General features: G+C 54.0%; 12 non-coding genes across 12 annotated transcripts; 5 read left to right on the top strand and 7 right to left on the bottom strand.

Moving 5' to 3' along the window:
- Positions 1-4889: 4889 nt before the first annotated feature.
- Positions 4890-4962, top strand: TRNAF-GAA. Its single transcript has one exon. It is a non-coding gene; the product is annotated as a tRNA-Phe (tRNA).
- Positions 4963-10356: 5394 nt separating this feature from the next.
- On the bottom strand, positions 10357-10440 carry TRNAS-AGA. The gene has a single exon. It is a non-coding gene; the product is annotated as a tRNA-Ser (tRNA).
- Positions 10441-15993: 5553 nt separating this feature from the next.
- TRNAK-CUU lies at positions 15994-16066 on the top strand. Its single transcript has one exon. It is a non-coding gene; the product is annotated as a tRNA-Lys (tRNA).
- A 29594-nt stretch (positions 16067-45660) lies between these two features.
- Positions 45661-45734, top strand: TRNAT-UGU. The gene has a single exon. It is a non-coding gene; the product is annotated as a tRNA-Thr (tRNA).
- Positions 45735-55580: 9846 nt separating this feature from the next.
- TRNAI-AAU lies at positions 55581-55654 on the bottom strand. Its single transcript has one exon. It is a non-coding gene; the product is annotated as a tRNA-Ile (tRNA).
- A 2734-nt stretch (positions 55655-58388) lies between these two features.
- Positions 58389-58462, bottom strand: TRNAI-AAU. Its single transcript has one exon. It is a non-coding gene; the product is annotated as a tRNA-Ile (tRNA).
- Positions 58463-76630: 18168 nt separating this feature from the next.
- On the bottom strand, positions 76631-76820 carry LOC120376323. Its single transcript, XR_005587210.1, has one exon. It is a non-coding gene; the product is annotated as a U2 spliceosomal RNA (small nuclear RNA).
- Positions 76821-85633: 8813 nt separating this feature from the next.
- Positions 85634-85706, top strand: TRNAR-UCG. Its single transcript has one exon. It is a non-coding gene; the product is annotated as a tRNA-Arg (tRNA).
- Positions 85707-104159: 18453 nt separating this feature from the next.
- LOC120376041 lies at positions 104160-104275 on the bottom strand. The gene has a single exon (XR_005586965.1). It is a non-coding gene; the product is annotated as a U5 spliceosomal RNA (small nuclear RNA).
- A 2654-nt stretch (positions 104276-106929) lies between these two features.
- LOC120376247 lies at positions 106930-107094 on the top strand. The gene has a single exon (XR_005587151.1). It is a non-coding gene; the product is annotated as a U1 spliceosomal RNA (small nuclear RNA).
- Positions 107095-115119: 8025 nt separating this feature from the next.
- Positions 115120-115192, bottom strand: TRNAF-GAA. Its single transcript has one exon. It is a non-coding gene; the product is annotated as a tRNA-Phe (tRNA).
- Positions 115193-137639: 22447 nt separating this feature from the next.
- On the bottom strand, positions 137640-137803 carry LOC120376216. Its single transcript, XR_005587120.1, has one exon. It is a non-coding gene; the product is annotated as a U1 spliceosomal RNA (small nuclear RNA).
- Between the last annotated feature and the right edge of the window lie 3236 nt (positions 137804-141039).

The following is a 141039-nucleotide window of genomic DNA, read 5'->3' as shown; positions in this document are numbered from 1 at the left end:
CTGAGTACCCTCCACCGCCCCATCCAACTCCTCCTCTCATTCCTGACAGACCCCCAAGACCCCTGCCCCATCCAACCCCCCCTTCTCTCTGTCCCCTGACTGCCCCTGGAACCCTTGCCCCTGACTGCCTCCCACTGCCCCATCCAACCCCTGATCCTTTCTGACTGCCCCCAAGGACCCTGGCCCCCATTCAATCCCCTGTTCCCTGCCCTCTGACCCCCACCCCCAAACTCCCTACCCTCTCTCAACACCCCTCCCTGCCCCCTTACCGCTGCCTGGACGTGGCTGGGCCGGGACAGGAGTCACGCGGCCGAGCCGGAGGATGCGGCGGGAGCCCGGTGGCCGGAGCCAGGTGGCTGGCCAGGTGGAGCCAGGAGGGCTGCGCCAGAGCTGGAGCCGGGCAGCCGGGGCCACCGCCACGCCCAGACCCGTGCTGCCGGAGCCCGGCCCCCTGGCAAAACAGCAGGGGCGGCTGGAGCCATGGGGCCAGGCCGGGCCAGAGGTGGGGGGCCGTGTCCAGAGCCGGGCAACCCGGTAGGTGGGGGCACGGCGGGGCCTGGGGGGACTCGGGACGCGGGCCGGGAGGTTGTGGCCGGGACGGGGACGCGGGACATGCCGCGGCCGGTGAGGGTCGGGCGGGACCCGGGATGGGGTGGGGCGGCCGGGGACGGGAAGGTTGGCCGGGACCCGGGACGGGGCTGGGTGGCCGGGCAGGGTCGCGGCCGGGAACGCATGGGGACGGGGGGACGCGGCCGGGAGGGTCGGGCGGGACCCGGGGACTGGGGTGGGGCCGCGGCCGGGGACAGGGAGGGTCGGGCGGGGACCCGGGACGGGGCGGCCGGGTGGCTGGGCAGGGTCGCGGCCGGGAACACGGGGCCAGGAACGCGGGAGGGATGCGGGAGGGTCGTTGCAGGGCCGGGAGGGTCGGGGCCGGGCGGGGACCGGGGACAGGGGTGGGGTGGGGCCGGGTGGCCAGGCAGGGTCGCGGCCGGGAACGTGTGGGGGACGCGCCGTGGCGGGTCAGGCGGGGACGCGGGGCGGCCGGGTGGCCGGGGCCGGGGTGGTCGGGGACGCGGAGCCGGAGCCGAGTGGCCGGGGAGGGTCGCGGCCGGGTAGGCGGGGACGGGCTGCGGCTGGGGCACACGGCCCCCCCTAGTTTCCTACCTCAGCGTCGTCTTCCTGGGCCGGGGAAGCCTGCTTGCTTCTCAGCCCTCCCAGGCTTCCCGCGCGAACAGCTGATTCGCGGGAAGCCCTGGGGGAGGAGAAGCAAGCAGGAGCTTCATGGCAGGAGGTGGAGGCAGAGCTGAGGTGAGCTGGGGCCGGGCAGCAGGGACGGAGCGCTTGTTAAATTTAAATGCCCTTTTAGAACCAGTTTGTCCCACAGGGAACAACCGGTTCTAAAGGGGGCTTCTAAATTTAACAACCGGTTCACGCGATCCGGTGCGAACCGGCTGCAGCTCACCACTGCTTAGTTGTAATATGAATTTGTCTCTTTTCACCTTCCAGCCATTGGGTCTTGTTATGCCTTTCTCTGCTGGATTAAAGAGCCCTTTAATAACCAATCTTTTCTCTCCATTAAGACCCTTCAACACTTCAATGAAGTCACCTTTCAATCTTCTTTTGATAAGCTAAATAGGTTAAGCTCTTTCAATAGCTCACAAGAAGGCATTTTTCTCCAGCCAACACAACATTTGGTGGCTCTTTGCTGCCCCAGCTCCAATTTCACAACATCTTTTTCAAATGAGGACACCAAAACTGGAGGCAGTATTCCAGTATCAGTCTCACTGATGCCTTGTCACCTCCTGTGACGTTATTGACATAATCTGTAACTGTATAGTCTGTAAGGTGCCACAAGACTCTTTGCTGCTTTTACAGATCCAGACTAACACGGCTACCCCTCTGATACTTGTAACTGTATCGATCACCGTTGCGACCACTGTTCTGTATTTGCAGCCAATATTGTCGAAAGGTTGTCGTGTAAGGGGTATATGGAGAGGTTCTGACTGGCTGATTATAATGATGCTATCTCTAGATGTGTATCATTTTTGTAGTTGACGTTATGAATATTGGCCCTATGCTGTCCGTATTTCAAACTTGTGCTCTGCTTCCGGGGAACACCCCAGACAAGTTGGTGTCAATTCTGCCTAGCCTGCTTGATGGCTCATTAAGGACCATCAGCTGTACAATCGACCCATTGAGAGAAGGCAGATATGCCTTGTGCCTCAGCAAGGTATGCAGGGACCTGCCTATGGACAGAACTCTAAAGTTTTGCCAAGTGCTGGATAGAGTGTCCTTGGGACAAAGACCACATGGCAAGAGACTATAAAAGGCTGATGCCTCGTCTCCATCTTGTCTTCAATCCTGCTTCATACCTCTGGAGGGACTTTGCTACAAACTGAAGCTCTGTACAAAGGATTGAATGACCCATCCCAGCTGTGGATGGACTCCAGAGACTTCATTTCAACCTGCAGTTTATTCCATCACTGCTCCAAGCCTGAACCAAGAACTTTGCCATTACTGTATGTGAAGCAGGGGCGGCTCTAGACATTTCACCACCCCAAGCAAGGAGGCACGCAGCGGGAGGCGCTCTGCCGGTCGCTGGTCCCACGGCTCCGGTGGACCTCCCGCAGGCATGTCTGAGGAGGATCCGCTGCTCCTGCGGCTCCACCGAAGCTGCGCGGGACCAGACCCTCTGCAGGCACGCCTGTGGGAGGTCCACCGGAGCCACCTGCCACCCTCCCGGCGACCGTCAGAGCGCCCCCCACGGCATGCGGCCCCAAGCACACGCTTGGTGTGCTGGGGTCTGGAGCCGCCCCTGATGTGAAGGGTTAAAATCCATGTGCATTTTATATAACAACCTGGTCTATGGATTGTGCCAGCTCTTTTCCAGACCCAAAGTCCAGAGTATGGTCAAGGGACCAGAGGCCTAGCAAATCGTGATCAGCTAAGAGAAAGCTGGGTAACCAGAAAGCCTTGCCTGCTAAGATAGGCCTGGTCAGCAAATTGCCAGGTGTTGGAGCTAAGAACTAATTAATTGTGTCTTATTCAGAGTTGCAGATTGAACAAAGAATCCCTGTTCCTATTGTGTTAGTCTCTTCTGTAGGGAGATGTTCTTCCCACAGATACAACCTTGAGTTTATGAAAAGTTGGCACATGTCAGTATAAGATATGGCATCCTTCCCCTCCCTTCCCAGGAACCCAATGCCTGCCTTAAGACACACAGAAAACAATCTTCATTGCCATATACTTTCACTGTTTCTTTGCTTTAACCCCTAGGAATGTACCTGTTGGACAATCAAAGGAGTTGCTCCATTCCTATGGACCCCAAATCAGAATTCAACATAGATATTTTATACTATTAACATTTTATCAAAGAATTCATTAAATGTTAACTTGCTAACTTGAGACCATGGGTGGAGACATTATATAACCTGTTAACCATTGGCTACTGTGCTATCTTGTCTTGCTGCAAAACCTATCCCGGGGTGTGGAACTGCCTATCCCGTCACTTTCCCCCACCCATGGAAAACCCACATATTCTATTGTAATCAATTGATTGACAGTGCCTCTGAGCCTAATAAGCCAGGTGACACTCCGCCAGCGCTGTGTGTAATAAACTCCTCTTCTTGACCTCCACACGGTGTGGATTTATGTCCTTCAGAGAACAAAGAGAGAGGTGGAGGCCAGGTGACCAATTTGCCTGGGAAACAGAACAAAGGACAGAAGAGAGACAAATGGGCCCACCTCAAAACAGGGCAAACTGGAAAAGGCAAAAATGGGCCACTCATCTGGTCAGACTGAGGGATAACGGTGCTGCAAACAGTTCAAACAGCTTCAAAAGTTACTGTGTGGGGATCAGGAAAAAATATTAAAGAAAAAAAGTCTGGCGAGCCCTAGAGGTGTTTATGGTGTTGGTCTCCCTGGCAGATTCTCTGATGGCTCATATGGGCTGAGTGCCAAGAGAAGCTTTTCCCACAGGGCATTCGTAGGGCCACTCCCTGTGTGGATTCTCTGAGGTTTAGAAAGCGCTGAGGTGTTAGTGAAGCATTTTCCACACTCACTCATCCCTTTCTGAACATCACAGAATCCGCACAAGGGAGAGGCCCTTTGAATGCGGCATGTGGGGTCATGTCCCCACCTGGGTTAGCTATCGCCTGCTACATCATGTGGTGCTGCCAGCACAGCAAGGAGGTGCCTGGGGCAGCCAACGGAGAGGGTAGTCACGTCCGGCTCTTCAGCGGCAATTTGGCCCACTCAGTCCCTCTCGGAGGGAAAGACTTGCTGCCGAAAAAAGTAGAGCTGCCATCGATTGTGGATTCTGTTTTTTTTTTTTTTTTTGCTGTTTGGGGCAGGAAAAATGCTGGATCTGGCCCTGTTCCATGGAAAACAAGTTGTTAAATCCCAGATGAGTGGAGTTATATCAGTTCTCAGCCTGAGTCCTTAGGTCTTAATCCTGAGGCTACGTTGGGTTCCTCCGGTGGGGGTGTGGACCAGCCGTTCGTTTTCCTGTTCGCACACCTCTGTGGTGTGAAAATCGGGGAGGGGAGGAAGAAGCCCCACTTCCCTCTTGAAATGACACCCAGTGGGGGAAGCCAGGACAACAGGGTGGGGCAGCAAGTGGTGGCCAGACTCTCACCGCCAGGGTTTAGTCTAGCTCAGGGTCCAGCTCAACTTCCTCCCCGCACCACTGGCCCCCAGTCCCATTCCACCACCAGATGAACCTGGGCACTAGGGCAGGAACAGGGTGAGGCAGCAAGTCAAGCTGAGCAAGGCAGGCAAAAGCGAGTCTTGTCTTCATGGGCCGCTCCCAATGACGTCCTTTTTGTGTGCACCTGCTGCCAAAACATCCTGGACAGAGAAGCAACAGGCCAAAATACTACAACACAGCTGCCAAAGTAGCTCAGTTGGGAGAGCGTTAGACTGAAGATCTAAAGGTCCCTGGTTCAATCCCAGGCTTTGGCAGGTTCTTTCATCTCTCTTTGTACAGGGGTGGCTTGTTTCCTGGGAGCACAGTGGTGCCTATGCACAATGTGACTCCTTGATCTTGGGCTCTGCAGTAGGAATAGATACTGTGGGCTTCTGCCCATAGTTGGCTGGTCTGACCTTTAACAATGAGGGACAGAAGCTGTCTCAGGGGGGATTTCAATTGTTGCAGCTGGCCTGAGGACTGCTGGTCCTGTTTTCCTGACCGTCGGAGGAAACTCTTCTATGATGAGCACTACCTGGCGCAGGTCTGTAGTGAGGTTGGCTTAGAGGATGTGTTTCTCCGTAATGGAACGAGTGGAGGGCGGGTGGTAGCCTCCTATTCCTCTGACCCGAGCTCACACCAGCAGCAGAGGGGATACACCTTTCTTCGGGGACAGGCCAGGAGTCGCACTGACCGGATTTCCGTGAAGGAGAGCACGTCGACAGCCCAGTGCAGGGTGGTGCCAATGGACAGTTCGGATCACGCAGCTCTCACCGTGTGCTCAAAGTGGGCAATTCCCTGACCCACGGCAGAGGTTATTGGAAGCTGAACATCCAGAGCTTGCAAGATAAAGGAACAGGGGATCGAGGCCTGGCGGTGTTGGCAGAACGGGAAAGCATCAGAGGGTCCTATGGCAACCAGGGGGATTGATGGGAGTCAGTCAGGGAGGAGTTGGCGGCTTTGTTCCGGTGGCTGGGGAAACACCACAACATTAAAGAACCCAACAGTGCCAAGACCTGCAGTGTCACCTATGGGATTTCTACAAGAGCATCCAGGCAGGGGAGCCAGTCAGCGTGTGACTGTACGACCGGATCAAGCGACAGCTGCCCGAGTTCCAGGAGATGAGGCTGCAGCTGGCTGATATAAGCAGGAGCACCGAGTGAAGGGAGGGGCGGCCTCCCCTGACATTTTTGCAGCCTGCAGGGAATGGAGACAAAACAGGGGGATGCAGGGACTCAGGGCAGGACCTGTGGATCCGGTAGTGCAGGACTATAGTTGCTGGAGGAGGAGAGAGAGTCCCACGAGAGGAAGCCGCTGGTGGGAAGCAATAAGTGCAGAGTGCAAACCAGCCAGCTGAGAGTCACAGGGGTCTAGAAAATGAAAAAGCAGCAGGTCCCATGGTCTAATGGGCAGCACTTGGTACTCTGAATCCTTAAATCTGAGTTCAAATCTCAGTGGGACCGCCTGGAGATATGTGACTTTGCTGCAAATCTCTGGAGCTCAATGTGTTTGGCTACCTTCTCTCAGGGTGAACTAGAGTGAGTTTATTTCTCTCCTGCTGGGTGACTGATGCCCACTGGAGATAGGTCTTTGGCCTGGCTGGTTCAATGGGCTGGTGGCTATAGGTTGGGGTCCTAGAACTTAACAGTCTGGCTAGAGATTCCTGTGGATTGACCATATGGTTGTTTCTTGCTGCTTCATCTGATGCCCACAACTTTGGTCCCTGCAGCTGTCACACTCTTCCTCTTGCCCACATGGTATTTAAAGGAAGGAGGGCCAGGGCCAGGCTTCATAGTCAGGGCTAGGCAGGAGGGAGGCAGAGTCCCAGGCTGGAGCCCAGCACCTCTCCTCCTCTGGGCACCTGGAGCAGAGGCGGCTGGTGCTGACAGCTCCAAGGGAAGGTTTAAAAGCCACAGAGCAACCACGAGGAGGGCAAGAGGAGGGGAGAACCATGCCTATGAGTGGCCAGCCACAGAGACACCCGGCCAGCCTGCTCCCTGCCATGCTGAACCCCCACTGAAGGCCAACCACAGACCAGCATTCGTTCTGCGGCCAGCATCACAAGGTGGTTGGAAAGCAGGTGGGGCCTTTGACTGTTCCCTGTCAAGGGGCTCCTTTTGGTGGTGGGGCAGGAGATATTTCCCCCAAGAGGCGTTTTCCCAGCTGCTGAGAAGCACAGAAGTACCCGGTGTTTGCTCTTGCGGTGAAAGGGGTTAATACGTTTAGGAGGCCTGGCTAGCTCAGCTGGCAGCACCTCTGGCTCTTACTCTGAGGGTTGAAGTTACAATTCCCTGTTTGGGTGCTTGGGGCTCCTCTTCAACAATACAATACACAATCTGCTTAAGCCCCCGCCCAGTAACCTGGGGAAACTAACCCTGGCCACTGGGTGCCTCTAAGAGATGATACTTTCCCCACTCACACGCAGTGAGAGTAGAAAAGAAACTTTAATAAAAAGGAGGAAAATCACCTTGTATTAACTTGTGAAAACACCACAATCATAACACAACACTATGAGCAAAACACCCACCCACAGCGCGCTGGACAGTGGCCTTTTGCCTCGGGCTCCTAAATCCAGACACCAGAAGCTCTTTGGATGTGCCCCTCCCTTCACTGCACCTCACCCACAGCTGCTGCCCTGGGTCAATGAAAACCCAGAGTTCACCTCTCACCTCCTGGGGGGAAAGCCCCTTTCTCCCTCCGCTGTCTGGCCACATTGCCGGTCACTTGCCGTTCCACCCTGTCACCGCTCTGCTGGCCACCGTCTCTGCTCTGGGATGTCTTGTGGTCCCACCAGGAGCGGGGCAGGCTCCCTAAAAGCAGGGCCGCCCAGAGGATTCGGGGCCTGGGGCAAAGCGGGGGAGGGGACATAAAAAAGGCGCCACCCGCTGCGGCACTTGTACTCACTGGGCGGCGTCCGAGTCTTCAGTGGCAGCGGGTCCTTCCCTCGCTCTGCGTCTTCGGCAGCACTGAAAGACCCACCACAGAAGTGCCGCTGAAGACCCAGACTGCTGCCAGGTGAGTAAAAATTAAAAAGATGCCTCTAGCCAGGGAAGGGATTCTTGGGCAGGGCTTGCGGGGCCCCTGCGGGGTCGGGGTCTGGGGCAAATTGCCCCACTTGCCCCCCCAGGCAGCCCTGCCTAAAAGTAGCGGCCACCAGAGCCCGAACAGTAGCCCCACCCCTTCCACTCGAGGCCACGCCCCTGCCCCACCCCTTCTCCCCAAGGCCCCGCTCCTGTGCTGCCTCTTCCCCCAAGACCCTTCCTCCCGCTCACTGCTCTCCATCCCCCGCAACCCTCACTCGCCCTTACGGTCATTACAAAGTGGCAAGGCAGAGCCCTCCCATTTTTAAAAGCCCTGGGGTGTTGTTCCCCCCTGTTCAGGCCCCCCTGGGGCCCTGCACTTCACTCAGCTCTCCCTGATTTCAGCTGTTAGTGAGGGAGCCTCCCTGCTAGCGCAGACTGGGCAGTTTCTTGCATGAGAGACACTGTCCCAAAGCAGGACTAATGCTTAGAGCTGGTTATCAGTGATTTCAGATCTGCTGGTCTGCAGCAATTCTCTCCATTGAGTCTTAGCCAGCTCTGTTATTACACAGGGAAGAACAAAAGGGTCAAATGGGGCCTGGGACCCTTAAGAAGAATCCACCCCCCCCAAGTACCAACACTATATGCTATCTGCTCTCAGCTCAGTTTTGGGGTCACTCCTTGCCTTTATCAGCCTAGCAGGTCTCAGAGAATCATAATCAGGGAGACTAGGTATTAACAGATGCTCCAGGTTAGCGCACAGTACTTATAGGGCAGTACTGAGAGGCGCTATGCTGAGGTTGTGAGTTCAAACCTCACCTGGAGTACTGGTTTTCATTAACCAAGTGGCATCACCCCCTCACTTGGCCCTGTGGAATGTAGAATTCAAGCCCTGGGACACTGAGGAGGGGAGGAGTCGGAAATGCCCCCTTCAATTATTACCTCCTCTCCAGAGTGCAGATGAGAATCTACAATCCTTTCTCCCACACCAGCCCCTGTGCCAGGATCCCTCAAGCAGAGCCTGGAATCCTGCCCATGGCATCTGTACTATTGACAAAGACTAAGTGACAGGGACAAAACACTCAAATCCCGCCTGGTGCGGGGAGCCAGGTTTGCTCTTCAAATTCTGTCATTGGTACATTTCCAGGCCTGGGAATGTCCCACAACAGCATTGAATGGGAAGCTGCCTGCAGAACAGTTACACTGCACAGAGCTCCTGTGGAGGAGGGGTGGGAATTAGTAACATTTTGAGGATCATTTGGGAAATGAGCCTTTGCTGACAAGGTTTGTCTCTGTTCATATTTCACCTTCAGGTGTTATGTTGAGGGATCTTTAGTGTATTTTTGTGAGGTTAATAACTATCTCCTCAACTTTATTTACTCAACTTAAAAATTGGTGTCACTTGATTTTTGCATCTCCCTGTGAAAATACAACTGACACGTGTGGCTTTCTACAGGGGTCATGATGTTAAAGTTGGGGAAATCAGTCTCTACTTCTGGCGGGGGGGTGTTGCTTTTTTACAGCTGCCTCACGGCCAGGCACACTGGGCTGTTAGCTGCACCCACTGTCCTTGCCAGGGGCCCCTGCTGAACCCTGGGCGGCTGCACTGCCGTGCTGGGGTGACTCTGCAGGTAGAGAAGCTGCTGTGGAGCAATGTAGAGCAGGTGCAGGAAGGAGACGGGGTCACTATTCACATTCTGAACTGCACAGTTTTCCAAATTTGGGACTAGATTCATAGACTTAAGGTCAGAAGGGACCATTATGATCATCTTGTCTGACCTCCTGCACAATACAGGCCACAGAATCTCACTCACCCACTCCTGTAACAAACCCCTAACCTATGTCTGAGTTATTGAAGTCCTCAAATTGTGGCTTAAAGACCTCAAGGTGCAGGGAATCCTCCAGCAAGTGACCAGCCCCATGCAGAGGAAGTCGAATGTCCGAGAACAATTCTAGGGGAAGGTGAACGCAGAGCAATGACACTGGAGATGCCCAGACCTCCAATAAGGGCAATGTGGAAATTAATAATGGGAAGATCATTTGTGAAATTAGTCGTCACTGACAAGATTTGTCTCTGTTCCTATTTCACGCTATGGTGTTAGTTAGAGGAATCAGTACAGATTTTTACTATATTAATTAAACACTTAATTTTATTTAATCAAGCCAAAAACTTAGTATCACTTATTTTTTCTCTGTCCTAGCAAGAATGAATTGAATTTTGTGACTTTCTGGAAAGTGCAGCGAGATTAAATGTGGGAAATTCAGTCTCTGTGTTTGTGAGCTGATGTTTTCCTCTCACAGGTCAGTGCCTGCATTGAAATACCCAGAGGGATCTAAGGGCTGGTGTACGCTGGGCACTGAACTGGCAAAGCGATGTCTCCCAGGGTGTGACCCCCCCCCCACAAACCCATATAGTTAAGGTGACCTAAGCCCTGGTTAGATAGTGCTAAAAAAAAGGAAGAATTGTTCTGTCCATGCAGCTATTACAGGGATGGGAAAATCCCTCCAGTCACTGTCTACTCCAAAGTGCTATAGCAGTACCACAGCCGCGTTTTAAGTGTAGACAGAGTGAAACTAGATTTATCTCCAGTTTGCACTATGGATGCTCAGGCACTAAGACTACAATAATAACAACAACAACTCAGCGCTTGCCTAGTTAGCAGGATTTGAACCTGCACAGGGAGACCCCAATGGATTTCTAGTCCATCGCCTTAACCACTCGGCCACAACTACTTAACATGTGTCCATTTCACTGCATGATGATTTTGTTCTCACTGAATTGTCACTTCAAATTGTTTGCTCAGACCAGCTTCCCCAGCACACTCACGGCTGCGCATCAGTGTAAGTGTGTCCTTGGATGAACAGCGAGAATTCCTGCCCATTTCCTTTCCGGCTGCAGCAGCATGAGACTGTGTTTGTGTGAACGACATTGCTGTAGATTGTTGTTCATTCCCCACTCTGACAATTCAGACAGTCCCTTTCCTAGTCAAATCTCCAGCACATCGTTCCAATAGCAGGGGGCAGGATTTCTCTGGGGCACTGAAATTTTTCAGAGGGCTGGCGTGTGAACTCAGCCTTGCATTCCATCCCTGATGTTTCATGGACTAACAATAGCAGCAGAAAGAAAGAGTGGAGCCAATATCTCCCTGGCAGGGATGCAGGTGCCATGTCCCCTCTGTCTGACCATCGCCATTGCAGGAGAGAAGGGTTCACTGGAATCGAATGCCCTGGCTCAGACCAGAGACACAGGGAGGTTTTGCTGTTCATGGATCTGTGCAAAGGAAATTTTGTCTCTGTGTGAAACTGAGGTCGGAAATGAAACATCCACATGGTGGCCCAATGCTCTAGGGAATGTGGGTGAAGGACTCGGGCTGGGAAATGATTTAACAGGGGTTTGTATCAATTTATTGCCCTGATTAAAATCTATGGCTAAAAGGCAGCCACTGTTGTTAGTACTTGTACCTGTGTAGGGACACCCCAGTGGGTATCAAGTCCATTGCCTTCACCAGGGGCAGTCGATTATTTTATCAAGGTACAAATTTCTTGGTCAAGGCCTAGGCTCCAGAGAAAACAATACACTGCTGATAAGAAGAAGTACATCAAAAGATTTTGCAGCCACCATGAGCATAACTATGATGTGTCGTGTTTCACTCTTTATACCTGGCGCCACCTCCTTTCCCTTTAGCCTTGTAGTTGACCAAGGGCAAAGCTGAACATCTCCTCAGATACCAGGGAGTGTTTATGTCCATTCCTGCGAGCTACACAGGGGTTGATGTTGCTGCTTTCAGGCCTCTGGCTCTGCCGGGATAAGGAACAATTCAGGCTGTCCCTGAACTGAAGGAGGAAGATCAGTTTTTGACAGGGAGAGGGACGCCTCCTCTCAAAGGTGTTTGTCTGGCTGGCAGTCCTGGTCCCCAGGTCTTGCCCATGGGGCTCCAGCAGTTTTGGGACCAGGTCACTCCCTTGGCCACACTGGCTGCCCCCAGGTGCTCCCCCCCCCCACGGGCCCCAGCAGTGCAGTGGAGCTGAGCAGCATCTGCCTGCTCGCTCCAGTGGCTGCCGGCCCCTCCCCATGGCAGGGCAGGGTGGGTCTGTGCCTTCATGCGCTGCCCCTGCCTGATCACCCCTGTGGCCGATGGGACGCTGTGGGGGTGATGCCTGGGGGCAGCAGCATGCGGAGGCCCCCCAGCCCGCCCTGCCTTGGAGACCCAGGTAAGCACCACACTCCTGACCCCCTTCCTGAGCCTGCACCCCACACCCTCCTCACATACCCTCTCCTGCCCCCAAACTCCCTCCCAGAGTCTGCACCCCCTCTCTCTGCACCCCCACGTCCCCAATCTCCCACCCAGACCCTGCACCCCTCCCCTTCCCACACACCCCTCCCGCCTACCCCCAATCTTCCTCCCACAGCCTGCAACCCCACCCCTACTCCTGTTCCCCCTTCCTCCTGCCCCAGCTCAGAGACTGCACCCAGCACCCAAACTCCATCCCAGAGCCTGCAGCCCAGACCCCCTCACCCACCCAAACTCCCTCCCAGAGCCCAACCTCTCACCCCTTCTGCACCCAAACTCCCCCCAGAGCCTGCACACATCCTGCACCCCAATCCCCAGCCCCAGCCCAGGGCCTGCACCCTAGACCTCCTCCCCCCACCCAAACTCCCTCCCAGAGCCTTAGGCAGGTGAGGGGCAGAGTTTTGGGGGGCGGGGTCTGGGCGGTATGAGTGACATTATTGGCCCACTGAGAGGACTGGAGGACTGACACTGGCCCTAAGGTAAATGGAGGTTGAGACCCTGCTTTAAGGGATTGGAGCAATGCTGGAGAGACTGACGGGCAGGGAGCTGGGGAGCTGTGTGTGCCCCAAGGAGAGTTGTTGTTGTGCTCTGGTGACACAGAGCGGGGGTGGGGAGTGTGTAAGCTGTGGTGTTTGTATAGAGATAAAGTTTACTAACCCCCACGGTAAAGACTGTTCCTGCTCTGGGCTATACATGACACTCTTTGTTGAGAGTATAGATCAGTGGGTGAATGTTTCCCTGCAGGGTAATGGGTTTCTAGTTCCAACCCAAGTGATTCCTTTTAAAAACTTTTTTGAATGAAAATCGATTTCCAGACCCATCTCCAGTATGTTCAGGAGTTCGCTGAATGGGGGCAGGGGGCTTGAAATGAATTTAAACACTCAGCATTTTCCTGTGCAAATGTATAAAGACCTAGCAGAGCTGTCCAGCAGCTGAAATCAGTTCCAGTCCTCGGCGTCTCTAAGAGGGACACTCGGTAGCTGAGGCATGTGGGACACCTCTGTGGTGAGGACAGGTGAAAAAATGCTGGATTCAATGAAAGCTGAGCCCATAGGAGGGGAAGGTGAACGGCAGCACCACACAGGGTCATAACACTCAGACATGGGGCTTCACTGTCACTGCCCCTGTGTTTTCCATTATTTATATCCTAAGGAACACACCCTCCCCCCCCCCATTGTCACACACAACCTTCTCCCCTTGAGCCCCATCCCACCCCTCCCCCTCTCCCCCACACACATCATGGGACACAGCCTCTCAGTGACTCACCCAGATGGGGGCTTGTCTCTGCATCTCCCCAACAGGGGAGCAGAGAGCCGAAAGGGCCACAGGAGACCAATGGAGCTAGGCAGGGATAGAAAAGACTTCCCCTCCCTTCCCAAGAGTCCCGTTAATCTCACCCATGGGACATTCCAGCAACAGCGGGGCTCAAAGCACCAACCTTCCCCTGAGCAATGGAAGGGGGAACCAGCTCTATCACATGGAAGGAGGCTCCCCACCTCTGCTGCTGCCATCCTGCAGCCTTTAATATGGATTTGTTTTAGCTAATGCAACCCCCTCAACCCCTAATCCATCCATGAATCAAGGAGAAAATACACTCACTCAGGCGCCAGAGGTGCAATGGGTTAGTGCCCAGTACTTACAGAGCAGTACTGAGTGGAGTCATGCTGAGGTTGTGAGTTCAAACCTCACCTACAGCACTAGTTTCCTTTAAGCAAATGGCTTCTGCCAATCATTTTGTCCTGCAGAAAATACAATTGCAGCTCAGAAGACACCGGGGTCCCCTTGCTTTACAGAGAGCAGGGCAGAGACCACAGATCTACCAGGCTCTGCTCTCCACCAGCCGCCTGTGTCAGGAGGGGTCGAGCAGAGCCCAGAGCACTGCCCCCGACTCCCCCTCAGTCTTTGCTCCCCAAACCACCTGTGTGCTCACCCTCTTCGCTGTGAGACTCAAACCCTGCCTGGCTTTCTCTATGTTGGGGGGGTTTCATCTGTCGTGTTGATGTGCATGTGGGTCCTGTGCGATTTTGGTGGATGCCTGGCATAGTTTTGTGTGCGTGGGTGTGTGTATGATTTTTGCATGCAGATTGTTTTTTGCTTAGTATTCTTTTGGTATGTGGGTTTTGTGTTTCCTGTTGTGGGCTTTTGCTGTATTTTTGGTGTGGATTTGTTCTTTCTATGTTTTATGTGGCTTTCCCTTATGGGTATATGCCTCTGTGTGCTGTGTGGGTTTGGTTTTTGTTTATGTCTGTGTGGGCCTGTGCAGTTTGTGATTTTCTCATTCTCTCTGTGTGTGTTTGTCTCTGTTTGTATCTTCATGTGTAAATTCACTGGAACTTTTCAAAATCTGCACAACTTTGCCAATTTTCACCAGGGATTTTTCTCCATTAACAAATTCTCACTTGTTCCCTACCAGTTGGTGACCATTGCCCCAGGGGCCTGTCAGTCTCTGGGTCCTGATTTCCCATTGACCCTTCCCCCTTCTATTGGGACTGGGAACTAGCCAACCAAAAAAAAAACCCACTCAGTTTTAGTAAAGGGCCAACAGTCCCTTACACAAGCCAGTCTTGTGAGCATCACCAATGTCCAGAGATGGCAGCACAAGCTGCTCCCATGGTGTAATACACAGGACTCTGAATCCTGTAATCTGAGTTCAAATGTCAGTAGGACCTTGTGTTAGTGGGTGGTAAAGATCTGGTGCTCAAAGTGCTTTCCTAGCTCCACCTATATAAGAGTGAATCATTTCCCTCCTGCTGGGTGACTCCTTCCTCACTGGAGCCAGGTCTTTGGTTGGGGTCCAGAAGTGGCTGTGGCTGTCTGGTGGGTGGGATTCTCACTGCTTCACCTGATGCCTCCAAGTTTGGTGCTTGTGGCCACACCTTTCCTCTTGCCCACATGGCACTTGAAGAAAGCAGTGCCAGGGCCAGGCTTGATAGGGAGGCAGAGTCCCAGGCTGGAGCCCAGCACCTCTCCTCCTCTGGGCACCTAGAGCAGAGGCGGCTGGTGCTGACAGCTCCAAGGGAAGGCTTAAAAGCCACAGAGCAACTGAGGGCGGGGCTAGATGAGGGCAGGCCCATGCCTATGTGTGGCCAGCAGACAGGCAACAAGACTCCCGGCCAGCCTGCTCCCTGCTCCCTGCCATGCCAAACCCCCACTGAAGGCCACCCGCAGACCACCATGTGGGGCGGCTGCTGATGCTCTGTGGCCAACAACAGAAGACAGTAGGAAAGCAGGGCCAGCCCCCATGGAGCAGGGAGCAGGCTGGCTGGAGTCTTGTTGCCTGTCTGCTGGCCACACATAGGCACAGGGACAGGCGCATACTTGGAAGAGGGAAACTGCTCCACACGCTAGCCCGGGCAGCCGCCCATTTTCTTTTGCAAGTCAGGAACGGCAAAGGCGAGACTGGAAGCACCTGGGGCTCATGCCCCAGCCTTTGTGACACCCAACCCCCAACTCCTTCCCGGGGCTCTAACTGAAGCCAGAGCATTGGCCTGAGCGGCCAAGAAGAGGTTCCAGCCCTGAAGGGAGCAGGACGTTCAGCACAATGGTAAAACTGCAGCAATACAACCGTAAAGTGACTTGAACTTTCAAACACTTGAGCCAAAGTCAGATATCTTAGTCATTAGACCACATAGACACGGGAGCAAAGCTACTTCACACACTTCTTTGGAAAAGGTGGACACTGTGTTTCTTGGGTCATCTACTGAGGGGGGGGGACTCTCTGGGCACAAGAAGTCGAGTTCCCAGCAAGACGTGAGATGTAATTCTATGGAGCCAGGTGAAGGACTTTGGTAGGGAGGCTCAGGCATGGGGAATTGGGGTGCAGCAGATGGACTCGCTGTCTAGGTGCTTAGATTTAGTCTCCCTGAGGAGGAGGAGGAATCCTGCTGACAGGCAGTGGCTGAACAGAAAGAGGAGGGGTTCCTGGGACTTTTTGTGCCTCTCTTTTGCCTGCCTGCTCGCTCTTGTGCTGAACGGTGAAAATGTTTCTCCAGAAGCCCAGGTAGCTCAGTTGGTAGAGCATCAGGCTCTTAATCTGAGGGTCCAGGGTTCAAGCCCCTGTCTGGGCACTCAGCTTTTAAGTAGCCTTGTGTGCCAGGACCCAAATTCTGTTCACAGCCACAGCTGGATTCCCAGAAGCTGTGGCCATTTCCTGGAAAGGTTCCTTTTCTTAGCAATCAGGAGAGAGGCCACATCCACAGGAGCAGGCCTAGAACACGCAGTCTCTGGCTGGCAGGAAGCGCTGTGGGGCCAGGTGCTGAGAAAGCCCAGAGGTGGAGCAGCAGAGATGGGGGAAGGGAAAGAGAGAAGCAATGAGGACAGACCGTAAGTGTAAGGAGAGTCTGTTCTGGCTATTGTTGGGAACTTCCCTGGATTTTACAAGACCCCAGTGGAATTGGCTGGCGGAAGGATCTGAGTCCCCACCCCTTACCCAGAGGCTGCCTGACCCCCAGGATGCTCTTTCTACTCTGGTGTGTGGCAGAGTCCTCGTAACCTCAACAAGGCTGGGCCCAGGAATCCTGGGGGGCTTGACCCCCCCAATCTTGTCATGATCACTTGAACAGGGCTACAGTGTCTCCACTCTGGGCACTTCCCTGACCCACTCCTCATTGCATGTGCTTCAAGCAAACACCATTTATTACCCAGCAATCAATGTAAAACATAAGGAAAGATGGGAAAGGAAAACACGTCACCCTGTTCTGTGGTGCAGGGAGATCACAACCAGCGTCTCTGGAGGGTCAGGGCAGGTCACAGTCTCTCCCTCACATGTCCCAGGCCTCCTCCCCAGGCCCTGGCTGTGCTGCAGGGACACCACGGGCTGGACACTTGCTCTGGCAGTGGCCACATGCTCTAGGGACAGGCCCCTTGCTTCCAATGTCTACCACACTGTAACAGGCGGGTCCGGGGCTCAACCCTCTGAGGGGAGGAGGGGAGCCACACCAGCCCGCTGGTCTCACAGGGGGTGCTCTGTCCTGTCCCTTTAAGGCGAGGTAAATGAAGACCGAGTCAGTTGGGGCTCAGTCCTTTGGCTGTCAGGCTGAGCTATAAGCAGTACTAACGGTCTGGCAAAGGCCCAGGCCCTCTGGATCAGGGGCTGGGCGACAACCAATATAAGGGCAGGCCTCTTGTGGCAGGCTGCGCCAGTAGCAAACAGTACAGGGCTCAGGCCTCTTGTGGCAGGCTGCCAGTAGCAAACAGTACAGGGGCTCAGGCCTCTTGTGGCAGGCTGAGCCAGTAGCAAACAGTAGAAGGGCTCAGGCCTCTTGTGGCAGGCTGAGCCAGTAGCAAACAGTAGAAGGGCTCAGGCCTCTTGTGGCAGGCTGAGCCAGTAGCAAACAGTAGAAGGGCTCAGGCCTCTTGTGGCAGGCTGAGCCAGTAGGTAGAGGGGGACGGCTGCCACCCGTGAGTGGGGTGGCAGGGGACACAGGCCACCCACTCCACTGTGTCCCGGCCCGGGGCCCTAGGCAGCGGTCGTCACCGCTGACGGTCAGTGGGGATCCTGACCGCAACACACTGACATAGGTTCAGTCTGGTCAGCAGCCTGACTGAGGTCGGCTGCCCCCGGGCCACTTCCACTATCCCCCTCCTGCCCTACCTGGTCCACGGCGTCTGGCCCTGGGAAGTCCCACTGCATGGGCTCGTCCCCGCCCGGGCTGGGAGGTAGGTCTGGTAGGCTCGTAGGAAAGTCCGGCCAAACCGGGGGCTCCTCGGGGTAACAGCACGACAGCTGGGGCGCTCCCCCGGGCTCCTCGTCGTAGGTGGTGCGGGGGAGCTCCGGCTGGTCTTCCCAGGAGCGAGGTAGGGTGCTCTCTGTCCAGTTCAGGCAGTCGCTCGGGGCTCCGTGGTTCCTTTGGTAGGAGCTCCTCAGGCAGGTCTGCTCTCTCTGGTGGAAGCCCGGCTTTTATTCTTCCGGGTCGCCGCCTGACCCTCTGAGGGGCGGGCTCACCATGCTGTAGCCCCGCCCCTTCCTGTGTCCGGGGCTCAACCCTCTCCGGGGGGGAGGGGAGCCACACCAGCCCGCTACACACACACATAGAGCTGGTCCCATGGTGTAATGGGCAGCACTCAGGACTTTGAATCCTGCAATCTGAGTTCAAATGTCAGTGGGACCTCCTGGAGATATGTGATTTTGCTGCAAACCCCTGGAGCTCAACATGCTTGGCTACCCTCTCTCAGGATGAACTAGAGTGAGGTTTTTCCCTCCTGCTGGGTGACTGATGCCCACTGGAGATAGGTCTTTGGTCTGGCTGGTTCAATGAGCTTAACAGTCTGGCTAGAGAGTCCTGTGGGTTGATCATATGGTTGTTTCTCACTGCTTCACCTGATGCCCACAACTTTGGTCCCTGCAGCTGCCACACTCTTCCTCTTGCCCACATGGCATTTAAGGGAAGGAGGGCCAGGGCCAGGCTTCATAGTCAGGGCTAGGCAGGAGGGAGGCAGAGTCCCAGGCTGGAGCCCAACACACCTCTCCTCCTCTGGGCACCTGGAGCAGAGGCAGCTGGTGCTGACAGATCCAAGGGAAGGTTTAAAAGCCACAGAGCAACCAAGGGCAGGGCAAGAGGAGGGGAGAACCATGCCTATGCGTGGCCAGCAGACAGCCACAGAGACACCCAGCCAGGCTGCTCCCTGCTCCCTGGCATGCCGAACCCCCACTGAAAACCACCCACAGCCAGCTGCTGATGCTCTGTGGCCAACATCAGAAGACAGTAGGAAAGCAGGGCCAGCCCCCCTGGTGGGGTCTCTTACCGTTCCCACTCAAGGTGCTCACTTTGGCAGTGGGGCAGGAGATTTTACCCCAAGAGGCTTTTCCCCAGCTGGCGAGAAGCAGAGAAACACCCAGGCTCCCAAGGTGCTATGTAGCAAGTACCCTCCAGCACAGGGACAGGCGCACACTTGGAAGAGGGAAACTGCTCCACACGCTAGCCCGGCAGCTGCCCAGTTTCTTTGGCAAGTCAGGAAGGGCAAAGGCGAGACTGGAAGCACCTGGGGCTCATGCCCCAGCCTTTGTGACACGCAACCCCCAACTCCTTCCCGGGGCTCTAGCTGAAGCCAGAGCATTGGCCTGAGCGGCCAAGAAGAGGTTCCAGCCCTGAAGGGAGCAGGACGTTCAGCACAAAGGTAAAATTGCACAACCACGAAGGGACTCGAACCCTCAATTGCCTGATTTAAAGTCAGACGCCTTATCCATTAGGCCACACGGTCATAGAAACAAAACCTTTCCAAGCACTTATTTGGAAAAGGCAGACACTGTGTTTCTCAGGTCCTCTACTGAATGGGGCCGAGACTCTCTGGGCACAAGAAGTCGAGTTCCCAGCAAGATGTGAGACAATTCTCTGCAGCCAGGTGGAGGACTTTGGCAGGGAGGCTCAGGAAGCGGACGGACTGGCTGTCTAGGTGCTTAGATTTGGTCTCACTGAGGAGAAGGAGGAATCCTGCTGATAGGCAGTGGCTGTGGAGAAAAAGTGTGATCTCCAGGCTGCTCAGGTCTCCTTCTTCCAGCTCCTCATCTGGCTGAGCTGCTCCACTGGCCTAGACAAGTCCTCTGCATGCACAGCAAATAGCCCAAGAGCCATTTCTGCCCAAACCTGTGCTGGGGGGTGAGCTTCTGTCTTCCCTGTCCCATCTGCGCTAGAGCAGACCACTAGATTGAGAGAGACAGTCAACAACTATTAAGGCTAAGATTATATAAAGGGGGTCCCAGAATCTGTGACTTTCAGAGATCTCAGTGACATTTTCCTCCTCAGTGACAATGTCCTCAGTGACATTTCGGCCGGTGGGGGCCTCACAGCTATCAGCCACCAGTGGCGGAAGGGGCTCCCACAGGCCCATGCCACCACGGATGGACCCCACAGCTCCCAGCTGTTGTGGGTGGATCCCAGAGCTCCCAGGTACCACATGTGACAGGGGGACCCTGGAGCTCCCAGTCGGGTGACTGCGTTATAAGTCCGGTCAGCGGTGCTGCGGGGCTCAGGTAGGCTGGTCCCTACATGTCCTAGGGCACCGCACTGCACCCTGGAAGTGGCCAGTAGGTCCCCCCTGCTGCACCGCTGACCAGGAGCCGCCCGAGGTAAGTCTGCACCCCAACCCCCTGCCCCAGCCCCGAACCCCCCCCAACCCCCAGCCCCCACGGGCACCCCAGAGCCCTCCCCCCCCGGCACTGCCACCTCCTGCCCCAGCCCAGAGCGTCCTCCCACACCTGGAACCCATCATCCCTGCCCCCCCCCCCGAGCCCTCACCCCCTCCTGGGCCCCCACCCCTGCCTCAACCCACAGCCCCTCCTGCACTCTGAATCCTCGGCCCCATCCTGCAGCCTGGAGCCCCTCCTCCACCCCAAACCCCTCATCTCCCCACAGCTCCCACAGGCAGACCCTGGGGCTCCCAGCAGCCATGGGTGGCCGGGAGCCCCCAGCCCCACCCCACTGCGTATGGACCCTGCAGTTCCTACGAGCGGACCCCAGAGCTCCCAGCCGCTGCGGATGGACCCAGGATTTCCCAACAGGCCTTGATGGTGTGAGGACCCTGCAGCCCCACGTCATTGCTCACAGACCCTGCAGCGCCGCAGCCCTGGAGCTCCCGGCCGCCCGGGCAGGAGAGGAGCCCCGGCGCTCAGACACCGCAGGCAGAGCCCGAGCTCCCAGTCACCGGGGTGAGGAGAAGCCGCAGCCCGGGAGCTCCCGGCCGCCCGGGCAGGAGAGGAGCACCCGCGCTCAGACACCGCAGGCAGAGCCCGGAGCTCCCAGTCACCGGGCGGGGGTGAGGAGGAGCCGCAGCCCCGGCCAGTGCAGGGGCCCCGCAGCTCCCAGCCGCGCGGGCGGGCGGATGCCAGAGCCCCCGCTGCCATCGGGACCCCGCGGCCGCCCGGGCAGGACCCGTCACCCCGCGACGGCAGGAAACAGCACGGCGCGAAGCGCCGCGCCCTGTGACCCCGGTGCTGCGGCGCCAGGCGGGAGGCGGCGCCGCTGCTGCGGTCTCGGCTCCTCCGCCCGGCAGCGGGACCCGCCCAGCGCGCCTCGCGCGCTTCTCGCGGCGGCGCTGAGCTCTGAGCGCACAAGGCCCGGCTCCGCCCCATCGCTATCAGACAACGTCACCAATGGGAGCTGAGCCTGTCAGAAACATCAGGTGGGGAGGGCCCAATGGGAGACCAGCTTTCAGAGACCCGCCCCGCGCGAGGGCCAATGGGAGATCAGCTGTCAAAAAACACTAGGCAGGCCAGCACCAGGCTCAGCTCTGCTGCACTGCTGGGGCTCCTGGGGGGAAGCGCCTGGAGGCGGCAGGTGGGGCCAAGGGAGTGACCTGGTCCCAAAACTGCTGGAGCCCCACGGGCGAGACCTGGGAACCAGGACTGCCAGCCAGACAAACACCTTTAAGAGGAGGCGTCCCTCTCCCTGTCAAAAACTGATCTTCCTCCTTCAGTTCAGTGACAGCCTGAATTGTTCCTTATCCCAGCAGAGCCAGAGGATTGAAAGCAGCAACATCAAACCCCTGTGTAGCTCACGGGAATGGACATAAACGCTCCCTGGTATCTGAGGAGATGTTCAGCTTTGCCCTTGGTCAACTACAAGACTAAAGGGAAAGGAGGTGGCACCAGATATAAAGAGTGAAACACGACACATCATAGTTATGCCCATGGTGGCTGCAAAACCTTTTGATGTACTTCCTGTTATCAGCCGTGTATTGTTTTCTCTGGAGTCTGGGCCTTGACCAAGAAATTTGTACCTTGATAAAATAATCGACTGCCCCTGGTGAAGACAATGGACTTGACACCCACTGTGGTGTCCCTACACAGGTACAAGTACTAACAACAGTGGCTGCCTTTTAGCCATAGATTTTAATCAGGGCAATAAATTGAAACAAACCCGTTAAATCATTTCTCAGCCCGAGTCCTTCACCCACATTCCATAGAGCATTGGGCCACCATGTGGACGTTTCATTTCCGACCTCAGTTTCACACAGAGACAAAATTTCCTTTGCACAGATCCATAAACAGCAAAACCTCCCTGTGTCTCTGGTCTGAGCCAGGGCATTCGATGCCAGTGAACCTTTTTCTCCTGCAATGGCGACGGTCAGACAGAGGGGTCATGGCACCTGCATCCCTGCCAGGGAGATATTGGCTCCGCTCTTTCTTTCTTTCTGCTGCTGTTGTTAGTCCATGAAACATCAAGGGTGGAATGCAAGGCTGAGTTCACGCACCAGCCCTCTTAAAAATTTCAGTGCCCCAGAGAAATCCTGCCCCCTGCTATTGGAACGATGTGCTGGAGATTTGACTAGGAAAGGGACTGTCTGAATTGTCAGAGTGGGGAATGAACAACAATCTACAGCAATGTCATTCACACAAACACAGTCTCATGCTGCTGCAGCCGGAAGGGAAATGGGCAGGAATTCTCGCTGTTCAGCCCAGGACACACTTACACTGATGCGCAGCCGTGAGTGTGCTGGGGAAGCTGGTCTGGGCAAACAATTTGAAGTGACAATTTAGTGAGAACAAAATCATCATGCAGTGAAATGGCTGCAGGTCAAGTAGTTGTGGCCGAGTGGTTAAGGCGATGGACTAGAAATCTATTGGGGTTTCCCTGCGCAGGTTCGAATCCTGCAAGCACTGCACTGTTGTTGTTATTATTGTAGTCTTAGTGCCTGAGCATCCACAGTGGGAACTGGAGATAAATCTAGCTTCACTCTGTCTACACTTAAAACGCTGCTGTGGCACTGCTATAGCACTTTGGAGTAGACAGTGACTGGAGGGATTTTCTCATCCCTGTAATAGCTGCATGGACAGAACAATTCTTCCTTTTCCTTAGCACTATCTAACCCGGGCTTAGGTCACATTAACAATATGTGTTTGTGGGGGGGTCACACCCTGAGAGACGTCGCTTTGCCAGTTCAGTGCCCAGCGTACACCAGCCCTTAGATCCCTCTGGGTATTTCAATGCAGGCACTGACCTGTGAGAGGAAAACATCAGCTCACAAACACAGAGACTGAATTCCCCACATTTCATCTCGCTGCACGTTCCAGAAAATCGTGAAATTCAATTCATTCTTGCTAGGACAGAGAAAAAATAAGTGATACTAAGTTTTTGGCTTGATTAAATAAAAGTAAGTGTTTAATTAATATAGTAAAAATCTGTACTGATTCCTCTAACTAACACCATAGCGTGAAATAGGAACAGAGACAAATCTTGTCAGTGACGACTAATTTCACAAATGATCTTCCCATTATTAATTTCCACAGTGCCCCGAGTGGAGGTCTGGGCATCTCCAGTGTCATTGCTCTGCGTTCACCTTCCCCTAGAATTGTTCTTGGACATTCGACTTCCTCTGCAGCATGGGGCTTGGGTCACTTGCTGGAGGATTCCCTGCACCTTGAGGTCTTTAAGCCACAATTTGAGGACTTCAATAACTCAGACATAAGTTAGGGGTTTGTTACAGGAGTGGGTGGGTGAGATTCTGTGGCCTGCATTGTGCAGAAGGTCAGACTAGATGATCATAATGGTCCCTTCTGACCTTAAGTCTATGAATCTATGAATCTATTCCCAAATTTGGAAAACTGTGCAGTTCAGCATGAGAATAGTGACCCCGTCTCCTTCCTGCACCTGCTCTACATTGCTCCACAGCAGCTTCTCCACCTGCAGAGTCACCCCAGCACGGCAGTGCAGCCGCCCAGGGTTCAGCAGGGGCCCCTGGCAAGGACAGTGGGTGCAGCTAACAGCCCGGTGTGCCTGGCTCTGAGGCAGCTGTAAAAAAGCAACCCACCCCCCCCCCAGTGTTAATTAGGATTCTCTGAGACCCTCGGTTGATACAGGCGACGGTGACCCCAAAACATTCTCAGTGGGGCTGGGAGCAGGTAGCGACAAGTGTTGTACTTGGTGGGGTGGATTCTTCTTAAGGCTTCCAGGCACCATTTGACCCTTTTGTTCTTCCCTGTGTAATAACAGAGCTGGTTAAGACTCAATGGAGAGTCTTGCTGCAGACCAACAGAGCTGAAATCACTGATAACCAGCTCTAAGCATTAGTCCTGCTTTGGGACAGTGTCTCTCATGCAACAAACTGCCCAGTCTGCACTAGCAGTGAGGCTCCCTCACTAACAGCTGAAATCAGGGAGAGCTGTGTGAAGTGCAGGGCCCCAGGGGTGCCTGAACAGGGGGGAACAACACCCCAGGTGCCCAGAGGAGGAGAGGTGTGTTGGGCTCCAGCCTGGGACTCTGCCTCCCTCCTGCCTAGCCCTGACTGTGAAGCCTGGCCCTGGCCCTCCTTCCTTTAAATGCCATGTGGGCAAGAGGAAGAGTGTGGCAGCTGCAGGGACCAAAGTTGTGGACATCAGGTGAAGCAGCGAGAAACAACCGTATGGTCAACCCACAGGAATCTCTAGCCAGACTGTTAAGTTCTGGGACCCCCAACCGATAGCCGCCAGCCCATTGAACCAGCCAGACCAGAGACGTATCTCCAGTGGGCATCAGTCACCCAGCAGGAGGGAAAAACCTCACTCTAGTTGACCCTGCGAGAAGGTAGCCGAACACATTGAGCTCCAGGGCTTTGTAGCAAAGCAACGTATCGCCACGAGGTCCTACTGAGATTTGAACTCAGATTCCAGGATTCAGAGTTTTGAGTGCTGCCCATTACACCATGGGACCTGCTGCTGTTTCATTTTCTAGACCCCTGTGACTCTTGGCTGGTTTGCACTCTGCACTTATTGCTTCCCACCATCAGCTTCCTGTCGCCGGACTCTCTCTCCTCCTCCAGTGACTGTGGTCCTGCTCTACCGGATCCACAGGTCCTGCCCTGAGTCCCTGCATCCCCCTGCTTTGTCTCCATTCCCTGCAGGCTGCAAAAATGTCAGGGGAGTCTGCTCCTCCCTTCACTCGATGCTCCCGCTCATATCAGCCAACTGCAGCCTCATCTCCTGGAACTCGGGCAGCTGTCGCTTGATCCGATTGTACAGTCACACGCTGACTGGCTCCCCTGCCTGGATGCTCTTGTGGAAATCCCACAGGTGACACTGCAGGACGTTGCACTGTTGGTTTCTTTAATGTTGTGGTGTTTCCCTGACCGCCGGAACAAAGCCCCCAACTCCTCCCTCACCGACTCCCACCAATCCCCGTGGTTGCCATAGAACCCTCTGATGCTTTCCCGTTCTGCCAACACTGACAGGCCTCACCCCCCTGCTCCTTTATCTTGCAAGCTCTGGATGTTCAGCTTCCAATATCCTCTGCCCTGGGTCAGGGAATTGCCCACATTGAGCACACGGTGAGAGCTGTGTGATCCAAACAGTCCATTGGCACCACCCTGCACTGGGCTGTCGACGTGCTCTCCTTCACGGAAATCCGGTCAGTGCGACTCCTGGCCTGTCCCCGCAGAAAGGTGTATCCCCTCTGCAGCTGGTGTGAGCTCGGGTCAGAGGAATAGGAGGCCCCCGCCCGCCCTCCACTGGTTCCACTGTGCAGAAACACGTCCTCTAAGCCGACCTCACTACAGACCTGCACCAGGTAGTGCTCATCATAGAAGAGTTTCCTCTGACGGTCGGGAAAACAGGACCAGCAGTCCTCAGGCCGGTGCAACAATTGAAATCCCCCCCGACACTGAACACCGTGCGGTCTAGAAGAAGGGAGCCAGTTCCTTCATAGAACTTTCCTTTCATGCCTTAATTGGGGACCATACACACTAATATAGCAGTAACCAGTGCCATGGAGCACAAAGCCACCAGTAATGCCCTCCCTGGTTGGAGCTCCAGCCCCTTCTGTACTCGCACTGCTAATGTGAAGAACAAGACTCCAACCCCATCATTCTTCCCTGGCCTGGAGGACCAGAGAGATGGGCCCTTACTCCAATCACCCTCTGCCCATCAAGCTACCCTAGAGTTGTTAATGTGCATTTCCTGAACACCCACCATGGCCAAGTCCAGCTGCTCCAAAACACTGAACATCAAGTGCCTCCTCCTGGGCCCCCAACTCCCTTCCACATGGCCACTTTCACACATGCCCCTTCCCTGGCACTGCCCTCCCTCAGCTGCACAGAAGAATTTTCATCCTCTCTACCTGCCTGTCACTGCCCAGCACCCCCTCTGGCACCATTCCTGAGGGCCACCCTGCCTCACTCTCTTCCTGAGATATAGGGTCCACCAATAATTCACGTAGGAGAGACAGCTCCTGTCCCTCATTGTTAAAGGTCAGACCAGCCAACTAGGAGCAGAAGCCCACAGTGTCTTTTCCTACTGCAGAACCCAGGCTCAGGGACTCACCTTGGGTGCAGGGACCACTGTGCTCCCAGAAAACAAGCCACCACTGTGCAAAGAGGGATGAAAGGGCCTGCTAAAGCCTGGAATTGAACCAGGGACCTTTAGATCTTCAATCTAACGCTCTCCTAACTGAGCTACTTTGGCAGCTGTGTGGTAATATTTTGGACTGTTGCTTCTCTGTTCAGGATGTTTTTGCAGCAGTTGCACACAAAAAGGACGTCATTGTGAGCGGCCCATGAAGACAAGACTCGCTTTTGCCTGCCTTGCTCAGCTTGACTTGCTGCCTCACCCTGTTCCTGCCCTAGTGCCCGGGTTGACCTGGTGGTGGAAGGGGACTGGGGGGCCAGTGGCGCGGGGAGGAGGTTGAGCTGGACCCTGAGCTAGACTAGACCCTGGAAGTGAGAGTCTGCCCACCACTTGCCGCCCCACCCTGTTGTCCTGGCTTCCCCCACTGGGCGTCATTTCGGGAGGGACGTGGGGCTTCTGCCTCCCCTCCCCGATTTTCACACCGCAGAGGAGTGCGAACAGGAAAACGAACGGCTGTTCATTTCACACCCCCACTGGAGGAACCCGGCGCCCTTAGCTGTGGGGAGTAAGAAGTGGCTGTTGGCTGACAGGGCCTGTCCCCGAGGAGCTGGAACAGCAGCTGCCGCCTCCCCCTCGGCTCCAGGCTGTGAGAAATGCTCATTGCCTGGCTGCATGGGCGGCTGCTGCTCCGTGCTCTGGAGAGCATCTGTATTGCTCTGTCAACCCCCCGTCTTCACTGAGCCAGTCTGGTAAGGTCCCAAGTGCCCCCTCCGGCCTGGCAGCTGAGAGTCTGTGCAGACATCAGCCCCCCTGCCAGCCCCACAGGCAGCAGCAGCACCAGCCCCCCCAGCACCACAGGGGAACTCAATGCACTTCCCGTGGGGAAATGGCTCCTTGGCGTCCAGCTGCTAGAGTGAGAGCCAGGAGAGAGCAGTGTCTGGCTCACCGTGGGGGAGAGAAGAGAACTGGTGAGTGCGGATCTCCCTCAGCCTCCCCCACAATGCTGGTCAGTTGTATTGTCACTGTGATAGTCGGTGCTTCCCTTCAGGGCCGGCCCTAGAGGAGTGCGGGGCCCAGGATAAATCCCCCCTTTCCTCCTGCACCCCTTCCCCCAAGCCCCCAGCCCTGTCCCCTCCTGCCCCATTCCTCTCCCTCTCCCACCTCTTTCAGTCTCTGCTCTTCCTCCTCCCCGCCCAGCGCCTCCTGCACCCCACTGAACAGCTGATCACTGGCAAGTGGGAGGCGCTGAAGGGGAAGAGGAGGAGCTTGTCGGCAAGGCCTGTAGTGGGGGTGGGGGGGGCTGGCTGCCAGTGGGCGCTGAGCACCTATTTTTTCTCTGTTGGTTCTGCAGCCCCATAGCTCCCATGGAGTTGCTCACTTGGCTCCTACACACCCTAGAGAGAGGAGCAGAACCAGGGCTATGGCTGATCTATGGGGCACTAGGTGAGTGGCAGAGGCTTCAGGGGCTGAGCGTTTGCCTGACCCCTCAGGGACACAGTGTGAGGTGGTGTCCCAGGGATCTCTATGAAAGGAGCAGAACAGGATTTCCTTGGGGTGGGGAGAGAATTGAGAGTGTCTCAGGGGGGTGTACAGAGGTATTGCCCGGGTGAGGGACTGGCTAAAACACAGGCCTCGCTGTGAGCAGGATTCAAACCTACGCAGGGGAACCCTATTGGATTTCAACTCCAACACCACTCAGCCATCACAGCTGTAAGCAGAAAACTGCCCCAATACCAGAGAAACTGGTAAAGAATCCCAATGCCCAGGCGTGAAGTCATCTGAACTACAGAATTCCCAAAGCACAGGGGGGATTTGGGGTTTGTTCTCTTTGCTTAGCAATGTGCAGTAGCTCATGCTCCAATACATCTGTTAGTCTATAAGGTGCCACAGGACTCTTTGCTGCTTTTACAGATCCAGACTAACACGGCTACCCCTCTGATACTCCTAGTGACGCTCTCCAATGGATCCCCATCCTCCACCCACTGTGAGGTAGGTAGGAGCGGATCATTATTATCCCTACTTGAAAGAGGGAGAAGTTAAGGCTGAGAAAGGAGAATTGACTTGTCTTAGGTCACCCAGCCAGCCAGTGGCAGAGTTGGGAATAGGACCCAAGAGCCCTGATTTTCAAACTAACCATCAGATCTTGAATTTCAAACATTGAATTACCTGAATAAAGTGCTCTCGGATGAGCTCCAGACCAACAACAGTGCACAGTAATTATTCAGCAAGTATTTGAGGAGAACTGCAATGTTAGAGAGAATCATGAACTGCTCAGAGACCATTAATGCAGCAAAGCAGCAAAATTTGTCAAACATATAAGTGGTTATGACTTATTTCCTTGGTCTTAAAAGAGAACAACAAGGACCTGAATCTCCTCCCTGTCAATAACCCCCTGCTCAGCCAATCAGGGTAGAGACTGAGGACGGGAGGCTGAGGGTTCTCACCAGAGAGCCCAAAGGATGGCCCAGGTCACCGGTGCGGATCACTGCCCGAGCACTATTTCAGCCCCACATTTTTGGGTGGACCTCCCACAGTGGGAGCTGCCGAGCACTCCCCCGCAACACACACACACACACACACACACACACACACACCGCTCCTGCTGTTGGGAGGGGAACAGGAGAAAGGACAAAAGAAGCAAGAGACAAAGAGAAAGGAGGAAGGGATGGATGGAGGAAAAGGTGAAAAAAAAGGACAAACCTTAATGACCCCAGTGATTCTAAGGGACAAAATCCCAGGTGCGGAATAAAATTCTGCCTCCTTAAGCTCGTGTTTTCCATGCCTAGAATTCAACGGTCACCAGATGGATCAGACTGAACAGGTTTCAAACCTCGAGGAGGCTCTTACCTTCTAAACAGGGACGGCTGTTTTCTAGTAAAATCACGAAAAGGGAAGGAGAAAACTCAAAAGAGGTTCCTCCTGGCACTCACGTACGTGAACCCGAATACTCTCTCAGTCCTCAAAGAGAGACCTGGAGAAGGAGACTTGCTGAAGCAAAGCCACAGGGGTCTCTGAGGTTTCCCTGGCCCCTCACCCCTGTCCTGCCTGGCTGATGTCAGCATCTCTCTGTGAGGTCACCACCTCCCCACCACCTCTGACCAATAGTCTGAGGTCCTGCAAAAGGCCTTTGTGATGTCACTGCCACACCCCTCCCTTGCTGTGCTAATGTCCTGCCCCTGGCCAGGCACTTTGGAGGTTTGAGCTACTCCCTGTGGATCACCCCACTCAAGGAGCGTTCGTTCTAGGCAGCAAGCCGCAGGGCCGGCTCCAGACCCCAGCGCGCCAAGCAGGCATGTGGGGCGGCATTGTCCTGGCAGGGCGGCATTTGGCTCCGGCGGACCTTCTGCAGTCATGCCTGCGGATGCTCCACCGGAGCCACGGGACCACGAGACCATCCGCAGGCACTTCTGCCCCGGCCGCAGGACCGGGGAAGGGCGGCGTGAGCGGTGCAGCGCGCTGCCCTGCTTGGGGTGGCAGAATTTCTAGAGCCGCCCCTGGCAAGCTGGCTAGACAGGAAAACATCAGACGCTGCTCCCAATGCTACACTCAGTTTTTTCAGAAATTAGTCGACTTTATGGCCAGAAGAGACCATTAGAGCATCTAATCTGACCCCCTGCATATCACAGGCCTCCTGTATGACACAAGAGCTACTTTTGGGGCAAACACATTCCAGAAAGGCATCTAGTCTTCATGAAATGACATCAGGAGATGGCGAATTCACCACTTTCCTTGGTAGCTTGTTCCTGTGGTGAATCATCCTCGCTGTTGAATATTTGCATCTTATTTGTGTATCCCCTTTGGGGTCTAGAGAGCATGGCCCCTTTAAATCTTTTTCCCAGAAGGAGGGAGGAGAGAGGCAGTCTTCAGGCCCTGGAAAAGGAAGGTGAAAAACCTGCGTAAAGCCTGAGAAGGACAGGCCCAGTCGGGGACAGCCCAGGACAGGAGCCAGGAGGCGCACTGTGCCAGGGGGGAATCGCCGAAGAAGGACAGGCCGGAGCCGGACCCTGTATCATGGCTGCCCAGAGCTGCATGGGGCTGTGAGTACTGGGGATGGTGACTCTGCATTGGGAACAAGGAGGGAGGCTGTAGCTAGTTAAGTGGGGAGGGGGTCGCTCTCTGGGGCTTTGCAGAGAGCGGCAGAAGAGGGCACCAGAGGGGTTTGCTGGGGAGAGTTCACTGGCACCGAAGATGACCAGGAGCCCCCAAGACTCACCACTGGACTGGAACTTTGCTCAGGACTCGTGAACTCTGTGCGCAGACACATTGCTTAGTGTCTGCCCTTTCAGACTGTGCTCCCACTGGGCCTGTGGGGCCTGGGTTTAAATGCAACCCTGTTCTACTGCTCCCTCTATATTTCACCTTGTTGTTTTTCTCCTCTCATCCCTCTGTAAATAAATATCTTCCTTTTGTCAAAGTTAGAATCAAGACTCACAGTTTGTCAGACCACTCTGTTTTTATTAGCGCAGCGCTCCGCCAATAACACCCAGATAATGTGAGTGGCCATGCAAGACCCAAACAGTCTTATTTATACAGATAAAAGAGCGGGAATTAAACAAAGGGACAAAGGAAAAACAGCAAAATTCACCTGGGGCATAGCATGCATATCCTTCTTCCTTACTAACTCCTATCGATCTAAGGCTAATGCTTCACCAATTGCCCTTAAACGGTGCAATTGTTCTATGTTAATGTCTGTATTCCTGACACCTGGACTCCAGCATTCCAGCGATTTTCCTTAAAGGTACAGACAGCATTTCTTTAATCCTATCTATTTTTGTAATATAATATATTCTACTTTCCCAATCCCTCCTTTTGGTCAAGCTTACGCCATGACCAAAATTTTACTGGGTTTTACATATTAACCGTTTTTTATCTCTTTGTTCATTAGCAATATTTAAAATTATTGTATTAGCACTCTGTTCTGGGGCAGTTACCTGAGTAGCATGCCTTACACAATTTTGGGTACAACAGGAGACTAACTGAAAACATACAAAAATTATTAGGATTCCAAACAGGATAGTCAGGGCTTCCTGAAACAACCAGTTTCCTATGCCAGAGAAATTGAACAGGTTACTTAGCCACTTCCATAAAGAACTTGGCTCTTCATGGGGAAGATATGCGATTTGTTCTAAGTGGCTAGCGTGATCTATTACCTCATTGGTATCGTCAGGTATAAACACACAACATTGTTTTCCAATGAGAGCACAGGTCCCTCCTTTTGCCGCCAGCACTATGTACAATGCCTGACGGTTTTTTGGAGGGCCACCTGTCGGACCGCCCCTGTTTCTTTGGCCAGGGCTCTTAAAACTTTCTCCAGTTTTATTTGCCATTATTTTAACTACTTCTTTTAACCTCAGGAGCCTTTTTGCCCGGTGTATTACTCCCCCAAGTGGGTTAAAGGAACTGCCAATAGTCTCTTCCCAGGTGTCATTACTGTTCCATATTGTATTAAACGGACGAGGTCCTCCAGTGAGGTCTGGGGAATTGAGTGGGATAGCCAGGACAGGAACATCAGTTTGACAGTGGGCTGGGATGTGGCTGCAGACCCAGCATTTAGAAATATTAAGGGTCTGAGCTATCCACACTTGCTGCTGGATAAAAGAATTGTCATTGTGGACTCCCCAGACCTTCAGACACCAACAGCCGAGGAACAGGCACCACATGTTGGAGGCAGGGCCCTTCTGGTTCTGACAACCTCAACTGAGGGAACTGTAGTCACAGTTTTATGTCCACCAGGCAGCAGGCGCTAGGCTCACTACTGCTTTTCTTGGGCCTTGCTTTAGGTAGTCGTCTGCTTCTGGCAACCCTTTCGAGAACGTAGATTGTAAGGTATTGCAGGCTGTTCCTCGTCATCTTCTGGAGTCAAAATTGACTCTGCGTGGTCCTGAGGTGATGATTGGTTCGCTGGGGTGGTGCATTCTTACACGGCAAAGCATGTATTCATGCTGCGGATGCCAGACAGTTTAACAGCCGTCTGGGTAGTAAGCAGTGCCTGATGATTCTTTGATACTCTTTAAGTCTTTTTCCTTCTTTCCTTGACTCTGGCTATAACAATGGCCTTCACACCTTATCTTTTCCTGATGCATTCATTCCTCATTCACACAAACAGATTGAGAATACAAACAGTAGTATTTTATATCGAGCAAAAAGGCATTGCAAATTAAACCTTGCTAAGTTTTACAATGAATAACCAAGACAATTTACATTGAGACACAGGCCTTCAATGTTTCTCTAATTTACTTAACATAGACACAATAGAGAATCCTGTAAATTTGTAAGTGTAGCCAAGCCCTTAGAGAGGGCCCAATTTGTAATGCATATGGGAAAACAGAATTTTATAGTCCCAGAGGGTCATTTCTTTCTGCTATTCAAAAAGGGTGGCTAGCAGGATGAAATCAAATTATACATTATAAAGTCCAGCTCCTACATATCCCCCTTTTGACACTAAGATTATCAATCGCCAGTGTCACTTCTTATGTAGTAAAAATACTGGGAGGTGATTTGGGCCTGAGGCTCTAGTTTTGCATACATTTGTTTTATTCACCAGCATATTTTAAACATTTCAGTTAAACACATATAATTTAAAACCAAAAACAATTAGGGGTAGTAACATTAGTATGCCAGTAGTTGTGGGAGACCATCCAGATAATATGAATGGTTCTGTTTCCCACATTGTTTTGTTTGTTTGTTTTTAGGAACTATGTTACCTTTTTAAACAGATAATGGGTAACTGTTTGCCATTCAATGCCAAGACTGATAGAGAACTCAGCTAAATCAGTGCTTACAGTAAGCTGAGACTTTTTGGTTGTGGCAAATAGTAAATGTGATTATTGGTAAACACACTACTTACATTACATGTACATTTGTCTACTGGTGGGTTGCTAACACTTTTATCCTTTTAAAACACTTCTTTCCAAGAATTAACACACACATTGCCCGTTATACAATACTTTGGTCTAATTATTAATTTTATCCCACATACAGGATCCTAGTGAGGTGTCTTTACTACAGGGCTTTGGAGCAACAGGCATGGATAAGCATACCCACTTTTGAGGAGTCCACTTGGTACAACCTCTAGTGTCCAATAGTCTCCCTTCCTCCCAGCCCACTGGCTTGAGGTCTGAGGTAGCCAGAAGGATCCCAGGTGCAATCTGTGGAGTGGGCTAACTTTCCATATCTTTGCTTCCAGAGCCTGTTGGTGTGCAATTTTAACAACAATTTCTTCACTTAACAAATTTTGTCTTACCGTACTGGAGACATACTGCATCCAGTTATATTGATAGGTATTAAACAATAATCTTTTCCTTTGATTTAACAGATGCATCAAAACCTTAATATTTTCTGATATTACCCAAAACATCTTATGTTCTAAATATCTGCATTTCAGTACATTCCATAGCTATCACAGGATGTTTTTTTTTAACTTTCATTTCTGATTTTCTAAAAGACAAAAACATTTTTCTACCCCTTTCAGGGTGGCATTGATTGTCGCTTAAAAGATTCCTTTCTTTTACAAATACCCTTGCTGATTGCAGGCAAAACAGAGGAATTACCCCCATATTTTCCTGTGTTTTTTTTGTTCTATAGGCAGGCCAGGTTTTAATGGGTTCTACTTTTTAAGAGTTATGGGAAAAGTATTCCACTGTTTAGTTATTAAATTCATGAGGTGGTGGACCTCAAGTTTTTCCTCTTATATAGCAGACCAAGTTTGTAATGTTTTTCCTGCTGTGTTAAGTTTTAAGTTTATTCACAGGTAATAGCTGAGAAGCATCATTACCATATTACCTTCAAGGATTTTTCCAAAAATCATACACACTATACGTTGTTACAGGGTACTTACTAACATTAAATTTATTTCAATGTTTAATATTAACAGTAACATTTAGCATCAAATCTCTTAAAGGGATCTTGTTATACCATGTCTTTTATTTAGGCAATTTCTTTTGTGCTGGCAGTTTTCACCTTCCTTTATCAGTTAGGTAATTTGCATCAACATAGGCTTGGCTTTTGGATTCAAAGCCATCAGCAGAGCTCAGAGACTCTGTCTTAAAAGGGACACAATCAACTTCCACCAGAGTTTTGATTTCTTTCCACTTTCAACTCCTGCTTACAAAACACACAGAGATCTGAAAAAGAAAACAGTCTATTGCGGCTCTTTTTGGAGCCCTAATAGGATTTTAATTCAGTAGCATATTTCATTTGTATTTCTTTTACCCCTTTTTACAATATACACTGCACATGTCCTAGGGAAAAAGCACATTCCTTCTATATTACAACTTTTTTTTTTAAACATTAGCCATATCAATTTTTACATACGATGTAACTGTTTCTTTTTTTTCTTACAGAGTTTTCATGTACCCTTATCAAAAGTGACAGTCTGATTACACAGAGCCATTTTAAGGCTCAGTGTTTTTAACATTGCTTCTTTTTGTTTTGTGCACCTCACCTCTGCTGTTGCTTCAGAGGGGCACTGTTAAATTTTTTTTTTATTCTTTCACTACAGCTCTTATCTGCTATTGTTACAAAAAAACAACAACAACCAACCAAACAAAAAGACTCCAGAATCTCTCCCTATTCTCCTGATTTTGACTGCCCTATTGCAGCCATGACTTGGTTTTTATTTAAAAAACATTTTAAATTTTATAAAGAATCAAGTTACCCCTTAAGGGTTAAGTGCTAAATCCCAAAGCCAAACAACACTAATTACCTGTGTCTTGCAAAAAGGTCTGTCAGTTTTGCAACTTTGAATTAAGAGTCAAATGAATTTTTAGTGGCATTAAAAACAAAAACAAAACCAATTTATCTTACACCTACAAAACAGGAGTTTTACAAACCAGATGTGCTGGTTTAGCTTCTTAGAACTTTACATATTTTGACAGACAAATAGATACATACACATTTTCTATTCCTTTACACTGCTTTGTTTTTACATAGCTCTATATATATTTGGATTATTTACAGGCATTCTTTTGGAAAAGGGCCCATTTTCCCTTCAGAATGGCTGCAAAGAAACCAAGAATTCTCTCTTTAACATGGTCCTTTTTAACATTTTCACAAAGTTTAACTGCTTAATTCTCTCCAGCCTTTGTAGAGTTAACTTTTCACTCTCTTTCCATAAATCACTTGTTTATCTCCCAAAATAACACCTTTATCACCTCAGATTTCACCATTTTAAGTATTGTTCCAGGGGTTCATGCCTGCACTTACTGCTTTTCTTACTGCCAACACTATGCCCTTAGGGCTTCCAACCTGTTTTTCAGTGTTTTTTTTTTTTTTTTCATCTGTTGCTTGCCTGCTTTTCTGGGCCCGATCCTGCTTTTTGTCCTTTTTACAATGAGATGGGAGTATTAAGGGGGTTGGATCGATCCGGGGTGGGTTTTTGAGAACGGGGTAAAGGGGAGTGTTCGGTCTGGTGGTGGGAGAGGAGGCTTTTAATAAACCTTTCAACTTATTATTTTAATATTTGAGAGAGGCGAGTTTTTTTTTTTTTTTTTTTTTGTCCAGCTACGATTTGCCTCTTCCCACCACTGAATGAAACAATTAACCTCTTCTTTAGCCAATTTAGTTTTAGGTTGGCCGAGTTTGTCATTTAAGACGTCCACTCGGTCTTGTTCCAAGATTTTAACAGTGGCCACTGAGTTTTGGGATCCCCCTGAGTTAGCCTAGACCATTTTTCCAGAAATTTACAGGAGTCCGGACCCTTCTTACAGGAGTCTGGACCCATCCTAAATATATAAAATGAGCCAGCGTTCGTTTAGGGAACTGTCCTGACTTAGACGTCTGGTTACCCATACAGGAGGACTTCACACACCAATCGCACAAGAAGGAAATTCGGGTTCATCAGAGCAACACACAAAAGGAGCCCACAGGCTACTGCCTCAATCGCCCTTGCTTTCACACCAAGGCTTTTACCCAAAGTGTGGTGCGGCTGCGATTGTGCAGATTCCACTCACTCAGACCGCGGGGACAGGAACCCCTTGGTTGGCCGATCCCCGGACGGAGATGGCACCCAGACTCAAACACTCCACAGGAGGACGGATAGACACAGAGACAGGACAGTCCTCAGTCCGGACAAAACACAGAAATAATTACCTGACCAGATTCCTGATGTCAGATCCCGGGATCCCTACCAGAACAGAGTGGGAACCAACAGGTTCGATGGCGTAGACTTCACTGTGGTTGTGCACCCTTCCGTTCAGAAGGAGGACCGCTTGGGCCAAATGCCCAGGTGCCGGCTGCCACGGTCGTCCCACAAAACGGTCAGGGATCACACAGCCCCAGTGAAGACGGTTGCCGTCTCAGTGGAACCTCCAAATTGTCAAAGTTAGAATCAAGACTCACAATTTGTCAGACCACTCTGTTTTTATTAGCACAGCGCTTCTGCTAATAACACCCAGATAATGTGAGCGGCCATGCAAGACCCAAACAGTCTTATTTATACAGATAAAAGAGCAGGAATTAAACAAAGGGACAAAGGAGAAAAACAGCAAAATTCACCTGGGGCATAGCATGCATATCCTACTTCCTTACTAACTCCTATCGATCTAAGGCTAATGCTTCACCAATTGCCCTTAAACGGTGCAATTGTTCTATGTTAATGTCTGTATTCCTGACACCTGGACTCCAGCATTCCAGCGATTTTCCTTAAAGGTACAGACAGCATTTCTTTAATCCTATCTATTTTTGTAATATAATATATTCTACTTTCACACTTTGTTATATCCATTGTACTTTTCCTGTGGGTGGGTGTGTTCACTCTGGGGGGTTTGGAACAGGTGGTCCCTGGGGTAGAAGGGATTTCTCCTGCTGCATTCCTGCGCACGCTGTCTCTTGACCAGAGCTGCCTGCAGAGCAGACTCCATTTTGGCTACGAGGGCGCTAAAGTTACATTTGTAATATGAATTTGTCTTTTTTCACCTTCCAGCCACTGGGTCTTGTTATTCCTTTCTCTGCTAGATTAAAGAACCCTTTAATACCCAATCTTTTCTCTCCATTAAGGCCCTTCAACACTTCAATGAAGTCACCTGCCAATCTTCTTTTGATAAGCAAAACAGGTTGAGCTCGTTCAATAGCTCACTAGAAGGCATTTTTCTCCAGCCCTCAGAACATTTGTTGGCTCTTTGGTCATCAGACTCCTGAACTGCAGCTGGATGTGGCTCTTGTTCTTCTGCACAGCACAGCTCCTGGAGAAGAGGGATCTGCAAATGTACATATGTATGATCCCTTTGTTTAATTGATGAAAACATAAACTAGACACTTAGAGGACTGGAACTGATTTCAGCCGATGAACAGCTTTGCTAGGTTTTTATGCATTTGGACAGTGAAATGTTGAGTGTTTACATTCATATCAAGCACCCCCGTATAGTGGAGGCCCTGAACAGAATGGAGAATGGAAATGAAAATGTTTTCCTTTTTTTTTTAAAAAAATAGAAGGTTATAAGAGAACACTGGGGTTTGAACTGAGGATCATTTAAGCAGCAGTTAAGCACTATACTACTGAACTATACCCCCATACTGATAGGAGTATAGAATTGTGATCTCCAGGACTTTGAAGGACAGACCCTGCTTCATCGAGGTCCTTTGCCATTCCCAGACAACAGGTGGTTTTAAAAATGGGATTTGATTAAACTTCTTAAATGTGGCAAACACCACAGCTTGTACACCCACCGATATAGCTTCTCCCACTGACATAGCTGCCACCTCTTGGGAAGTGGATTAACTACACCCCCAGGAAAACTCTCTCCCATCAGCATAGAACAGTGGTTTTCAAACTGTGAGTCAGGACCCCAAAGTGGGTCATAACCCTGTTTAATGGGGTCGCCAGGGCTGGCATAAGACTTGTTGGTGCCTGGGGCTGAAGCCAAAATTCTGAGCCCCACCACCCAGGGCTGAATCCCTCAAACTCTGGTTTTGCCCTCCCCCAACTGGGGCAGGGCTCAGGCTTTGTCTCCCCTGCCTCTGCGCAGTGGGAAGGGGCTTGGTCTCTCTTTCCAGGGCCATATAGTAGGGTTTTTTGGGCAGAAGGAGGTTGCAGTGAAAAGAAGTTTGAGAAACCCTGGCATAGAGCCTCTGAATATGTCTAGACTTGGCTCCCTGTGGTACCGTGGGTGATCAGACACTGAAAGTGCAGCCATGGAGACACCACACACCAGCCTTGCCTAGCAGGCAAGAATCAAACCTCCACAGAAAGACGCCTGTTGCTTTCTAACCCATCTCCCTAAGCCCTCAGCCACCACCACTTAACAAAGGGGCTTTTCTACACTATGGTTCTGGTCTCACTGAAGGGTCATTTCCAGTTGTTTGCTCAGTCCAGCATTAGGGAAAATGGTGCCCTGGGCAAAGCTTGTACTTTGGCACTTCCCCATTGCCCCTGAAAATCATTCATGAAACTATTGACTAGTACCAGACCCCGACTGATCCCTGCCGGACCCACTAGGTGCACCCTCTCCCTTGGACAGCCAGACATGGAGAAGGGCTCTTGGAGTCTGGGCTTTCAACCAGCTCTGCACTCACATGACACTGATTGCATCTAGACCACATTTCCCTCCTTTGCTTTTGAGAATGTCCTACGGGACTGTGTCAAAAGCCTTAGTAACACCGAGATAGATCCCATCTATTGTTTACCCACCTCCACTAGGCCTGGAACCCTGCCGAAGAAGGCCAGAGGATTGGTTTGGAATCATTTGTTCTTGACAAATCCATGCTCACTAGTCCTAAGAACCAAATTATCCTGTAGGTGCTGCTGACAAACTGAGTGTTTAAGAATGTATTCCAGTATCTCCCCAGCTGTGGAAGTGAGGCTAGCTAGTCTGTAAGTCCCAGGGGTCTCTTTGTTCCCCTCTTAAAGATAGGTCCTGTCTTGTTCATGGATGGGAGGCTGTTTTTTTTCCAGGGATCTCAGACGAGAACTGGGGCACAACACCTGGTTTGTTAAGGCCACAAAAATGGAGGCAGAAACCTCTTCTGTCCTGCTGGCAAAGAACCCCAGGTACCTAAGAGACAGGGACTCACATCCCTGAATGGGCTTTTGTCAAGGTTCCTCCCCCACTCTGAACTTTAGGGTACAGATGTGGGGACCTGCATGGACACTTCTAAGCTTAATTACTAGCTTAGATCTGGTGACACTGCCACCATCCAGAAATTTCAGTGTCTGGATCACTTTCTGTCCCCCCAAAACCTTCCCCTCCCTGGGCAGCCTTGAGAGGCTTTTTCACCAAGTTCCTGGTGAACACCGATCAAACCCCTTGGATCTTAACACAAGGAGAATTTAACCATCCCCCCTCCCTTCCCCCACCAATTCCTGGTGAGTCCAGATCCAAGCCCCTTGGGTCTTAACACAAGGAAAAAATCAATCAGGTTCTTAAAAAGAAAGGTTTTAATTAAAGAAAGAAAGGTAAAAATTATCTCTGTAAAATCAGGATGGAAAATACTTTACAGGGTAATCAGATTCATAGAGCCCAGAGGAACCCCCTCTAGTCTTAGGTTTAATGTTACAGCAAACAGAGGTAAAATCCTCTCAGCAAAAAGGAACATTTACAAGTTGAGAAAACAAAAATAAGACTAACACACCTTGCCTGGCTATTACTTACAAGTTTGAAACATGAGAGACTGATGCAGAAAGATTTGGAGAGCCTGGATTGATGTCTGGTCCCTCTTAGTCCCAAGAGCGAACAAACCCCAAAACAAAGAGCACAAACAAAAGACTTCCCTCCACTAAGATTTGAAAGTATCTTGTCCCCTTATTGGTCCTCTGGTCAGGTGTCAGCCAGGTTTCCTGAGCTTCTTAACCCTTTACAGGTAAAAGAGACATTAACCCTTAACTATCTGTTTATGACAGCTTTAAAAAAGGCAGTGGTTAAAAAGTTTGGCCCTGACCATTTCTTGTTTCCACAGACTAGACATTTTAGCAAACTTTAGAATTCCTTGGTGCTAAACACCGTAAAACTCCCCTTTCTCCTTCACAGAGGGCTTTAACACCCCTTATCTCACTAAGGCTCAAAACTGCCCAGAGTTCGAGAACTGTTCCTGTTCCCATTGGACAGATGGGGAAGAGCCTGAGGTACAGAGAAGGGAAGTGACCTACCCAAGGGCCTACACAGGAAGACGGTGGCAGAGCCAGAAAGAGAAGCCACTGGTCCTGATTTCTGTTCTAACAAACAGCAAAACCCCCCAGAGGCAGGGATAGAGCCCAGGAATCGAGATGGTGGGGAAATTTCATTGAAACTATTTCAGTCAGAAAATCCCCTTCAGACTAAACCAGTTTGTTTCTCGAAATCAAAACAAGTGGGATGAAAGTTCTTTGCATAAATATTTTGTTGCAAAACAAAAGCATCTCCTGTTTGTCACAGTCTGTTAAATTGTCTCTTCGCACACAAAGAGGAGACACTTAGATCTTGAAAATTAGATAAGATGCTTCAGTCTGAGCTAAGTAGTTGCTGCTCTTCACAATTTCAAAATAAAAAAATACTAATCAAATAGACTATTTCAGCTATTCTATTATGTCATAATCTGCTCTGAGTAAATGTGATAGGACACCTCATATTATGCACTACTCCTAGTGACACTCTCCAATGGATCCCCATCCTCCACCCACCGTGAGGTAGGTAGGAGCGGATCATTATTATCCCTCTTGAAAGAGGGAGAAGCTAAGGCTGAGAAAGGAGAATTGACTTGTCTTAGGTCACACAGCCAGTCAGTTGCAGAGTTGGGAATAGGACCCAAGAGCCCTGATTTTTAAACTAACCATCAGATCGTGAATTTCAAACACTGAATGACTTAAGTAAAGTGTTCTCAAATGAGCTCCAGACCAACAACACTACACAGTAATTATTCAGCAAGTATTTGAGAACTGCAATGTTAGAGAGAATCATGAACTGCTCAGAGACAATTAATGCAGCAAAGCAGCAAAATTTGTCAAACATATGACTGGTTATGACTTATGTCCTTGGTCTTAAAAGAGAACTGCAAAAACCTGAGTCTCCTCCCTGTCAATAACCCCCTGCTCAGCCAATCAGGGTAGAGACTGAGGACGGGAGGCTGAGGGTTCTCACCAGAGAGCCCAAAGGATGGCCCAGGTCACCAGTGGGGATCACTGCCCCAGCACTATTTCAGCCCCACATTTTTGGGTGGAGCTCCCACAGTGGGAGCTGCTGAGCACTCCCCCGCAACACCCCCCCCCCCCCCAATATCCTGGTGTTGGGAGGGGAACAGGTGAAAGGACAAAAGAAGCAGGAGACGAAGAGAAAGGAGGGAGGGCTGGCGAGAGGGAGGAAAAGGTGAAACAAAATGGACAAACCCTAATGTCCCCAGTGATTCTATGGGACAAAATCCCAGGTGTGGAATAAAATTCTGCCTCCTTAAGCTCGTGTTTTCCATGCCTAGAATTCAACTGTCACCAGATGGATCAGACTGAACAAGTTTCAGACCTCGAGGAGGCTCTTACCTTCTAAACAGGGACGGCTGGTCTCTAGTAAAATCACTAAAAGGGAAGGAGAAAACTCAAAAGAGGTTCCTCCTGGCGCTCACGTACGTGAACCCGAATACTCTCTCAGTCCTCAAAGAGAGACCTGGAGAAGGAGACTTGCTGAAGCAAAGCCACAGGGGTCTCTGAGGTTTCCCTGGCCTCTCGCCCCTGTCCTGCCTGGCTGATGTCAGCATCTCACTGTGAGGTCACCACCTCCCCACCACCTTTGACCAATAGTCTGAGGTCCTGTAAAAGGCCTTTGTGATGTCACTGCCACACCCCTCCCTTGCTGTGCTAATGTCGTGCCCCTGGCCAGGCACTTTGGAGGTTTGAACTAGTCCCTGTGGATCACCCCACTCAAGGAACATTCGTTCTAGGAAGCAAGCCGGCTACACAGGAAAACATCAGACGCTGCTCCCAATGCTACACTCAGTTTTTCAGAAGTTAGTTAACTAGACACTTAGAGGATTGGAACTGATTTCAGCTGATGGACAGCTTCGCTAGGTTTTTATGCATTTGGACAGCAAAATGTTGAGTGTTTACATTCATATCAAGCACCCCTGTATAGTGGAGCTCCTGAACAGAATGGAGAATGGAAATGAAAATGTTTTTCTTTTTTTTAAAAAAAGAAAGAAGGTTATAAGAGAACACTGGGGTTTGAACCAAGGATCACTTGAGCTATAAGCAAGCGTTGTATCACTGAGCTATACCCCCCTAACAACACATGTATAAAAGTGTGATCTCCAGGACTTTGAATGACAAACCCTGCTTCTTCGAGGTCCTTTGCCATTCCCAGAGCACAGGTAGTTTTAAAAATGGGGTTTGATTAAACTTCTTAAATGTGGCAAACACCACAGCTTGCACACCCACCGATACAGCTTCTCCCACTGACAGAGCTGCCACCTCTTGCAAAGTGGCTTAACTACACCCACAGGAAAACTCTCTCCACTCAACATAGAGCAGTGGTTCTCAAACTGTGAGTCAGGACCCCAAAGTGAGATGTGACCCTGTTTTAATGGGATCACCAGGGCTGCCATTAGACTTGTTGGGGCCTGGGGCTGAAGCCAAATGTCTGAGCCCCACCACCCAGGGCTGAATCCCTCAAGCTCTGGTTTGCCCTCCCGCAACTGGGGCAGGGCTCAGGCTTTGTCTCCTGCCTCTGCCAAGTGTGGAGGGCTTGGTTCCTCTTTCCAGGGCCATGGAGTAAGTTTTTTTGGCAGAAGTGGGTTGCAGTGAAAGGAAGTTTGAGAAACCCTGGCATAGAGCCTCTGAATATGTCTAGACTTGGCTCCCTGTGGCAGATCAGAGACAGAAAGTGCAGCCATGGAGACACCACACACCAACCTTGCCTGACAGGCAAGAATCAAACCTCCACAGAAAAACGCCTGTTGCTTTTTAACCCAGCTCTCTAAGCCCTCAGCCACCACCACTTAACAAAGGGCTTTTCTACACTATGGTTCTGTTCTCACTGAAGGTCATTTCCAATTGTTTGCTCAGTCCAGCATTAGGAAAATGGTGCCCTGGGCAAAGCTTGTACTGGCACTTCTCCATTGCCCCTGGACGATCCCCACTCCCCTTTACCGCTAGCTCCTGCACTCCCAGCCCTTGCACCTCCTTCACCCCTAACTCCTGCCCCTGCTGTGCCCCCTTTGCCCTTAACTCCTGGGCCACCAGCCATTGCCCCTCTCCTGCAGCCCCTTCACATGGCTCCAGTGCTGGGGGCCCCGCACTTGTTCTCCCTTTCCCTGGGCTTTGGCATCACTAGCCGCTGATTAGTGAGTAGGGTTCAGTGGTCCCCAAAATGTGGGGCATGACTCCTAGGGGGACACAGAGGAACCTTCATGGGGGCACCTCAGGGCCTGAGCCAGCCCCCATGGAGGGAGCAGCACTCAGCCCCACTCTGCCCCAGCTCTTCCCCAACCCCACCCTCAGCCTGGGCCTCTGACTCCCAGCTCGGCCTCGACCCGCTTATTCGTGTCTGCACCCCTCTCCCCAGCAAGCAACAGCCCCACTCCCAGCCCCGGGTCTTGACCATGGCTTCCGAGGGCCACAGCCATGGCTAAGAGGGCACAGTGCGAAATGTTTGGGGAATCACTGGGTTAGGGTGATGTTCTCAATCACTTCTACAAAGTCCAATAAAGCTATTCCTCACCCACCCACCCTCCATCAGGACGGACTAGGTATGTTCTGCTGCCCTTCACTCATGCAGGAAGGATAATAACATTTCATTCCACTCAATCCTAAAGTGATTTGTAACCTACCACCAGCCAAAATGGGTCATTTTGGGAAAGCGGCCCCATCATGCTGCATAGCTAGGCAGAGTAGGTGTGTCTGTGCAAACACGGTCTGTTCCTGAAGTCTTTCCCCCAGCTCCTCACTAGATGTGAGGGGGGAGCTCATTCAGCCCCTGCTTCCACTTAGTATTTAAAAATGCCTTATTGTCCCTAGCTCTGCTGGCCTTAGATTTCTCCTTCTGTCCCTTTTCTAACAGCTTGGTTGAGGTGGCCAAGTGGTTAAGGTGATGGCGTGCTAATCCATTGTGCTCTGCACACATGGCTTCAAATCCCATCCTCATTGGATGTGTTTAGTTTTCACCCCTCCTTTGTAGACAACCATCTCCCCCTTTGGTACAATGACAGCTCAAACAATGTTGCTTCTTGCAAACAAAAACCTTCTCAGAAACTCAGAACTCCCTTGCTTTAAATAAAATGTCTAAATCCCAGATTTCTTTAAAAAAGAAATTCTCTGGTGCTGTATTTCTTAGTTTTTATCTCAAGAGGTAACATCCTCATCTTCTCCCCCAAACACCCTGGGACCTGCCCAAATTATTAAAATACCCTCAACCCGAGCAAGGCCAGAGCAGTGAACCAGAGCTAGTGTCTAGGTCAAGCTGTTCTGAAGGAGGCAACTCAAACATTTTCTCCCTGCTTCCCTTGGCAAGGTCTGACTGAGAAAACAAAATTCCCCAAACTGAAAAATTTCTGCTGAAAAACTAATACTAGTCTGTTTGGGGACTTTGGTTTGCAAGTATTATTGTTATTATTCTCTTCTGATTTCTGAATCAGTTCAGTTCAGTCTTTGTCCTCCAGGTGTGTTTCCAGCTGCTGAGTTGTGGGGGAGAGAGGCCAAGTCATGATGTCTCTTCCCTCTTTCATAGTTTCTTCCAACTTGCTAGAAGCTCCTTTGCTACGATGTGAGTCAAGCAGTGTCCATTGTCTCTGCGCTATCTCGGAGAAGTCTGCATTGTACACAGTTCCTGGGATAGTCCTTGGGAGTGTGGATCCCTTCAATGGGCCAGCAGCGAGTCTGGCTCCTCCCTTGTCACACCTGAAAGGCTGGTGGGGGGCATTTCTCAACCTCATAACATATCTCAGTAACGCACACAGAGCAAAACTTCATAACTTCCCAACCAATGCGAGCACACACAATCCAACACGATGTTAATGTTCAACAGATCAAGACTTTTGAAATGATACCTCACAAGGCAGACTTTGTACAAACCATGTCATCATTATATGAGAGTGGTGAATATGGGGCTTCCAGGTGCTGCTCTGTGCACAGCGTGCCACACCTGGGCTTACATTGCAATGGAGACGTACCCTTAGAGTCCATCTCTCTTGGGATAAAGATGGCCCACACCTGACTCTCTGCCAATCCCCACTGGGCCCTGAGAAGTGTTGTTCGTGTTTGTATTCTATAAAGCAGAGGAGCAGATGAAGTTTTGCTCCCAAGGTGTGTGTGTGATTCTTTGGACAGGTCTACACTATGAAATTAGGTTGGTGTAATTACATGACTTAGACTGGCAATGCAGTTCTATCAAGCTAATCCCGGTATAGATAGTGGCTCAGCTGTCAGAACTTTCTGGAGCTATGAAAGGGGAGGGGCCCATGGGGCCAGTGGGGTTGGCAGGGAGTCAGGTGTGGGCAGACAGTGTGTTACTGCCACAGGCAGGCACCATGGCTTAGCTGGCTAAAGCACCTGTCTTGTAAACAGGAGATCCTGGGTTCAAATCCCAGTGGTGCCTTGTTGACTAACTCTTGGGCAACCTGGTATTGGCTACCGTGGGAGGACAAAACACAGAGCTCTTTGGTCCAGTATAGTTGTTTAAATTATACTCACAGGCACTGATAACAGACTTACTGAAAGTTTGGGAGTTAAGAGCTGATAGGTCAGTGTTCCAGCCAGTCACAGATGATCCTGCTTCCTCTGGGACAGGGGCAGGTCTGGGCTCTCAGGCTGAATGGCTCATTGTGGCTGCCAGAACCTGTGGGCAGCTCATTTAGTTTACACCGAGGGTTGAGTCCTGCTTTGTGCACCATGTGTGAGAATGAAAATCCTAAACCACCCTTTGAAATAACGAATGCAGCAGGATGTGTTATTGTCCCTGCCCCAAAGCAGACAGACCAATGGAGAAATGCCATTGAGTCCAGGGTAATACTCCCCTGCCATTTTACCTTGTTTGCTTGCTAAACTCCCTCCCAACCTTGAGGGCTCCCAGAGCCCGGTATTGAGCCTGAGCTGAGATGTCTACACTGCAAATTTACCACCCCACAGCCCTAGCCTGGGAGCCTGCACTGGCACGGGACAACGCTGGGTGTTTCATTGCAGTGTGGACATAGCCTGGCATTATGTCTACACTGCCATTAACACACCCAAGTCACTATTCTCAAACCCTGGGTCAGTTGATTCAGGCTTGTGCTGCAGGGTTATAAAATAACAGCGTAGACACTTGGGCTTCAGCCCAGCCTCTGAGACCCCACGAGGGGTGAGGGTCTCCGAGCCTGGGCTCCAGTCTGAGCCCTGATGTCTGCGCTGTAGTTTTTAGCTCCACAACCTGAGCCCCAGGAGCCCACATCAGACCATCCAGGCCAGCGGATTTTATCACAGTATAGATGCCCTCTCAGGATATGTCTACACTGCAATATAAGCCCAGGGTTAGCAGAAGTCATGTCAGCAGCCCCAACACATAAACATAAACCACAAGGGAAAGACCCAACCCCCAAATAAGCTGGGCAGTGTCCTTCTCCCTACGGTTTGTAAGTCCAGCAACTAAAAGTCCTTTAACATGAGCCATCCCCGCTCTGCACCCCACTCACAGCTGTTGTCCTTAGTCAGTGCAAGCCCAGAGGAGCCTCTGTAGAGTTCACCTGCCATCCTGGGTGGAAAAGGGGGAAAATAAGAAGGCACTGTACTCACTATGTTGTCTAGGGACTCACTCATCCCTCCCCAGCCCCCCTGTCCTAACGTTGGTCTAACACCTACATTTTAGTATTGGGACCCAGGCCCCATCCCACTTGGCTTTGGAACCCCTGTCCCCTGCCTAGCAAGTGCTATTGAATTGAGGGTGAGTCCGTCCATTGGGGTCTGCCAAGCACAGTTCTGCTGCCCTTGGGTCACACAACAAGGATAACAACCCTTTATTTCTCCTGCCCCCAATAACAAGGAGACTCGGAATCTAACACCAGCCACAAGTGATCATTTCGGCAAACAACCCAACCTATTTCCAACATACTGTAAAATCCACATGCAGACTCCTACACGAAACCTTGCAAGAAAATCTTCCTGAGGGGGTGTGAAGCACCTGCTGCTGGAGGGAAGGAGGGAGCCGTGGGTTGGGATTGAAGGGCACCGGGAATAGGAGGGGGCTATGGGTTGGGACAGAGGAGAAGGGTGAAGAGGAGCAGGCTCTGGTTGGGAGTGAGGAGCAGTGAGCATAGGAGGGGCTGAGGGTTGGGTCTGAGGGGCACTGGGAACAGAGGGGACATGGGTTAAGGCTGAAGAGCATCTTCATTTGAGGATCCAGCAGGACAGGGGAAGGCAGCAGGTGATTCTAATTCCTTAGGGATATTCTGTGTGTTTGTATGTGTGTGTGTGTGTGTGCAGGGAAGGAACATGCTCTATGCCCAGAGGCCTTTATTCCTCCAGGCTGCAAGGACAGAGGGGCTGTCAGGAAGTTGCCCCTTCAAGCCCACACACAAAAAGGCCCTTCTGAGGAAAGGGAAAATCCTGAAGAGAAAAAGTAACATCAAAGAGGACTACAGAAAGGACAGTTTAAGATCTTGGCAAGTAGTTTATCACCTGACTATGGACTTGAACGCTGGACCTTCAGATTAGAAGTCTGATGCTCAGCCAACTGAGCTAGCTAGGCTCACAAAGGAAAAGTGGAAGCTGGTGCAGAGGAGAAACTAGTCAAGAAAACAAGAGCGGGAAACAATACGGGAAACCTGCTGCTCTCTCTGGCCTTGTCAGGGGGCTGTGCCGATCGGGTGTCTGCACTAAGCTCGGCATCAATATGGTGATCCCTGGGAAGCTGGGGGTCCCCAGGTTGCCTAAGGAGGGGTGAACTGGCCCAGGTCGGAAACAGAGCAGGTCAAAACTCCCGTGCCAATCAGTAGTTGGGTCGCGCCTGTGAGTAGCCCCTGCAGCGTAGCCTAGGCAAGACAGTGAGACACGGTCTCTTTTTATACACCCCCCTCCCCCGCAGAGACTGTATGGGGGGATGGGAGCACCCATTGTGGGGATCCTGAACTGGTGGGAGGGAGGCACCATGTACCAGGGATCCCGAAATGCAGAACAGGGACACCCACACACCAGGCATCTTGCAGCAAGAGCTGCAGTCTTGATTTACAAACTGCAAGTGATGGGGAATTTACCACCTCCCTTGCGGAGCTTGTTCCACTAGATAATTAGCCTCACGGTTAAAAAATGGTCATTTCCAGTTGGGATTTTCTGACATCGACTGCAAGCCAATGGGGTCTTGTGCAAATTTTGTCTGGTGAATTAAAGAACCCTTCAAATCACATATCCCCCCCTCTGGGAATTTGTAAAACTTATTTAAACCAGTGATTAAATCGCCTCTTAACCGCCAGTCAATGAAATCAATTGAACTTCTTCAGTCTCTCGCTGTAGACATTTCCCTTGTTTTTAAAGGCAAAAATCCTGATCTTTCCAATGGGAGCTGCTGCTTCAGTGTTCAGTTTGGGGAGGGATTTGGCTGCACTCAGAGATCTGCCCGCGGGTTACAATCTGCAATCCGAAGGGTCGAACGCAAACAGCGTTTAGATGGGACCGTTAGTGCCGCCCCCGTGTGGCCAAAGACTAGAACTGACCAGCAGAGCTTACAGCTGGAGCCTGGGACGCTCCTGAACAAACTGGGCACGAAGCCTCTCGCGTGGGATCCTCGCTGTGCAGCAGGAGGCGGAGGGAAGCTGATTGTCAGGGCTCAGGGCAGCTCCCTGCCATGCTGAGCCGGTGTCTGTGCTAAGCTCGGCATCAATCAGGTGATTCTGGGAAGTTCAGGGTCCCCGGGTTCCCACAGGAGGTGAAGCAGGTCACCCCTGGAGCAGGTTAAAGCTGCAGGGTGACAGTGGGGTTGCTGCCCCTGTGAACAGCTGCTGTAGCACCGCCTGGGCCCAGGACAGCGAGAGCCAGTTATACCCCCAGCCTGTATCGGGGGCTGGGAGCACTCACACCCTGGGGACCCACCCACAGAGATCTACGGGGAGAGTGGCACCCACACACCCAGGATGTTGTATGGGGGGACAAGGGCATCCACACCCAGGATCCTCTGCAGAGGGACGGACACCCACACACCCAGGATTCTGTATGGGGGCAGAGGTACCCGGACACCTGGGCGGGGATGGGGCACGAAACATCCGGGATCTTACCTGGGAGGACAGCGGCGCCTGCAGCTCAACATGAGACGTGGGCGGGGGGAGCAGGAGCATTTCCCAGTTCCAGGCTGTCCCCGTCTGGCCAAGGCACAGAGCTCACAAGCAGAGTTTAAAGCTCGAGCTGCCAGGTCACAAAACAAGCCGGGCTCCGTAGTTGGTACCTGTAATTCCCAGCTCCTGGGGAGGCTGAGGCTGGCGGATTGGTTGAGCTCAGGAGTTCTGGGCTACAGGGGGCTGTGCCGATCAGGTGTCTGCACTAAGTTCGGCATCAATATGGTGATCCTGGGGGAGCTTGGGGTCCCCAGGTTGCCTAAGGAGGGGTGAACCGGACCAGGTCAGAAATGGAGCAGGTCAAAACTCCTGTGCCGATCAGTAGTGGGATCACACCTGTGAATAGCCCCTGCAGCATAACCTGGACAAGACAGTGAGACACAGTCTCTTTTTATACAGACACCCCCCGCAGAGCCTGGAAGGGGGGATGGGAGCACCCACACGATGGGGAGTCTGACTTGGGGGGAGGGATGCCCCCCTGCAACACAGATCTTGAAAAGGGGAACAGAGACACCCACAGTTCCCAGATGGGGGCAGGCAGGGGAAACCACACACGGGAGCTAGTTCATGGGGTGGGGGACAGAGACACCCACCAGAGATCCTGGATGGGAGCACCCACATGATGGGGATCTTGAACTGGAAGGAGGGAAGCACCATGTACCAGAGGTTCTGAAGGGAGAACAGGGACACCCACACACCAGGGGTCTTGCAGCAAGAGCTGCGGTCTTCATTTACACAGGGAAGTGATGGGGAATTAACCACGTCCCTTGTTCCACTAGATGATTAGCCTCATTGCCAGGGCCGGCTTCAGGAAGTGTGGGGCCCAATTCGAACAGTTTCGATGGGGCCGGGGCAGGGACGACTGAAACAAAAAAAACCCTTTAAAAAACCCCTTTCATTTCTTCCATGTATTATTTACTTTCCATGACTATATAAATAATAACAAAATTATCTATTACATACATTGCATCATATATTAATTAGCTGATTTGCACTTTCATATCAGGAAAATAATTTGTTTTGATAGTTGTACAACTGATTTTCCTCACTAATGTTTATTTTATTAAAATTTATAAAATATTTCCTTATTAATATAAAATTGCCCCTGTTCACCCCCCCAGCACCGCTTGGCCCCGTGAAACAAACCCTCCTTCCCAGCTCCGCCCCATCGAAACAAGGTTGGGGAAAGAAGAAACGGCACATGGGGTGACCAGATCACAGCAGTAAACTAGGACCGGCCCCCACCCTGCTCAGCCCCCCCCGCACACCCCTCTGCCCCCCCGAGCCCCCCGCGGCCCGGCTGCGTCCCTCCGAGGCCGTCCCCGCCCACCACTCACCTCCTTTCACCTTCTCCCTCCCCTGCCAGACACCCCCATGCCCACCCATAGGCGGCAGGTTTGTATAATTTTTGGTGGGGCCCAAAATGGTGGTGCCCCCCCGCTCCCGCCCTGTAAGCTGATATAAAATGAAGCTATAACACGTCAGTGCCACAAAATTACAAGGGTCAATTAAAGTGGAAAGTCAGAAGCAGCACTTGCCTACTTCAATATACAGTATTATACTTTGTTGCACTTGTTGTGATGAAGTGGGAATGTTAATATTTTCTCTGAATACTGTGTGGGTGCCTCAGTTTCCCCTGCAAGATGCCAACTGAAGGTGTTGGGGACAAAGAGATCAGGTGGCCTCCTTGTCCGGAAGAGACACAGAGGCCAGAGGAGGGAGTGTCAGTTTGGAGCTGGCTGGAGAAATGGGGAGAGACCCAGAACTTGGTTCTGGGCTCCCACCCCTAAGATAGACCTGACAGAGGGGTTCTGTTTTCTGTACCAACAAGCTCTGTTTAAACTGTGTTTCCATCATCTCATAGACTCATAGACTTTAAGGTCAGAAGGGACCATTATGATCATCTAGTCTGACCTCCTGCACAATACAGCCCACAGAATCTCACCCACCCACTCCTGTAACTAACCTATGTCTTAGTTATTGAAGTCCTCAAATCGTGGTTTAAAGACCTCAAGGTGCAGAGAATCCTCCAGCAAGTGACCAGTGCCCCACGCTGCAGAGGAAGGCAACAAACCTCCAGGACCTCTGCCAATCTGCCCTGGAAGAAAATTCCTTCCCGACCCCAAATATGGTGATCAGTTAAACCCTGAGCATGTGGGCAAGACTCACCAGCCAGCACCCAAGAAAGAATTCTCTGTAGTAACTCAGATCTCATCCCAGACCATTGGGCATATTTACCTGCAAACCTTCTGTTTTACTGTCTGGCTGAGAGTCACATCTGACTGCGGAGTTGGGGTGCAGGGACCTCTGGTTGCCCCAGGACCCGCCTGGGCAGACTCGCTATGGAAAGTGCATGATGTGGAAGGGCAAGCTGAATGCTCTGAGGTCAGACCCAGGAAGGTGTAAGCTTCTTGCCCTGCAGACAGTCTGCTCCGAGAGAGGAGGCTCCCCCAGAGTCCTGACTGGCTTTGTATGGAGTTGTTCCAAAGCATCCCAGCATCCCCTTCCACACCATGCGCTTCCCAGAAGTCCGCACAGGCACTGACACTCCCTCCTCTGGCCTTTGTCTCTTTTCCAGGCATTAGGAGGCCACCCGATCTCTCTGTTCTCCAACACCTTCAGTTGGCACCTTGCAGGAGAGCGGCCCAGGCCATCAGTTACCAGGAGACAGGGTTTCAGCCATTCTCTGTGCAGACAGCTCACACTGTCCCTCTAGGGCTCTGCAACAATCACACCCCTTATCCCACCATCTAGATCCTTGAGAAATGCACAGGGGAAACTGAGGCACCCACACAGTATTCAGAGAAAACATTAAGAACAGCCCCACTTTGTAACACCTGCATACGACTAGTTATACACTTTAAAGGGGTGTAAAATAGTCAAGTATTGTGCTAAACAAAATGATACTCCAAACTGACCACCAAATTTAAGTTGCACGTTTTTCCCCTCAGGTGAGGGCTCTGGGGTTGGCTGGGGATGAGGGGTTCACAGTGCAGGAGGGTGCTCAGGGCTGGGGTGCTGGGGGTGCAGAGACTGAGGTGGGGCAGGGCTGGGGATAAGGAACTTGGGATGCAGACAGGCTGCCCCAGGGCTAGGGCCAGAGAGGACTCCTCCTCCCCGTTACCGGCAGCCGCAAGCTCCAGGGGAGGGACCCATCGTCCCCACCCCCCGCAGCACACTCACTCTGCACCACAGTCACTGCACATGCTCCTAGGGACTCTCTCAGGTCCAGAAAGCCCACTCCTCCCCTGTGGTGGGTACCGGGTGTCACGGAGTCCCTGGGCGATGCTCTGGAACTGCTCCCCACAAAGCCAGGCAGGACTCTGGGGAGCCTCCTCTCCCTTGGAGCAGACTGTCTGCAGGGCAAGAAGCTCACACGGCTTCACCTCCTGGGTCTCTCCTTGGAGCATTCAGCATCCTCTGCCCCTCCCTGCCCTTCCCACAGTGGGGTCCTGGGGAAGCCACAGGGTCCTGCCCCCCCACTCCACAGTCAGTCGTGACTCTCAGCCAGCCAGTAACACAGAGGTTTATTTGATGACAGGAACAGGGTCTAAAACAGAGCTTGTAGGTACAGTGAACCGTACCCCTCGGTCGGGTCCATTCTGGGGGCAGTGAGCCAGATCCCCCTTGTCTGCACTTCACGCCTGGTCCCCAGCCAGCTCCAGACTCCCAAACCCCCTCCAGCCCCCACTCCTCTCTGCTCAGTTCCTTTCCCGGGGCCAGGAGGTCACCTGATCTCTTTGTCTCCAACACCTTCATCTGGCACCTTTGCAGGGGAGGAGCCCAGGCCATCAGTTGCCCGGCGACAGGGTGTCGGACATTCTCTGTGCAGACGGCATCACACTGGCCCTCTCGGGCTCTACAACAATCACACTCTCTTATCCCACCATCTAGAGCCTTGAGAAATGCATTGGGGAAACTGAGGCACACAGACAGTATTCAGAGAAAACATTAAGCACATTCCCACTCCGTAACACCTGCATACGACCAGTTACATACTTTGAAGGGTGTAAAATAATCAAATATTGTGCTAAATAAAATGATACTCCAAACTGACCACCAAATTTAAGTTGCATGTTTTTCCCCTCAGGTGAGGGTTCTGGGGTGGGGCTGGGGATGAGGGGTTCACAGTGCAGGAGCGTGCTTGTGCTGGGGTGCAGGCTTTGGGGTGAGGCAGGGCTGAGGATGAGGAACTTGGGGTGCAGACAGGCTGCCCCAGGGCTAGGGCCAGAGAGGACTCCCCACCACCACCACTGGCAGCAGCAAGCTCCAGGGGAGGGACCCCTCCTCTCCCCCCTGCCCCCCACAGCACACTCACTCTGCCCCACAGTCACTGCACATGCTCCTAGGGCCCCTCTCAGGTCCAGAAAGCTCACTCCCCTCCCCTATGATGGGTACTGGGGGGGGGGGGGGTTGCCATCACAGGTGGCCTTCCATGTTGCTGCCCCTCACCATAACTTCACTGTGGATGGGGGAATGGGGCTGCCCCTTGCCCAGCATGGGGCAGAAGTGGGGTAGGCAGGGTGGTGGCTATGGTGGGGGGGGGAGCAGGGTGTCATAAAATTCACCCAAGCCCCAGCTACTCAGGTCTAGGAAGCCTCCCTCTCCCATCCCCCCTGTGGCAGGTGGGTTGGTGGGTGCTGGGGGAGGGGGCATTGCCTTCCCATGTGGCTTCCTGCCTCCCCTGTGCAGCCTGCTGCACCTCACTGGGGGTAGGGGATGGGGCTTTCCCGTCCCCAGCGTGGGGCAGTAGTGGGGCTGCAGGGTGGTGGCTGGGGGACAGGGAGAGCAAGTTGTCACAAAAATACACCCAAGCCCCAGCTGCTCAGGTAGGTCTATGAACCCCTCCCCCATCTCCCTGTGGTGGGAGGCACTGCCTTCACATGTGGCTTCCTGCCTCCTGACCCCTGCTGCAGCCTGCTGCCCCTCACCACAGCCAAATGAGAGGCGGGGAGCGCCCAAGCAGGGGAGAAACCTAGCTCCAAATATTGGTGGAGCAGAACCCCTGACTGTGCATATTCCTGGGGCTTTAGCCCCAGGAGCCCATAAGTTGGTGCCCATGGCCTCCACGAGTGCCAGACTCTGACCAGCTGAACCAGGCAAGCCAGTTCATCAGCTGTTGCAAGAAGTGTGCAGAGTAGGGGCTGTAGCTTTCACAGCATCTCAATTTGGGCCAGGGTGGCCATTTAGAAATCTTTTCCTTGCTTTTCTTTTTCGCCTGGCCCCAGCGTTAGGACCGTTTGGGTGTTTCAGTGTGTGTGTTTTCCCATTTGGAGGCATTTGGAAGTTTGGAAGGGGAGCTGAAAGAGGAGTATTTTTCACAAGCAAGTTGGCTTTCTGCACAGGTAGGGCCCTTGGCCGTAAAGCTTAGCTCCGTCAGTGCGTCTGCATGGGGTTCCTCCAGTGCCTCAAGAGCCCGTGCTAAACTCTCGGTGTGGGCGTTGGCTTCCAGCAGCAGTCAGAGTGCCATGCCTGCGTCTTCCCAGGGCCGGCTCCCGTGAGGCACGCATAACTTGGGAGGAAAGGGGTAGAAGAGAAAGCAAGTGAAGCTGACTTCGAGTGGTGGTGCCCCTGGGCGGAGTGGTCCTCCTGCTCCTTCCTGTCGGAGGGGTGGGCTCGAGTGTGGGCTTGGGGGGTCTGGCTGTGGGCGGTGGGAGGATGGTGTCCAGGGATGTCCCAAAGGTCACCCTGCGCCGGCGGAGTGTGAAGCCTCTCCCCTAGTTTGGGGTGCCGAGTATTAAGCCTTTCTCTGTGGCTTGGGCTGGGGAGCATGATCCGGCGTCGGGTCCATTTGGGTGGAGCTGGCGGCCGGCAAGAATTCGGGCCATCAGGTCAACCCTCTGTGGAAATGGGGGTGAGCCGGCAGGCCTGCGATTTTGGCTTTGCGGGCGGGCAGCTCAAGCCTGGCCTCCTATGAGCCTGGAAGGCAACCGGCCGGGCTCACCCGTCTCCTCCCCGGGCCCAAGTTCCTTTCAGGCAGCAGGTGGAGCGAGGAGCCCAGGGAGGGGAGACCAAGGAGGTGTCTGGAGCCTCGTCCTGCCCGGCGCCCAGCAGGGCTCTTGCCCGCTCCTGGCCCACCTGGTTTTGGCCTCTGCCACCCCTAGCAGTCAGCCAAGAGAGCAGAAGTCACCCTCTCCCTCCCGCAGTGGCCAGCATGGGGCTTGAACCCATGACCTTGGCGTTATTAGCACCACGCTCTAACCAGCTGAGCTAGCCAGCCTACGGGAAGCCCTTCCTTGCCTGACCCTTTTGGAAGGAGTCACCGGCTGGCGCAGGGAACGATGTGGCCTCCGTTATCGAATGGATGGATCAAGATGCCATCTGCCAAGGTAGGGGAATTAGCTCAAGTGGTAGAGCGCTTGCTTTGCATGCGAGAGGCAGCGGGATCAATGCCCGCATTCTCCAGTGGCAAGGCAGCCGCAGGGACCTTCTCTTGCCCTTCTTTTAGAAGCCATGGACAGTCAGCCGGCTCAGCTCCTCCAGTGGCCTCCATCCCTCTCCCCGCTTGGCCTCCCAAAAGGCCAGCCCTTGCGGAGCACAAAGCTCTTCCACCCTGGCCCTTCTCCCCCTTGCGCTGACTGGGAGGATGGAGACAGCTGGGGGAAGTTAGCTCAAATGGAAGAGCATGGGAGAAGTAGTCAGACCCATACACACATTCTCCAGCCTGCTCTGCTATGCTCTGCTCTGCTGTGCTGGGCTGGGCTCTAGTGGGGGACCTGCACCTTTCTTTCTGAGCTCTCACTGGAGCACAATCCCTTTCCTCCTCCCTCCCTGCTAGTCTACGCCAAGCTCATTGGCCAGGAGGGAGAGCCACTCAAATACAGAATTACTCACATCCCAGGGGTCCATGAAGGGAATGAGGAGATGGGCGGGGTGGCACGCGATACCAGCTCAGCTGAGACCGTGAGACCTCGCAGCCTCCTGATCTCAGGCAGCATGGCAGCCGTGGAGCAGAGCAGAGCAGAGCACGCAGACAGCTTGGAGACAGCCAAAGCGGGGAAGGGCTGCGTTGGTCTGGAAGAGGGAGTTGGTGGCTGTCTATCCTGGCGGAGGCAGGGTCGTTTTGCTGTATGCTGGGCCGGGGGCCAGGGAGTCTGCTAGAGTTGCTGAGCTGGGCCTGCTTCTGGCTTTGCTTGGGTTAGAGGAAAGTGGTGAAGATAAGAACAGCCCTCCTGGGTGAGACCGATGGTCCAGGTAGGCCACTATCCCGTCTTCTGACAATAACCGATGCCAGGCGCTTCAGAGGCAATGGCCAGAGCAGGCAATCGTCAAGTGATCTATCCCTGCGTTGTCTTCTGAAGCTTGGTGCTTGTTTCAGGGGCTAACTCTCAGCCCAGACACACTCCAGGGAGGGAGCGTTGGTGTTTGTGCCGAGGAGCGTGGCTGAGACTCAGACCCCCTTCCCCAGCTCTGGGTAGCGCCCCCCCTCCCCATTTCAGGCTGTGTTCTGCTTAAGGCCACAGAGCCCTTGCCTTTTTTTGCCCGGTGCCAGCTGCGGGGAATTAGCTCAAGCGGCAGAGCGCTTGCTTTGCATGCAAGAGGTAGTGGGGGACGCTGCCCGCATTCTCCGAGCCTGTCGACTAAGGGCTCCTGATGAGCGTGGTGGATGGGAGAGCCAGCCATCTGACTTTTGGCCTGGCTGCCCGTAGCGGTCAGGCCGAAAAATCAAAAGCCACCCTCCCCAGGCCCACAGCCACCCAGGGGCTCCTCTGCACCATCTTGCCTCCACGAGTGCCACACTCTGACCAGCTGAACCAGGCAAGCCACGGGAAGCTTCTCAAGGTCTTCCCCTGGTGTGGGCTTGGATGCGAAAAGCACCTGGCCGTTCATCAGCTGTTGCAAGAAGTGTGCAGAGTAGGAGTAGCGATGGGGCTGTAGCTTTCCACAGCATCTCAATTTGGGCAGCTTTCCATTCCCCTTTTCTGTGTAATGTCCCTCCCACGGGTTTCACTTTCGGAGCTGTACGACTCTGGCAGGGTGGCCATTTAGAAATCTTTTCCTTGCTTTTCTTTTTCGCCTGGCCCCAGCGTTAGGACCGTTTGGGTGTTTCAGTGTGTGTGTTTTCCCATTTGGAGGCATTTGGAAGTTTGGAAGGGGAGCCGAAAGAGGAGTATTTTTCACAAGCAAGTTGGCTTTCTGCACAGGTAGGGCCCTTGGCCGTAAAGCTTAGCTCCGTCAGTGCGTCTGCATGGGGTTCCTCCAGTGCCTCAAGAGCCCGTGCTAAACTCTCGGTGTGGGCGTTTGGCTTGCGTCAGTCAGAGTGCCGTGCCTGCGTCTTCCCAGGGCCGGCTCCCGTGAGGCACGCATAACTTGGGAGGAAAGGGGTAGAAGAGGAAGCAAGTGAAGCTGACTTTGAGTGGTGGTGCCCCTGGGCGGAGTGATCCTCCTGCTCCTTCCTGTCGGAGGGGTGGGCTCGAGTGTGGGCTTGGGGGGTCTGGCTGTGGGCGGTGGGAGGATGGTGTCCAGGGAAGTCCCAAAGGTCACCCTGCGCCGGCGGAGTGTGAAGCCTCTCCCCTAGGTTGGGGTGCCGAGTATTAAGCCTTCCTCTGTGGCTTGGGCTGGGGAGCATGATCCGGCGTCGGGTCCATTTGGGTGGAGCTGGCGGCCGGCAACAATTCGGGCCATCAGGTCAACCCTCTGTGGAAATGGGGGTGAGCCGGCAGGCCTGCGATTTTGGCTTCGCGGGCGGGCAGCTCAAGCCTGGCCTCCTATGAGCCTGGAAGGCAGCTGGCCGGGCTCACCGTCTCCTCCCGGGCCCAAGTTCCTTTCAGGCAGCAGGTGGGCGAGGCCCAGGAGGAGAGCCCAAGGAGGTGTCCGGGCCTCCTCCTGCCCGGCGCCTGCGCCCGCGCCCAGCAGGGCTCTTGCCCGCTCCCGGCCCACCTGGTTTTGGCCTCTGCCACCCCTAGCAGGAAGCCAAAAGACCAGAAGCCACCCTCTCCCTCCTGCACCCCAAGGGGCCAGCATGGGGCTTGAACCCATGACCTTGGCGTTATTAGCACCACGCTCTAACCAGCTGAGCTAGCCGGCCAACGGGGTGCCTGGTTTTGCCTGACCCTTTTGGAAGGAGTCACCGGCTGGCGCGGGGAACGATGTGGCCTCCGTTATTGAATGGATGGATCAAGACCCCATTTGCCAAGGTAGGGGAATTAGCTCAAGTGGTAGAGCGCTTGCTTCGCATGCGAGAGGCAGCGGGATCAATGCCTGCATTCTCCAGCGGCAAGGTAGCCGCAGGATCTTCTCTTGCCCTTCTTTTAGAAGCCATGCACGGTCAGCCGGCTCAGCTCCTCCAGTGGCCTCCATCCCTCTCCCCGCTTGGCCTCCCAAAAGGCCAGCCCTTGCGGAGCACAAAGCTCTTCCTCCCCGGCCCTTCTCCCCCTTGCGCTGACTGGGAGGCTGGAGACAGCTGGGGGAAGTTAGCTCAAATGGAAGAGCAGGGGAGAAGTAGTCAGACCCATACACACATTCTCCAGCCTGCTGGGCTCTGCTGTGCTGGGCTCTAGTGGGGGACCTGCAACTTTCTTTCTGAGCTCTCACTGGAGCACAATCCCTTTCCTCCTCCCTCCCTGCTAGTCTACGCCAAGCTCATTGGCCGGGAGGGAGAGCCACTCAAATACAGAATTACTCACATCCCAGGGGTCCATGAAGAGAATGAGGAGATGGGCGGGGTGGCACGCGATACCAGCTCAGCTGAGACCGTGAGACCTCGCAGCCTCCTGATCTCAGGCAGCATGGCAGCCGTGGAGCAGAGCAGAGCACGCAGACAGCTTGGAGACAGCCAAAGCGGGGAAGGGCTGCGTTGGTCTGGAAGAGGGAGTCGGTGGCTGTCTATCCTGGCGGAGGCAGGGTCGTTTTGCTGTATGCTGGGCCGGGGGCCAGGGAGTCTGCTAGAGTTGCTGAGCTGGGCCTGCTTCTGGCTTTGCTTGGGTTAGAGGAAAGTGGTGAAGATAAGAACGGCCCTCCTGGGTGAGACCGATGGTCCATCTAGGCCACTATCCCGTCTTCTGACAGTAACCGATGCCAGGCGCTTCAGAGGCAATGGCCAGAGCAGGCAATCGTCAAGTGATCTATCCCTGCGTTGTCTTCTGAAGTTTGGTGCTTGTTTCTGGGGCTAACTCTCAGCCCAGACACAGTCCAGGGATGGAGCGTTGGTGTTTGTGCCGAGGAGCGTGGCTGGGACTCGGACCCCTTCCCAGCTCTGGGTAGCGCCTCGCCCCATCCCCCATTTCAGGCTGTGTTCTGCTTAAGGCCACAGAGCCCTTGCCTTTTTGCCCGGTGCCTGAGAGTCAGGCCAGCTGTGGGGAATTAGCTCAGCGGCAGTGCGCTCGCTTTGCATGCGAGAGGTAGTGGGGCGATGCCCGCATTCTCCAAGCCTGTCGACTAAGGGCTCCTGATGAGCGTGGTGGACGGGAGAGCCGGCCATCTGACTTTGGCCTGGCTGCCCGTGGCGGTCAGGCCGAAAATCAAAGCCATCCTCCCCAGGCCCACAGCCACCCAGGGGCTCCTCTGCACCATCTTGCCTGAGCGGGTGGAAGTGGAGCCTGGACCTGAGCTGATGCGCTGAGGTTATTTGCACTGTGCACTTCACATGGAGGTGAAAACACGGGACACAGATCTTTGAGCACAACCCTTGTCCTGAGGAATGGAGGGCTGCACAAGAGAGACCGGCTCTCCTGGCGGGGCAGCAGCGGCTCTTCACAGGGTCAGTCCCACTGGCAATTCGTACCAGAGTTTTGCCGGCCTCCTTTCCTGGCCTGGCTCCCCTCCCTTTAGGGAGACTGGCGGCCCCAAACTTCCCAGAAACCATCATAGCGAGGCCAACCTGAGCCTAGACACCTGCTCAGCACCCCGGGGTGCAGCCCTGAACTCCGGCAATCAGCTACGCTCAGCTGCCCACCCAACAAGCGTCACACGCAGGAGCCTTCATGCCCCGTGTGTTCAGGTCCCTCCCAGCGCCAGCTTTAAACTCCGCTGCTCAGTTCTAAGCTTTGGCCACACGGGGGCAGCCTGGAGCTCAGCCAACGCCTCCCGTTGCTGGTTGCATTTCCCGCTCCTCATGGCAGGTTCACACCCCGCAGGCAGATCTCTGAACCGGAGCCGAACCGTTCCCCAAATCCAGCGCTTTAGCAGCAGCTTTGCTAGGAAAGCGCTGACGTCACCAAGTAAAGTAAGAGCCAGAGCGCTGTGTCCAGGATCTTCTATCGGGCCCCTCACCGTGGTGTCTGTCAGGCGCAAGGAGAAACCAGGGAAATGTTTTCATGGCGTTTAAGGGCAGAAGGGGCCATTAGCTCAGCTAGTCTGACCCCCGAATAACACAGAATTACACCATGACACACACTGATCCCACAGACCTTAGACAGATCAAAGCGTTTCAGCCCTCAGGACGGAGGCTAAACTGGGTACCAGAGGCAGCGAGCAAGGGGCCCCCAAGGCAATGGCAGGGAGCTGACGAGGTGAAATATGCCCAGATGATCCCAGCAGGCGACCCACCCCCATGCTGCAGAGGTGGGAGTCCCTGTTCCTCCTGCCCTTAAGAATCTCTGGTGGTAAGTGGGTCCCCCCAGTTCCCCAGATAAGAATCCTCCATGGGATTTCCCTGGCTTCACCTCCAGATAAGAACATTGTGTGGAGGGAGTGGGAGGAAGGTTGTCTGGCAGATCTGTAAAGGGGGACTGTGTCTCCCTGTCTGGCCCAGGCTCCTGGGAGGAAGTGATCTCAGTGTGTCTGGCTGTCTCCATTCCTCCCACCCATAAGAATCCCTGGTGTGTGGGTGCACCCTAGACCATGAAGGATCTCTGGGGGGTGGGTGTCTCTCTCCCCCTAGTCAGGATCACTGGGGCGTGCCTGTATAAAAAGAGACTGTGACTCACCCAGGCTGGGCTGCCATCATGGAACAGACCAGGTCCTTCTGTGGAGGGTTTGCGTTCCTCCAAGGACGTGATCTCAGTGTGTGTGGGTGTCCCTGTCCCTTCAACCCTTAACAATCCCTGGTGTGTGGGTGCGCTGGGCCCCATTACAATCCCCTCTGTCTTACCCCCCATGAGGGATCCGGTGGATGTGGGTGTTCTCCATGCTACTGGGGGTGTCTGGTGCCCCTGTCCCTCCGGGTTAATAGTGGAGTGTGTGGGTGTCCCCCTGCCCGTTAAGGATCCATGTTGTGCGGATGCCCCCGTTGTTCTCATTAAGAATGGTGCAACGGAGCATATGGGTGTGTCCCCACCCCATGAACTAGCTGCCGTGTGTGGTTACCCTGCCCCCATCCAGGCTCTGTGGTGTGTGGGTGTTGCTGTTCCTCTTTTCAAGATCCGTGTGGCAGGGGGCATCCCTCCCCCCACGTCAGAATCCGCAGCATGTGGGTGCTCCCATTCCCCCCTCCAGGCTCTGCGGGGGCTGTCTGTATAAAAAGAGACTGTGTCTCACTGTCTTGCCCAGGCTACACTGCAGGGGCTATTCACAGGTGTGATCCCACTACTGATCAGCATGGGAATTTTGACCTGCTCCATTTCTGACCTGGGCCGGTTCACCCCTCCTTAGACAACCTGGGGACCCCAAGCTTCCCCGGGATCACCATATTGATGCTGAACCTAGTGTGGACACCTGATCGGCACAGCCCCCTGCAGCCTAGAACTCCTGAGCTCAAGCGATCCACCAGCCTCAGCCTCCCCAGGAGCTGGGATCACAGGCACCAGCCACAGAGCCCGGCTTGTTTTGCAGCCTGGCAGCTGGAGCTTTAAACTCTGCTTGTGAGCTCTGTGCCTTGACCAGACGGGGACAGCCTGGAACTGGGAAATGCTCCTTCTTCCCCAGTCCTCGTCTCATGTCGAGCTGCAGGCGCCGCTGTCCTCCCAGGTAAGATCCCCGATGTTTCGGTGCCCCCTTCCCCCACCCAGGTGTCCGGGTACCTCTGCCCCCCATACAGAATCCTGGGTGTGTGGGTGTCCGTCCCTCTGCAGAGGATCCCGGAGTGTGGATGCCCTTGTCCCCCCCTACAAGATCCTGGGTGTGTGGGTGCCACTCTCCCCCCAGCAGATCTCTGGTGGGTGGGTCCCCATGGTGTGAGTGCTCCCAGCCCCCAATACAGGCTGGGGGGGTATAACTGGCTCTCCCTGTCCTGCCCAGGTGGTGCTACAGCAGCTGTTCACAGGGGCAGCAACCCCACTGTCACCCTGCAAATTCAACCTGCTCCAGGGGTGACCTGCTTCACCCTCCTTTGGGAACCCGGGGACCCCGAACTTCCCAGAATCACCTGATTGATGCCGAGCTTAGCGCAGAAACCGGCTCAGCCTGGCAGGGTGCAGCCCTGAGCCCTGACAATCAGCTTCCCTCCTCCTCCTGCTGCACAGTGAGGATCCCACGCGAGAGGCTTTGTGCCGAGTTTGTTCAGGAGTGTCCCAGGCTCCAGCTGTAAACTCTGCTCGTCAGTTCTGATCTTTGGCCACACGGGGGCGGCACTAACGGTCCCATCTAAACGCTGTTTGCGTTCGGCCCTTCGGATCGCAGATTGTAACCCGCGGGCTGATCTCTGAGTGCAGCCAAATCCCTCCCCAAACTGAACATTGAAGCAGCAGCTCCCGTTGGAAAGATCAGGATTTTTGCCTTTAAAAACAAGGGAAATGTCTCCAGCGAGAGACTGAAGAAGCTCAATTGATTTCATTGACTCCATGAATGTTCCTCTGTGTCCCCCTAAGAGTCATGCCCCACTTTTTGGGGACCACTGAACCCTACTCGCTAAGCAGGGGCTAGTGATGCCAAAGCCCAGGGAAAGGGAGAACAAGTGCGGGGCCCCCAGCACTGGAGCCATGTGAAGGGGCTGCAGGAGAGGGGCAATGGCTGGTGGCCCAGGGAGTTAAGGGCAAAGGAGGCACAGGAGGGGGCAGGAGTAGGGGTGAAGGAGGTGCAAGGGCTGGGAGTGCAGGAGCTAGCGGTAAAGGGGGAGGGGGGATCGTCCAGGGGCAATGGGGAAGTGCCAAAGTACAAGCTTTGCCCAGGGCACCATTTTCCCTAATGCTGGTCTGAGCAAACAATTGGAAATGACCCTTCAGTGAGACCAGAACCATAGTGTAGAAAAGCCCCTTTGTTAAGTGGCTGTGGTTGAGGGCTTAGGGAGATGGGTTAAAAAACAATGGGTGTCTTTCTGTGGAGGTTTGATTCTTGCCTGCTAGGCAAGGCTGGTGTGTGGTGTCTCCATGGCTGTACTTTCAGTGTCTGATCTGCCACAGGGAGCCGAGTCTAGACATATTCAGAGGCTCTATGCCAGGGTTTTTCAAACTTCCTTTCACTACAACCCCTTTTTGCAAAAAAAAAATAAAAAAACCTTACTACATGACCCTAGAAAGACGCACCAAGCCCCTCTACACTGAGCACAGGCAGAGGAGACAAAGCCTGAGCCCTGCCCCAGTTAGGGGAGGGCAAAACCAGAGCTTGAGGGATTCAGCCCTGGGTGGTGGGGCTCAGACTTTTGGTTTCAGCCCCAGGCACCAACAAGTCTAATGCCAGCCCTGGCGACCCCATTAAAACAGGGTTATGACCCACTTTGGGGACCTGACTCAGTTTGAGAACCACTGCTCGATGCTGAGGGGAGAGAGTTTCCTGTGGGTGTAGTTAATCCACTTCCCAAGAGGTGGCAGCTATGTCAGTGGGAGAAGCTATATCGGTGGGTGTGCAAGCTGTGGTGTTTGCCACATTTAAGAAGTTTAATCAAACCTCATTTTTAAAACCACCTGTGGTCTGGGAATGGCAAAGGAGCTCGATGAATCAGGGTTTCTCCTTCAAAGTCCTGGAAATGACAGTTCCATACTCCTGTTGTCATGGGGGTATAACTCAGTGGTAGAGTGCTTGACTGCATCTCAAGTAGTCCTCAGTTCAAGCCCCCGTGTTCTCTTATAACCTTCTTTCTTTTTTTTTTAAAAAAGGAAAACATTTTCATTTCCATTCTCCATTCTGTTCAGGAGCTCCACTATACGGGGGTGCTTGATATGAATGCAAACACTCAACATTTCGCTGTCCAAATGCATAAAAACCTAGCAAAGCTGTCCATCAGCTGAAATCAGTTCCAGTCCTCTAAGTGTCAAGTTTATGTTTTCATCAATTAAACAAACGTATCATACGAATGTACATTTGCAGAACCCTCTTCTCCAGGAGCTGTGTTGTGCAGAAGAACAAGAACCACATCCAGCTGTAGTTCAGGAGTCTGATGACAAATGTTCTGAGGGCTGGAAAAAATGCCTTCTAGTGAGCTATTGAACAAGCTCAACCCGTTTAGCCACCACTTCAAAAGAAGATTGAAAGGTGACTTCATTGAAGGGTTGAAGGGCCTTAAAGGAGAGAAAAGGTTGTGTATTAAAGGACTCTTTAATCTAGCAGAGAAAGGAATAACAAGACCCAGTGGCTGGAAGGTGAAAAGAGACAAATTCATATTACAAATAAGACACAAATATTCAACAGCAAGGATGATTCACCGCAGGAACAATCTACCAAGGAAAGTGGTGGATTCTCCACCTCCTGATGTCATTTCATGAAGACTAGATGCCTTTCTGGAATGTGTTTGCCCCAAAAGTAGCTATTGTGTCATACAGGAGGCCTGTGATATGCAGGGGGTCAGATTAGATGCTCTAATGGTCTCTTCTGGCCATAAAGTTGACTAATTTCTGAAAAACTGAGTGTAGCATTGGGAGCAGCGTCTGATGTTTTCCTGTCTAGCCGGCTTGCTGCCTAGAACGAACGCTCCTTGAGTGGGGTGATCCACAGGGAGTAGTTCAAACCTCCAAAGTGCCTGGCCAGGGGCAGGACATTAGCCCAGCAAGGGAGGGGTGTGGCAGTGACATCACAAAGGCCTTTTGCAGGACCTCAGACTATTGGTCAGAGGTGGTGGGGAGGTGGTGACCTCACAGAGAGATGCTGACATCAGCCAGGCAGGACAGGGGTGAGGGGCCAGGGAAACCTCAGAGACCCCTGTGGCTTTGCTTCAGCAAGTCTCCTTCTCCAGGTCTCTCTTTGAGGACTGAGAGAGTATTCGGGTTCACGGACGTGAGCACCAGGAGGAACCTCTTTCGAGTTTTCTCCCTCCCTTTTACTGATTTTACTAGAAAACAGCCGTCCCTGTTTAGAAGGTAAGAGCCTCCTCGAGGTTTGAAACCTGTTCAGTCTGATCCATCTGGTGACAGTTGAATTCTAGGCATGAAAAACACGAGTTTAAGGAGGCAGAATTTTATTCCACACTTAGGATTTTATCCCATAGAATCACTGGGGACATTAGGGTTTGTCCTTTTTGTTTCACCTTTTCCTCCACCCCTCCCTCCTTTCTCTTCATCTCTTGCTTCTTTTGTCTTTTCACCTGTTCCCCTGTGTCCATTGGGTGGGGTCTGGGGGGGATGGGGGGGGGCAGGGGCAGGGTCTGAGGGAGAAAGCGAAGTTCAAGTGCAGGAACTCGGGGGAAGGAGCCATGTGGGGGTGGGTCCTTGGGGAAAGGGTGCAGGGGAAGGGTGTATTGGGGGGCAATGTGGGAGTGGGGACCCGGGGAAGGGGCAGAGTGAGGGTGGGGTGCTGGGGAAAAGGGGCAATGGGAGGGTGGTGCCTTGCAGGAAGGGGCAGGGCAGGACTTCAGGGAAAGGGGCAGGGATTAGGGGGATCAGGCGATGTGAGGGGGGACCTCGGGGTTAGGGGCAGAGTGAGGGCAGGACCTCGGGGGCAGGGGACAGGGCTTTGGAGAGGGGCACAGCGGGGGGCAGGGGCATGGCTTTGGGGGAATGAGGGGGGCAGCACGTTCCTGCGCGGGGATGAGGAGTTGCGCTGGGTGGGGGAGGTGTCAGGTTGACCCAGGGACGCGCCCTCACCTGGGCTGGAGAGGACGGAGGCGCCCCGGGGCAGGCTGGGAGTTGTAGTTCCTGGCTCGTCTCAGAGCGGAAGTGACGGGCGGTTGCTCAGGCAACGCCCCCTTTCCCGGTGCACACTGGGAAGCGTAGTTCTCTCTCTCACACACGCGTGGTGGGAGGCTCCGGTTCCCTCGCCCCGAGGCTTCGCTGCCCCCCGCCCCCCGGGTCGCGCGCTGCGGCCGTTGGGGGGGCGCAGGGCAGAGGCAGCGCGGAGTGAAAGGGCTTCACCCCCCCAGCTGGGCTTGGGGGGCAGCAGCGGGGGGGGGGGGCTGAGCTGCCGGGGAGCAGCCCCACAAGCGGCAGCCTGGGGCCGCGGGGCCCCTCCGCCCCCCCCCCAACCTGCCCCAACAGTGTCCCCCCCCGCTGTGACCCTCCCGCCAGCCCCGCCCCCGGCGTCCCCTCCCCCACCCGGTCCACTCTGTCCGGCCTGTCCCGTCAGCCCCCCCGCCCTGCTCGTCCCCCTCCCGTCCTCAGCACCTCACCCCCTTCCTCCTCCTCCCCATCCCTGTCCTCAGCACCCTCCCTTCCCCTCCCCCAGCACCCCACCCTCCTCCTGCCCCACCCCGACATCCTCCTCCCCTCCCCCAGCACCCCTGCCCTCCTTCTCCTCCCCATCCCTGTCCTCAGCACCCTGCCCCCGCCTCCACCCCCAGTGCCCCGACCTCCTCCTCCCGCCCCACCCCAACATCCTCCTCCCTCCCCGTCTTCAGTACCCCACCCCGCCTCCTCCCCATCCCTGTCCTCAGCACCCCACCCCTGCCTCCTCCCCATCCCTGTCCTCAGCACCCTGCCCCCTGTCTCCTCCCCCAGCGCCCCGACCTCCTCCTCCTGCCCCACCCCTGACATCCTCCTCCCCTCCCCGTCCTCAGCCCCCTCCCCCGCCTCCTCCCCATCCCTGCCCTCAGCACCCTGCCCCCGCCTCCTCCCCCGCGGCCCGACCCCCTCCTCCTGCCCCACCCCTGACATCCTCCTCCCCCTCCCCATCCTCAGCACCCCGCCCCACCTCCTCCCCATCCCTGTCCTCAGCATCCCCCTCCCCTCCCCTCCTCCCAGCACCCCACCCTCCTTCTCCTCCCCCATCCTCAGCACCCTGCCCCCTTCCTCCTCCTCCCCACATCCCCATCCTCAGCACTCCTCCCCTCCTCCCCTCTGTAGGGCCCCGACAGCCCCTTCAAGCCCCCGCAATCTGCCCCCGTGTCTCCCCTTCTGTTGTGATCCTCTCGCTTGCCCCACCCCATCTGTGGGGATCCTCAGCCCCAGTGTCCCCTCCCCATCCTGTACACTCTGCCTGGCCTTTCCCTTTGCCCCTGACCTCCTCCCTCCCGTCCTCAGCGCCCGACGCCGACCTCCTCCTCTCACCCCACCCCGATGACCTTCTCCTCCTCCTCCCCTGTCCTCAGCACCCCATCCCCCTTCCTCCTGCCCCTCCCGTCCTCAGCGCCCTGCCTAATTGATTCCAGCCCCTTTCTCCATTGCTGGGCCCCACTTTCCCATCCCCCCACTGCCCCAGTCCATCCCCAGGGTGTGAGGTTCCTCATCTCCAATCTCTGCTACCCCCAAACCTGCCGGGTTCCCCTTTTCAGCCACAGTGGGCCCATCCAACCCACCCCCACCCATCCACTCTGGGCTCTCTAAATCCCACATTCCCACAGTGCACCTTGGTATCCCCACCCTCCTCTATCCCTAATCCCCCTAGTCCCTTCCCTTGGGTCCCCCTGGACACCCCAACCCCCAGTCCGGCCCCCACATACACCCCAGTCACTCATCACACGCTGAGCTAGTCCTTCAGGGGCCCCCACAGCCCCCCAAACTCCTCCATCCATGAGCCCCGTGGGCCTGTGGCCGGGAAGTGGGGGAAGCTCCCACTTTGGCTGGGCTGGGGGTGGGTGTTAATCTTTTCCTGGCTTGGGTGTGCTGAGCTCACAAAGGCTTTTTGCTCCCTCAGGGTGGGGGGTGGTTTTGGCTGAAGGTGACGTGGTTTGGTAGCCCTGTGGATGCTGCGTGGTGTCTGGAATGGGGCGTGTGTTCCCATCATGCCCCTTCCCCTCTGCCTGCAGAGCTGAGCACAGACAGGTCTGAGGAGCAGAGCAGGAGCTCTGGGAAGGAGAAGAGCAATACGAAGATGGAGTCTAAGACGAGGCCAGGTGACTTCTGTGGAGGGAGACATGCTGGACAGCGCCAAGGATTGGGGAGACAACCAGGTGTGAGCCCAGGGCTCAGATTTCTAATTGTAGCTGTGATGGCAGAATGGGAGGAGGGCTGAAGCCGGAGCCCTGGGGTGCGGGAGTAGCGAGAAGAGGAGCCTCACCACCATTGCTTTTTCTTTTCCTCTTGTGTTGTGTTTCATACCAAGGGAAAAGAAGTCGCAGGGACGGAGTCCAGCCCCGAGGTGAGATGGCAAGTGAGCGAGAGCAGTGACAGGGTGAATCCTGTTGATGCCAGGCAAGACCTGCCCAGCTGGGATGAGAGTAGCTGTCTCTATCGCTGAGAGAAGTATCTGGTTTGGGAAGGGCTCTGGTCACAGCCCCCCTGGCTCCAGGCAGGGACGTCCCGTTACCTGGGTGTGGGTTTCCGGACTAGCTGTGGCTTCAAGGGAGATGATGTTGCCATTTGCGAGGGCTGATCATCTCTCTGGCCAGGAGTGGTGTGTGCCCCCTAGCAGAAAGTTGGATCCATGAGGGTGACTCCCTGTTCTGAGTTTCTTTCTTCCTCCGAGGTTTCTCTCTCTATGTTGGACAACTTACACTCAAACTCTCTCTCTCTCCTTTCATGGACACCTGTCATGTTCAGTTGCCTGCATCCTCTTCCCCCCCCTCCCCCTCCCCCAGTCTCCTATGGGCTCAGCTGGGTCTATCTGCCCACGGGCAGGGTCTCTGCCATACTGGGAAGGATGTGTCCTGCCTGCCAGGATAAGGGGGCTGCTCCTCCCACCCCTTATCTTCGGGGAGGCCTCATTGCTGTAACTGGGTCACAGCGTGACTGGCCAGTCATGTCTTTGGGGCTGTGGGGTCTGAGACTGAGAGGGGTGGGCTCGCGGTCATGGCTTTGGGCACAGGAGAAGTGGGGCTGCGATTAGAGATGCCCAGAACCCCCCTTATCACCTGCTAGCTCCATTACTGCATCACCCAAAAGCCTCGCTCAGGGTCCACTATGCCTCCTTGTGCTGGGCACTGCAGGGACAATCAGAGGGACAGCAGGATGCATGAGGAAATAGATGAGTGTGTGAGGCAGATGGGTGGTGGGGGGTTGGCATACATTGGGGATGGATGGGAGGTTGAGAGTTTGACGGACAGCGGGACAGATGGAGAGCTGCAGGGACGGATGGTGACGTCACAGGCTGGACTTGTGATGGGTTCAGCTCATGGCCGCTGGCCCTGTCATCTCCTGCCCCCATCTGCCCGTCTGACTCTGCCCCTGTCTCTCGCAGGCAGCACTCAGCAGAGTCTGGCCCTGTCGTTACACTGGTGCCTACATCCAGCGCACACCTGTGTGTTATGTGCTCCTGGAGAGCTCAGGCGGGGACAAGCGTGCGGCTCACGGCTGCTGAACCAGCTACTCCAAAACTGCCACAGATCTCCCCCTCCTTGGGCAGCAAGACCCTGGCCGGGGGGCAGGGCCGCCCAGAGGGGGGGGCAAGAGGGGCAATTTGCCCCAGGCCCCGAGCCCCACAGGGGCCCCCACCAGAGTTTTTCAGGGCCCCTGGAGCGGGATCCTTCACTCCCTCCGGGGGGCCCGGAAAACTCTTGCGGGGCCGGGCGCGGGAGCTTCTCTGCTCCCGGTCTTCGCCGGCGGGGGGTCCTTCCGCTCCGGGGCGGAAGGACCCCCCGCCACCGAATTACCGCCGAAGACGGAGTGGGACCCGCCGCCGAAGTTCAGCTCGGTCTTCGGCAGTAATTCGGCGGCGGGGAGCCCTTCCCTTCCAGGACCCACCGCCGAAGTGCCCTGAAGACCCGGGGCGGGGGCCCCCCTCCGCCGAATTACCGCCGAAGACTGGGCTGCACTTCGGCGGCGGGTCCGGCCGCGTAATTCGTGGCGGGGGTCCGCCGCGGGTCGTCGGGGCCCTTCGGTGGCGGGTCCCGGAACGGAAGGGCCCCCCGCCGCCGAAGACCCCAGGCCCCCGGAATCCTCTGGGCGGCCCTGGCCGGGGGGTTCCCTGTCCCTCCTCGCTGCCTGCTCAGCACAGAGACCAAGGTCACCTGGCTTTGCCCAGCCTCTAGCTGGAGCTTCTCCAGCCCCGAATTGCTGGTATCCAGCCTGGCCGGAGTTGGTGCGATGTCCTAGCGGAGTCCGTTCTTTCTCCCCGGTAGATGACGATTTTCCCCACTGCAGTTAGTTGCTCTTTCTCTGCTTCCCCATAGCCCCTCCCCAGTGATAGTGACCCCTGCTGGCCAGGCACGGGACTGTCCTGTAGGTGCCTTCTCGTAGGAGCAGTGACTCCTGGTGGCGAGGGGCAGCAATGCCTGGCTTGTTTCCCCCCCCCCCCCCCAGCATTGCTGCAGCGACCCCTGGTGGCCACTGAGGGCAGTTGCCTATGTGACCCACCACTGCCATTGCGCCTGTGAGCGCTGGTGGGTAGGTGAGGCAGGGCCCTGTATGTATATCAGCCATTGGGGCAGTGCCCTCTGCGTATCCCACTCTCATCTTGGTGACTCGTGTTGCCCAGGTGGGGCAGTCCCCTGTGTGTATTTACTTCCCCCAACCCCTGCATTGGGCCAGTGAGCACTGGTAGCCAGAGGAGTCAGTGCCTGAGGTGTGTTCTTCACCTCCCCCAAGGTGTCAGGGTGCCTGGGTGGCCGTGTCAGGCAGTGCCCTGGGTATCTTCCAACCCCTTTGTGGCAGTGATCCCTGCTCCTGGTGTGCGTCACTCCCCCACTAGGGATGTGCACTGGCGGCCAAGTATGGCAGTGCCCTGTGTGTAGCCCCCTCCTCCCCCCAGGGTGACCAGATAGAAAGTGTGAAGAATCGGGACGGGGTGGAGGGTAATAGGCACCTACATAAGAAAAAGCCCCGAATATTGGGACTGTCCCTATTAAATTGGGACATCTGGTCACCCTATCCCCTCTACCCCTGTGCCAGGTATGGCAGGCACTGATCCCTGGCATCCCCGTGGGGCAATACGCTCTGTATATCCCCCTATTGGGGCAGTGACCCCTGCTGGTCAGGTGGGGCAGTGCCCTGTGTGTGTGTCCCCCTATTTAGGTAGTGACCCCTGGTGGCTAAGTGATGCAGTGGCCTTTGATTTCCTCTTCTCTCCCCAGCCCCCACTCTCTCTGGGGTAGGGCCCCCAGTTGGGGCACTACCCGATGTGTATCTCTACTAATTGGAGCAGTGACCTCCCCGGGGTACCCTGGTGTGGCAGTGCCCTATTGGTATCTCCCTCCCCCTCTCCCCACACCATTGTGGTAGTGGCCAGTTTATCATCCCCCCACACCACCACCACCACCACCATTGCAGCAGTGCCCCCTGGTGGCCATGTGCAGCAGTGCCCTGCATGTATCCCCCCCAACCATTGCTGCAGTGACCCCAGGTGCCCAGTTTGAGTAGTAGCCTGTGTGTACCTCACCTCTGGGGGCAGTAACGTGTGGGGCCAGCTAAGACAGTGCACAGTCTGTGACATCTGGTGGCCACGTAGGGCAGTGGCCTGTATGTACCATCTCCTCTGGAGCAGTGACCACTGGTGTCTTGGTGCTAAGATGCAGCCACCTCTGGGGTACATGGTGGGGCTGTTTACAGGACAATGGGGACAGGCCCCCCCGTTCCAGGAAGTAGGGGAATGTCTGGTGTTCGGGGCAGAGCATTCCTCCTATTGAACTGTGATGCTCTGAGCACCTTTCCCCTGCCGGAAGAAGACCCTGTGTGACTCCAAAGCTGGTCCAGTAACAGGTATCACCTCACCTGCCTTGTCTCCCTGGTATTCTGGCCAGTGTCCAACTTCCCCTTCACTGTTGGTCCTCAAACCTCCTCCAAGCAACCCCCCCCCCAGTCCCTTAAGATGCCAAACCTCCCCTGGAGCCCATCCCTGGGGGGGGGGGGGGCACCCCACCTGAAAACCCTACGGCACGATGGGAGTGGTAGTGTCCACTGCCTCCATCTCCCCCCAGCCAGGACGGGCCCCACAGCACCATGGGAGTGGTCGTGTCTCCTGCTTCCATTTCCTGACAGCCGCTGCCAGGCCCGGCCCAGACTTCCCATTTCTGGTGCGAGTCCGGCAGCAGATGCTGCCATGAGGCGGTGCTGGGAAGGGTGGTGCTGGTGTCAGGAAAAAGCCGGAGGAGCAGGTGGGGTCTGTGCTCCTGCGGGGAGGTGCTGCCCTTGCTGTGAAAAGGCCCCGCCCTTAGGGGAGATGTCATCTCCCTGCCCTGCCACGCTCTGCACCAGCCCCTGCTTGTCACGGGAGCAGGGCTGGCTCCAGGCACCAGTGTAGCAAGCAGGCGCTTGGAGCGGCCAATTCAAAGGGGCGGCCCGTCCGGTATCGGGGCAGCACGGCTGGGTCTTTGGCGGAAATTCGGCGGCGGGTCCCTCATTCCCTGTCTTAGTCTTTGAGCTGCCGCCGAATTGCTGCCAAAGAGGAAAGGGGGGAGGACTCGCCCCCGAACTGCTGCAGAAGCAGCAGTGTGGTTGAGCTGCCGCCGAAGAGCCACAGCTTGTCCTTTTTTTTTTTTTTCCCCTCCTGCTTCGGGCAGCAGAAAAGCTGGAGCTGGCCCTGCACAGGAGGAGCAGGCTCCAGTCTGCGGAGCTGCAGCAGGGAACATGCAGCCCAACACCTGTCAGGCACCCCCGTTCTCCATGCCCCTAATCCCTGCTGCCCCCCCCCCCCATCAGTTATAGAACAGGAGGCAACTTAACTTCTGCTCACTGTTCCCGGTGGGACTCTAACAGAGCGCGTCCCGGAGCCACTTAGCTTCCATTCGCTGTTCCCTTTATAGACGCACAGTCAGAGCTCTCACAGCTGGGCAGCAAGGAGCTAATGCCGTTTTTCTCACCCCAGTGGATATTGCAGCCCTTAGTATAGAGGTTTGTTCTTTAAACATGGGGTCAATCTCCTGTGGGGTTGGGCCACAGGAGAGCCCGTGCCCCTTCCTGTGCTTCTAACCCTGCACTGTTCACCCTGCGTCCTCCCCCCCACCCCTAACCCTGTGTCCCCTCTGGCACCCCTAACCTCTGCACCCATAACCCTGTGCTCCTCCAGCACCCCTAACCCCTACATCCCCACCCTCTGGTGCCCCTAACCCTGCATCCCCTCCAGCACCCTTACGTCCCTCACCCCTAACCCTGTGCCCCCTACACCGCTAACTCTGTGCCCCCCAAACCCTAAACCTGTGACCTCTGGCACCCCTGTGCCCCTAACCCCTGCACCCCTAACCCCAGCCTCCTCCCGCACCCCAAATCCCATCACTGTGCCCCCACGTCCCCAAACCCCAGCACCACCACCAGTGCCCACACGGGGCAACAGACCAGGATGCACGGAGTATCTTGATTGCTTCTCGCTCCCCCCGCCGCCCCTGATGTCTGCTCCTCCGCACATCGCTAGGGGGCTGTGAGGGGGGAGCAAGGAGCGACATCAGGGCTCCTGCCTCCAGGTCACCTTCCCTACCTGGGCGGCTGCTCTTGTCCTCCTTATGCAGCCCAGGCGGGGAACCTGACCTGGAGGCAGGGAGCCCTGATGTCGCTCTTGCTCCCCCCTCACAGCCCCCTAGGGGGGCACAGAGGAACATTGGGGGGAGCAGTAGCCGCTCATCACCGCTCTCTCCCCCTTCTCTTCCCCTCCCTCCCCCCATGTTCCTATGCCGGGAGGGAGCAGGGAGAAATCTGGGCACCACCCCAAGCAGCACTCCCCTGCCAGCCAGGAGCAGCTTCTGACTTTACACCGGCAGCACACACCTCTCTGCCACCGTACAGCACCGCCCTTGAGCATGGTACCCCTGGGCAATGCCCTGGTGGCACCCACCCCTAAGGCTGGCTCTGGCTACGGGCTGCAGAGGGAGTGAGCAGACCAGGCGGCCATGGAGAGCTCCAGCCCCTGTTCTCCCCTCCCAGCTTCTAGCAATCAGAGGCCAGGGACATGCTTCCATGCTGATGACAGGTACTGCTCGATAATGATCCAAAGTACATTCATATTCCTCATCTGAGTCAGATGCCACCCACCGAAGATTGATTTTCCTGTCTAGTGGTTCAGGTTCTGTAGTGTCTGCATCAGAGTGTTGCTCTTTGAGGACTTCTGACAACATGTTTCACACCTCGTCCCTCTTGGATTTTGGAAGGCTCTTCAGATTCTTAAACCTTGGCTCAGCGCTGTAGCTATCTCTAGAAATCTCACATTATACCTTCTTTGTGTTTTTTGTCAAATTTGCAGTAAAAGTGTTCTTAAAATGAACATGTGCTGGGTCATCACCCAAGACTGCCATAAAACGAAATATATGGCAGAATGCGGATAGAACCATGGAGTAGGAGACATACAGTTCTTCATCAAGGTCTTCAGTCACAAATTAATGCATTATTTTTTTAACGAGCGTTTTCAGCATGGAAGCATGTCCTCTGGAATGGTGGTTGAAGTATGAAGGCATATGGATGTTAGCATATCTGGCATGTTAATACCTTGCAATGCTGGCTGCAAAAGTGCCACGAGAGAGCCTGTTCTCACTTTTAGGTGACGTATACAAGACACGGGCAGCATTATTCTAGTAAATGTAAACAAACCTGTTTGTCTCAGCAATTGGCTGAACAAGAAGTAGGACTGACTGGACTTGAAGTTTTACATTGTTTTCTTTTTGAGTGCACTTATGCAACAACAAAAAATCTACCTATGCAAGTTGCACTTTAATGATAAAGAGATTGCACTACAGCACTTTATATTTTACAGTGTAAATATTTGTAATAAAACTATATATAGTGAGCACTGTACACTTCGTATTCTGTGTTGTAATTGAAATCAATCTAATTGAAAATGTAGAAAATCAAAAAATATAATAAATTTAAATTGATATTCTATTGTTTAACGGTGTGATTAAAACTGAGATTAATCATGATATTTTTAAAAGTTAATTGTGTAAGTTAACTGCGATTAATTGACAGCCCTACATTTGAATTTTTCTGTCCCATGCAGGACAAGCTGGAATATCCGTGTGCAGGGAAAGAGCCTGGGGGGAATTGTGCTGGGAAATTATTTCCTGTTCTGACATGTCCCCAGTTGCCCTTTTTGCCCTAACAGGCTGCAGCGCAACATCCATGTTTTGCTCCAGCTCATTCCGTCCTCCCAGGGGCCGGGGAAGGGAAATGGCTGCAGTGGAGCCAATTGAGGGAGGGATTATCAGGAGTTGCTGGCGGGTTCCCTTGGTGGGGAGAAAGGGCAGTAAATACATAGGGGTGGGAACTTCCAGGAGGTTGGTCTGGGTGGGAGAGGGCAGGAAATCCCAGGGTGGGGATAGGTGTGACAAACCTGCTGGGATTTGTTTACTGTGAGGCTCCAGCATTTCTCAAATGTGGCCACCAGGGGCTTTTATTGTGGCCACAGCCTCCCGGGCTGTAATTGAGGGGGATTCAGGGGCAGCAAAGCAGCGGCTCATCCCCCTGACTGCCTGCAGAGGCTGGTCCCTACCCCCTTCCGGAGTCATAAACACTGCAGGAGCCGGCAACCAGCGGGAGTTCCACTCCTCCCCACGAGCGGTGGGGCTCAGGCTACAGGCTTCTGCTCTGGGATGGTGGGCGACAGGCTCAGTCAAGATACATGGAACATAGGCTGGGTGGGGAGAAGTCTGTGTAACTCATCCAGTTATTGATATACATGTGACCTTGAATATTGCCAATCTGTGTCCCCCCCCCAACCATCTCCCAAACAGACCCTCAGTCTGGAAAGCATTCAACCCTCATGTTGTTGAAAAAACTCACAGCAAACAGAAGAATCTCAAAGAATCCTGTGGCACCTTATAGACTAACAGATGTTTTGCAGCATGAGCTTTCGTGGGTGAATACTGCTTGCACTGCTTGCATCCGAAGAAGTGGGTATTCACCCACGAAAGCTCATGCTGCAAAACATCTGTTAGTCTATAAGGTGCCACTGGATTCTTTGCTGCTTCTACAGAACCAGACTAACACGGCTACCTCTCTGATAGAAGAATCTCAGCTTTTAAAACAATTTTCCAGCAAGACAAAGAAACTTACAGCTGTAGACTCAGAAAACACTCCCAAGGAATTTTAACAATACATTGTTATGAAGAACTTAAGTGCTAAAGAGACCTGATTTTCCAACTAATTTAAAAAAAAATCTTCTCAAATCAGCATCTTTAGAGTGAATCTTATTCTGCTTTTTTAACCACACAATTCTCCCCAAAAGGAGAGGCACTGGTCCTGGAAATAGTGCAATACCAGGTCAATGCATGGGGTGGTGAGAGCAAGCTCCTATTCCATCCCCTTGTTTCAAAAATCAATTTAATATACAGTCCTCAAATAAAGGACCTATCAGATATTAAACTGATAAGAACAGACACTACACTTATCTTAGCCAAAAGGCCAAGAAGCGATGCTATGAGTCTCGGACGTTAGGCAGCTGCTCTTCCCCCACTTCTTTCTACTTCAGCACGAGGAGCACCCAGACACGCACCAAACACCATTCACGACACTTGATAACTAGGTAACTCGAAGTGATGATCACTTCCCCGAAATGACTCCACTGGAAGAATTCAAAGCAAGAGCCCTTAACACACAATTCTGTTCAAAGACAGAGAAGTCTTTCACCCTCCATCCTCTTGCTGGTTTCCCTGTACACGACTAATTTGCATAAACCCACCCACTGACATGTGACTAACAATCTCTCACTGTTAACTCTTACAGCAAAACAGGCCAGAGAAAGCCTATGCAAGCGCTATACCGCAGCCCCAATGCTCTTTTCTGCTCCTTCTCAAACGTACAGTCATCAGGCACATATAAGATAGTTTTGCTCCATACCAGTCCAGTTCCTTGTCTAACCACTGCACACACATGGTATAACCCTACCCTGAGCTGATTCCCGACTTTTGCGCTCAATACAGGAAAACGAGAATTGAGAGAGAAGCTGTGCAGGGAAGTCTTCCTCAACTTGCACTGCACTCCCCAAGGGCCTTTCGGGCTCTTCTGTGGACTTCAGGTTCCATTTGATTGCCAAGGTTTATGGTCTTATTAATTAGCCATCTCCTAATGCAAGGATGCTACATGACAGACTAAAGATCGATTTTCCAAAAGAGCTGAGAAACAGAACTAAAGCTGAACCTGAGGTGTTACATTTCCATGAACATCCAGAATCTGACTGTGCCCTGGCAAGTTCAATGCTTCCAAAAGAAATCAGAAAATAAGGAGCCCGTCAGGGCCCCCTGCTAGCACCCAGATCTAGTCAATCTGCAGGGAAATAAGGAAAAAGCGATGAATAAAGAAGTCAGGAAATAACAAGGAAATGAAGAGGTTTCTGTCCAATTTACCATCTTCTCAGCTACCAATCAAAGTTAAAGACCTAAAGTCGACCTATCGGCATAAGTACAGGTGGTTGGATGGAAGTTAAAAGGAGCTGCTGTGGCAAGTGTTAGGAGCCCGCAAGCAGCATGCAGATCGTTTAAAAATGCCGCAATTAGAGGCTGCGACAAAGTTCCTCCTCTACCTTGGTGGGTCCTGCGCTTATTGGCAGATTTGCTCACCACAGTGATCTTCCCCTCTGGTGGAACCCACAGTCTGGGTCAACTCCTCCTGGGTCTGATCAGGAGTTGGGAGGTTTGGGGGAACTCGGGCCCGCCCTCTACTCCGGGTTCCAGCCAAGGGCCCTGTGGATTGCAGCTGTCTATAATGCCTCCTGTAACAGCTGCATGACAGCTACAACTCCCTGGGCTACTTCCCCCTGGCCTCCTCCAAACACCTTCTTTATCCTCACCACAGGACCTTCCTCCTGGTGTCTGATAATGCTTGTACTTCTCAGTCCTCCAGCAGCTACACCCTGTCACTGTCAGCTCCTTGCACCTCTTGCTCCCAGCCCCTCACACGCACACCACAAACTGAAGTGACTCTGTCCTGGTCTGAATCCTCACTTGAAACTGGGCGGTTTCAAAGTGAGGACCAGCATGTCTTCCCCCCACCCCAAAATCCTAGGGTAGGTCTCCCCTTCGGCTGCCACCACCCGGTCAATTCCGTGGGCCGGGACACCCCTGTTTCCCCCCTTGGGAACACAGATCAATTCACAGAGGAGGAACCTTCCCCCTCTTCCCTCTCTCCAGCCTGCTCCGGAGACAGAGAAGCCTGGATTCAAACGCCTTGAATCTCTACACACAGGGAAGCAGCCCACTTCCCCCTCCCCTTCCCCTGAATTTCCCCAAGGGAAGGAATTAACCAAGTCCAAAGAAAAGGAAAGAATTTATTAAGAGAACAAAAGAAAATACAGAATCTCTATGAATCCAAGCTGGGCACTCATAGGGTATAACCTTGCTAAGTTCTGGAGAGAATCCTCTCTCTTTCTCAGTACAACCAGTACAAGCAGAATTAAGAATAATCAATAACAAACACACAGAATTGCAAACATAGGATTATTAGATAAGGGCACAAAGTATCTTTCTAATACTCACTATCTTGACTAGAAGAAATTAGTTCAGAAAGGTGGAACTTGTAGGGACTTGATTAACTCGTCTGGTCTCTTGAACTCCAAACGGCCAAAGACAAAGACCCCCCCAAACAGAGAGAAAAAGTTCCCTCCTAGGAGTTTCAAAATCTCTTCCCTGATTGGTCCTCAGGTCAGGTGCCCACCAGGTACTATGCTTTAACCCTTTATTAACTATTCATGACAGACTCCTTTTTAAACCCAGGTGCCCTGAGTAGCCTGCCTTGATTGGCTGCAGGTGTCTAATCAGCCTGTCAGGGGTGCGGAAAGCCCTAGGGCGGGTGCAAGGAAGTTTTGGGCCCTAGGTGAAACTTCCACCTTGCACCCTCCCACCCAGCTAACCGCGTCTGTCTGTTCCCCCACCCCCCGCAGCTAACTCAGCCCCCACCGGGAGCCCCTGCAGCAACTACTCCCCCGATCCCCCCCGGGCAGCTAACCCTGCCTGGGGAGACTTCCTCCCCACCCCACCCCCTGCCACGGCAGCTTACCCTGCCTGGGGAGACCTTCTGCGGACATGGGTGGCAAGTTTGTAGAAATTTTGGTGGTGCCCAGAACCTGCCCCCCAACTCTGCCCCCCCCCAACTCTGCTCCCACCTGCCTAATGCTCTGGGAGGGGGCTCGGGAGGGGGAGGTCTGGGGTGCAGATCCTGGGCTGGGGATTAGGGTGCAGGAGGGGCGCAGGCTTTGGGATGGAGTTTGGGTGCTGGGTGCAGGCTCTGGGCTGGGGCAGGCGTGGGTGTGCAGGAGGGGGTGAAGGGTGCAGGCTTTGGGATGGAGTTTGGGGTTGGGAAGGGGTATGTGGGAAGGGGGAGGGGTGCACCTTGTGGGGAGGGAGTTTGGGGATAGGAGGGAATACAGGGGTGAGGGCTGTGGGGCTGAGGATGAGGGATTCATGATGCAGGAGGGGACTCAGGGCTGGGGCAGAGGATTAGGTGCGGGGATGAGGGCTCTGGCTGGGGATGGGGCTTCATCCTGAGGGGGAGGCTCAGGGTTGGGGAGGAGGATTAGGGTGCAGGGGGATGAGGGGTTCATGCTGCGGGGGGGCTCAGGGCTGGGGCAGAGGATTAGGGTGCAGGGGTGAGGGCTCTGGCTGGGTCTGAGGATTAGGGTGCAGGGGGCTGAGGGCTCTGGCTGGGGTTGAGGATTAGGGTGCAGGGGGATGAGGGGTTCATGCTGCGGGGGCTCTGGCTGGGGCTGAGGATTAGGGTGCGGGGATGAGGGGTTCATGCTGCAGGGGCTCAGGGCTGGGTCTGAGGATTAGGGTGCAGGGGATGAGGGACTCATGCTGCGGGGGCTCTGGCTGGGGCAGAGGATTAGGTGCGGGGGATGAGGGGTTCATGCTGTGCAGGGGCTCAGGGCTGGGGCAGAGGATTAGGGTGCAGGGGATGAGGGCTCTGGCTGGGGATGAGGGTTTGGGGCATTGGGGAGGCTCAGGGCCGGGGGAGAGACCCAGCTCCAAATATTGCTGGAGCAGGGCCCCCAGCCCTGAATATTCCTGGAGCCCGGGCACCGCACACAGATATAACCTGCTGCCCCTGCCTGCGGAAGCTAAGCCTGCCTGGGGAGCCCGCCCCAGCTCACCTCGGCTCCACCCCCTCCACTGAGCACCCCGGCATCGCTCTAATTCTCCTCCCCACCCAGGCTTGCGACGCCGACTGGAGGAGAATTAGAGCTGGGCTGTGTGCTCGGCGGAGGAGGCAGAGCGGAGGTGAGCTGGGGTGGGGAGCTGTTTCCCTGTGTGCCCCCAATCCCCCGTTACTGCTGTTGCCGGCTCAAAGAGCCCAAGGCGGAGCAACAGCAGGGTTCGTTGCCCGGTGTGCGTCGCACTAATTATCACACCAGGGTGGAGAAGCAAAACCAGGTTTATTTAAGCCCAAAGAAAGGTGCCAGGGAGAAAAGCATTCTCAAATCCTGCACCCCGATACAAGCGGTTTTCCTCTCTTTATACAGAACTTCAGCTAAGCATTCCCATTACCCCCACACTCCTCCTCTCCCCCCACCTTTCATTCCCATGCAGCAAATACACTTTGCAATAGCAATCACATGAAGCAGTTAAGTCATACTTGGCAAAAAACCACCTTAGCTCGTTAGCAACTCTTCTGTGATCAGTTATCTGTACTTTCCCACCGTGGGGGCTACATTCTCATGCATATAACTTTAATTACAGCACCTGCTTTCCGCCTATCTTATTTAGGTATTGGCTACATCTAGTATCAAGCAACCTTGCCACTGCCAGTAATTAGCACATAACACAAAAGGTTACAAAAGTTTAGTAAGGCTAACAAAAGCACTTTACATAAAGATACTTTGGGTCACATAGGCCCAAAGTCACAACTTTGGTTTACTCAGGCCTAGTGGCACCAACACTGCGGACAGCCCTCCCCGCGCGCCCCCCACCCAGCTCACCTCCGCTCCACCTCCTCGCCTGAGGGGGCTTTTAGACGCCTCCAACCACTAGGCGCCCTAGGTGGCCGCCTAGTTTGCCTAAATGGTTGCACGGGCCCTGGTGTTCACAAGCAGTGTGAAAACGTGCAATTCCCGCTCACACTGCACAGGGGCAGCACAGCTCCCGGGTTCTCTGGAATCACACAATAATGCTGGCTTTGTTCCCACAGCACCTGGAGCTTTGCACAGTGAGACATGGGGGTGCTGCAGCCCCCGCCGCAGCCCTCGGTCCTGCACCTCTGCTTCTCTGCAGGGAACTTGTTATGCCACGAGGGGAGACTGTGCAGGAGACCCAGGCCCACACCCCGAGCACTGCAGCTCCAGCGCTGTGTTCGGGATTCATTTCTGCTCTCTGATAAACTGCTCCAGGCTCCTCTGTCCAACTAATATTCGTCCAGGCTCCCCGGCGCTGTTAGTATCTGTCCAGAGCTCTCGCCAGCCCTGCCCCAGGAGAGCTGGGCGCTCGCCCTGCTCTAGGAGAGCCAGGCAGGCCCTGAGCACTAGCCGGTGACCCTAGGCCAGTGGTGCCAGAACAATCTGTATAGTGGGGGGGGCTGAGCCACCCAACCAACTGTAACCCCTGGGTGTGATGGAAACCACGTCAAGCCAGGGGCTGCTGCAGCCCCCCCAGTTCCAGCCCCTCTGCCCAGGCAGCTCCCCCAGCCTGACACACACATACAGCCCCTGCACCCGCCCCACCCCAGGGCTCCTCAGCCCAGAGGGGAGCCCCCCCCCGGCTGAGTGGGGAATCAGAACCCCCCAAAATTACCCTGGGACCAGCATGATCTGCCTCCGCCCTGCCCTGCTCCACATGTATTCGGAGTGAGTCTGTTTCCCTGTCCCAACATGTGTCCTGCCCTGTGTCTCTTCTCCTCCCCAGTTCCCTCCAAACCAGCCCATTTCCCCTGCACCCCGGGCTGGGTCTCTGCCAACCCCCCTTCTCCCCTCCTGCCCCCAATATCTCCCTGCCCCTACAGGCCTATAGGGCTGGATCCCTCCCTCCCTCCCCTCATTTCCTGCCTCTGGGGGTCTATGGAGATGGGTCTCTCCTCTGCCATCCCCTCTCCTGCCCCCCCCATATCCCGCTGCCTCTAGGGGTCTATGGGGCTGGATCTCTCCCCCCATCTCCCCCCGTCCCCTCATCCCCTCCCTCAATATCTCCCTGCCCCAGGCTGTGATGTGCTGGGGCCAGGGCCGGCTCCAGGATTTTTGCTGCCCCAAGCGGCAGGAAAAAAAAAATCTGTGATCACAATCGGTGGCAGTTCCACCACGCCACCTTCTTCTTCGGCAGCAATTCGATGGCAGGTCCTTCCCTCCGAGAGGGACCGAGGGGCCCGCTGCCAAGGCCCCGACATGCCGCCCCTTCCCCTTGGCCGCCTCAAGCACCTGCTTGCTGAGCTGGTGCCTGGAGCGGGCCCTGGCTGGGGCTGTGACGGGCTGTTGACCTGCTCACTCCCAGAGGGCAACTCACTCACTTGAAACCAGCAGGACAGCAGGTGTCACGTGTCCATGGGCGGGGTTATGCAGATGAGCAGTGTCTGGCGGCAGGACGGAGAGCAGCGAGAGGAACAGAAGGAGCCCGGCGGAGAGAATTCTCTGCGTGTGGACAGAATCCCACCAGTTTTCTCTGTGTTGGGGGGAGGGGGGCAGATTTCATGATGTCACAGTTCTTGGGGGAGGAGTTTGAATCATAAGTCCAAAGTGGGAGAACAACTCCACCCACTTGTGCTCAGTCTCCTCTAGGGGGCTGGGCTGGGATCTCTAGGGAGGGGAGCCCAGAATAAAACAGTCTCCCCTATGGAACCCAGGAGTCCTGGCTCCCAGTCCCCCTGCTCTAGACCCCCTCCACTCCCAGAGCCAAGGATAGAACCCAGGGGTCCTGGTGCCCAGCCCCCTCCCTGCTCTGACCACTCGACCCCACTCCTCTCCCAGGGTGGTGCAGGGGTCACTGGGTCTGTGTCTCAGCTCTGCTAAGGGCCGTGACTGATTTTCCCAAAGTGCTTCCTTCTGAATCCATCCAACGAAAAGTGGGGATTCACCCACGAAAGCTCATGCTCCAATACGTCTGTTAGTCTATAAGGAGCCACAGGACTCTCTGCTGCTTTTACAGATCCAGCACATCTGCCCCCCCGCCCAGTCGCTGTCCACCGCCGTGTGGGGGCACCAGCACTGTGCCGGGTCGTGATGGGAAATTGTCCAAGCTGGCTCAGAGGAGACGTGTGTGTCCCTGCTGCCCAATGTTGGCGGGGCTGAGCCCTGCTCTGTGTGTGTGTGTGTGAGTGTGTGTGTGTGCGCGTGCATCTGTGACACTGTTTGTATCAGTGTGTTGCTGGGCTAACCAGTAGGAAATGGCTTTGCAGGATTTTGTATTCTGCAGCAAGTCTCACACGCACGCACGCACGCACGCACACACACACACACTCTGATGCACAAAGGGACTCACACAATCCCAAGAACACTCACACACAACACACCCAGAGGGACATGCTAGCCCAACCCCCAAAGAGAGAAACAATCACTCCCCCAGCCACACTCACAATCACCCCCACCACACACACACCATAATATTCACAATCGTGCTCAGAGACACAACCGCACACAGTTCACTCCCACTGCTCCAAATACAAGGACCTCCTGCCCCACACAGCATGTGCCAAGGCCTGTGGAACTCACTGCCACTGGACAGCTACCAATGAGAATGATCCCCTCGTGCTGGATCATCTGCTTGGCCCTCTGCCCCCTCTCGGGGTGCGCTGTGCGGCGTGGCTGGGGATTGTGCAATGGCCCAGCACCAGGCAATGCAGAACGGACACCACATGCCCTGTCCCACCTCACCTGAGCTGCTCTCCAGGTGCATTGGAGCCCAGCACCCCGCACCTTGGCCCTCCTGCCCCACAGGGGGTGAGCTGCAGCCCCTGCCACACTGTGCAGAGGGGAGAAGGGTCAGGCCAGCCAGCCCTTGTAACATGGGAAAATCACCACCGGGGTCGACGGTATGGGGGCTGTGACATACAGAGAAACAGTTGTTGCGCCAGCAGAGGGCACCACAGCATACACACACACACACACACACACACACACACACACACAATTGCAAACATACACAAACACATGCATGAATCCAGCCACACACACACAATTGCTAATATACACAAACACCCGCACAAATCCAGCCAACACCAACACAAGCCTGGGAGCCAGGGGAGCAGAGCAGGCTGGGGCCGGGTCACTCCACTTCCCGCAGGAAGTAGCCAGCGCCCCAGGTCCCCCGTTGGCCTGGGGCCAGCCCCCTTCTGCTTCCCCCCACGCAGGCCTGGGTCCCCAGCCTGCTCTGCTCCCCTGGCTCCCAAGCTTGGGGGAGGGGGAACCGCCCCACAGCACTCGCCAGCGGCGTGACTGGGAGCCAGGGGAGTGGACCAGGCTGGGGCTGTGTCACTCCACTTACCAGGCAGTGAGTGCAGGGGTGGAGGGGTGGGGGCTGGGGCAGAGCAGGGGTGGGGCCATGAGGAAGAGCCGGGCAGCCCCGCAGCAGCTCCCCACCCCAGCTCACCTCCGCTCCGCCTTCTCCCCTGAGCACGCCGGCGCCGCTCCACTTCTCCCGCCTCCCAGGCTTGTGGTGCCAATCAGCTGTTTAGTGCAGCAAGCCTGGGAGGGGAGGAGAATTAGAGCGGGGGCGGCGTGCTCAGGGGAGAAAACGGAGCAGAGGTGAGCGGGGACAGGGAGCGGTGCCCCTGCACACCCCCACCCCGTTACTTGCTGTGGGCAGCCCTCCCCTGCACCTCCCCAGCCCCTGCCCCAGCTCACCTCCACTCCCCCGCCTCCCCTGAGTGCGCTTCTCGGTGCCCCCCAACCACTGGGCACCCTGGGCGGCCGACTAGTTCGCCTAGTGGTTGCACCGGCCCTGGCCACTGCCTGTCAGCAGGATTCCTCCTCCACCTCCTCCTCAGTGAGACTAAATCTCCTCACCTAGACAGCCGGTCCATCCGCTGCACCCCAATCCCCCATGCCTGAGCCTCCCTGCCAAAGCCCTGCACCTGGCTCCAGAGAATTAAGTCTCATGTGTCACTGGGAACTCGACTTCTTGTGCCCAGAGAGTCTCGGCCCCCCTCAGTAGCTGACCTGAGAAACACAGTGTCTGCAAAAGCAGCAAAGAGTCGTGTGGCATCTTATAGACTAACAGACGTATTGGAGCATGAGTTTTCGTGGGTGAATCCCCCCTTCGTCGGATGCGTCAGTGTCGCCTTTTCCAAAGAAGTGCCAGGAGGGCTTTTTACTGTGTGACCACGTGGCCTAATGGATAAGGCGTCTGACTTCGGATCAGGCGATTGAGGGTTCGAGTCCCTTCGTGGTTGTGCTTGTGCAATTTTACCTTTGAGCTGAACGTCCTGCTCCCTTCAGGGCTGGAACCTCTTCTTGGCCGCTCCGGCCAATGCTCTGGCTTCAGCTAGAGCCCCGGGAAGGAGTTGGGGGGTGGGCGTCACAAAGGCTGGGGCATGAGCCCCAGGTGCTTCCAGTCTCACCTTTGCCCTTCCTGACTTGCCAAAGAAACTGGGCGGCTGCCCAGGCTAGAGTGTGGAGCAGTTTCCTTCTTCCAAGTGTGCGCCTGTCCCTGTGCTGGAGGGGGGTTGCTACATGGAGCCTGGGTGTTTCTCTGCTTCTCGCCAGCTGGGGAAAAGCCTCTTGGGGTAAAATCTCCTGCCCCACTGCCAAAGTGAGCACCTTGAGTGGGAACAGTAAGAGGCGCCACCAGGGGGGACTGGCCCTGCTTTCCTACCATCTTCTGATGTTGGCCACAGAGCATCAGCAGCCGCCCCGCATGCTCCTCTGCGGGTAGCCTTCAGTGGTTGTTTGGCCTGGCAGGGAGCAGGCTGGCTGGGTGTTTTTGTGCCTGTCTGAAGGCCGCACATAGGCATGGTCCTGCCCTCCTCTGGCCCTGCCCTTGGTTGCTCTGTGGCTTTTAAGCCTTCCCTTGGAGCTGTCAGCACCTGCCGCCTCTGCTCCAGGTGCCCAGAGGAGGAGAGGTGCTGGGCTCCAGCCTGGGAAGCCTGGCCCCGGCCCTGCTTCCTTTAAATGCCATGTGGGCAAGAGGAAGAGCTGCAGCTACAGGGACCAAAGTTGTGGACATCAGGTGAAGCAGCAAGAAACCCAACATCAGGTCAACCCGCAGGAATCTCTAGCCAGACGGTTAAGTTCTAGGACCCCAACCTATGGCGCCCAGCTGGACCAGAGACCCATCTCCAATGGGCACCAGTGACCCAGGAGGAGGAGAAAAGAAAATAACCCTAATTCAGCCAGGGAGAGAGTAACAAAGCACATTGAGCTCCAAGGCTTTGCAGCAAACCACCCTACCTGCCACAGGTCCCACTGAGATTTGAACTCAGATACCAGAACTCAAAGTCCTGAGTGCTGCCCATTACACCATGGGACCTGCTGCTGTTCTGTTTTCTAGACCCCTGTGACTCTCAGCTGGCTGGTTTGCTCTCTGCACTTATTGCTTCCCACCAGCGGCTTCCTCTCGTGGGTCTCTCTCTCCTCCTCCAGTGACTGTGGGCCTGCACTACCGGATCCACGGGTCCTGCCCTGAGTCCCTGCATCCCCCTGCTTTGTCTCCATTCCCTGCAGGCCCCAAAAATGTCAGGGGAGGCCGCCCCTCCCTTCACTCGGTGCTTCCGCTCATATCAGCCAACTGCAGCCTCATCTCCTGGAACTCGGGCAGCTGTCGCTTGATCCGGTCGTACAGTCACACGCTGACTGGTTCCCCAGCCTGGATGCTCTTGTGGAAATCCCACAGGCGACACTGCAGGACTTGGCACTGTTGGTTTCTTTAATGTGGTGTTTGCACGACTGCCAGAACAAAGCCGCCAACTCCTCCCTCACCGACTCCCACCAATCCCCCTGGTTGCCATAGAACCCTCTGATGCTTTCCCCTTCTGCCAACAACGCCAGGCCTTGCCCCCTGCTCCTTTATCTTGCAAGCTCTGGATGTTCAGCTTCCAATATCCTCTGCCCTGGGCAAGGGACGGGGCGGCTCCAGGCACCAGCGCAGCAAGCGGCGGGGGGGTGGCCTGCTGGTCGCTGTGAGGGTGGCAGTCAGGCTGCCTGCAGGAGGTCCCCTGGTAATGCGGATTAGGCGGCATGTCTGTGGGAGCTCTGCCAGTGCCCCGGCTGCAGCAGCAATTCGGTGGTGGTACGCTGAAGGCACAGGATTGGCAGACCTCCCGCAGGCATGCTGCCGAATCCACCTTACCAGAGGACCTCCCGCAGGCATGCCACCGAATCCGTGTTACCAGAGGACCTCCCGCAGGCATGCTGCCGAATCTGCCTTACCAGAGGACCTCCCGCAGGCATGCCACCGAATCCGCCTTACCAGAAGACCTCCGGCAGGTGTTGGGATAGATCTGTATTACATTATACACTAATGTTAGATGTGTAGAAAGTGTGACTAGAAAGGAGCAGTGTGACGGTGCTGCCTGTGGGAGCCAGCTGAGGTCACTCAATCAGGGTGAACTGCAAACAAAATGGGGCAGACACACCCCAAACATTGGTGGTTATTCCAGTACTTAGATTTACCAACCAGCACAACACAGCTTCTGTAGCACCTCACTGGTTACTCAGAAGTCCAAACAACGCAGTTCCCAGCCTCCGGCCTCCGTCCAGACACACACATCAGATATGATGATGATTCCTGAAAATCTGATCTCATCATATAAAAGAAAAGGTTCTTCCAATCCCAAAGGATCAGCCACATACCCAGGTCCAATTATAACTTAGATCTTACCCAAAATACACGCTACAGCCAATTCTTATTAACTAAGCTAAAATTTATTAAAAAAGAAAAGAGAGAGAGTGTTGGTTAAAAGATCAATATACAGACAGACTTGAATTCAATTCTTGAGGTTCAGATACACAGCACAGATGAGCTTGTAGTTGCCAAAAGTCCTTTTAGAAATAGTCCATAGATTATAGTCCAATGTCCATATTCAGGGTGACTCCAGTCAGTGACTTGGGATCTCAATCCTTATGGCTTAAGGTTTCCGTCTCTTGAAACCCAAAGCAGTTCTGAGATGAAGCAGGATCATGTCCCAGGCTTCTTATATAGTTCCAGCAGCCTTTCAGCCTGAGAAAACTATAGGTTTAACTCCTTCTCCCAAACATCCTGGCAATTAGCACAGGGTAATTTACCCATTAAACAGTTCAGATCCAGGTTAGCACAACCTTCAAAGAGACACAGAGACAATAATGCTATTTCACTCAAGTATCATAAATATTAATATTCCTTTTCTGATCTTTGAATTAAAACTACAGCAATAGACAAGACTTGTTTGCTGACATCACAAGACCTGAGCAAACATCTCCCCTTCTACCTCTAACAATGCAGACTTGCATTTCAAAGCTCTATTCATTTACAGATCTTCCTAACCAGTCCTTAAGGTTCACCCATGGGTCAGGTCAGTGGGTGAGGTGAGTTAATTAACGCTTTCTGGCCCTGTCATCTTTCAATGAAATATTATATTACATTCATAATGTCACAGGAGGTCAGGAATGGGATGGCAGGGGCTGCGGGTCGGGAGTGAGGGGCACCATCAGAGCTGGAGGGAGCGCAGGGGGCTGCGGGTCGGGAGTGAGGGGCACCGGCAGAGCTGTAAGTCTGGAGGTCAGGACTGGGACAGCAGGGGCTGCGGGTCGGGAGTGAGGGGCACCAGCAGAGCTGTGAGTCTGGAGGTCAGGACTGGAATGGCAGGGGCTGCGGGTCGGGAGTGAGGGGCACCAGCAGAGCTGTGAGTCTGGAGGTCAGGACTGGGATAGCAGGGGCTGCGGGTCGGGAGTGAGGGGCACCAGCAGAGCTGTGAGTCTGCAGGTCAGGACTGGGATAGCAGGGGCTGTGGGTCAGGAGTGAGGGGCACCAGCAGAGCTGTGAGTCTGGAGGTCAGGACTGGCATGGCAGGGGCTGCGGGTCGGGAGTGAGGGGCACCGCCAGAGCTGGAGGAGCGCAGGGGCTGCGGGTCGGGAGTGAGGGGCACCAACAGAGCTGTGAGTCTGGAGGTCAGGACTGGGATGGCAGGGGCTGCGGGTCGGGAGTGAGGGGCACCAGCAGAGCTGTGAGTCTGGAGGTCAGGACTGGGATGGCAGGGGCTGCGGGTCGGGAGTGAGGGGCACCGTCAGAGCTGGAGGAGCGCAGGGGCTGCGGGTCGGGAGTGAGGGGCACCAGCAGAGCTGTGAGTCTGGAGGTCAGGACTGGGATAGCAGGGGCTGCGGGTCGGGAGTGAGGAGCACCAGCAGAGCTGTGAGTCTGGAGGTCAGGACTGGGATGGCAGGGGCTGCGGGTCGGGAGTGAGGGGCACCAGCAGAGCTGTGAGTCTGCAGATCAGGACTGGGATAGCAGGGGCTGTGGGTCAGGAGTGAGGGGCACCAGCAGAGCTGTGAGTCTGGAGGTCAGGACTGGAATGGCAGGGGCTGCGGGTCGGGAGTGAGGGGTACCGTCAGAGCTGGAGGGAGCGCAGGGGGCTGCAGGTCGGGAGTGAGGGGCACCAACAGAGCTGTGAGCCTGGAGGTCAGGACTGGGATGGCAGGGGCTGCGGGTCGGGAGTGAGGGGTACCGTCAGAGCTGGAGGGAGCGCAGGGGGCTGCGGGTCGGGAGTGAGCAGCACCAGCAGAGGTGTGAGTCTGGAGGTCAGGACTGGATAGCAGGGGCTGTGGGTCGGGAGTGAGGGGCACCGTCAGATCTGGAGGGAGCTCAGGGGGCTACGGGTCGGGAGTGAGGGGTGTCACAGAGTCCCCGGGCGATGCTCTGGAACTGCTCCCCACGAAGCCAGGCAGGACTTTGGGTAGCCTCCTCTCCCTTGGAGCAGACTGTCTCCAGGGCAAGAAGCTCACACGGCTTCACCTCCTGGGTCTCTCCTAGGAGCATTCAGCATCCTCTGCCCCTCCGTGCGCTTCCCACAGCGAGTCCGCCCAGGTGGGGTCCTGGGGAAGCCACAGGGTCCTGCCCCCCCACTGCGCAGTCAAACGTGACTCTCAGCCAGCCAGTAACACAGAGGTTTATTTATATGACAGGAACACAGTCCAAAACAGGTCTTGCCGGTACAGACAACAGGACACCCTTTAGTTAGGTCCATCTGGGGCCCCAGGGAGGCCACAGCCCCGTTGGGAGGCCCAAGCCCCATGGGGGCTCCCCTCCATTTCCCAGCCAGAAAACTGCCAACCCCCCTCCAGCCCCTCCTCTCTGGGCTTTGTCTCCTTCCCAGGCCAGGAGGTCACCTGATCTCTTTGTTCTCCCACACCTTTAGCATCCCCTTGCAGGGGGGAAGGGCCTGGCCATTAGTTGCCATGGAGACTTCATCACATGACCCACTCTAGACGAAGTGAGGCAGAGTTTGGGCCAACGTCAGTTTGGAACAGCCCGACTGAGCCCGGCAGTTTTCTCAAAGTATCTGCTGTTGTAACTGCATGTCGTGTGGACGTGCGAACCCCAAAGGTATCAAACATGAAAGACACATAAGGCCAGTTACGGGGACGTTTCCATGGCCAGGCCTGAGGGTTAAGCAGCTGGGATCTAACAGCTGCCTCCTCAAAAGGAAAAGGGGCCTCAGCACCCATAAAAATAACTGGTTGCAAAAATCAATCATCCTGCATCCATCACCACTTTAAATTCTGACCTCTCCTGCCCGATGTGTCTTTGTTTAGCAAACAAGTGAACTGGGGAACTCTGTGGCTGTTACCCTCTAACTCAGGAGAAGGTTACACATCTTGACTCAAGCAATATTCCTCTTGAAAAAAAATTATTTTAAAGTTTATCAAAATAAATTCCATTTGAAATAGAAATAATTACAATCTACGCTGGGGCTCTATTTTCATACATGCTATTTCTCTCCCATGTTCCCCCACTCTAATTCCTTTGGAGTGAGGTTTTACTTTTAAAGATTAGCCACCATTTCCGATATAGTAGGAGGGGCAGGGAGAGAACTAGAAGAAAACCTGAATTATATTGTAACACTGAAAGTTATCACATAATCAGCCTCTTACTTTACACTAATTAACTTCATGTTTAATTTCATTGTCGCTGGTAACAACTTATTCAAAGATTACAAAATATAAACCTATAGGGCAGTTTTCTCTTAATTCCCATTTCCACCCAGTGAGCTTTGTGTGAAATCACATTCTACAATAACCTAGGAGCCTTCCATTTCTGTGAGTTCATTTCGTCCTGGGTCTTCTCCCAAAAGTGTGGGTGGAAGGGCTCTCATGCTAGTGGGTAGGTTGCATCATGAGAAAACCACCTGTGCTCTATTTCCACACTTTCTAATCTTTCAAAGTAGCAGGAGGTGGAGAAGTGATACAAATGCTTAAGACCTAATAGCAAAACTAAGAGACAAAACCACGGAGTCAGGACTCAGCATTCATGTATCCTGCGGTCTGAACTTGGAATCTGATACATTCCCTCATTGGCTACCATCATTTGCCCAGCATGGAACTGCTTCTTGTCCAGCAAGTCAGCCAGATTGGGACCCATAGGCATGGAATGGCTCGGAAGGAATCAGCTGTTTCTCTCTGTGCTTTATGAAACTTTGGATCCAAATGGTAAAAGACAGTTGTTCCCAATTTAATCATGGCGTCCTTTACGAGTGGGACCAATGCCACTTAACTAGGGAACAGCATTCTAAAAATAGTTTACCTGGGCCACAGGTCACCATAGCTTCCATCTCTAGGGTGAAAATCAAAATCTGCAGTTTCTCCCTGAGTTCTTGTCAAATCTTTGACCTTTCTTGGAGTAATTTTACACGTCTCTGGTGTAGAATTCTTCACCAACCACACAACGTATCAATAGCGATAGTGAGGCACAACTCTCCCAAATATGCCCTTTCATTTCTTTAATCTGGTGGCACAGATTTAAATTAGGGACTAAATTCAGGTGCGGTTTAGAATCCTTGTAAAACACCAAATGTCAGGTCTCTATTGAAAACAGGTCTCTTTCTGCAGCTATGTCACATTCAACACGGATTTCATTTTCTGCATATTTGCAGCATCTCCCAGGGGTGAGCAGAACAGAGACATCACTTCCATTTTCCCCATCCCTACCTAGATAGGAATTGCATTTCCCAAATAATAGGCAACACGCACCTGATTAGGAAGGCGATATCTTCAGGAGTCACCTCCTGCAGGGCCTGGGCCACAACTGCTTTGGAAGCCCAATGCAGGGGTATCGTGCTTAGTTCCAAGCCATTTGCTAGGGACTCGTTTTCCCAGCCCTTTAGAAAAAATACTGACCTAACGAGCTGAACAACAGGGGGATTGGGACGGTGATGGGGAATAAAGAACAGGGAGCTGCAAAAGGCAGAAGCAGGCAACTCATCTAGGGGAGCTGAGAGACCACAGTGAACATGGTGCAAAGGTCGCTCGGTGGGAATTTGCAATTGTGATTTTTTAAAAAACAATCTTTGTCCAGCCGGAATCAAGGTATTTCTTACAATTCTCTCATATGTGGATTTTCTTATGTCTAACAAGGTGTGAGCTCCGATTGAAGCTTTTCCCGCACTCAGAGCACGTGTAGGACGTCTCTCCACTGTGGATTCTCTGATGAGAGATGAGGGCTGAGCTATAACTGAAGCGTTCCCCACACTCAGAGCATGTGTAGGGCACCTACCCGTGTGGATTCTCTGATGTGTGATCAGGGCAGAGCTCTGCTTAAAACTCTTCCCACACTGAGCGCATGTGTAGGGCGTCTCTGCTATGTGGATTGTCCAATGTCTGATAAGGTTGGAGCTCTGACTGAAGCTTTTCCCGCACTCAGAGCACATGTAGGGCTTCTCCCCTGTGAATTCTCTGATGTGTGAGAAGGTCTGAGCTCCATTGAAGCTGTTCCCACACTCATGGCACATGTAGTGTGTCTCTTCCAAGTTGATGCTCTCGCGTGTAATAAGGTCTGAGTGGCTACTGAAGTTTTCCTCTGGCCTCTGCTGAGTCTCACAGGCTTTTGTTCTTTCTGGGAGTGCACAACTCCTGGAAACATTCCCTTTGGATCTTTCTGATAACGTCCCATGTGCTTCTACTTGCTCACATCTTCCTGCTGGGGTGTCTCCTCGTTCTCACTTGCCATCCCACCACCTGATGGGAGACAAAGAGAATCCAGACATAGGTCACTCCCTGTGCCGGAGAGAAAGGAATCTCAGAGAGAGGAATGGAAAAAGGTGTGAACAAACCAAAATATGTGTGGGAGAGATCAAACCTATCAGGAGCTGATTTTCCCCAAACCCTTCCCCAGAGCAGAGAGAGGAAGGGATCAGTTCTGGGTGTGCATCTCACCAGAACTCTCAGGGGAAAGTGAGATTGGGGAGGGACCTGCAGCCAACTGTCAGTCAGGATAGGTGGGAAGCCATGAGTGACATCTGCCTAATGATTCCACATCTGCAGGGAACAGTTCTGAACTTGGAGCGCTTACAACTTGGAGAGTCTTTGTAGGGCATCCCAAAGGTTTCCTGTCTTCACAGACAGTTGTTGAGATGGTTCACCCAATTCCTCACCTGTGCACACAGCTCTCGGGAGCACTTTTTTCTAGAGCCATAGAGGTCTGAGACCCACGGCTGTTCCCCTCACTCCAGCTGCGAGATCACATCAGGTTTGGAAACTGGAAACCCTGAGAAGGGAAAGAAAAAAAGGAAGGTCCATGGAATTTGTGGGATACTTGTCACAAGGAATATTCCATGGTTTTAACCCCAGCTCATTTTTAAGACGTAACACCCCAAGGCCGGCTTCCTTGGCTCAAAGTGGCAGAAGAGTTATTATTATAACTCATATTCATGACCTTAGTGCCTAAGAGCCAATGAACCATGGGCCCCTGTTGTGCTAGGCACAGCACAAACCCAGAATAGAAGATGGCCCATGCCCTGAAGAATTTACAGTCTAAATAGACAAGACAGACACAGATGAGGGAAGAGGTGGAACCCGCCAGCAGAGTGAACTATGTGACGGCAGAGGGACAGATCTGATGAACACAGGTATAGAACTTGAGACTATTGTATTTAATGTTATGACTGGGGCCAGTGTTTTCCGGAAATTGCTGCTATTACTGCATTTCCCCCTGAAATTACTCTTCATTTCTGGAATCACCCTTCGTATCCAGAATAGCTGAACAGAAGGTGGTTGGGGATGCAGGGTCACAAACCCCACATTTCTGCCTGGAGACCCCTGACTCCTCCCCAGGGCACGGGGCAGAGGCTGGGGGCTGGCTGCTTTTGAGACTTGCTGCCAATTTCTTCCCTCCTCATACAAGTCTGGGCTCAGAAAAAACACTGGAGCTTCCCCTTGGGAGACGGGGCACTTGGCAGTGGGACGCTGGGCACCCTCATTGTGCTGCAGTGCAGACGGCATCAACAGCACCTCTCCCCTGCTCCTCTCCCCTGCACACAGCTGGTTCATGTCCCATCTCCCCAGCACACAGCCGGCTCCAGGCTCTCAATGCCCAGTGTCTGGGCCTCATCTCCCCCCCACAGCTGGCGTAAAGGATTATATATTGCTCATGCTTGGCAATTACTCTGTTTTCGCTGCCAGCAAACACTGGCCCTACTTATGACTGTTATCTGTATCTTTGAGCCAGCCCTTGAAAGCACGAATACGTCACAGACTGTGGTGCTGAGATGGGCCAGATGATACCGGGGAGGCTGAGGGATGGGGGGTGGGTTTCCTGTGCAATCTGGTGTCACTAAGGCTGGATCTCAAGGCTGGTTATGCAGAACTCCATCTTCTGAAGCTTTGCCCCGCACAGAAAGGGGCAGTGACTGATTTTACCTCTTTCGGGAGACTGAAGATGACAGACTTTTTGGGGAGAAACAGTTGAGTTTGAGCTGACTGAGAAGGGCCTTTTTGGGCTACAAACTGACATGACCTGAGAACCCAGACGTAAGCTTTTAAAGAAGGTTTTTAATACACTTTGGAATGATCGGGGATTCCCAAGAGGACTGATGGTAAATAAACATTTAGATGCTTTTCTTGCTTTATATCTTTTCCCCATAAGGCACAATGCCACTGTCATGGATCCACAGGATCTGTGCAATGCCCTGGCTTTTAAACTGTCCTTGGGAGGTGCCCCTTGAGTGCACTACACCCCCAAGGGCTCCCACTCTTCCACAAGGACAGGCCATGTAGCTTCAGCACCTGAGACTGAGCCTCTGGCTTCAACACTCCTATTTCAACCTGTGAGCTCTGCCAGCAGGTCCAGCCGAACTACACTCCTGTTCAGTGACTGTTCCTCAGTCAATGCACAGAGCACGTTTGTGCTGTGACACTGGGCAGACTTTTAAAACATAGCAGGGTTCATTAGTCAACTGAAATACAGCACTAATAGTCTTTATATTAGCAAAGAGAAGCAAATACGACGATACAGTCCATACTGGCCAATGCCCTTGAGCCAGGCTGCTGTAGAAAACAGTTTGGTTTCCTTTCACTTTGCCTGCCCGTTTGTCTTCGCTCCGGTAGAGCTCCCTGCATCTGCAAACCCAGTTCTTCCTGCTCCCAAGCACATCATGAGTCCATGTGTGCTTCACTCAGCCAAGCTGAGATCCTCCCATGGACAGGTGACAATTATTCCCTTGTCTCTGTCGGGTATTCCATTGATGTAGGTTGGTCCCAGCCTGTCCTTAATGACCCATTCATATCACCCCGTGACAGCTCCGTGACAAAACACCTCATGTCTCCTCCTCTTTATAATCATGGCAATACCAACCACAGAGGGAAACTGAGGTGTGTATTGGCATCACCAAAATTCCCACCTCTATCACACACACACACTGCTCACAGCCCTTGGAGAGAAAGCAAAGCACGGGAACTGGAGGTTAGTCCAGTGAACACAGTGGAGGACAAGCTGCAATCCTCACACCCTGGTCAAACAGGAGAGGCATGTGGGTCCCCACCCATAGAGAGGGGCTGGCTAGAGGCCTGATACCCGAGAGGCCATTCCTTGAGCAGACCATGGAGGCAGGTCAAAGGCTTCGCTACCCCAGAACTGTGGCATCGCAAAAGCACATTTTGGGGAATTAGGAAATCTAGTGACTCAGGTGTAATGGGAGGGAGAATTAAACTCCCCCAGTGTGTGGAGAAGGCTGGGGAATTAAGCACTAAAATTCAGGAGCAACAGCCCCTAATTCTTCCGAAAAGAAGGAAGTTTGGGGTGGGCTTTAGCAATTAGGTTGCACCACATTCATAGATTGGAATTATTAATTAATAGGTGATGTAAATCATGAGTATTAATGCTTGATGCTTATGGACTTCCCAAAGGCCACGTATGGGTTGGGGCAGCTATTGACATTCTTGTAGTCAGAGAAAAGGAGCAGCTATGGTATATAGCCATCCTATTACCATAAGGAAGTGGATAAAATACCTCTCCTAGTTACCAGGTTTTCATTTTGTCGGGTCACTGAGACAGTGTAAACTGAAGCAGGGCTCCCTTCTGATGGGCTCCCTTGCCCGTCGATCTTTCTTTCCAATGGTGTCCGTATCTTGTAAGTATGCACAGGGCAAAACCCTCTTTACTGTACTGATCTTAGTTTAATCGTTACGTGTATTGAGCCTGGCCTATGATTTCAGTTATAACTGTCTGGATTAAATCACGTTTCTGTGCGTTTCACCAAATTCCATCTTCTCAATTAACTCTGAGTAGCCCTGTACAAGGGCAAGTTGTGCCCCAACCTGTAATCTTATAAGTGTAAAAACTGTACAGGCTACACCACCGCCCTGTGACATCATCAACCAAGCGCCCATTGGTGCCAGGGAAGTGGCCCTGGTGTGGGAGGGAGGATGCAGCAAGGACTCAGGGTCGGAGGCCGGGGTCACTGTGCATTGAGATGGGGAGGTCATATGGGGAGGGGGGTAATGAGTGGGAGAGGGAGGTCAAGAGTTATAATAATAATAATATTGGGGGGGAATGTATAATGAAGTGAAACTGAACAGAAAGAAAACTGGAGTGGAGGCTCTAAAGCAACAAGGCTTGGGTAGGGATTTGGGGTAAAAGGTCTGGGATCCCCCAGAGCTCTGGATCCCCAAACCTCTCCTTCCTCCCACTGACCCACAAAGCCCTCTTCCCGGGTGCCCTTCCTCCACACTCCCCTCCCCTTCTTCCCACTACTCTCAGCCGGCACCACCTCTGGCCACCTTGGGAACTTCTTGTGTTCCCTCCTCGTCTCTCACTACCTCCTCCCTCCCTGCTGCTTCTTAGTTCTAACCCTGCACACCCCCTCCCCATGTCCTGGCACCCCAGAATTATCTACTCCTCCCTTCTCCTCCCCTCCCATAGCTCTGTTCTCCCTTCACCTGTGGGGTCCTGAATGGCAACATTATACACTCTCCTATCAAAAGAGGAGCTCACCTGACTGTCACACAAGCCATGAATGAGTCATACACCTATTTACTCAATTTAGAATTCTACAGGAGGCGTATTTTCCTCCTAAAATGAGGAAACGGCATGAAAGCTACAGTTATTAATGTAGTTCTTAAGGTATCCTATAAGGATACATTAAATGCAATTTTCAAATGACTGTTGGCACCAAAAAGGCAAATGTCCAAAAATTATTCTAGTGGGTGGGAGATAAGGCAAAAAAAGGAGGGCAAGGGAACTTGTCAAAACTTGTATGACAAATAAAAAGGTATAAAGTTATCACTGCTCAGGTTTTTTAGAGCCCCCACAGCTTCTAATAACCAAGGGGACAGGACTCCTCACCCAGCGAGGTCACCGTCTCATAGTTCTCCTGCATGACATCCCTGTACAGGGCTCTCTGAGCAGGGTCCAGCAGAGACCCCTCTCTCCTGGAGAAATACACAGCCACCTCCTCGAAGGTCACCGGCCCCTGAAAGAGTGAGAGTCCCACACTCAGTACCTGCTGCCCCCGTCACAACCCCACCACTCATGGGGGAGAGGAGCCAATCAAAGGGAAGCTCTGGCTGGCTCACAGGCAGGAGTCCCACCTCCACCCCATTCACAGCATCCAGGAAATGCCAGGGTGAGGGGACGAAGCGAGAGCCCCTTGTCTCTCCCAGCAGATCCATCACCCCGCAACTAGCCACAGACGGACACAGGGGATGGAGCCCCTAGCAGGGCGCAGGGAGAGCTCGCTGGCAGGGAGCCCAGCGCTGTTCTCATTGTGAAGAGCAGGACAGGACCAGACTTAGTGGGGGGCAGACGACATGACGGTCCAGGGGGGCCTTGCTGAGGGGGTTCCTCCAGCAGGGGTGTCCTGTCTCTCCTCCCCCCACTTCTCTTCAGCTGTCTGCCCCTGCAGCTCTTCCTGCAGCCATGCCCCCTCCCCCACTGGGAGCTGCCCCGGCCAAGCTGCTCCCAGGAGCCTCCTGTGTGCCGTGCAGCGGGGAGGGGGTTTGCTGATGTCAGGGAGGCCCCACCCTCCTGCCTCTGTGCCCAGTCTCTGCTGAGCTGAGGGGGGGGGGGGACAAGATTCTGTGCTGCTGCCTCTGGGTCAGGAGTGGGAGCTGCTGGCCCCTGCTGCCGTGTGAACGAGCCTTCGGACTAGTGAGTGTCGCTGGGCTGGAAGCGACAGCGGGCTGTGACTCACCCCCCACCCCCACACACTCACCCCACAATAGACACTTCAATTACTGTTATTACTTCTTTTTACTTCCTGTCAAAATGTGCAAAGTGCACATAGTCTCTGTAATTTTATTCTTTCACATTTGGTCAGGATGACAGTGCTGGTATTTTAGCTTTCTAACTGGTCTGTGCATTTCAAAATTTTATTTCTGTCTTATGCTTAAATTCAATTCTTTGAGTAATGAGTTCTAAAATGCCTCACCTGTCCTGGCTGGAGTAATTATCATTATTACTGTTATTACCGTATTGTGCTTTGTCATTCATTATTTAAAATGGTACAGTCAAATAACAGACTCTACATTTTGCATGTACTTACCTTAGCAGGGCTCATTTAAAAAAAAATTAGCTAAACTCAAAACTTTAGACACTGTGCAGATGAAGATCACTTATCTTCAGATTGTATTTTAAATCTGTCTGTAAAGTAACTTACAATGTCTATGAAAATAAATACAGTTCCAAGTATGATACTAATAGCAATGATGGAGTGAAATGTTAGTGAGTCACCTACATGATAGTGACCAGTTAACACAAATGCCGAAATAACTAGAGAAATAAATTCCCATTCGTAAAACAGAAAAAAAACTTGAATCCCCTATGTAAACTAAGTAAATATGTTTTCAGTGGAATGAAAAACAATTGACTAAAATAGAGGAGATAATGGCAGTAACATGGAGCGTGTCTCTTAGAGAACGTAAGCAGATTTTATTTATTTTTATTTATCTCTACTAAAGATGGGGTAAAAAGTATCAACCTTGTGTTTCTGATACCTGCATTAAAGCTCCAGAACTGATACCTCAAGGCTTGGGATAGGGAATATCTTGCTGTATTGTCTCCTGATTGTTCTAAATTTACTTTTAAATTTAATATGTGGCTGTATTAAGATTATGGGAAAAGAGGTACCAAGTGGTAACAGGGTGAACAATTAGCAGGAAGATTAATTTTAAATAAAAAATTTTTTGTAAAGGCACCTCTGTTTCCAAATGTGCCTTAACCACAGGATACAGGTTGTGTGTCAATGCTAATGAGCTATAATCAGAATCACATTATAAAAAGGGGGTGCCCAGAGCAGGAAAATTGAGCTCCCTGTGGGAAATTCCAGCAGGAACCATCCCTCTACTGATGATCAATCCATGAGAGACACCTCAGACCCTAATACTATTGAACAGGATGTGAGTAGAACTAGAGTTGTAACTTTTGCACAGGCCTTTATAGAATATCTATATGCCTTGGGTTTTCATAACCTTAACTGTAACCTCAATAAAACTTGTAAACCCGACTAGACCTTGTACCTGTGAATGTCTGTGTGGTCACTCCCCTTGGTCTGTGTGTGTTCCTAGAGACTGTACATTTGAAGCAAGTAGCAGAGGCGACTTTCACTCTGTTAAGCTTGAAACTGTCGCCACCAGAGCCGACCAGCGCGGTGTAATGCCACATTACAAACTGCACTTTAAATAAAAGGCTGCACAATACACCACACACCAGGCCACCCTCACTTCTGCGCTGCTGCTGCTGGCGGTGGCATGGCCTTCAGAGCTGGGCGCTCGGCCAGCACCCGCCGCTATCAGGCCGCCCTGCCAGTGCTGAATTTGTGCCATGGCTGAGCTCTGGCACCTCTTTCAATACAAATTAAGCACTAGACGGAGGCACCGGGGCCTGGACGTGACGGTGGGGAGCCCGTGAGGGCCAGGGGGGATGGGGGGCACCAAAATACAAGTTCACCCAGGGTGCCATTTTCTCTAAGGCCAGCCCTGGAGCTGGGTATGGGGGAGGGGCATATCCCCTAAGGCCGTGGTTCTCAAGCAGGGGTCCCTGGACCTCTGGGGGGCTGCGAGCTGGTTTCAGGGGCTCCTCCAAACAGGGCCAGTGTTAGACTCGCTTGGGCCCAGGGCAGAAAGCCCAAACCTCCCTGCCTGGGGCCATGAGCCCTGCCACCAGGGGCTGAAGCCAAAGCTGGAGCAATTAGCTCTGTGAGAGGCCCTGTCACATGGGGCCCCAGGCAATGCCCCTGTTTGCTACCCCCTAACACCAGCCCTGGCTTTTCTGTGCAGAAAACCAGGCGTATGCAGGGCAGTGGGGGTTTTATAACATGTTGAGGGGCCTCAGAAAGAAAACAGTTGCGAACCCCTGACTAAGCCTCATTGGTGGGTGCCCCTCTACATCTCACAGCAGCCGCTGGTTAGTCGGGTGAGGCTCCAGCCCTGGGATTCTGCTCCCTTTATCTAGCCCCACCTAGGTGTGTTCTTTGCTCTTCCACAAATCAGAGCATTTCCACCTTCTAACCTCATGGGTCTGTTCCTAGAATGGAAGCCACATATTACCCAGATCCCAACAGGTTTGCTACACCGTGGCTTCCTCCCATTCTCCACCCTGTGAATTTCCTGCCCCGCTCCAACCTCTAAACCAGACTGCCCAAGCCTCCCTCCTCCTGTGTATCTGCTGTCACTCTCCCTCCAGCAGGAACCCACCAATAACCCCCAATAATCCCTACCTGAACGGGATCCTCTGCAGCCATTTCCCTTCCCTGTCCCATGGGAGGATGGGATGAACCGGAGCGAGACGTGGGCATCATTCTGCAGCCTGGCAGGGTGAGAAGGGCAGTTGTGGAGGTTTCAGAACAGGCTTTAGTTCATTTCACATCACAATTCCCCCAGGCCCTTTCCCTGCAGACAGACATCCTAGACTCTGCCATGCTGGGAAATGCTCGATCTCTTTATTACAGTGTAGACCTGACCCCTCCTGCCAGGGGTAAATCCACAGACGTTTTTCAGCCTCTGCAGTAATAAAGTCTCTGAACAAAATGCTAGAAAGGAGCAGAACCAAAGGGGCTGGTCAGGCTCCATAGGGGACACTGGTTCCTCCTTCCCCACCGGTGACCCAGCCATGCCCTGTGGCTGGCAGAGAGCGGCCACCCCATCTCCACCCCAGAGGGAACTGTGTCTCAGGGCTCCCCCAAACAGCACCCAGGAACCCCCATCCCCTTTGGGGAATGACTCAGGGCAACAATTTCCCACCCCAACAAAGACGAATTGCTGCTGATGAAATGGGGGGTGGGGCGAAGCCCCCCAAATATGAGGAGAATTTAAATTGACATTTGAAAATTATAGAAAAAAAATCAGGAAAAATAAGAGACTAGAGAGTCAACAATTTTAGGAAAAACGAGGGAATCTCCTTGGGTTTGACGGTCCTGTGTGGTGAGGGGAGAGAAAAAGGGGAGAACTAGAGAGACTTGTTACCAGTGCTGGGGAGGGAAGTGGCACAGACAGGAGAAGGATGCAGGTATCTCCCTCCCAACTCACACACACTCTCCCCCTGGACTTTCCCGGCTGCAGAGAGACCGTTCAACCCCCACCTGCCCCACTGCCCCTCCCCCGCCTGCAGCGCCGGCTTCTTTTCCACAGGCCCTGTACTTCTAGGTATCTTTGTCACACGTTCCTCCTTGTAAGCAAAGCTCAGCTCCGAACCTTTACTTGGGTCTCTCTGTGTTCTTGGTTTTCCCTGGTCTTTTGCAGCTGATCTGCTCTCTAGTCTGTTTTTGGGGGGCTTGGACCGGTGCCTTCCTTGGCTCTATGGGGACCTGCCTGCCTGCCTGCCTGCTCTGCTTCTTTCCCTGCTTGTAGCTTCTTGCCCGGCCCTTCTTCTCGGGCTCTTCCTCCTTTGACGGGAGGACGGCCTGTCCAAAATGCCTGTCCCACCTGCTCTCCTCGTCCAACAGGCAGCCTCGCCCCCTGCCCTGGGGCCGCTTTGGCTTTCGCTGTCTGTTCCTGTCTCTTGGTGGCCACCCTGTCTGTGCTACGGAGACTAGGCTGTCACAACCCCATGCTGGAGGAGGGCTTTCCGTTGCTTGAGGCCCACCCACCGCCTCCCTGAATGCCCTTTAGCTACGCTGCGGGTTAGGGCGGCGTGGCCGTGTCGCCCAGGAGCGGGTTTTCCCTTTTGCACACCTCTGACGGACGGAGCTGTTTTGACTTAACTGTTCAGCACGCACCGACCCTCAGGCCTGGGCTGCACGGGGAACGTAAATCGGCGCGGCTACATCAGTCCGCGCCTTGGTCGGAAGAATTCTTCCGTCGACCTAGCTCCCGCCTTTCGGGGAGGTGGATGGCCGGCACCAACGAGGAAAACCCTCTCCAGGACCCTTCTCCGGGAACAGTGCCCTTCCGTTTGGGGAGATTATGCTGCTTTAAAAAAGAGAAATTGTTTAACTGCCTTTCTCTGAGGCAAGGTTGACTTTGTATTGCTTCCCTCGTGGCTCCTTATAGCAGTTGTGTTCTGAAATCTTTAGGGTTTGACTTCATTTATGATGAAATCTTGCTGTAACTTTATTCTAATTTTCAATGAGTAACTAGACCTGAGCTGTTTGGTGTGTTAGTGGAGGATTGTTTAAAAACCTGGGATTCCACTTTCTGCAGCCTTTCCATTACATTTCCTCTGAAAGCCCACCGAAAGCCTCCACTTCCCACATAACTCTCTCAAACCTGCAGTCATCAGGCATACAGAAGATGCTTACAGTTTCACTCCATACGAGTCCAGTTCCTTGCTGTTTCCTGTCTAACCACTGCACACATATGGTATCCCCTCCCTACCCGGAGCTGCTTCCTGGCTTTTGCGCTCAGGACAGGAAAACGAGAATGGAGAAGTAAGCTGTGCAGGGAACTCTTCCTCAGCTCGCACTCCACCCCCCAAGGGCCTTTCGAGGTCTTCTACGGACTTCAGGTTTCATTTGATTTCCAAGGTTTATGGGCTCATTAATTAGCCATCTCTCCTAATGCAGGGATCCTACGGGTCAGACCAAAGATCGATGGCCCAAAAGAGCTAAGAAACAGAAATAAAGGTGAGAGCTAGGCTTTACATTCAGATGAGCATCCAGAATCTGACTGTGCCCTGGCATGTTCAACGCTGCCAAAAAGAAGGAGCTCGTCAGGTCCCTCTGCTAGCACCCAAATCTGGTGGCTAGTCGGTCTGCTGGGAAATAAGGAAAAGGAAAAGAATTAAAGGAGTCAGGCAATACAAGGAAATGAAAAGGTTTGTTGAACGGGTTCTGTCTGATTGACTGTCTTCCCAGCTACCCGTCCAAGTTAAAGACCTAGCCCAGTATTCTGTCTGCTGACAGCAGCCAATGCCAGGTATCCCCTACTATACTTTTTTCATACTATAGAAAAGCTTCAGCCAGTGACACCAGCTCAGGGAGCACTCTTCTGTTTTTCTCACAGCAGGCAACAGCCTTGCCAAAGCAAAGCCTTAAAAAATTGGGTACAAACTCATCAACATTCCTCTCCACGGAAATCTTTAGTAAAAGGCGAAAGATTTATATGAACTGAAGAGAAAGCAGAGCATGTAGAACTCGTGGCAGAGGCGCTGCCGGGGCAACCACCTACGCTCCCAAAAGTCAGGGTGACTACTCTCCCAGCCCGCTACACCGCTAGCTTTCAGAGGAAATGGAATTGAACCGATTGGCAGCCCGAGTTGGATCATCGAAACCGGGGACACAGGGAGCAAAACCAGCCCCTCGACCAGGGACTCGCTTCGCTGCACGCAATGCACTGTGGCTATGCAAATAAGATGCTCCGGCCGTCTCCGGCGCTCAAAGGAGTCTTTTCTCCGGGCTGCCTCTGCTCCTTCCCCGGCTGGGCGGAGATTGGGATGGGGCAGCTGCTCTCCTGAGACAGTCCCGCTGATGCCCAGGCGCATGGAGGACGGAGCCGGACGAGAAGCCAGAGGGCACTTGGCCCACAGCTAAAACCCGGAGCAAACGCACACACTTTGCAAAGGAACAGGAGCCGGGATCTCGCACATGAGATTCTATCTGCCGGCCGGGGTGCGACCCCGCGTTGTACCTGCCGCTTGGTCTGCCTCTGCTGCAAAGTAGCTCGCCTCGCTCAGATCCTTGGGGTTCGCTGAGCTGCAGCTCACCTTGATACACGGGAACAGCTTCAAATCATGGAATATCAGGGTTGGAAGGGACCTCAGGAGGTCATCTAGTCCAACCCAATCCCCAACTAAATCATCCCAGCCAGGGCTTTGTCAAGGCTGACCTTAAAACCTCTCAGGAAGGAGATTCCACCACCTCCCTAGGGAACCCATTCCAGTGCTTCACCACCCTCCTAGTGGAAAAGGGTTTTCCTAAGATCCAACCTAAACCTTCCCCACTGCAACTTGGGACCATTGCTCCTCGTTCTGTCATCTGGTGCCACTGAGAACAGTCTAGATCCATCCTCTTTGGAACCCCCTTTCAGGTAGTTGAAAGCAGCGATCAACTCCCCCCTCATTCTTCTCTTCTGCAGACTAAACAATCCCAGTTCCCTCAGCCTCTCCTCATAAATCATGTCTTCCAGCCCCCTAATCACTTTTGTTGCCCTATGCTGGACTCTTTTCAGTTTTTCCACATCCTTCTTGCAGTGTGGGGCCCAAAACCGGACACGGTACTCCAGATGAGGCCTCACCAACGTCGAAGAGAAGGGAACGACCACATCCCTCGATCTGCTGGCAATGCCCCTATGTATACAGTCCAAAATGCCGTTAGCCTTCTTGGCAACAAGGGCACGCTGTCGACTCATATCCAGCTTCTCTTCCACTGTAACCTCTAGGTCCTTTTCTGCAGAACTGCTGCCTAGCCATTCGGTCCCTAGTCTGGAGCAGTGCACGGGATTCTTCCGTCCTAAGTGCAGGACTGGGCACTTGTCCTTGTTGAACCTCATCAGGTTTCTTTCAGCCCAATCCTCCAATTTGTCTAGGTCCCTCTGTAGCCTAGCCGTACCCTCCAGCGTATCGACCGCTCCTCCCAGTTTAGCGTCATCTGCAAACTTGCTGAGAGTGCAGTCCACGCCATCCTCCAGATCCTTAACGAAGATATTGTACACAACCGGCCCCAGGACCAAGCCTTGGGGCACGCCGCTTGAGACCGGCTGCCAATTAGACGTGGAGCCATTGATCACTACCCGTTGAGCCCGAGGACCTAGCCAGCTTATAGTCCACCTTATAGTCCATTCATCCAGCCCAAACTTCTTGAACTTGCCGACAAGAATACTGTGGGAGACCGTATCAAAAACTTTGCTAAAGTCAAGGAAGAACACATCCATTGCTTTTCCCTCATCCACAGACCCAGTTCTCTCCTCACAGAAGGCAATTAGGTTAGTCAGGCGTGACTTGCCCTTGCTGAATCCATGCTGACCGCTCCTGATCACTTGCCTCTCCTCTAAGTGCTTCAGAATTGATTCCTTGAGGACCTGCTCCATGATTTTTCCAGGGAGTGAGGTGAGGCTGACTGGCCTGTAGTTCCCCGGATCCTCCTTCTTTCTTCCCTCTTTTAAAGATGGGCACTCCTGCGTGCCTGAGCGATATTTTTATACTCCTCCCTGGTCATTTGTCCAATCTTCCACTTCTTCAAACGGCGCTGCCTGCCAGTGCACTCAGCCTCACTTGGCAGGTTACAAAAGGGATCGAATGGCCGTCCAGTTTCTGGAGAGTGGCTGACAACGCCCGACTTCTGCCCTGAGGAGAAACTGACGTGAGACAAGGCAGGGGAGGTCATTCTTGTATTGGAGCAACTTCCGGAGGGGGGAGAGAGAGAGGGAGAGAGCGAGAGAGAGAGAAGCAAAATGCAAGCTGCACTCTTTCCCCAGCAGCAGGTGGGCCACGTCGTCTCTCTGATGGCCTGGCTTCCCGGGACGGGACCCGGCTACCACTAGAGGGCAGGCCAGAGCGGCGGCCGGGGCGGGCAGGGGGAGGGGCCCTAGCGGAGGGGTGGAGCCGCGTGAGCGGGTATGCAGATCTGTGTGCGAGCAGAGCATTGTGGGAGCGGACGCAGGCTGCCAGGCAGGGCCCGACTTTGGCACCGGGAGCTCAGCGTGGAGAAGGGAGGGCTCCGGGGGACGCGTCGGGGCAGCTGTCGGCAGTGGGGGCCGGTGGGGGCGAGGCCAGTGGTCGGTCCGCCCCGTGTGTTATAAGTGCGGGGTGAGCGAGGGCGGGCGGCGGCCGGGCAGCAGGAACTCATACTTACCTGGCAGAGAAGATACCATGATCACGAAGGTGGTTTTCCCAGAGTGAGGTTCATCCATTGTACTGCGGGTGTGCTGACCCCTGCGATTTCCCCAAATGTGGGAAACTCAACTGCATAATTTGTGGTAGTGGGGGACTGGTGTTCACACTTTCCCCTAGAAATTGGTTAGAACAACAGAAAACCACAAATGGGCTGTTTAGGCTTAGTGCCCTGCCAAGCGGACTCTAAGGAAAGCAGGTTTTTTTTCTGTACTTTTGGGAGTGCTCTTTTCCACAAGCCCTGTACTTTTGGGCACCTTTGTTGTTCCTCCTTGTAAGTAAAGCTCAGCTCTGAAAGTTTATTCAGGCCTTATAAGGCTCTCTGTGTTCTTGGTTTTCCCTGGTCTTTTGCAGCTGGTCTGCTCTCTAGTCTGCTTTTGGGGGGCTTGGACTGGTGCCTTCCTTGGCTCTAAGGGGAGCTGCCTGCCTGCCTGCCTGCTCTGCTTCTTTCCCTGCTTGTAGCTTCTTGCCCGGCCCTCCTTCTCAGTCTCTTCTGCCTTTGATGGGAGGACGGCCTGTCCAAAACGCCTGTCCCACCTGGTCCCCTCATCCAACAGGCAGCCTCGCCCTCTGCCCTGGGGCCGCTTTGGCTTTCGCTGTCTGTTCCTGTCTCTTGCTGGCCACCCTGTCTGTGCTACGGAGACTAGGTTGTCACAATCCCATGCTGGAGGAGGGCTTTCCGTCCCTTTAGGCCCACCCACCGCCTCTCCAAATGCCCTTAGCTACGCTGGGGGTTAGGGTAGGCATGGCCGCGTCGTCCAGGAGCGGGTTTTCCCTTTTGCACACCTCTGACGGACGGAGCTGTTTTGACTTAACTGTTCAGCACGCACCGACCCTCGGGCCTGGTCTGCACGGGGAACGTAAATCGGAGCGGCTACGTCAGTCCGCGCCTTGGTTGGAAGAATTCTTCCGTCGACCTAGCTCCCGCCTTTCGGGGAGGTGGATGGCCGGCACCAACGAGGAAAACCCTCTCCAGGACCCTTCTCCGGGAACAGAGCCCTTCCGTTTGGGGAGATTATGCTGCTTTAAAAAAGAGAAATTGTTTAACTGCCTTTCTCTGAGACAAGGTTGACTTTGTATTGCTTCCCTCGTGGCTCCTTGTAGCAGTTGTGTTCTGAAATCTTTAGGGTTTGACTTCATTTATGATGAAATCTTGCTGTAACTTTATTCTAATTTTCAATGAGTAACTAGACCTGAGCTGTTTGGTGTGTTAGTGGAGGATTGTTTAAAAACCTGGGATTCCACTTTCTGCAGCCTTTCCATTACATTTCCTCTGAAAGCCCACCGAAAGCCTCCACTTCCCACATAACTCTCTCAAACCTGCAGTCATCAGGCATAAAGAAGATGCTTACTGTTTCACTCCATACGAGTCCAGTTCCTTGCTGTTTCCTGTCTAACCGCTGCACACATATGGTATCCCTTCCCTACCCGGAGCTGCTTCCTGGCTTTTGCGCTCAGGACAGGAAAACGAGAATGGAGAAGTAAGCTGTGCAGGGAACTCTTCCTCAGCTCGCACTCCACCCCCCAAGGGCCTTTCGAGGTCTTCTACGGACTTCAGGTTTCATTTGATTTCCAAGGTTTATGGGCTCATTAATTAGCCATCTCTCCTAATGCAGGGATCCCATGGGTCAGACCAAAGAGCGATGGCCCAAAAGAGCTAAGAAACAGAAATAAAGCTGAGCGCTAGGTGTTACATTCAGATGAGCATCCAGAAGCTGACTGTGCCCTGGCATGTTCAACGCTGCCGAAAAGAAGGAGCTCGTCAGGTCCCTCTGCTAGCACCCAAATCTGGTGGCTAGTCGGTCTGCTGGGAAATAAGGAAAAGGAAATGAATAAAGGAGTCAGGCAATAACAAGGAAATGAAAAGGTTTGTTGAACGGGTTCTGTCTGATTGACCGTCTTCCCAGCTACCCGTCCAAGTTAAAGACCTAGCCCAGTATCCTGTCTGCTGACAGCGGCCAATGCCAGGTGCCCCAGAGGGAATGAACAGAACAGGGAATCATCAAGTGCTCCATCCCCTGTCGCCCATGCCCAGCTCCTGGCAAACCGGGATACCTAGCTAGGGATACCATTGGCGAAGCGCCATAGATGGACCTATCCTCCATGAATTTATGTAGTGCTTTTTTGAACCCTGTTACAGTCTTGGCCTTCGCGACATCATCTGGCAAAGAGTTCCACAGGTTGACTGTGTGGTGCTTGAAGAAAGACTTCCTTTTGTTTGTTATAAAGCTGCTGCCTATTAATTTCATTTGGTGACCCCTAGTTCGTGTGTTATGAGAAGGAGTAAATAACTCTTCCTTATTTACTTGCTCCACGCCGGTCATGGTTTTATAGACCTCCCTCGTATCCCCCTTTAGTCGTCTCTTTTCCAATATGAAAAGTCCCAATCTTATGAATCTCTTCTTAGACGGAAGCTGGTCCATATCCCCTCATCATGTTTGTTGTCTGTTTCTGACTCTTTCCCATTCCCATATATCGTTTTTGAGGTTGGGGCGACCGCATCAGCACGCAGTATTCAAGATGTGGGCGTACCATGGATTGATATTGAGGCGATATGATAGTTTCTGTCTTATTACCTGTCCCTTTCTTAATGATTCCCAAAGCTCCGCTGCACATTCAGTGGATTTTTTTCAGAGAACTATCCACAATGACTCCCAGATCTCTTTCTCGAGTGGTAACAGCTAATTTAGACCCCATCGTTTTATAGGGATAGTTGGGATTATGTTTGCCAATGTGCATTACTTTGCACTTATGAGCACCGACGTTCATCTGCCATTCGGTTGTCCCGTCACCCAGTTTTGTGAGATCTCTTTGTGGCTCTTGGCAGTCTGCCTGGGACTTAACTCTCTTGAGCAATTTTGTATCATCTGCAAATTTTGCCACCTCACTGTTTAGCCCTTTCCCCAGGTCATTTATGAATAAGTTGAACAGTACTGCTCCCAGTACAGACACCTGGGGATAAGAGAGGGCAGATCCTCTTCTGACACTGGCAGACCAGGTGCCAGCTCATGCCAAGGCCCCTAGGCCTTACTGAAAAGTGACAAACGCATGGCTGGAAACTAGTCTTGCTCACCTGTTTGTTAGTGTTGTTAAAACAGGCATTAGCTTTATAAAAAAACGTGTTTAGAGTTTATGACAAGCTCGTGAGTTGCTGCATGCATTATTCTCACCTATAATAGCCGTAGCCCATGTTGTAAGGTGATATATAAGCCTTGGCACTAAACCCAGCCACCATTCAGGAGAGAAGCATTACCAAGTGTGAAATGGTAGTTTACCAGAAGAGGCTTCATCTCCTTTCAACAAGAGAAGGCCCTGACTGAGACCAGAACCTTGGTGGTGGTGGTGGTGGGGGGGCAGCATTTGACTTTTGCAGGATATGCACCACCTTTGTAACTAACCTTTGCTATCTTACTCCATAACATCATACCCAGAACAACCTTCTACCTCTAAAGACCAAAATACACTGTGAAAAAACAACTAACAGCATAAGTTTATGATGAGGAACTGCAGCACTAACAACAATTTTAAGAGATTTAAAACTGTCTCTACTTTTCTATACCAAAAACACATGCACATGCACATGCACATGCACATGCACATGCACATGCACATGCACATGCACATGCACATGCACATGCACATGCACATGCACCCCTCCCCAAAAAAAACCCCATTTTTACCACCCACAAGGTTTTGCTGTTAGGAACCCATACACCTTATTGGTGTGTACTTTTCAGGCGAGGGTGACGCTCTCAGGCCTCAAATGCCAGGTACAGTTACTCTGTCCTTGATCCAAGATCAACAGGAAAATACACTGGATTACTCCTGCCCCAATAAGAAAGAGACTGGGGATCCCGCAGCAACTGAAATGGCCATTTGGACAAGCAATCCCATCATGCAATCCGGGGTGGGTGTAACCATGCAAATGACATCAGCCCCAAAAGGCCTTGACAACAGATCACCAACAGATGGCAGGGCAGACTTCATACTGACCCTGTTTCAACTAGATTGTGGTAATTAGTGTTTGTCAATAGTACAGATGCCATGGTGGACTCTAGGCTCTGCTTGAGGGATCCTGGCACAGGGGCTGGGGGGAGAAAGGATGGTAGATTCTGACCTGAGCTCTGGAGAGGAGGCAATAATGGAAGGGGGCATTATTGACTCCTTTCCTTCTCAGGGTTCCCTGGCCTGGAGTTCTACATTCCACAGGGCCAAATGAGAGGGTGATGCCATGTTGTTAATGAAAGCCAGTGCTCCAGGTGAGGTTTGAACTCACAACTTCAGCATAGCTCCTCTTAGTACTGCATGCTAACCAACTATGCCACTGTAGCACCTGTCAGTGAGTGTTTTCTGAGACCCCCCCCCCCCCCCAGGCTGATAAAGCCAAGGAGTGACCCCAAAACATTCTCAGTGGGGTTGAGAGCAGGTAGCGACAAGTGTTGGTACTTGGTGGGGTGGATTCTTTTAAGGGTTCCAGGCCCCATTTTACCCTTTTGTTCTTTCCTGTGTAATAACAGAGCTGGTTAAGACTCAATGTAGAGTCTTGCTGCAGACCAACAGAGCTGAAATCACTGATAACCAGCTCTAAGTATTAGTCCTGCTTTGGGACAGTGTCTCTCATGCAAGAAACTGCCGAGTCTGCGCTAGCAGTGAGGATCCCTCACTAACAGCTGAAATCAGGGAGAGCTGTGTGAAGCGCAGGGACCCAGGGGTGCCTGAACAGGGGCAAACAACACCCCAGGACTTTTAAAAATGGGAGGGCTCTGCCTTACCACTTTGTAATGACAGTAAGGGCTAATGATGGGGGGAGGGGACGGAGACCAGTGAGCTGGAGGAGGGGTCTTGGGGGATGAGGCAGCGCAGGAATGGGGCCTTGGGGAGAAGGGGTGGGGTAGGGGAATGGCCTCGAGTGGAAGGGGTGGGGCTACTGTTTGGGCTCTGGTGGCCGCTACTTTTAGGCAGGGCCACCCTGGGGGGGCAAGTGGGGCAATTTGCCCAAGGCCCCGGGCCCCGCAGGGGCCCCGCAAACCCTGGCCAAGAATCCCTTCCCTGGCAGCGCTCCGGGTCTTCGGATGCACTTCTGTGGTGGGTCCTTCAGTGCTGCCGAAGACGCAGAGTGAGTGAAGGACCCGCTGCTACTGAAGACTCGGATGCCGCCCAGTGAGTACAAGCGCCGCAGCAGGTGGCGCCTTTTTTTATGTCTGCTCCCCCGCTTTGCCCCAGACCACCGAATCCTCTGGGCGGCCCTGCTTTTAGGGACCCTGTTCCGCTCCTAGTGGGACCACAAGACATCCCAGAGCAGAGAGGGTGGCCAGCAGAGCGGTGACAGGGGGGAACAGCAAGTGGCCGGCAATGTGGCCAGACAGCGGAGGGAGAAAGGGGCTTTCCCCCCAGGAGGTGAGAGGTGAACTCTGGGTTTTCATTGACCCAGGACAGCAGCTGTGGGTGAGGTGCAGTGAAGGGAGGGGCACATCCACAGAGCTTCTGGGGTCTGGATTTAAGAGCCCGAGGCCAAAGGCCACTGCCCAGTGCACTGTGGGTGGGTGTTTTGCTCATAGTGTTGTGTTATGAATCCTGATTGTGGTGTTTTCCCAAGTTAATACAAGGTGATTTTCCTCCTTTTTATTAAAGTTTCTTTTCTGCACTTAGTGGTTGTAAGTGGGGAAAGTATCATCTCTTAGAGGCACCCAGTGGCCAGGGTTAGTTTCCCCAGGTTACTGGGTGGGGGCTTAGGCAGACTGTGTGTTGTATTGTTGAAGAGGAGCCCCAAGCACCCAAACAGGGAATTGTAACTTCAACCTTCAGAGTAAGAGCCAGAGGTGCTGCCAGCTGAGCTAGCCAGGCCGCCTAAACGTATTAACCCCTTTCACCGCAAGAGCAAACACCGGGTACTTCTGTGCTTCTCAGCAGCTGGGAAAAAGCCTCTTGGTGGAAATATCTCCTGCCCCACCACCAAAAGGAGCCCCTTGAGTGGGAACGGTCAGAGGCCCCACTCGCGGGCTGGCCCTGCTTTCCAACCACCTTGTGATGCTGGCCGCAGAACGAATGCTGGTTTGTGAGTGGCCTTCAGTGGGGGGTTGGCATGGCAGGGAGCAGGTTGGCCGGGTGTCTTTGTGGCTGTCTGCTGGCCACGCATAGGCATGGTCCTGCCTTCCTCTTGCCCTGCCCTTGGTTGCTCTGTGGCTTTTAAGCCTTCCCTTGGAGCTGTCAGCACCAGCTGCCTCTGCTCTAGGTGCCCAGAGGAGGAGAGGTGCTGGGCTCCAGCCTGGGACTCTTCCTCCCTCCTGCCTAGACCTGACTGTGAAGCCTGGCCCTGGCCCTCCTTCCTTTAAATGCCATGTGGGCAAGAGGAAAAGCGTGGCAGCTGCAGGGACCAAAGTTGAGGACTTCAGGTGAAGCAGCGAGAAACAACCATATGGTCAAAGCACAGGACTCTCTAGCCAGACTGTTAAGTTCTAGGACCCCAACCTATAGCAGCCAGCCCATTGAACCAGCCAGACCAGAGACTTATCTCCAGTGGGCATCAGTCACCCAGCAGGAGGGGAAAAATTCACTCTAGTTCACCCTGAGAAAGAGTAGCCCAGCACCTTGAGCTACAGGGCTTTGCAGCAAACTAACCTATCTCCAGGAAGTCCCACTGAGATTTGAACTCAGATTCCAAGATTCAGAGTCCTGAGTGCTGCCCATTACACCATGGGACCTGCTGCTGTTTTAGTTTCTAGACCCCTGTGACTCTCAGCTGGCTGGTTTGCACTCTGCACTTATTGCTTCCCACCAGCGGCTTCCTCTCGCAGGACTCTCTCTCCTCCTCCAGCGACTGTGGTCCTGCTCTACCAGATCTGTGGGTCCTGCCCTGAGTCCCTGCATCCCCCTGCTTTGTCTCCATTCCCTGCAGGCCACAAAAATGTCAGGGGAGGCCACCCCTCCCTTCACTCGGTGCTCCCGCTCATATCGGCCAGCTGCAGCCTCATCTCCTGGAACTCGGGCAGCTGTCGCTTGATTCGGTCGTACAGTCACACGCTGACTGGCTCCCCTGCCTGGATGCTCTTGTGGAAATCCCACAGGAGACGTTGCAGGACTTGGCACCATTGGTTTCTTAAATGTTGTGGTGTTTGCCTGACTGCCACAACAAAGCTGCCAACTCCTCCCTCACCGACTCCCACCAATCCCCCTGGTTGCCATAGAACCCTATGATTCTTTTCCGTTCTGCCAACACCACCAGGCCTCCTTTATCTTGCAAGCTCTGGATGTTCAGCTTCCAATATCCTCTGCCCTGGGTCAGGGAATTGAAATCCTGCTCAACACCAAACAGTCTAGAGGAAGGGAGCCAGTTCCTTCATAGAACTTTCCTTTCACCCCTTAACTGGGGACCATACACACTAATATAGCCGTAACCAGTGCCACAGAGCACAAAGCCCACCAGAAATGCCCTCCCTGGTTGGAGCTCCAGCCCCTTCTGTACTCGCACCGCGAATGTGAAGAACAAGACTCCAGCCCCATCATTCTTCCCTGGCCAGGAGGCCCTTCCTCCAATCACCCTCTGCCTATTGAGCTACCCTAGAGTTGTTAATGTGCATTTCCTGAACACCCACCATGGCCAAGTCCAGCTGCTCCAAGGCACTGAACATCAAACGCCTCCTCTTGGGCCCCCAAATCCCTTCCACCTTCCACACGGCCACTTTCACAGATGCCCCTTCCCTGGTACTGCCTTTGCTCAGCTGCGCAGAGGAGTTTTCACCCCCACTCCCTGCCTGTCACTGCCCAGCAGCCCTCTGGCACCATTCCTGAGGGTCACCCTGCCTTGCTCTCTCCCTGCCATATTGGGAAAGACAGATCCCATCTCTCCTTGGTAAAGGTCAGGTGGGCCAACTAGGGGCAGAAGCCCATTCTATGTTTTCCTACTGCAGAGCCCAAGATCAGAGACTCACCATCAGTGCCACCCAGAGGGGAGGCAAGCAGGGCAATTTACCCCAGGCCCCATGAGAATACAGTATTGCAACTTTTTTTTAATTGAACGGGCTCCCAAAAATGCTTTGTTCCAGACCCCTAAATGCTCTAGGGCAGCCCTGCTCATCTTGGGTGCTGACACACCACTGTGCTCCCAGAGAACAAGCCAGCAGGGCACAAAGAGGGATGAAAGGGCCTGCCAAAGCCTGGGATTGAACCAGGGACCTTTAGAGCTTCAGTCTAACGCTCTCTCAACTGAGCTACTTTGGCAGCTGTGTTTTGGCCTGTTGCTTCTCTGCCCGGGAGGTTTTTGCAGCAGTGGCACACAAAAAGGACGTCATTGTGATTGGCCTATGAAGACAAGACTCACTTTTTCCTGCCTTGCTCAGCTTGACTTGCTGCCTCACCCTGTTCCTGCCCTAGTGCCTGGGTTGACCTGGTGGTGGAAGGGGACTGGGGGGCCAGTGGCGCGGGGAGGAGGTTGAGCTGGACCCTGAGCTAGACTAGACCCTGGCGGTGAGAGTCTGGCCACCACTTGCCGCCCCACCCTGTTGTCCTGGCTTCCCCCACTGGGCGTCATTTCGGGAGGGAAGTGGGGCTTCTGCCTCCCCTCCCCGATTTTCACACCGCAGAGGAGTGCGGACAGGAAAACGAACGGCTGCTCCACACCCCCACCGGAGGAACCCGGCGCCCTTAGCTGTGGGGAGTAAGAAGTGGCTGTTGGCTGACAGGGCCTGTCCCCGAGGAGCTGGAACAGCAGCTGCCACCTCCCCCTCGGCTCCAGGCTGTGGGAAATGCTCATTGCCTGGCTGCATGGGCGGCTGCTGCTCCCTGCTCTGGAGAGCGTCTGTATTGCTCTGTCAACCCCCCGTCTTCACTGAGCCAGTCTGGTAAGGTCCCACGTGCCCCCTCCGGCCTGGCAGCTGAGAGTCTGTGCAGACATCAGCCCCCCTGCCAGCCCCACAGGCAGCAGCAGCGCCAGCCCCCCAGCACCACAGGGGCACTCAATGCACTTTTTGTGGGGAAATGACTCCTTGGCATCCAGCTGCTAGAGTGAGAGCCAGGAGAGAGCAGTGTCTGGCTCACCTTGGGGGAGAGAAGCAACCTGGTGAGTGCGGATCTCCTTCAGCCTCCCCCGCAATGCTGGTCACTTCTATTGTCACTGTGATAGTCAGTGCTTCCCATCAGGGCCGGCCCTAGAGGGGTGCAGGGCCCAGCACAAATCCCCCCTTTTCTGCCCTGCCCCTGCTCCACCCCTTCCCACAAGCTCCCACCCCTGTCCATAGGTGGCAAGTTTGTATAATTTTTGGTGGGGCCCAAAATGGTGCCTTCCCCCGCACCCCCCCTGCTCCCGCCCTGTAAGCCGATATAAAATGAAGCTACAACACGTCAGTGCCACAAGATTACAAGGGTCAATTAAAAGTGGAAAGTCAGAAGCAGCACTTGCCTACTTCAATATACAGTATTATACTTTGTTGCACCTGTTGTGATGAAGTGGGAATGTTCTTAATATTTTCTCTGAATACTGTGTGGGTGCCTCAGCTTCCTCTGCAAGGTGCCAACTGAAGGTGTTGGGGACAAAGATCAGGTGGCCTCCTTGTCCGGAATCGAGACACAAAGGCCAGAGGAGGGTGTGTCTGTTTGGAGCTGGCTGGAGAAATGGGGAGAGGCCCAGAACCTGGGTCTGGGCTCCCCACCCCCCAAGATGGAACTGACTGAGGGGTCCTGTTTTCTGTACCCACAAACTCTGTTCTAGACTGTGATCCTGTCATCTAATAAACCTTCTGTTTTACAGTCTGGCTGTGAGTCACATCTGACTGCGGAGTTGGGGTGCAGGGATCTCTGGCTGCCCCAGGACCCCACCTGGGCGGACTCACTGCGGAAAGCACACAGTGTGGAAGAGCATGCTGAATGCTCTGAGGTCAGACCCAGGAAGGTGTAAGCTTTTTGCCCTGGAGACAGTCTGCTCAGAGAGGAGGCTCCTCCAGAGTCCTGACTGGCTTTGAAGGAGTGGTTCCAGAGCATCCCAGCATCCCCTTCCACACCATGCACTTCCCGGAAGTCCACACAGGCACTGACACTCCCTCCTCTGGCCTTTGTCAAGAAGGCTAACAGCATTTTGGGCTGTAAAAGTAGGGGCATTGCCAGCAGATCGAGAGACATGATCATTCTCCTCTATTCAACATTGGTGAGGCCTCATCTAAAGTACTATGTCCAGTTTTGGGCCCCACATTGCAAAGAAGGATGTGGAAAAATTGGAGTCCAGTGGAGGGCAACAAAAATGATTAGGGGGCTGGAGCACATGACTTCTGAGGAGAGGCTGAGGGAACTGGGATTGTTTAGTCTGCAGAAGAGAAGAATGAGGGTGGATTTGATAGCTGCTTTCAACTACCTGAAAGAGGGTTCCAAAGAGGATGGATCTAGACTGTTCTCAGTGGTAGCAGAGGACAGAACAAAGAGTAATGGTCTCAAGTTGCAGTGGGGGAGGTTTAGGTTGGATATTAAGAAAAACTTTTTCACTAAGAGGGTGGTGAAGCACTGGAATGGGTTACCTAGGGAGGTGGTGGAATCTCCTTCCTTAGAGGTTTTTAAGGCCCGGCTTGACAAAGCCCTGGCTGGGATGATTTAGTTGGGAATTGGTCTTGCTTTGAGCAGGAGGTTGGACTAGATACCTCCTGAGGTCCCTTCAAACCCTGATATTCTATGATACTCTAAATTGACCACCAAATTTAAGTAGCGTGTTTTTCCCGTCAGGTGAGGACTCTGGGGCAGGGCTGGGGATAAGGAACTTGGGGTGCAGAAAGGCTGCCCCAGGGCTAGGGTCAAAGAGGACTCCCCTCCACTCTCCCTGGCAGCAGCAAGCTCCAGGGGAGGGACCCCTCCTCTCCCCCCCAGTCACTGCACATGCTCCTAGGGTCCCTCTCAGGTCCAGAAAGCCTGCTCGCCTCCCCTATGGTGGGTACCGGGCTGGGGGAGTTGCCATCACGTGTGGCCTCCCCTGCTGCCACCCCTCACCATAGCCTCACTGGGGATGGGGCTGCCCCTTGCCCAGCATGGTGCAGGAGTGGGGGGTGCAGGGTGGTGGCTGGGGAGGGGCAGAGTATCACAAAATTCACCCAAGCCCCAGCTGCTCAGGTCTAGGAAGCTCCCCTCCCCAGTGGTGTAGCCAGGTTCTAACATCAGGGGGAGCGAACACGTAAAAAAAGGTGCCAGCCAACATATCCAATTACTAATCAGGTAGTAGGGTTTACAGTGCTATAACAAGAGATTATGCTATTATCATTATCCAGTCAGCTTGCACGCTACTATTTTGAATTAGTGATAATTCAGAGAGAGAGAAAGAAGAAAGCTGAATTTAGAGAACAATTATTAACCAGATTCCTGGTTATCCACCAGCCACTTTGCTCCAGCCCATGGCACAAAGCACCATAAACGCAGTAGAATCTGGCCAAGAGACTATTCACCTCAAATTGGCATCAGCTACACTCCCCCCTCCCCCGCCCCCAGTCCCCACTATTCAGGATGTAGCTGAGTGAAAAGGTGGCGTTGCGGAAGCATTTAGCAGGTAATTGAAAACTCCTATAGAGCACTGCATAGCCCCTGAGAACATTGCTGAGTTCTGAGCACTGGGGCTGCAGCTAGTCAGCAGTGAGATGGGGAGACACAACTGGCACCTTAAAGCACCTTTACCCCCCCCCCCACTCACAAGCTGCACTAAGCACCATTTCACAGCCCCAGGTGCAACACTGAGGGAGGGTAAGTGGGGGGGGGCAATAACCCAAAGTCGCTCCTTTGCCTCCTGGCCCTGCTGATCCCTCAGCCCCCTCCGCTGAAGAGAGACCAGCAGAAAAAAAATCCCCCCTCCCCCTTTTCCTTCCCTCTCCACGGGCACCAGCTGAGCTTCAGAGCCCCCTTGCCTGCTGCATGGCTGCCTTGCTCTGCACGGGGCTGCTGCTCCTCAGTCCCCACCCCCCCGCACTTGGGGGGGCTGCCCTGCGGCCCCTCCCGGCAGAGCCCACCCCGGCCGGCTCGGGGAACTGGGCAGCTGCGAGCGGATGGGCGCCTCCTCCTCCTCACCCCCGGGGAGCCCGGCAACCAGCCGACCTGCCTGCAGCCCCCTGCAGGAGGGCGGTGCAGAGCCCAGAGCCAGCTGGCAGCCACATGCAAAACCCGGTCCGGACCCCAAGTCCGGAGCCCAGTGCTGGCTGCCTGGAAAGGTGCTGATTTTGTAAAATATGCTCAAAAGGGAGCGGCTGCTTCCCCCCTTCCACCCCACTACACTACTGGGTGGGCAGGGATGCTCCAGGGCTGGGGGTGGTGGTAGTGGCAGCCAGGGGCCGGTGCCTGCTCCAGGCAGGGCCAGGGGAGAAATCCAGCTCCAGTTATTAGTGGAGCACAGCCCCCAGCCCTGAATATTCCTGAGGTCCACCGGAGCCCCGGGACTGGCGACTGGCAGAGGGCCTCCCGCTTCGTGCCACCTTGCTTGGGGTGGTGAAATGTCTAGAGCCGCCCCTGCTTCACATCCAGTAATGGCAAAGTTCTTGGTTCAGGCTTGTAGCAGTGATGGAATAAACTGCAGGTTGAAATGAAGTCTCTGGAGTCCATCCACAGCTGGGATGGGTCATTCAGTCCTTTGTAGAGAGCTTCAGTTTGTAGCAAAGTCCCTCCAGAGGTATGAAGCAGGATTGAAGACAAGATGGAGACGAGGCATCAGCCTTTTATAGTCTCTTGCCATGTGGTCTTTGTCCCAAGGACACTCTATCCAGCACTTGGCAAAACTTTAGAGTTCTGTCCATAGGCAGGTCCCTGCGTACCTTGCTGAGGCACAAGGCATATCTGCCTTCTCTCAATGGGTCGATTGTGTAGCTGATGGTCCTTAATGAGCCATCAAGCAGGCTAGACAGAACTGACACCAACTTGTCTGGGGTGTTCCCCGGAAGCAGAGCACAAGTTTGAAATACGGACAGCATAGGGCCAATATTCATAACGTCAACTACAAAAACGATACACATCTAGAGATAGCATCATTATAATCAGCCAGTCAGAACCTCTCCATACACCCCTTACACGACAACCTTTCGACAATATTGGCTGCAAATATAGAACAGTGGTCGCAACGGTGATCGATACAGTTACAAGTATCAGAGGGGTAGCCGTGTTAGTCTGGATCTGTAAAAGCAGCAAAGAGTCTTGTGGCACCTTATAGACCATACAGTTACAGATTATGTCAATAACGTCACAGGAGGTGACAAGGCATCAGTGAGACTGATACTGGAATACTGCCTCCAGTTTTGGTGTCCTCGTTTGAAAAAGATGTTGTGAAATTGGAGCTGGGGCAGCAAAGAGTCATCAAATGTTGTGAGGGCTGGAGAAAAATGCCTTCTAGTGAGCTATTGAAAGAGCTCAACCTGTTTAGCTTATCAAAAGAAGATTGAAAGGTGACTTCATTGAAGTGTTGAAGGGCCTTAATGGAGAGAAAATATTGGGTATTAAAGGGCTCTTTAATCCAGCAGAGAAAGGCATAACAAGACCCAATGGCTGGAAGGTGAAAAGAGACAAATTCATATTACAACTAAGGCACAAATATTCAACAGCGAGGATGATTCACCACAGGAGCAAGCTACCAAGGAAAGTGGTGGATTCTCCAACTCTTGATGTCATTTCATGAAGACTAGATGCCTTTCTGGAATGTGTTTGCTCCAAAAGTAGCTCTTGTGTCATGCAGGAGGCCTGTGATATGCAGGGGGTCAGATTAGATGCTCTAATGGTCTCTTCTGGCCATAAAGTCGACTAATTTCTGAAAAAATGACTGTAGCATTGGGAGCAGCGTCTGATGTTTTCCTGTCTAGCCGGCTTGCTTCCTAGAACGAACGCTCCTTGAGTGGGGTGATCCCCAGGGAGTAGCTCAAACCTCCAAAGTGCCTGGCCAGGGGCAGGACATTAGCCCAGCAAGGGAGGGGTGTGGCAGTGACATCACAAAGGCCTTTTGCAGGACCTCAGACTATTGGTCCAAGGTGGTGGGGAGGTGGTGACCTCACAGAGAGATGCTGACATCAGCCAGGCAGGACTGGGGCGAGGGGCCAGGGAAACCTCAGAGACCCCTGTGGCTTTGCTTCAGCAAGTCTCCTTCTCCAGGTCTCTCTTTGAGGACAGAGAGAGTATTCGGGTTCAGGTACCTGAGCGCCAGGAGGAACCTCTTTCGAGTTTTCTCCTTCCCTTTTCCTGATTTTACTAGAAAACAGCCGTCCCTGTTTAGAAGGTAAGAGCCTCCTCGAGGTTTGAAACCTGTTCAGTCTGATCCATCTGGTGACAGTTGAAATCTAGGCATGGAAAACACGACCTTAAGGAGGCAGAATTTTATTCCATACCTGGGATTTTGTCCCTTAAAATCACTGGGGACATTAGGGTTTGTTCTTTTTGTTTCACCTTTTCCTCCATCCATCCCTCCCTCCCTCCTTTCTCTTCGTCTCTTGCTTCTTTTGTCCTTTCTCCTGTTCCCCTCCCAAAACCAGGAGCAGTGTCAGGGTGTGTTTGGGGCGGGGGCAGAAGAGGGGATGGGCGGCACTGGGGAGGGGAGCTGGGGGTGTTAGGGGCGGGGGCAGAGAGGGGATGGGCGGCACTGGGGAGGGGAGCTCAGGGGTGTTGGGGCAGGGGCAGAAGAGGGGATGGGCGGCACTGGGGAGGGGAGCTGGGGTTGTTAGGGGCGGGGCAGAGAGGGGATGGGCGGCACTGGGGAGGGGGAGCTCGGGAGGTGTTTGGGGCGGGGCAGAGACGGGGATGGGCGGCACTGGGGAGGGGAGCTCGGGGGTGTTTGAGTGTGGGAGGAGAAGAGGGGATGGGCGGCATCGAGGAGCTCGGGGTGTTTGGGGCAGGGGCAGAGAGGGGATGGGCGGCACTGGGGAGGGGAGCTCAGGGGTGTTTGGGGCGGGGGCAGAGGGGGCCACACTGGGGAGGGGAGCTCGGGGGTGTTTGAGTGCGGGAGCAGAAGAGGGGATGGGCGGCATCGAGGAGCTCGGGGTGGTGTTGGGGCGGGGCAGAAGAGGGGAGGCGGCACTGGGGAGGGTGAGATCGGCGGGTGTTGGGGACGGGGCAGAAGAGGGGAGGGGCGGCACTTGGGGAGGGGAGCTCGGGGTGTTGGGGCGGGGCAGAAAGGGGATGGGCGGCACTGGGGAGGGGAGCTCGGGGGTTGGGGCGGGGCAGAGAGGGGAGGCGGCACTGGGGAGGGGACCACGGGGTGTTGGGGGTGGGGGCAGAGAGGGGAGGGGCGGCACTGGGGAGGGGAGCCTGGGGGTTGGGGGCGGGGCAGAGAGGGGATGGGCGGCAGTGGGGTGGGGAGCTCGGGAGGGTTGGGGCGGGGGCAGAGAGGGGATGGGCGGCACTGGGGAGGGAGCTCAGGGGTTGGGGCGGGGCAGAGAGGGTAGGGGCAGCACTGGGGAGGGGAGCTCAGGGGTTGGGGCGGGGCAGAGAGGGGATGGGCGGCAGTGGGGAGGGAGCTCAGGGGGTTGGGGGCGGGGCAGAGAGGGGGAGGGGCGGCACTGGGGGAGGGGGAGCTCGGGGGGGGTTGGGGGCGGGGCAGAGAGGGGGAGGGGCGGCAGTGGGGGAGGGGGAGCTCGGGGGGGGGTTGGGCTGCTCAGGAGCCGCCTCGCGAACGCTTCAAGGCCACGTGACGCCCTCTCGGAAACTCCGCCTCTCCCGAGACAGCCAATAGGAAGAGGAGGCAGAGCCCTGACCAATGGGAGCGCGAGAAGAAACCTGCCCCCCACCCGCCCAGTTCCAGTGCGAGGTTGGGGGCTGCAGTGACCAGAGCCCCCAGCAGTGTGCATCGGGGGGGGGGGGCTGCAGTGACCAGAGCCCCCAGCAGGGTGCAGCGGGGGGGCTGCAGTGACCAGAGCCCCCAGCAGTGTGCATGGGGGGGGGGGGGCTGCAGTGACCAGAGCCCCCAGCAGGGTGCATTGGGGGGGCTGCAGTGCCCAGAGCCCCCAGCCGGGTGCAGTGGGGGGGGGCTGCAGTGACCAGAGCCCCCAGCAGGGTGCATCGGGGGGGGGCTGCAGTGACCAGAGCCCCAGCAGGGTGCAGCGGGGGCTGCAGTGACCAGAGCCCCAGCAGTGTGCATCGGGGCTGCAGTGACCAGAGCCCCAGCAGGGTGCATTGGGGGCTGCAGTGACCAGAGCCCCAGCAGGGTGCATCGGGGCTGCAGTGACCAGAGCCCCAGCAGGGTGCAGCGGGGGCTGCAGTGACCAGAGCCCGCAGCAGGGTGCATCGGGGCTGCAGTGACCAGAGCCCCAGCAGTGTGCATCGGGGCTGCAGTGACTAGACCCCCCAGCAGGGTGCAGCGGGGGGGGGGCTGCAGTGACAAGACCCCCCAGCAGGGTGCATCGGGGGGGGCTGCAGTGACTAGACCCCCCAGCAGGGTGCAGCGGGGGGGGCTGCAGTGACCAGAGCCCCCCGCAGTGTGCATCGGGGCTGCAGTGACCAGAGCCCCAGCAGGGTGCATCGGGGATGCACTGACCAGACCCCAGCAGGGTGCAGCGGGGCTGCAGTGACCAGAGCCCCCAGCAGGGGGGCTGCCGGCCGTGGGGTTCCCTGCAGTCTGGTGCCATTCACAGGGCGACCCGCAATAGCCTGACCCCCCCACCCCTGTCCGAGCTCCTGCCCTGCCCCCCAGCCCACTGCCTCTTGAGCAGCCCCCCCCTGCGGTGTCACCACTACCCCCGGCTGTGTCCCCGCAGCTTCCCAGCCCCAGCTCCTCCGGTGGCCCCCACACTTCCTCCTGCAGCCTGCCCCATTCCCCTGAGTCCCAGCTTCACCCCGACATCTCTCCAACCCCACCTCCCCCCATCGCAGCCCCTGCCCCCCAGTGCCCCGCCCCTGCTCCGCGGGGCGGGCTGGAGAGGCCCCCACCCCCCGGCCGCTCCACTCACCACCATGGGCAGCTGCTGGCGCTGAGGAAGGGGGTCTGGGCAGGCCAGGTGCTGGGCCGATCCTGGTGAAAGAGAGACGAGCCGGCAAGGCTGAGAGGCCCCTCCCTTGTCTGGGGACAGGGCTCCACAATTTGGCCAGTGTCACCTCCCCATCCAGAGGAGACGTCCGCTCCCAGCAGGCCGTGCTCCATCTCCACCCCGCAGGGGAGCCCCAGTCCAGCAGTGCCCCCACCCCGCCCCATCAGCAGCCAAGCCGGGAACCTGCCCTTCTCCCCTGCGAGGGCTGCAGGACTCCCTGCCCCGCAGCACCAGCCTCCCCATGTCCCCGGGGTGGGGTGGGAAGGGGATTCCTTCTTCCCATTGCCCAGATCCCACCCCACCCCGGGCTGCCCAGACGGGAGCCAGGGGCTGCAGCAGTTGGCTGCTTCCCAGGGCTACCAAGGAGCCGCCAGGAGAAGGGACGAGATTCTCCACGGCTCTGCAGCCGTTCACACTGGGACCCGTCTCACATGGGGGAAACTGAGGCACCAGGGAGGGCGAGATGGGCTGCACCAGCTCAGATTGGGAGTCTGTGGGAGAGCCAGGAATAGAACCCAGGAGTCCTGGCTCCATGGGCAGCTTGGGACTCCTCCACTTGGGGAGGCTGGGCGGGCCCGGACTGTGGCCCTGCCCCAAGGCCTGCTGCCCCTCAGCCTCCTCCTGCCAAAGCCCCGCCCACACGCCCCTCCACCCCGCCCACACGCCCCTTCAGCCCCGCCCACACGCCCCTCCACCCCGCCCACACACCCCCTTCACCCCCGCCCACCCGCCCCGTCAGCCCCGCCCACACGCCCCCCTCAGGACCCCTTTGTTCCACTCCCCGGACCCCCCCCGCCCACCTCTCACGTCTCTTCCCCCGAGGCCCTGCCACTTGTGCCTCTTCGCCCCCACCCCAAGGCCCCCCCCGCCTGCCTCTCTGCCGTTTGCACCCCCGGCCTCTCCCCCCACGGCCCCATGTGGCCGGATGGAGCTTGGGAAAGGGCGAAGTGAGGATGGGGCCTTGCGGGGGAGAGGACGAGTGGGAGCAGGGCCTCTGGGTGGAGCACGGGCCAGGTGCCTCCCCGGGCCCCTTATACCCACCGCCCCTGCCTGGCTCCCGGCCTCCCCGGCTCTAACCACTAGACCCAGCGGCACTGGGACAATTTGTATAGTGGGAGGTGCTGAGAGCCAGTGAACAAACCTGTAAACCCTGCACAGGATGGAAACCACTTCAAGCCGGGGGGGGGGCACCACGACTGGCCCCCACTCCCTTCCCAGAGCTAGCGGTGGGACCCGGATACCCTGGCTCCCAACCCCCACTCTAACCACTAGCCTGCACTGCCCTGCCACAGCTGGGGAGAAGAACCAGGAGTCCTGGCTCCCAGCCCGGCCGTGGGTGGAGCAGGACGTACTGGCCATGGGCTCACCTGGGCATCACTTACCATTAGGCTGGATGGTATCCCAGTGCTGACCTCCAGCCCCACAGCTCTGCTGGTGCCCCTCACTCCCGACCTGCAGCCCCTTGGTTCCCCCCAGCACTGACGGTGCCCCTCACTCCCGACCCGCAGCCCCTGCTATCCCAATCCTGAGCTCCAGACCCACAGTTCTGCTGGTGCCCCTCACTCCCGACCCGCAGCCCCTGCCATCCCAATCCTGATCTCCAGACCCACAGCTCTGCTGGTGCCCCTCACTCCCGACCTGCAGCGACTGGGCTTCCCGCGGAGCTCCCCAGTCACTGTGCTACCGGTGCCCCTCACGCCCGACCCGCAGCCCCTCCTATCCCAGTCCTGACCTCCAGACTCACAGCTCTGCTGGTGCCCCTCACTCCCGACCCGCAGCCCCTTAGGCGTCCACCAGCTCTGACGGTGCCCCACACTCCCGACCCGCAGCCCCCTGGATTCCTCGCTGAGCTCCCCAGTTACTGCGCTGCCGGTGCCCCTCACTCCCGACCCGCAGCCCCTACTATCCCAGTCCTGACCTCCAGACTCACAGCTCTGCTGGTGCCCCTCACTCCCGACCGGCAGCCCCTTAGGCGTCCACCAGCTCTGACGGTGCCCCTCACTTCTGACCCGCAGCCCCCTGGTCTCCCTCCAGCTCTGCCGGTGCCCCTGACTCCCGACCCGCAGCCCCTCCTATCCCAATCCTGATCTCCAGATCCACAGCTCTGCTGGTGCCCCTCACTCCTGACCCGCAGCCCCTGCTATCCCAGTCCTGACTCCAGACTCACAGTTCTGCTGCTGCCCCCTACTCCCGACCCGGAGCCCCTTAGGCGTCCACCAGCTGTGACGGTGCCCCTCACTCCCGACCCGCAGCCCCCTGGTCTCCCTCCTGCTCTGCCGGTGCCCCTCACTCCCAACTCGCAGCCCCTGCTATCCCAGTCCTGACCTCCAGACTCACAGTTCTGCTGGTGCCCCTCACTCCTGACCCACAGACCCCTGGGCTTCCTTCAGCTCTACTGGTGCCCCTCACTCCCGACCCGCAGCCCCTACTATCCCAGTCCTGACCTCCAGACTCACAGCTCTGCTGGTGCCCCTCACTCCTGACCCACAGACCCCTGGGCTTCCTTCAGCTCTACTGGTGCCCCTCACTCCCGACCCGCAGCCCCCTGGGTTCCCCCCAGCTCTAGTGGTGCCCCTCACTCCTGACCCGCAGCCCCTGCTATCCCAGTCCTGACCTCCAGACTCACAGCTCTGCCGGTGCCCCTCACTCCCGACCTGCAGCCCCTGCTATCCCAGTCCTGACCTGCAGACCCACAGCTCTGCTGGTGCTTCTCCCTCCCGACCCACAGCCCCCTCGATTCCTCGCTGAGCTCCCCAGTTACTGCGCTGCTGGTGCCCCTCACTCCCGACCCGCATGGGTCACCCCTGGAGCAGGTTAAAGCTGCAGGTTGACAGTGGGGTTGCTGCCCCTGTGAACAGCTGCTGTAGCACCGCCTGGGCAGGACAGGGAGAGCCAGTTATACCCCCCCCCCCAGCCTGTATCGGGGGATGGGAGCACTCACACCCTGGGGCCCCTGAGTTGGGACGGAGGGAGGCCCCCGTGCACCAGGGATGCTGTAAGGGCGAACAGGGGCACCCACCCACGCACCCGAGATCTTCTAGGGGGGGAGAGTGGCACCCACACACCCAGGATCTTGTAGGGGGGGACAAGGGCATCCACACTCCGGGATCCTCTGCAGAGGGACGGACACCCACACATCCAGGATTCTGTATGGGGGGCAGAGGTACCCGGACACCTGGGCTCCTGGACAGGGGATGGGGGGCACCGAAACATCCGGGATCTTACCTGGCAGGACAGCGGCGCCTGCAGCTCGACATGAGACGGGGGCGGGGGAAGCAGGAGCATTTCCCAGTTCCAGGCTGTCCCCGTCTGGCCAAGGCACAGAGCTCACAAGCAGAGTTTAAAGCTCGAGCTGCCAAACTGCAAAACAAGCCGGGCTCCGTGGCTGGTGCCTGTGATCCCAGCTCCTGGGGAGGCTGAGGCTGGTGGATCACTTGAGCTCAGGAGTTCTGGGCTGCAGGGGGTTATGCCGATCAGGTGTCCGCACTAAGCTCAGCATCAATATAGTGATCCCAGGGAAGCTTGGGGTCCCCAGGTTGCCTAAGAAGGGGTGAACCGGCCCAGGTTGGAAACGGAGCAGGTCAAAACTCCCGTGCTGATCAGTAGTGGGGTCACACCTGTGAATAGCCCCTGCAGCGTAGCCTGGGCAAGACAGTGAGACACAGTCTCTTTTTATACACCCCCCCACCCCGCAGAGCCTGGAGGGGTGGACGGGAGCACCCACACGCTGGGGATTCTGACTTGGGGTGAGGGACGCACCCAAGCAACACGGATCTTGAAAAGGGGAACAGAGACACCCACAGATCCTGGATGGGGGCAGGCAGGGGAAACCACACACGGGAGCTAGTTCATGGGGTGGGGGACAGAGACACCCACCAGAGATCCTGGATGGGAGCACCCACATGATGGGGATCTTGAACTGGGAGGCGGGAAGCACCATGTACCAGAGGTTCTGAAGGGGGAACAGGGACACCCACACACCAGGTGTCTTGCAGCAAGAGCTGCGGTCTTCATTTACACAGGGCAGTGATGGGGATTTAACCAATTCCTGCACAGAACTTGTTCCACTAGATAATTAGCCTCACGGTTAAAAAATGGTAATTTCCAGTTGGCGTTTTGTGAGATTGACTGCAAACCAATTGGGTCGTGTTCAACCTTTGTCTGGTGAATTAAAGAACCCTTTAAAATCAGATATTCCCCCCTCTGGGAATTTTTAAAACTGTGTATTTAAAATCAGTGACTAAATCCCCTCTTAACCTCCAGTCAATGAAATCAATTGAGTTTCTTCAATCTCTCGCTGTAGACAGAAGAGACCAATGCACATTTTCCTTGTTTTTAAAGGCAAATTCGTGATCTTTCCAAGGGGATCTTCTGCTTCAGCTGTCAGTTTGGGGAAGGATTTGGCTTCCTGGGCTATAATCTGCCCGCTGGGTTATAATCTGTGGTCTGAAGGGTCAAATTTAGATGAGGCGGTTAGTGCTGCCCCCGTGTGGCCGGAGATGGGAGCTCACAAGCAGAGTTGAAAGCTGGAGCTGGAACGGACCTAGCTGGACACGTGGGGCACGAAGCCTCTCGTGTGGGACCCTCGCTGTGCAGCAGGAGGCGGAGGGAAGCTGATTGTCAGGGCTCAGGGCAGCTCCCTGCCAGTCTGAGCCAGTGTCTGTGCTAAGCTCGGCATCAATCAGGTGATTCTGGGAAGTTCGGGGTCCCCGGGCTCCCACAGGAGGGTGAAGCAGGTCACCCCTGGAGCAGGTTAAAGCTGCAGGGTGACAGTGGGGTTGCTGCCCCGTGAACAGCTGCTGTAGCACCGCCTGGGCAGGACAGGGAGAGCCAGTTATACCCCCCCTCCCCCAGCCTGTATAGGGGAATGGGAGCGCTCACACCCTGGGGACCCACCCACCAGAGATCTACTAGGGGGGAAAGTGGCACCCACACACCCAGGATCTTGTAGGGGGGGACAAGGGCATCCACACTCCGGGATCCTCTGCAGAGGGACGGACACCCACACATCCAGGATTCTGTATGGGGGGCAGAGGTACCCGGACACCTGGGCTCCTGGATGGGGGATGGGGGGCACCGAAACATCCGGGGTCTTACATGAGAGGACATAGGAGCCTGCACCCTGACATGAGACGGGGGCGGGGGAACCAGGAGCATTTCCCAGTTCCAGGCTGTCCCTGTCTGGCCAAGGCACAGACCTCACAAGCAGAGTTTAAAGCTCCAGCTGCCAGGCAGCAAAATAAGCCGGGCTCCCTGGCTGGTGCCTGTGATCCCAGCGTGTGGGGAGGCTGAAGCCGGCGGATCGCTTGAGCTCAGGAGTTCTGGGCTGCAGGGGGCTGTGCCGATTGAGTGTCCGCACTAAGCTCGGCATCAATAGGGTGATCCCAGGGAAACTCAGGGTCTCCAGGTTGCCTAAGGAGGGGTGAACTGGCCCAGGTCGGAAACAGAGCAGGTCAAAACTCCTGTGCCGATCAGTAGTGGGGTTGTGCCTGTGAGTAGCCCCTGCAGCGTAGCCTGGGCAAGACAGTGAGACACGGTCTCTTTTAAGACCCCCCCCCCCGCAGAGCCTGGAGGGGGGATGGGAGCACCCACATGCTGGGGATTCTGACTTGGGGGGAGGGACGCCCCCCTGCACATGGATCTTGAAAAGAGGAACAGCGACACCCACACACCACAGAGCCTGGATGGGAGCAGGGGAACCACACATGGGAGCTAGTTCATGGGGTGGGGGACACACCCATATGCTCCGTTGCACCATTCTTAATGAGAAGAACGGGGGCATCCACACAACACGGATCCTTAACGGGCGGGGGGACACCCACACACTCCACTATTAACCAGGAGGGACAGGGGCACCAGACACCCCCAGTAGCGTGGAGAACCCCCACATCCACCGGATCCCTCATGGGGGGTAAGACAGAGGGGATTGTAATGGGGCCGAGCGCACCCACGCACCAGGGATTGTTAAGGGTTGAAGGGACAGGGACAGGGACACCCACACACACTGAGATCACATCATTGGAGGAACGCAAACCCTCCACAGAAGGACCTGGTCTGTTCCATGATGGCAGCCCAGCCTGGGTGAGTCAAAGTCTCTTTTTATACAGGCACGCCCCAGAGATCCTGACTAGGAGGAGAGAGACACCCACCCCCCAGAGATCCTTAATGGTCTAGGGTGCACCCACACACCAGGGATTCTTATGGCTGGGAGGAATGGAGACAGCCAGACACACTGAGATCACTTCCTCCCAGGAGCCTGGGCCAGACAGGGAGCAGGGCTGTCCTTAGGATTTATGGTGCCCTAGGCGAGATTATGAAACTGGTGCCCCTGTGCCTGATCTGCTCTTAGCAACACAAATATAAGCATACAGTATTGGAAAACTTGCCACATTCACGTTATTAAAACCAGTTTAACTTAATGAAGCACATTGTAATGCTGATGCACTAGCACTAAAGAAGTAGCACTATAGAAAAAATTCTGATTTGACAGAATGATGCAAATAATATAATTTTTTTAATTTGTCTAATTTTTATTGGAAATTTATATGAAGAGGTATTGAAACAAAATTTTGTTTTTAATTAAAAGCAATCTTTCTGGCTTTTTTGGCTGCAAAATCAGTTTAATAAGCTGGGTTTCCAAACAGTGGGAAAATATAACCCTAGTTTTACTGCTAGGTAAAGCACAAAGTGACCAAAATGAAGTCATCTCATCTAGATTAAGGTAGCACAGAAATGTTACAGAAGTCCTATTGTGCCTTATTTTGTTTGGAAAGACATTAGCAATAGCAGCACATTCACATGATAAAATACATGATAAATCACTGCCTCTAAAGTTCCATCAAAAACTGACATTTTCACAGCTCTAGCATGAGCTGCTGTACAGATTCTTCACAAGGAAGTGTCCCTGGCCTTTTAAACTCATATTAACTATGAATTTACTTCATGACAGTTGGAGAAAACATTGTGAAAATGTAAAACATTGGCTGCCCAACTTCTGGGCTGGCAAAAGCTATACTGACTCACAGGAAAAAAAAAAGCAGGAGAATCTTAGTACAACATATGGTCAGTCTATACCAAGGGTCGGCAACCTTTCAGAAGTGGTGTGCCAAGTTCACTGTAATTTAAGGTTTCTCGTGCCAGTAATACACGTTAACGTTTGTAGACGGTCTCTCTCTATGTGTATATTATATAAATAAACTATTATTATCTGGGGTCCCGGACACGGGTCCTGCTCAGCCCGCTGCCAGCTGAGTAAATGAAACCCCAGACCGGCAGCGGACTGAGCGGGACTGGTGGCTGGACCCCTAGACAAGGATCCCAGGCCCTGCTCAGCCTGCTGCTGGTCTGGGGTTCTGACCACCAACTCCTGCCAGCCAGGATCCCGGCCGCCAACCCCCCTCAGCCCACTACCAGCCTGGGATTCTGCTCACCCAGGCTGGCAGGAGGCAGAGTGGGGCCGGCGGCTGGGCTCCTGACTGGCAAGGGGCCAGCAGCCGGAACCCCGGCGTAGCAGTAGGCTGAGTGCTGCCGGCACCCCAGACTGGCAGCAGACCGAGCCACTCAGCCCTCCACCAGCCCTGCTCAGCCCGCTGCCGGCTGAGTGAATGGAACCCCAGGCTGACAGCAGGTTGAGTGGTTCAGCCGGCCTGCTCAGCCCGCTGCCAGCCTGGGGTTCCTTGGGGGTCCCCAGGCCAGCAGCAGGTGCTGAGTGGGGCCGACGGCCGGTATCCCAGCTGGTAATAGGGCAGCAGCCGGAACCCCAGAGCAGTGATGGGCTGAGCCGCTCAGCCTGCCGCTGCGTACCACCAAAAATCAGCTCACCTGCCACCTTTGGCACGTGTGCCGTAGGTTGCCGACGCCTGCTTTATACTCTAGTAAGGAGATGAGCATATTACAGTTGTTGGAGGGCTCTTATCAGGAGTAACAGGCTATAGGAAAGTCAGTCAACATTTTTTGTTTCTCTGATGAAAACTGGCCTACTCCCTGCCTCAAACCAAACCTGTCACTAATAATTGTCAACAACTTAATTTTCTGTTTTTGGCTAAGATATTGATTTTTTTTAAAAAAAAATATTGAAATTGGATTCAGGATTATTAGCGAGAATTTTTGGCAAACAAAGTTGTTAAATGACAATCTAAATGGCAACACAGTACTGCTTTCATGCTTGGCTCACCCCCTAGCCTGCTGGTCCAACAGCTGCAGTAGACCCCAAAATCCACCTCTTGGGGTGCAGAGTGGCAACAGCAGCAGCAAACCCTCAGGTCCAATCACACGCCAATGGGCACCACCACCAGCCTTACGGACCATGGTGAAGTTAGCACAGCATCTGAGCTCAGGGACAGGTCACCCATGGAGCCACAGCATCCTTCCCTGTGCAGCTCCACCAAGATGAGATGGATCGCTGCCAGCCCAGGGGAGAGACGCGCTCCCCAGCTAGGGTGACCAGATCCAGATGTCCTGATTTTAAAGGGCCAGTCCCGATATCTGAGGCTTTGTCTTATATAGGCACCAATTACCCCCACCTAGAGTGACCAGACAGCAAGTGTGAAAAATCAGGACAGGGGGTGGGGATGGGGGGGTAAAAGGAGCCTATATAAGAAAAAGACCCCAAAATTGGGACTAGCCCTATAAAATAGGGATATCTGCTCACCCTACCCCAACCCCCATCCTGATTTTTCACACATCTGGCTAATCCCAGCCCAGCCCCCTGTGACATTCCAATCCTGGCTCACTGCCAGGAAGTGAGTTACTTTCACTTTCATTTCTCAGCAGGTAGGCAGCCTCCTCCCCCCACCTACCCCCCAGCACCTCACCCAACCCATCCCTGACGGAGGGGAGGGAGGGGAGAGAGTGGGATGCTCCTGGGGATGGAGGAAAAAGGAGGGGGTGCTCCATGGGGCAGGGCAGGAGAAGAATGGATGTTATGGGGGACAACGAAGGATACTGGTTCCAGAGCCGCAGAGCCTGCCTCACCTCACCTCAGCGGGGGGGGGGGGGGCCAAAGAGTAACACTCACAGGTGAGCTCCTTCCCCAACCCCTACCCCCTCCCCTTCCCAGAGACCCCAGCAGCCAATCCCCTCCCTCAGACTGTGCTGCATTCAGCTCTCTCTAGGACCCAACAGCCTGCTCTTACATGCTCCACTGCTTCCCATCTGTCCAGGCTCCCATCAGAGCAGTGCCCCCAGACCTAGTGGTGCCCTAGGCGGCTGCTTATGGCTAAGAACAGCCCTGGAGACGTGAAACAGAGATCAGACTAGAGCACAAAGTGGTGGAGGGATGAAGAGTTTGAAATGCAAGGAGAAGAAAAATCTTCCTCCTGCTCCCTCTTATCAGAACATCTAAATACTAGATGAGAAATATCTCTCCCACACTGCAACATCAACGCTGGTGGGCTTGGACTGAGAAAAAAACTTCTCTCCCCAGCAACTCCGGCTCACCTGGGCAGGATCATGGATATCTGCTCCCACAGATCTAGTAAGGCTGGCCTGGGACAGGGGAGGGGCTCCTCTCCTTTCTATTGGGGACATGGCGGGATGAGAGATGTGACAGGGCTTTACGGGAAATCATTATTTGCCTGATTCATGTGCCTGTCCTAGTCCTTGCTGACAAAACAAACAGTATCCTGCATGCTGATGCCAGTTGGAGGGTCTGGGAGCACTCTCCTACCAGGAAGTGGAAGGTAAATGTAAATCTGTGGCCTTTGCCAGCTGAGGACTGTCTGATAGGGAAATTCACTATCCCATCCACCAGCTGCAGTTCTTGGCCTTGAAATGGGCCATCATTGAGAAATTTTGAGACTATTTGTCTGGTGCTCAGTTTCAGGTATGTACAGAGAACAATCCACTGACTTATGTGTTAACAAGGGCTAAGCTGGATGCTACAGGGCAGAGATGGGTGGCTACTTTTGCTAGCCATAACTTCAGCATTCAATACCAATGAGCTGGTATAATAGGGAGTGTGATTTATCAAGACCACCAATTCTTGGCTGTGGGGAGGATGTAAGCAGAGTCAGAATGAACTCTACCCTGCCATCTGTTTGTGATGTGTTGTAAAGGCCTTTGGTTGCTGATGTGCATGGTCACACTCACTCCACATTGCATGATAGGGATGCTTGTCCAAATGGTGATTTTGGCTGCTGTGGGAACCCCAAACACTTTCTTATTAGGGCAGGAAAAATAAAGTGTAGAAATCCTGGATATATGAATCAAGGACAGCAGAATGGTACTTAGCAGTTCATGATTTCGGGACTCACCCGAACCTACATAAAAATCGTTAGACAAGGGACATGGGTTCCAAAGAACAGCAATTTAAGAGAGATTGCACCATGGGATTCTTTTGAACTCTCTAAATGCACATTTAATGGTTTTCTTCTCTCTTAAGTTTAAAAATAGAATTAATTATTAACCCATTATAAATAATGTGTTAGAGCATACACCTAAACTCTTTGACAGATAGGTAAAAATTTTAGTTCTAAAAAGCAGGTGGTCTCTGATGGTACTTAAAAGCTGAAGTTGGTAGGAATATAGTGCTGAATGAGAACCTGGCAGAAAAGTTTTTATGGAAGAGTTAGCAGAGTGAGATTGGCAGTCACAGGTCAGTGGGTGGGTTTATGCAAATACTGGACTCTTGGACCAGAGCAGGGGGGGGCACACGATTTCTGTGGCACACGCAGCACCTCTGCAACTAACCTTTGCTACCTCACTCCCTAACAACACACCTTTTACCACTCAGGACCAAAATACACCGTGAAATAAATCTAACGGCATAAGCTTAGGGCGAGCAACTGCAGCACTAACAACAATTTTAAGAGATTCAAAAGCGCCTCTGTCTTTCTACACCAGGGACAGCAGAAAAGACATCAGCAGCACCTGCAAGAAACCAACAAACATCCATTTCTACCTCCTACCACGTGCTGCCCTTAGGAACCCATACCCCTTAATGGTGAGTACTTTTCAGGCGAGGGTGACGCTCTCAGGCCTCAAATGCCAGGTACAGTTACTCTGTCCTTGATCCAAAATCAACAGGGAAAATACACTGGATTACTCCTGCCCCAATAACAAAGAGACTGGGGATCCCGCAGCAGCCGAAATGACCGTTTGGACAAGCACTCCCATCATGCAATCCGGGGTGGGTGTAACCATGCAAATGACATCAGCCCCAAAAGGCCTTGACGACAGATCACCAACAGATGGCAGGGTAGACTTCATTACTGACCCTGCTTCAACTAGATTGTGGCAAAGATTCCAAAACACCGAATGTTAAAACTCACCAAACGCGGGTCAATCCATCCTCATCGTCGTATCCGCTCGTTATACTCCACACCCGAACGTAGCCCTCATATGGACAACATACCCTCCTAACTCAGTGTCTGTACGTTAACCTTTTACCCCCAGTCAGGGCTATTGCAGATTATGTATTCCTTAGGCCACCCGATCTTAAACCGAACTTCGCACCCCTTGGATAAGCTGTATGTTGTTCCCTGAGCACCAGAAACTTCTACGCTGAAACTCTGTACCATACACTTTTTTTCTTTGAATGTCATCTTAATAAAATGTTGACTTTTGTTCGAGATCCTGGCTCCTGTTTCTTTGCAAGACGTGTGTGTTCGCTCCGCGTTTTAGTCTGCTAATACTGCGGGGGGCCGATTGAGCCAGAGGTGCTTGCCTGCTGCAGACACGGATCCAAGGCTGAACCTCGTCCCTCACAAGCTTGAAAGCTTAACTGAAAACAGTTTAAGAAGTGCTCCCGTCTCCGGCACTCAGCTACCCAGCTCCCAATGGGGTCCAAAGCCCAAATAGATCCTTTTTACCCTGTAGAAGCTGTAAAATCCTGTGACCAGGGCAGCTGCCTAGCAGCCTGCACATCTGCCTGCCAGCACAAGAGCGTGTAAGGCACTAATCCAGATAGTGGTGGCTAGGTGGCAGGGGGAGGGCATGAAGAATCAGCAGAGTGGTGCAGCGGGAGCGTGCTGGGCCCATAACCCAGAGGTCGATGAATCAAAACCATCCTCTGCTACACATGCGCTTGTTTCTTTTCCCTCTGGGCCTTCAAGCGAGCCGGTGACCAGCAGAGCTCCAAGAGCCTAGGCCATGAGGCAAGAGGTGGCTGAGGCGAAGCGGCCTGCCAGGGAGCTCCCCGGCACCTCTGGCTGCCTGGGCTGAAGGCAAGAGGCAGGCCTAGGCGTGGTGAGGGCCTCCAGTCCTGGAATGAGGCTGCAGTGCTTTCTGGTCCCCTTTTCCCACCACCCCGGCAGGCGGCTGCTGCGGGGGAACACGAGGCTGGCGCTAGGCAGCGCTGTGTGTGTGGCTGTCAGGGGAAAGAGACCTCGAAAGGCCCTTGGGGGGTGGAGTGCGAGCTGAGGAAGAGTTCCCTGCACAGCTTACCTATCCATTCTCGTTTTCCTGTCCTGAGCGGAAAAGCCAGGAAGCAGCTCCGGGTAGGGAGGGGATACCATATGTGTGCAGTGGTTAGACAGGAAACAGCAAGGAACTGGACTCGTATGGAGTGAAACTGTAAGCATCTTCTGTATGCCTGATGACTGCAGGTTTGAGAGAGTTATGTGGGAAGTGGAGGCTTTCGGTGGGCTTTCAGAGGAAATGGAATGGAAAGGCAGCCGAAAGTGGAATCCCAGGTTTTTAAACAATCCTCCACTAACACGCCAAACAGCTCAGGTCTAGTTACTCATTGAAAATTAGAATAAAGTTACAGCAAGATTTCATCATAAATGAAGTCAAACCCTAAAGATTTCAGAACACAACTGCTATAAGGAGCCACGAGAGAAGCAATACAAAGTCAACCTTGCCTCAGAGAAAGGCAGTTAAACAATTTCTCTTTTTTAAAGCAGCATAATCTCCCCAAACGGAAGGGCACTGTTCCCGGAGAAGGGTCCTGGAGAGGGTTTTCCTCGTTGGTGCCGGCCATCCACCTCCCCGAAAGGCGGGAGCTAGGTCGACGGAAGAATTCTTCCGACCAAGGCGCGGACTGATGTAGCCGCGCCGATTTACGTTCCCCGTGCAGCCCAGGCCCGAGGGTCGGTGCGTGCTGAACAGTTAAGTCAAAACAGCTCCGTCCGTCAGAGGTGTGCAAAAGGGAAAACCCGCTCCTGGGCGACACGGCCACGCCGCCCTAACCCGCAGCGTAGCTAAAGGGCATTCGGGCAGGCGCTGGGTGGGCCTCAAGCGACGGAAAGCCCTCCTCCAGCATGGGGTTGTGACAGCCTAGTCTCCGTAGCACAGACAGGGTGGCCACCAAGAGACAGGAACAGACAGCGAAAGCCAAAGCGGCCCCAGGGCAGGGGGCGAAGCTGCCTGTTGGACGAGGAGACCGGGTGGGACAGGCGTTTTGGACAGGCCGTCCTCCCGTCAAAGGAGGAAGAGCCCGAGAAGAAGGGCCAGGCAAGAAGCTACAAGCAGGGAAAGAAGCAGAGCAGGCAGGCAGGTCCCCATAGAGCCAAGAAAGGCACCGGTCCAAGCCCCCCAAAAGCAGACTAGAGAGCAGATCAGCTGCAAAAGACCAGGGAAAGCCAAGAACACAGAGAGACCCAAGTAAAGTTTCAGAGCTGAGCTTTGCTTACAAGGAGGAACCTAGATACCTAGAAGTACAGGGCCTGTGGAAAAGAGCACTCCCAAAGACCCAAAATAACAACTGCTTTCCTAAGAATCTGCTTTGCAGTGCACTAAGCCTAAACAGCCCACTGTCAGTTGTTCAAACCAATCAGCAGGGGAGAGCGCGAACGCAGTCCCCCACTACCACAAATTATGCAGTTGAGTTTCCGGCATTTGGGGAAATCGCAGGGGTCAGCACACCCACAGTACAATGGATGAGCCGCACCCTGGGAAAACCACCTTCATGATCATGGTATCTCCCCTGCCAGGTAAGTATGAGGTCCTGCTGCCCGGCCGCCGCCCGCCCTCGCTCGCCCCACACTTATAACACACGGGGCGGACCGCCGCGCCCCCACCGCCGGCCTCGCCCACACCGGCCCCCACTGCCGACAGCTGCCCCGACGCGGCCCCCGGAGACCGTCCCTTCCCCACCCCGAGCTCCCGGTGCCAAAGTCGGGCCCTGCCTGGCAGCCTGCGTCCGCTCCCACGATGCTCTGCTCGCACACAGATCTGCATACCTGCTCACGCGGCTCCGCCCCTCCGCTCGGGCCCCTCCCCCTGCCCGCCCGGGCCGCCGCTCTTGCGTGCTCAGCTCTTTGAGCTCAGATGGGGTGTAGTGCTCAGATCGAGTGCGACAGACCTTAACTTTGCCATGTGAGGGTCATTCTAGCCCCATTACCTGGCTTGCTTATTTATACCTATGACTGTCTTTAACTCTTGTATGCGTGATGTACCCTCACTGCTTGCTGAAGGTATCTTGAACTCACCCACAGTATACCCCACATTGGGGACATTGCACACTGTATAAAAGTTATGTGCTGTCCAATACCCTAAAGTGCTAGCATCCCCCTATACTCTGTATGTCACCCCTGATGACCAGTAACTGATGTTACAAACTCTCTGTATTATCTATTCTTAAACATTTTCTAATAAACATTTAAAACTAAAATTGCCCTATACTCTGTATGTCACCCCCGATGACCAATATCTGATGTTTCAACTCTCTGTATCATTCATTTTCAAATATTTTCTAATAAACTTTTAAATCTTGGCCTATCCAAGGCCGTGATCAAGTGTCTTGATGTTTTTGGTCTTTTGGCCTCGAGATGAAAACCTTGTCTGTGTCTTGGGAACCTTGAGGTAAAAAATTATCTAAGTTGAAGCGGGTCCCGTCCCGGGAAGCCAGGCCATCGGAGAGACGACGTGGCCCACCTGCTGCTAGGGAAAGAGTGCAGCTTGCATTTCGCTTCTCTCTCGCTCTCTCCCCACCGGAAGTTGGTCCAATACAAGAATGACCTCCCTGCCTTGTCTCACGTCAGTTTCTCCTCAGGGCAGAAGGTCAGGTGTTGTCAGCCACTCTCCAGAAACTGGACGGCCACTCGATCCCTTTGTTACCTGCCAAGTGAGGCTGAGTGCACTGGCAGGCAGCGCCGTTGAAGAAGTGGAAGATTGGACAAATGACCAGGAGGAGTATAAAAATATTGCTCAGGCACGCAGGAGTGATATCAGGAAGGGCAACTCACGCTTGGAGTTGCAGCTAGCAAGAGATGTTAAGAGTAACAACAAGAAGGGTTTCTTCAGGGATGTTAGCAACAAGAAGAAAGTCAAGGAAAGTGTGGGCCCTTACAGAATGAGGGAGGCGACCTTGTGACAGAGGATGTGGAAAAAGCTAATGTACTCAATGCTTCCCCACCCTCCTCTTCGTGATTTTGTCTTCACGAACAAAATCAGCTCCCAGACTGCTGCTCTGGGCAGCACAGCATGGAGAGGAGGTGACCAGCCCTCTGTGGAGAAAGAAGTGCTTCGGGACTATTTAGAAAAGCTGGATGAGCACAAATCCATGGGGCCGGATGCGCTGCATCCGAGGGTGCTAAAGGAGTTGGGTGTGATTGCAGAGCCACAGGTCATTATCTTTGAAAATTCATGGCCATTGGGGAGGTCCCAAATGACTGGGAAAAGGCTAATGTAGTGCCCATCTTTAAAAGAGGGAAGAAAGAAGGAGGATCCGGGAACTACAGGCCAGTCAGCCTCACTTCAGTCCCTGGAAAAATCATGGAGCAGGTCCTCAAGGAATCAATTCTGAAGCACTTAGAGGAGAGGCAAGTGATCAGGAGCGGTCAGCATGGATTCAGCAAGGGCAAGTCACGCCTGACTAACCTAATTGCCTTCTGTGAGGAGAGAACTGGGTCTGTGGATGAGGGAAAAGCAATGGATGTGTTCTTCCTTGACTTTAGCAAAGTTTTTGATACGGTCTCCCACAGTATTCTTGTCGGCAAGTTCAAGAAGTTTGGGCTGGATGAATGGACTATAAGGTGGACTATAAGCTGGCTAGGTCCTCGGGCTCAACGGGTAGTGATCAATGGCTCCACGTCTAATTGGCAGCCGGTCTCAAGCGGCGTGCCCCAAGGCTCGGTCCTGGGGCCGGTTGTGTACAATATCTTCCTTAAGGATCTGGAGGATGGTGTGGACTGCACTCAGCAAGTTTGCAGATGACGCTAAACTGGGAGGAGCGGTCGATACGCTGGAGGGTAATGGATAGGCTACAGAGGGACCTAGACAAATTGGAGGATTGGGCTGAAAGAAACCTGATGAGGTTCAACAAGGACAAGTGCCCGGTCCTGCACTTAGGACGGAAGAATCCCGTGCACTGCTCCAGACTAGGGACCGAATGGCTAGGCAGCAGTTCTGCAGAAAAGGACCTAGGGGTTACAGTGGACGAGAAGCTGGATATGAGTCGACAGCGTGCCCTTGTTGCCAAGAAGGCTAACGGCATTTTGGACTGTATACGTGGGGCATTGCCAGCAGATCGAGGATGTGGTCGTTCCCTTCTCTTCGACGTTGGTGAGGCCTCATCTGGAGTACCGTGTCCGGTTTTGGGCCCCACACTGCAAGAAGGATGTGGAAAAACTGAAAAGAGTCCAGCATAGGGCAACAAAAGTGATTAGGGGGCTGGAAGACATGATTTATGAGGAGAGGCTGAGGGAACTGGGATTGTTTAGTCTGCAGAAGAGAAGAATGAGGGGGGAGTTGATCGCTGCTTTCAACTACCTGAAAGGGGGTTCCAAAGAGGATGGATCTAGACTGTTCTCAGGGGCACCAGATGACAGAACGAGGAGCAATGGTCCCAAGTTGCGGTGGGGAAGGTTTAGGTTGGATCTTAGGAAAACCCTTTTTCACCAGGAGGGTGGTGAAGCACTGGAATGGGTTCCTTAGGGAGGTGGTGGAATCTCCTTCCTGAGAGGTTTTTAAGGTCAGCCTTGACAAAGCCCTGGCTGGGATGATTTAGTTGGGGATTGGGTTGGACTAGATGACCTCCTGAGGTCCCTTCCAACCCTGATATTCCATGATTTGAAGCTGTTCCCGTGTATCAAGGTGAGCTGCAGCTCAGCGAACCCCAAGGATCTGAGCGAGGCGAGCTACTTTGCAGCAGAGGCAGACCAAGCGGCAGGTACAACGCGGGGTCGCACCCCGGCCGGCAGATAGAATCTCATGTGCGAGATCCCGGCTCCTGTT

The sequence above is a fragment of the Mauremys reevesii genome, linkage group 12 (assembly GCF_016161935.1).
Source record: "Mauremys reevesii isolate NIE-2019 linkage group 12, ASM1616193v1, whole genome shotgun sequence".
In the NCBI taxonomy this organism is placed as follows: Eukaryota; Metazoa; Chordata; order Testudines; family Geoemydidae; genus Mauremys; species Mauremys reevesii.
Note: the sequence above shows the minus strand (reverse complement) of the source record. Positions and strands in the feature narration are given on the sequence as shown.